At 43.4% G+C, this 141,629-nt stretch overlaps 1 long non-coding RNA gene across 1 annotated transcript; it reads right to left on the reverse strand.

Annotated features, from left to right (window-relative positions):
* Positions 1-4,030: 4,030 nt before the first annotated feature.
* Positions 4,031-121,287, reverse strand: LOC142603013 (uncharacterized). The gene is made up of 3 exons (XR_012836884.1): positions 121,094-121,287; positions 17,828-17,931; positions 4,031-4,429 (listed from the first exon to the last, which is right to left on the reverse strand). It is a non-coding gene; the product is annotated as an uncharacterized LOC142603013 (long non-coding RNA).
* Positions 121,288-141,629: the final 20,342 nt, after the last annotated feature.

Raw genomic sequence — 141,629 nt, forward strand, 5'->3', positions numbered from 1 at the left:
ATATGGGCACTGCACTTTCAGGGTTATAGACACTTAAATTGGCACTCTGTAGTCAGATAGCACGGCAATGAGCCCCTTGCAATTAAACAGATAAACAGCAAAATATGTTAGAAGCTGGATGAATTGAAACCATAGCCACCTAACAGCAGAACGATTTTCAAGAGAGACGGCACTGTCAGGAAGAGTCATAAGCACAACCTGCCTGATTTACTGCAGACAGCTCATCCCCTTTGAAACCAAAGAGCAAATTCACGCCGTATCTTCACACCAGCCACCCATGGGTTTGCAGGCGGGTTTGGTCCAAAACCAGCAAAGAGTTTGTCTCCGTATCTCGGATTCTGCTAAACTGGTGCTTACTGGCAATTAGCTGCTGCCAGACTGGGGCTGGGGCTGTCCCTCATGCTCACACCACCTCTCATCTGGCCCCTGTTCAGAGCTAGTCCAAAGCACTGAACCAAAAGAAAATTATTTGCTGGTTTAGCCCCTGAATGGACTCACCCCAGGAGCAGCCAAGCACCAGCGCTGGCACAAGGGACACGGTGGGAGCATGTGGCCAACATGAGGACAACAGCTGGCAGAAGGTCTGCTGCTGTGGGGAGCAAGATAGCCCTTCCATCATCTTATCCCCAGTGTCAGGCCACGTCCTCAGCACCTGCTGTCCTCACTGCAGACAGAACAGACAGATCAGGAGACTGTGGAAGACTTCTAGCCACCGTCAGGTGAATGACTCGCAGTCCTAGGTTGGCTTTTGCTCTGAACCAGACACTTTCCTTTCTCTGTTAACTGGTATCAGAAATGAAAATTAACAACAACCATGAACACAAGCACATTAAAGCTATGCAGCTACTATGAATACACAGGGACAGAGTCATCTCACCACAGATGGCTGCTCTGAGTATTTCTAGCACTGTTTCCAACTAACCCTACCAGAGGCAGCCAGGACCACAGCAGACCCCTAGATCCCCCAGCCATGTGTCCACAGGTAGTCTGCAGAGAGGAATGCATGATGGCAGCCTGCTGACAGCCTGCCTGGTCTTCATGACAGCAAATAAACTGCCTAAACTTCGTAGCAGTGTTGTGCCAAGCTGCCAGCTGTGCTCAGCTCTGTTCTGGGTGCACCAGGAACCTTGTTCCGACCGTGCCTGTCCTGCCAGCTTGGCGTCAGAGCAGGGAGCAAGTCTGGTTTGGAGAGTGGCCCTGAGTTTCCAGTGCAGGAAGCACAGACTCGGCTGTCTTTCCAGGGAGGAAAAATTGGCTTCTAGAGCCCCTTGCAAAAATAAATAAATAAATGCATCTCTTTATTCAAAAGTGAGAGGGGCTTATGGCCAAAATTTCACATTTTGCAGTATTTCAGAGAGCTCTTGTATTTGTTCCGGACTGAAACTCCAGCCCAGTTGGCACAAGTCCCACAGGTTTTAGGGCAGCTATGCTTTCATTCTCTAACTTACACTGCCGAAAGCAGTGGCTTATGAAAGGTGAACAGCTTCTAAGAAATGGGTTGGAGCCAGACCTGGCCTTCCTTATCACTGCTTCCCAGGGCTTTTAGTGCTAGTGGCAGGTGACTGGCTAGCAGTGAAAAGCATCCACAGTAACAGCAGAGTCGCAAGGACTGCTTGAGGCAAAAGCTCCAACCCATCTCCCGGGATAGCTCTGTCTGGGGTGCACAGTAACATGACAGTAAGACTGCCCATAAGATGCTTTATAGGGACAGACCTCTTCTGCTGAGCTCTTCACCTTTGTGATAATCCAAGATACTGAGTTTCAAAGGATTTTTTATCCTCCGCGCAGAACAGCATTGCCGTTTCTCCCCATGGTAAATAACAGCATATTAATGATGTCAAATGAAATAGCAGTTCCTCTGTTGTTTCAAGCACCTGAGCTGTACAAGGAAAAAAAGATGTTGCTAACAAATCTGTTGTTCTGAATCTCCCCAACCTGCAAGGGTTTGAATACTGGAATAAATGCCCCCTGGCTCTGGGAGTCTGCCTGCCCTCCCCCCCGCTGCCCACCCACCCCTGGGAGAGCGGTTGGGTCCAGCGCCCGCCGTGCTGGCTCCAGACCAAGGCAAGCTGGGCTCCATTCCCAGACCTCCCTCTGCTTCCCGATGCCATGCAGCCCAGATCCCTTCTCTTACTCTCAAGCTCCCCATCTGTAACAAAAGAGTGAGCCATTGGTTTCTTTTTGAAAGCTCCAGGTAAGCAATGCGATGGCAGCGGGAGGGAAGGATTGGGACTATCCAAACTGCTGCTCTGTATGCAATGGCCTGAGCTCAAGAGGCGATAAGAAGCGAGTTCCAGCTACCTCCAGCTCTGGTTTTGGAAGCAAACGGCCTCATTGCTGAAGATGCGCAAATATAAATCTTCTTTGTGCCCTCCTGCCTGTTTTTCTATGGTGCCCATGAAAATTACAATTTTGTCATTTGAAAACAAAAGTGCTTAGCTGGCAAGAAAGACTCCATAAAGAAGGCAATGGAAGCTGTCACATCTGTACTGTCTGAACACCATCTGTCTCCCAAGTTTACTCTGAAAGAAAGCAAATCGCATCCAGTTCTCTTGCTATATATCAGTAAAATGCTTAGCAGTGGCACTTGGAGAAGGAATGAACACATTTCAATTAGACAATGGCATCATAAAACACCAACTCAGTAAATAAAAACCTGGAGGTTAACATTTGTAGAGATTAAGCAGTCTGTTAAGTAAAGTTTACCATGGCACGTTAGGGTTTTTGTAAAACATAGTTACATACATGTAGCATCCAAAACAGGCTCCTTAGCTTATTTTTCAGACTGTTATTTTTGCTTTAAGCATGTGTGACTGCCTCTCAAGAGTTAGCTGAGATCCAGAGACGGCTGTGGAGCTGTATACACCTGCAGAAACAGGTGTATCACATTTTGTAGAGAAAGGAAGGACAGCAGATTGATGGAGAGTGACAGCAGAATCACAGAATGGTTTAGGTTGGAAGGGACCTTTAAAGATCAAACAGACAAATCTTATCTTTGCTTAAGGTGCTGGTGCCAAATGCTGGAAACAGAAGGTAACTGCTGCAAGTGGGCTAGTTATTATGCAGAAAAACATAATTGCCAGGTTAGACGGAATGGAATGCTGGGATAACACCTTGCTGAGAGCCCTGAAGTATATGCATCACCACTAATTTCCAAAACTCTACAACCACTATGGTTACAAGGATATGACTTACTGCTTTCCCTTCTGTAAATCTCAAAATAGCCTCACAGATGTCTGGTCGTGGAAGGATGGAGTGAAAACTGCATCCACTGCAAGCCTAAGCTAAGAGGAGGATCCACTGTTCCTTGGCTGGTTTCGCAGACAGCCTTTGCCTCCAAAGCAGAGTAAACCTGGGCAGGCTTCAACTTCTTCCAAACTCAGATAAATGTTTTTGTTTAAGATAAAGCAGTACAAATACTTAAGAAAGGCTGCTCCTGCAGAGTGCTCCTGGGGTAGCAGGTTCCTGTGAGCACAGGCAGGTCTCACAGCGCTTTTCAGAGGAGTTGCGTCCTCTGCCTGCTTCAAGGAGTGGCTGCTCAGAGCTGCCGGCACTGTGACCCTCCGTTGACTTTATGAACAAGACTCAGAACAGAATTTGTTCAAAGCACCCTGTCAATCTTCAGTGTGAAAGTCGCCAGCACATTCACACTGCAGTGAATTGGGCCTCACAAACAGCCAAAAACATTGGTTCCGTCACGTATATGGGAAACAAGTCTCAGACCTACACAGTCAGTGATGATGCACCTTCCACTGCGCTCCAGTAGCCACCAGACCGGACCCACCTGGTGCAAGTACTCCAAAGAGCTGCTGAAACCTGCCGACTGCCGAAACACCCCTGCGCTACAGCACTCGTGCTCCTGTGCTGCCAATTCTCCTTCCTCGTTGCTTTTTCCTCCTGCTTCAGCATCATTCCCTCCCCCCTCCTCCCCATGAGCCGAGAGATTATCTCAATTATTCCAGCTGTTGTGCTACACCACACTGAACAGAATCAAAGCTAACAAAGCATGCTTTGCTGGCTCCATTGTCATCTGGCACTGAAAGCTGAAGATCCTAAATGAACAGTGCTTAAGCTGATGTCATGCTCAAGGGAGTTCGGCAGGGGAAAGGGGGAAGAAAAAAGAAATAAAGCTGTGGATTTCACACAGCTGGGATTTTTATTATTGTTAGAAAACTTCAGAGAGGTATTGACAGGATGGGATGGGACAAAGCTGTGATTCTGGGTGTCTATCAGTCTTGATATCTTTCTGAAATGCAGCCTTCTGAGACAAATATCCCTAGGAATACCTGGGATTATGAATGCAGGTTTACCTGGGACTGTGCTCATTCAAGGTCTTGGATAGCCCTGCCATTTCATTCACTTATGCTCATACAGGCAAGATCCACTTCAAACACCATGATTAACACAGCAGCATCTTCAAGGCATTCATCTGAAACGAAACAAAACAAAAAGAAAAAGAAAGAAAGAACTGTTAAATAGAGCCCACATTATGCATACTGCCAGCTCACTTCCCTAAACAGACTCACCAGCACCAGGGTGGAGGATAAATAAGGGCTACAGCCTTAGGCAAAAAGTCGTCCATCTGCTCACCCTGCTCCACCCAAGCTTGCAGCAGTCAGTGCACAAAGGTGCTCCGAGTGGGAAAGGGGAATGGAAATAATTTGCCCAACAGTTGGCAGAGAGGGGACTGCCTCTACCAGTGGGTTACAGGTATGTAGTCCCAGTCCACCTCTACCTTTTTGGCTGCTAAGTCTCGTTGCAAAAAAATAAGAATACGCCATGTGCCCATGAAATGGCACTCCCCTTCCATGGCTGGTTTTTCAGGTGCTGTTGGGATCCACATCACACCAGCTGGGAGCAGCTAAGTGAGGCACTCTGAAAGGCTGGCACCTTGACAACCCTAAGGAGTAAGAGAGCAACAATTTCCAAAACACAAATGAACAAAACTCTTAACATCATGGCCTCACTTTTACAGAGTTCTAAGACATTTAGTCTTTTTTTTAAAAATTAATGTTGACATTCCCAGATCCTCTGCCAGATGCTGGAAAGGCCAGAAACTTGACACGTTTTCATGTGATGCCATTTCAGCAGGCTGAGAAGCATTTCTTGGCTTCTCACAACGTGAACCACAGCAAACTCTTCTCCATTATCATCCTCTAGTATTGCACCCAGGGATGTACATTCCAGGGGCATTCAGAGCTTCATGGTAAGCACAGAATAATCTCCCAAAATCTATGCTCATATTGCCCAGAACAAAAGAAGAGACCCCCTGTGTGTTGTAGAGCTATAGCATACAACTGAAGAGGCCAATCGCTATCTCATACAGAGCAGCATTAAACATACACAGAGCAAGTTTTGCAGGAAATTCATATACGCCTCTGTAAGACATCACGCAAAGGTGACACCCACATGCACACGCAGAGCCCTCTAACACCCGGTCCCTGAAGTGTTAATACAGCACAGCAGGAACAAGGTAATCTCTGAAACGAGGACAGTGCTCCAAGAATGGATCGATCCAGGGTTGCCCTTCAGTTCCCAGTTGCTGACAGACAGTAAATTGATCACAGTGTGGTTTGAATTTCTCTCCTGACAATTCAGGCAGGCGAGGGCCAGGAGCTCTGTAAATGCATAATCTGCGCCTGGCACTCACTTGCTACGAACTAAACAATGATAAAACCTTTGGAGCAAGCTGTTTCTCCTCCAGTCAGTTAACATTTGTATCCAGCTGAACTCCTGGGGTGATAAGTACAGCAGATCTCCTCCTCTGAGGCAGATAAGTAAAACATACTGTAAAGAAAAGTACAGGGTATTGGCACATCTCTCCCAAAGGGGCTGTCAGGAGCTGAGCACCGCAGTCTCCATGAATGCGAGGAACAAGAAGGGTATTCTTTCCAGGGAGCCTCTGCTCTCTCTCTTCCTTCCTCACTGCTGATCCATTTTTTCTGTTCCTCCGTCCCCCTGGCTTGGCGTGCATAGATCCATGCCCTGACACAGGCCACAGCAGCATCTTTGCTAATTCTCGAAGTGCCACCTACAGTTTGTGTGAGTGCATGTGTATGAGTGCACACATTCATAGGCAGAGATAGAGACGTGCTATAAAAGTGTGTGTGTGTATATATATATATATATGAGTACTGAGACATGATCAAACCAGCCTGTAGTTCACACATGAAAGGATAGAAATAAGCCTGGAAATGCTTCCGTTCTGCAGAGCAGGTCCTGTGCCTGCAGGGGAAATCAGGCATTGAGCACACAAACTCTGCAGGAGCACAAGCCTTGCAGGGAATGAAACAGGGTCGTTCTGACTGCACCTCATATACTTTGTGAGTGGTCCTCAGTCCCCAGCTCAGAAGAAGTGCCACAAGCACAGAAAAGGGATCTGGTACCTATTTTCCTTCCTGATCGAATATGCCAGTGGATCTGGCAGTACCAGCTCCACAGAAGCGCCACGAAAATGATGGCAAGTGGGAGCAAGTGCTAGAGTGGAGCAGTGCAGCAACTTCAATAGTCGCAGCGATTTAGCAATCACCACCACCTCCATCCCACCCCCCCAGCAAAAGGGCTCTGCACAGTGGAGAAGCTTTTTTAGACAGTAGGAAAGGTAAACAGGGCAAAGAAAATGAATGCAACAGCTGAGAGGCTTGGGATTTAACCAGAGCTGGCTTCCTACTGCTTGCTTGCCCTCTTTCTTCACTTATTTTCAAGGGAAAATGTCCATGTCTATAGAAAATATAGGTTTTAAAAAACCCAAACTATTCCCTGTTCCCTCTGTATAATTGAAAACAAACAAACAAAAAAAGATGTGTTAAAAAAAATAATTTTCTTGCAGAGATATTTCAAAAGACATAAAAGAGGACTTCAGTGGTCATATGTTGTCCTATAGCAGTCAGGTTAGCTAAGGAGCTCACAAAAACCATCCCTAGATCCACGGGAAAAACAATGGCCAAACACTCTCAGGTAGAGGCTTTTCTTGGAGAGTTGCTTCCCTCACCTGGGTATTTCTACGGTTCAGTGCGATGGCTTTGCCTTTTCCTTGGGGTTTCATCCAACCCAGAGAAGGCTGTGGTGAACTGACACCATCAGGGGATTGCACTGACCCAATTTCAATCAGTGTACGTGCAGACCTCAAACAAGCCCCCCGTGTTTGCTGAAGATCCTGAATCTGGCAGGAAAAAACCACCCTCAGGCTTGAGCAGATGTTTGTGGGAGAAGACCCTGGAAAGGCTTGAGTGTTGTGCTCTGGAGCTACTCATCCGTCCTGCCCCTGCTCCAACCAACCAACCCCAGAGAACCCAACAACACACTCTGTTTGCACATGGGCACACTTGAAAACGGCTGTTTACAATGATTTCACTCGGACTGACAAGAAAGCAGGAGCACAGAATGGTTTTTAAATGCACCCAGTGGCTAAAAGCCTGAAAGCGGCTGGCCTCTGGCCAGGCTGGGAGAATGAACAATGGTATTTTGGGGCAGAGGCAGCAGCAGGCCCAGCTTCTTCCTGCTATTATTTAACTTTTTAAAATGTACGCAAATTGAGAGGTTGTTAACTAATTGGATGTCTTTCAGTTTGACTCTTAGCTTTGGCTCATGATACAGCAGATATACAAACAACACATTCCCAATACCCCCTTCAGTCATCAGTCATTCCTCTCACATGTCAGTTTGTTTCCTTTTTTTTTTTTTTTTTTTGTTTCTTTGCTGTAAATTTAAGCCTTTTGTGGGAAAGAGAAGATGGAAGAAACTTCCATCTTCCTTTCTGTTCATGAGAAACACTTTTATTCTGCATGTTAACTGATTTCTTGGCTTCTGTAATAGTAAAAATATTAAAAAAGTCAAAATCAGAGATAAAATATTGAGATTGTCCTGACTTCTTGTTTCTTTTACAAATCTGCCATCAACCATTTGAGATTTTCATTTCTATTCCAAAACAGCAAGCAAGAAAATAATTTACAAATTCTTCAAAGCTCCCACCGAAATGGGAAAAACATTCCCACTTAACCATCTGGACAGCAATTCTGTCTGCTCCAGCTCATGATTGTTGAGATCAGACCCTGGTCTCCTCGCCGGTGAGGGCAGGAGCCAGCTCCATCCCGCAGGTGATGGGACCCCACTGACTCCTCCAGTGGGAGGTCCCGTTCCCACAGGGCAGGTGGCTGCGGTGCCACGCGACTTGTCCTGCACCAATCTGTGCCAACAAAGGACACCATGTCACTGGACCAGGAATGGCATGGAAAGATCCTTCAGGGTGGGCCTGGCAGGATTTGGGGTTAGGTGAGCATTTAAATGGCTGCTTCTGGGGTAGGCTCTCAGCGCTTCTGAACAATACAAGAATAATTAACAGGTCTTTGACTATTTTATTTTCTTTTAATCTGCAGGGGGTCACTTCTCTGGCAGATCTTTGCCAGGCAAACTACTCTCCTGGTCTTTTTCTGCTAGAGAGAAACATTTGGTGGGGGTGGAGAAAAGGAAATTGAAAATGCAAAAGGAAAATTTGACCAGACTACTCCCACTTTTCAAAAACCCAAAATGCATGCATGCATGAGTGACCTGGCTAGATGGGAGCTTAAATCGGCGCTGTAGGCAGTCACCCAGCAATATCCTTATTTGTACACCCTTTCCTTCTTCCTTCCATCTACTGCTGTTAATTCACAGCCTCCCAGCCACCACTGGGCCGACAGGACCCCAGAGAAAAAGGGGAGCCCTTGGTCAGGGAATCGGCTGGGGATGGCCCCGCAGACCCACAGCCACACACTTCTCTGAAGGAACCTGCTGTCGTCAGGTTTCAGAAGCTAAGCCAGCCTGTCCTGGGCGGTGCCGCAGATGAAGACAACCACGTGTAGCTGAAGGTCCCTGTATTTAACCACGAACGGGAGGGGAGAATTTGCTCAGCCAGCTTGTTGCTGCAGCGCTGAAAGGCAGAAAGACAAAAGAACTATCTTGTGGCAAGCCTAGCTGCTCTCTTCCTGAGCAAAATGTGGCTTTGGCAATCATACTGCAATCCTGAACCCTTCTGCTGAAGCTTGTGCCTTGTTTCAACCGAGTCTGTTGGAGTGGTAGAGGACAGAAGGGTAACTGAGTTCCTATCGATTTTCTGAAAACAGGTATCTGAGTACAAGAGACAACAAAAGCCGTTCAAACAGGGGACAGACTGCAGAGGTGTCAGAAGTGAGACACTGAGAGAGCCACATGAGGCTCCAACAAGACAAAAAGCCAGAGTTGGATCTTTTTTTCTTAGAGATCACAGTCAGCCAGCCATGGGAAACAAGCCTGTAGGAAATTAGACTTCATTAGTTCCAACTCTCGAGCATGGACTCCTAAAGCGTTACGCTTTAGGATTACTCTACTCAGATAGGACTGAGACACCCTAGCAAAAGAGCAAATTCAGTGGGCGAGACGGCAGGCTGAAACTCAGGAATAAGGTATGGGACCATCACAACAGCTTGATCAAAAGGAAAACAGTGGTCCATAGGCTTTCTTTAGCAGAGGTGAGTCTCTCGATCTGCCCTACTTGTGGAAATGGCGCTCTGTGCGCCCACATCCAAGCAGCTGGCAGGATTGGGACCTTCTCCCCTGCCTTGTAAGACACTGGCCGAACATGCCCTGGGGAGCTGTGCAGATAAACAATACATTAAATGTATGTGAAGAGAAGTGTGCAAGACTGAATACGCAGGGGGAGAAGAAAGGAGAACATGAGAAACCAGACATCTAACAAAGAAGGAGGAAAAATGATCAGGCAAAGCAGTGAGATGAGAGAGAGCTGTTATTAGAGGCAAGAAGTGAAAAGAGGCAAATTAAACACCAGTTCAAACTGGAGTAAAAATAGCACAGCAGGAAAAGGAAAAAGAAAACACCTGCAAAGGAACAAAACTGATGTGTCTCAGGAGGTGCTATCACACTCACACATCTGCTCAGCCAGCTCTGCAGGGGAGCGCACCCTAAAATTAACTGCAGGGGAGGAGGGTGTCCCAGGGAACGGCCCTGGCTGTAGCCCACCCTGCCCAGCATCCACGCTGTCCTGGTGGACCAAGTGAGATAACAAACTTGGGGACTGCTGCTAGGTCATTGTACTTGGTTATTTGCATCATTATCGAACAGTCACTGCAAAATACTGAGCTGCTTTTTGAGACACCTGCATCTCCCCCTCATCCAAAGAAGAGGATGGGTCACTGGAGCTAAATCCAGCTAAAAGCAAAAGTTAAATCCAGATACACAACTAATTGGTGCAGAATTCTTCACGTAGCAGTGTCAAGCAGGAGCATTTCTGTTAAGATATCTCAGAAAGTTAAGACAGACTCAAGGTCCATGTATTTACATGTGATTTGCATCCTGGTCACAAAATTAAGGCTAGGAATGAGAACAAGATCAAAACTTCATCTTGGGACGTGACCTCCCAGCTCTGCCTCATGTCTAGCTGCATTTACAACAAAAAGCTGCATTAATCCTTGGGGACAGCAAAGAAAACTGAAAGCAAAGCAAAGCAAAGCAGGAATTTATGTGTAAGTAAGTACTGTATGACACAGGGTGCAAAGCAATGATAATGCATGGCTGCAAAAATCACAGCTGATTAGACGCATCTTGAGGTTGTCTCCCTAGTCCCTTCCCACAAAGGCATGCTGAAACCAGCCAGGCTGCTAATGAAAGACAGCGGTGATGGCTGTCAGTACCGCCCAAAATGTGTTGGCATTCTCTGATGTGTCCTGAGTGAAGAGGTGTCATTGCTTCAGACCAGCCAGCATCTGCCACCAGGGTTGAAATGGGTGGGAGGAGAGCAGCCTCAGGGCAGGAAACGCGAGGCAGCAGCCAGGGAGTGAGCTGGGAATAGGACCCAACACGAGTCTTTTATTTGACTCCAGAGATGAAGAAAAGCGGGTCTCATTTCTGCTCCCCAGCACATACCAGCATAAATGCAAAGCAAGTTCAGCGCCAAAGAGGCAGAGAGTTTTCACCCCTGAGCTGTCAGTGCCACCACCGCAGCATTGGGAGCCTCTCCAACTAGCACCAAGTGAGGCTGGATGCCTCTTTCTAAGACCTTGTGCTTTCCTTCAAGAACGCCCTCTTCATCCCACCTCCCTCCTGCCCTCTCTGCTATCAATTCTCACCATGATCCCTTTGGATCCCTCAGAAACAGCTTTGAAATGAAACCTGAGGGGATGCGTTGGCTTTGCCCTTGTCCTGGGTGCGTAAACTCAAAAACAAGTGTCACCTGTGCACGTCCCAGGAATGCAGCGGTACCGCTGTTCCCTCTGGCTGACACGGAGACATCCTTTAGCGTCTGACAGGGTCAAAGTGAGTTACAGCTCCATGCCTGTGTGCCTGCCCTGCTCAATCCTCATCCCCCACAGGATTACTCTGATGGGCAGGAATGTCTCTAAGGGTTTAAGAAAGTTGTTGTGCTCCCTTTGCTGCCTCCAGCTTTCCTGCCTGACCTTTGCCAGGTGACTCTGCAGTTCGGCTCCCTCTCTGCAAAATCAGGATTATAGAACCACTCTGCCCCAAGACAGCATTGCAAGAACAAATGCATCAACAGTTGTGTTAGGCACAAGAGTAATGACAGATGGGATGAATATGAAAGATTACTGCACATTTGATTTCTAACTTTACCTCCTAGACCAGACTGAGTAACCTGATTTCACCAAAGTGCTACTCATGCTGAGAGCATCTGGAGCGCAGACAAGTCAGCCTCCTCCGAATATTCTTCTCGGGACCCGTGTGGAAAGACCATCCCTGGCCACTCTCTGGTTCTGCTGTCACTTCGCTTACAGCACTTCCCCGCATTTCCACATGTGCACACACATCTGGAGATCTGAGCAGAATGAAATATCAAGAGAAAACAAAACCCTAGAACACATAATTAGATGCAGTCATAAAAATACAGTTCTTGCTTTGATGGTATATTATTCTGACAATTTCTGGGGGTAAATACGTGCTACTCCAGATAATCTTAGGTGAATCCAAATGCTAGTGCACCAGCTATTTGCCGTAACATGACCATAGGTCTTTGGGAAAAAGACAATCTGTGTTTGCGTACCTGCGTGATAGACAAATGAATTGGATATTTACATGGGACATGGGAACATCTACTAAACATTTTTGTGTCATGGTTTTATAGCTATGGGCTTCTTAAAGAATAATAGCTTTACTCCAAACCTGTTTTCCTTCCTTCCTTCCCTCCCTCCCTCCACGGCAGGCTGCGTTGCTGCTTTGCGATCTCTGTAATGCCGTATTTACTGATTCAGCTGACAGTTAAGGAAGGTCGAGCTGACCTTGTCGTGCACACGCTGTCTGGGTAGGGAGCCTACTGGGGACCATGTATGTCTGGCTAATACGGCCTCCCCGTGTGGTAAGCCTGCTACTTGCCGGAGTTAATATTCACACCCACTCTGTGCAGGGGTTGCAAATACCCAAGGAACAATTAACTTGCCACAAATGCTTGTTTCATCATTTTTAATCCAAGGTGTTGACAGGCAAAATTATGTTTTTTCCTACTTGGCTTAGAATAAGAAGCAGTGAAGTCTACAGATTTACTGATGAAATGCTTCCTAAAAGAAATTCTCAAACAATGAGCCCTCCAAGCAGCCTCTTTTCATCCTCTGGTTTTCATGTAGCAAGGAATTTAAATTTCCCATGACTTATATCTGCTTTTGTGAGGGAAATGCCCTTTTAAAACCTGCCAGTGCCTACTGGCTGATGCAGCTGCCTTGCACTTAGAAAGAAACAGTTAAAAAAATACATTAAATCTCATGACAGAGCCAGACCTGCTGTCTCAATTCCTTTGAGTCAATCAGCACATTGTTGCTGCTGTAAATCAAAGGCAATTCTGCAGTACAACACCGTTTTATTAAGCAGGTACTACCCTGCAAAGGTAAATGCATATGCATATTAACTGTAAGAATTTATTCAGAGTTCATAACCTCCCAATGTTTTGTTTACAGTCTAAATATTCAAACACGTTATTTTAACTGACATATATAAGTGAAGTGCCAAAGATGTATATGTATAGGCATATACTATCGATGTATAGATACATCACACATACATATTTATTTCCCTACACAAGATGATGGGATCACTGTTATATCTCATGTAAGTTTGGATGCTGTTTTCTGTAGATCATGATGACAACTTCTGTTGCAAAACTACAGGATATTAGCCTTGGATACTCTGAATAAATTCTTGGTTTTTTGAGGAGCTGCGAGAAAGTTAAAACTGCTCCTCAAGAAATATGCACATTCTGAATAATGTGTTTTTTCAGGCCAGTGTAACTAAAGATTGTGAAGCAGAGGAAATAAATGTGCAAAAGAAAAGACTGGAAAGCACCATAAGAATATTTACATTGCTAATTACCAGATAGGAACAAAATATTAGTGTGTTTTATTATCACTGTATGCTTTGATGTCATATCGAAAATGAAACAAAGCTTACGACTGCAGAAGGTTTCTTCTTCTACAAACCAGTAGCTTACTATGAATTTGTCCACTGTGGTTCTTGCTCTTTAACTAGTAAAAGGAATGCGCAGCAGCAGACACGTGGCTTTAGTGCAAAGCCAGAGCATGGCTGAGACACCTTTTCCAATTTAGGATTCCCAGTGTTTTCAAAAACTAGGTCCAGCCCAGCTGCACCTCTCACTTTTCTGCAGTACGGGCAAGTGAACACATTACTTGAAGCTCCAGTATGAGCATCAGAAACCACAGAAATGCCTTGCAAAACCCAGCAGTGAGCACAGGATGCCTTACCCATGGGGAACGCATGTTCAACTGCTTCTTTCTTGGTGCAACAGCACAATCCACACTCTATGTCAATTGGTAACTTTATCATCTACCAGATCCTTCAGGTGTTGACAAACAAAAATAAGCACAGCTATAGAAATGCTGTGACCAAGAGATGGCTCTCAGAGCATCTGGAGTTCAGCTATACAAGCCAAAGGCTTATGGCCCGAAGAATAAAGCAAAGGTATTTGCCAACTTTACCTTCAATCAGTGCCTCAGGTGCTGCACCGATTCCTTATACCTATCACGGGAAGCACCTTGAATGCTGAAAACAGCGGGAGCCGAGCTAACGATAAATCTTTGTTAGGGAGGCTGTCTGAGGCAATTGGCGAGTTTGTAAGTACTGACACTTCTATGGGCTGGCTTGTATGTGGTCTGTGCAACTGCACTGGGTAGGCACATAAGCAGTGAATTCCATGCTAGAGGTTTACATAGACACATATACATTATATAAACACACAGACCCCAAAGATGTATTTTTCAGTATAACCCACGGCCATCCCATGCGATCTAGATAATTCAAGGGCAGGAAAGCTACATAACATAGTATCTTTGCTGATAACAAAGCAATAATCCCCTTTCTGTGAGGAAATGACAGGTTTGAAATTGCTTCGTGTTCCCAGGCTTTAAACTTGGCAGCATGTCGGTTCTTGTAAATGTTTCACTTCAGAAGAGTCTGAAGTGAAATCCGTTATTAGCAGCTAATTCACTGTCAAGCACATGGGCAACAACACTTGGACACGAGCGATGAAGCACCAGCTGTTGGCCTGCTGCAACTCCCCGTGTGTTAAAGATCAGGGGATTTTCTGACATAGGAATTTATTTCATGTATCACGGGTCACTTCTGGTGAGAACAGCTATTCAAACAAAGTCTGGACTTTACAGAGAATCTCTTTTCCCTAAGGCAAAGTCCCGCTGTCCTCTGTCCCACAGACAGAAGCAGAGGTAGTTATTTTACAGTAAAATGACATGCTGAGAGGGAAAATGTGAGTGGTCAAAATTCACATCAACCAGAAAAATCACTGTTGCATTGGTTAAAAGTACATGTGTCTGCTACGTAGGCAATCTTCCCTGGTAGCCAACTTGAAGGGGGCATTTTGGTTGACGTTAATTTCTGATAAACATATTTCCATAATGCTGTCTCTTTTTTTAAAACCAAGTAATTATCAGGAATAAATAATTAAAAATAGCTTTATAAATATCACCATGCTCTTAAACAGGAAATTATTAAATTCATTGTACAGCTGATCTGCCACAAAAAGATTCAGTCGGCTCTTCTATTTATAATAGCATCTCCTTAACTAATTAACAGCATTAGCATTCACAGGCTGTTACCGGGAGGATCCAAAGACCCTCGTCTCTTGGCCTGGCCCTGGATATTTTGCACCATGTTCCCATTAGCTCACGAGGACTTTCTACCACCTGTGTCCTCAGTAAGTCAAGATTCTCTCATCTCTTGACTACTTACTTTTGTCACAGCCAACGTGTTATTCTGCCATGAAATCACATCTCTGGACATACGCATGGCAAAAGGGCACATAGCACCAAAATTCTGGCCAAACTCACCACCATCACAAATCCTCAGTCCTGTTGGTTGTATTATCTCCAATTCCTTTGCAGACACGTCATGGAAGTCAAGAGCTGTTCAGCAGGCGTAATATTAGATCTTTATCTATGCCTGAGTGACAGACAGAAAAGAAAAATCTTTCCAGAGTAGAGGGAAAAAGTCAAATTATTCTGAATATTTGCCAAGAGCAGGAGGGATGCTTTGAAAAGAGGTTTTGATACCAGATTGAAGCAAAGGAAGGGAACCAGGAGGAATAAGTCCTAAAATATTTCCCTTTGCTGGGTTGTCTGCCCTCTAGGAAATAACAGACTGAGGCTGCACTGGGAACCCAGCTCAGACTGTGAGGGAAAGCGTTATGGAGCGAGCAAGGTTGGCTTAGGGAGAGATCAGAAGCCATGTGGAGCTGGCAGTGGTGAAGTAAAGGAGGGGTGGAAATCCCATCGCAGATTTGACACTCAGGAACTGCAAATCTGTGCGTGGAATAGAAGTCAGGCAGCTCTTCAAAAACAGGTTGGGAAATCCAGCAAAGATACAAGCTGTGCTGGGGGTTGCTTATAAAGATAGGACCCCTGAGAAGAGGGCTGCTAGCATTTGCATTGCCAGGAAGTATGCAGAAAGCATTGCACAGCGCTCAGACTATTTACATGGTGATTTTCCTGGCTTCAGGAAGCGTTCAGGCTGTCCCTCTGAGAAGCCCATTTTGTATTTATAAGGCTTTATGAACTTGCAAAATCTTTCAGAAATTCTGATCTGTGCATAATTTCCCGTGCTTTTCTTCAAGTGCTTTTCCTCTCCATAAAAATGTGTTATTAACTTTCAAAATCTTACTGCGTGACTGTTAAATTCAGGGGAGGCTTCAGAGCACTGAAACTAAATGTTGGAAACTAGTCCATCGGAACTGAAGGAAGAAAATGTTCTGGGAAACAAGAGAGGGCAGTAGGACTATAACCATTCTGCATACGAGGAACAGAAAGTTGCACTTGTTTAACAAAGCAAGCACACAGCCTTGTGTTCTTCACTCACAGGAGGAAGGTACAGTGAAGCCAAAGATCAAAAAAGGGAAAAGAAACAAATTTTTGGCCTCCTCTGAATCGTTCTTCATACTGCAGACTGGCTATTGCAAAACCCATTCACGCATGTTCTCAGGACATGTTGTTTCACGGCCAACGTTTAATCTGCAGCCAAACAAATGCACACAAGCACCCAGACTTTCCCCAGTAGGTTGCTAGGTTCCCGGTGAGTAGATTTGTCACGCATGACAAAATGCAGCCCACAAACCCATCTCCCAGCCATCCCAGGTTTCAAAGATTTGTGGATGCCAAAGGCAGAACAAAGCATTCACATTCCCTGTGTAATACAGACCAGAGGATACCAATTAGCACATCTTGTATCAGTAAAATAATTCTGATTAGTACCAGTTTATCCTAAGCAAAGTCATCCAGTTGTAAGAAAAAAAGTCATAAGCAATGGAAAAAAAAAATCATAAGCAAAACATAATTTACTCCGTCTCTTTTCTGTCTGTTCCAGTACAAATTCCCTTCTTGCTGAACATTTGAACTCTGCCTTTAGATTCAACTTTTCTAGCTTTGGAAACTGTAGAAGTGCCTGGGTGAGATTCTCCAACCTTTATGATAGGAAGAAGTTGAGACTAGCTGATTATAACAGCATTTCTAGCTTGAACATCTCTGCATCTCTGAAAATACTATGAATTTTGACAGGTTTTCAATACATTTGTCCACCCACAGAGCTGATGTCATCTCACTTGCTGAAGGAAACTGTAAAGGAGAGATTTCCTTTGGCTCAAGAGAGATGTCTGAGCAGTGGCAGCGTCTGTCCTTCTGCAGGCATTTCAGGCAGCCGGGAATTGCCAGAGAATCCACGGGCTGTTATATTCAGTCAGTGGCCAGAAACAATTAGAGAGCTCGGCTGGGTGTTTCTTCAGCCTGCCTTGCTCAGACACCCCGGCTATCGCTGGTAGTAAGAGCCAGAACTGCCTCTCTCCGAGATATGTTATTAAAAAGCATCCTCTCTTCCCCTGACACAAGGTTATCACTGGATGTGAGCGGGATGACATACCAGACCGAGTGATATGGAGGGGACGGGAGCACTAATAAAGTCTAGATCAGTCAAATAAGCTGGTCTCGAGCCGCTCCACCACTGTCCATAACATACCGCTGGCCAGCTCAGACACCTTCTCCTCCCCTGGCATCTTCTCCTGTGCAGTATGTTCCCACGGAGGGGCACCCCCTGACCACAGCAGCTACAATGCCACATGTGTCTGTCTGCAACACTCGGTCTCTTGCCTGCCACTTGTCGCGCTAGGTGTTTTGCATACTTTACATCTCAAGACAGACCCCTGCCTTCATCCCCACACTGGATCCCATCGTGCTCCCCTGCAATTAGACTTTGTCATGTCCATTAAAAATGGCGATATTGGGGCATCTCACTCTGCATGACATTAGTTATGGAACAGGAGAGAAGCCCCAGTACTGACCTGCACCTTGGGCATGCCACCGGAGCTGGCCCATGCTCTAGGAGCCCTGCTGATAGGTACGTTCCCCGGGTCCCTCTGGTGCCATGCAGCTCGCTCTTCTAGCCCTGTTTGGGAGGGAAGGGAAGAAAGTGGAGAGGTCTGATTTTGACTCTTCCTACCTGCAGCTTGGAAATATAAGGGCTGTAAAATTAATCAATGTGTTAAATCGGTGAAATTTTCCTCTTTACAAGTCACAGCCAGTCAGATAAATGCAGAATAGGCATTAGAAAAAGATGGATGTGGCAGGTCTGATTAATCCAGGTGCTTTTCCTGAATAACGATAATTGGGGTTTAGCATGGCTATACGTATAAAATCAAATTTAATCTGTAAATGGACTGCCTCCAAACTTACTGCCAACCCACCCTCACATTTATCTAAGGCTACTGATATAATTTCATTGAAATTGGAGTTTTCACCCTGAAAATTTCTTCTTTCACCTTTGATGACATTTTAATCCTTTCCTTCGCAGAATGCAGATTTGGACTTTCACTCTAAGAAACGGAGCTGCATGCTCATGTGCCTGGGGCATGAGGGGCATGAAAGATCAATGAACTTCACCTCACCTGGGGCTGCAAGACTCTGCTAATCCACAGCTTAGAAAGAGAAAACAACAGGGTAATGCCCCAACTGTCAGCGGGACTGCTGGCAGGAAAATTTACCTGAATATTCAAACTAGAGGAATAGACTTCACCAACTCAAGGAGCAGCCCTGTGAGCTACTAACTGTAGTTGACATTGGTCTCCAGTAGCTTTCTCTGTTACAGTAGATGCAATATGACTCATTAGTACTGCAGCACATAAGTGTAATTGCAGTAACTACTTATTTCAGCTATCCCAATCATGAGCACCTGAGCACCATCTCCTTGGATAGTCAGAGGACCTGAAGAAGACGCCTGAAACATGTCCTGCTCTTGTGATGACATGGAAGATCATCAGAGATTCTGCAAGTGGTTGTGAGGCAACTTCGAGGCACTCCATATTACCTTGTTATTTGTTTATCTGATGTATTTACCTGTAACCTTGTGTGGGTTAATAAGCAGTCTGCTGCCCCACAAAGTCAATGCAACACAAATTGTGCTCCAAGAGAAGGATAAATCCAGCAAACTAGAGATCAAACCTCCCTGGCCAACAGTTGGTAGCTGTGACTTGACTCCAGCCCCGATCTGCTAGAAGACCCCTGGCATCCCAGCACGCCTGGTTTGGCTCTGGCCTTTGACTTGCTGGCAGACCCCAGATGTAGTTTCTGATCTCCAGACAGGCACTGGTTAATGGCCTGGATTGCCTGTCTGGGATCAAGGGGCTTGATCCAAGACTGACAGAAAAATGAGCTACGTAAACAGCTCCCCTCAACTGAGGAGCTTTAAATCGAGTTGCTGGTCCCACATATTGCTATGAGCATGATCCTTGCTTTTGGATCAAGCAAATGAAGTGAGGAGGCCTGGGAGGAGATAATCATATAGGAGGTTGTGAAAAATATACATACCTTATATTCATAGATCTATAATTCTGAATAAAATTATGGGAAAAAATAGGTCAATGTACTTATATACATTCCTCTTTACATAATGGTCATGCAATATTTATTGCAGAATTCTGTGCCCTTGCTGTCCATACTGAAGTACCCTGAGGTTTGCATACTGCGTATTTTACTGAATCTATTTCACAGGAACAGTTCTGCACATTTTGATGGTTTTTTTGTGGACTTTTGAGGTTTGTCTGAGAGCAGGCTGCTGTGGTGTGACCCTGAGTGCTGGGATCTGTTAGCGTTCTGGAAGGAAGCCAGTCCTACCATCTTCTGCCTAGGTATTTCCTCTGGGTTTGCATCTCTGTTCTTTTTGGGTATTTTGTAATTAATTTGTAATTTATTACTTTATGAGAAGGTTTGCAAGTACTCTTTTTATAACAAGATGGGCAAAAGCCAGCTCTGGGGTAGTAGCTCAGGAATCTCCTTGTGTTCGTATTGGGGAGAAATTTGCTGCTGATGTTTCTTGGATGATTAAGCTCTTAATTTACAGGCAATTCTCGTTCATAAATATTAAATGACTGTCCAAATAACAAACTTCCCAGTGATGATTTGATTTTTAGTTTAAATACTCCACTGACTCTTATACAATAAATCTCATCTAGTGTCGTAAGAAAACAAACAAAACCCCCTTACCTCACAAAAAGTGGACTCAAAGGATTTATCTGGGCCTCTTTTACTGTCTCCTGATGTTTAGCTGCTCTCTTCTGCGGGAGCTATTGAACTTGGCTCCATTCAGACCGGCATCTGGGTCAGCTGTTTCCTAGCTCAAGACACAGCTGGTCTCCTCTACCACCAGGTAACCTGGCTGGTATCATCAGTAATGATGTTTTAGACTCTCTATGAGACTCTTCTAATTGTTGCCTGACAAGGGAAATGCTTATACCTCTACAGGTATATGCTTAAATATGTACATGCTGCTCCTCTCAGCTTCTATGAAGCGCTAACTGGGGCCCCATGGCTAAACGACAGGGAGGGAGGTGGATGTAGTGGGACAAATTAATGACAAGGATGGCTGGGGCAGTTTGCCTAGCCATTTCCATCAGAAAACAGGACAAGTGCCTGCACAGTCCTGGCAAGTGAGAGCCAGGCTCCTGGCTTGTAAATCAGCAGCTGCGTTACAAGGGAAATGGAGTTTGGTCATTGTGCATTCCTACACATGTAGTGTTACTGAGGGAGTGGAAAACAAGGTGTGTATATGTTATACACAGGCACTGGATTTTGGTGTAGCCCAGCTGTTTAAACTCAGCCTCCTTTATTCTATGACAAGGCTTGAAGCGGCCTCGCAGATTCCATCCCTCCTCTGTGGGCTCTGCGGCTGTGAAGGGCTTGGCACAAATACTTAGCAAGCCAAGAGTTCGGCACGAAATGGATGAAACATTTCTGAAAACAGGGAAAGCAGCCGCCGCCTCAGGGGGATAACCTGCATGTGATGAGGATCATCAGTCCTGGTGGTGCAGGGCACACGTGCTCGTCAGCCAGGATCCAAGCCAGATGCCTCTTTTTCTCTCCTCTTTCTTGTTGCCTTTTCAAGTAGGCTCTTCTTGACTGCCTGCAGGGTGAGCAAGGCCGTAGGAGAAAAAAAAAAAAAAGAATCCATGGCCTGACAGCTTCTGAACATTTGCCAGTGACATTCAGCTTCTGAGATCTGCTGATCTCCAGCCATTCCCCAGTGGAGGTGGGGAATACGTTGGGAAATACAAGACTGACAGCAGGAAAATCCCTGTCCTTAGTCCCCTTTGCACATCCCTAGGACTAATCAGTCCCTTGAGGGAACCCTAGGACCTGTGGACCAAAGTTTAATGACCACCACCCTGGAGTCACATCTCCTCTCATGGGTCTCTCCAAAACCTTTTTAGGCTCCTCTGCTTTTTACATACTTTCCAGCTTTGTGCAATGTCAGACTTTGTATTTATTTGATTGTTAGCTATAGGGAAGGGATGATTCTCTACTCTCTTGGTCCCTTTCAGTAGAGTAAGTTGCTGATCTAAGGTCATGTTCGTTGACCAGCCATACCAGAGCTTTTTCTGTGTTTCACTAATTGCTCTTAATTAATTTCTGTTAGTATTTGTCAAAATAGATTTAGGAAAAAAGAAAAATGACCAATGGTACTTCCACAATAGCAACTGTTCAAGTGATATTTTTATTATTTTGCAAAATCAGTTTCAAATCTCACCAAAGGTGAAATGAAAATAATCTGATTTCGTCCCTTTACTTTCAACTAGTGAAGAGCCTGAGAGCTGCTGTTGTTACATCGCTTTTTTTGGGGCACACCCCAGCAGCCCTGGGGTCTGGCTCCTCCCCTCTCACACTGCAGTTTTATGCTTGTGCACTTGCCGGACCCACAGCAGCTGGCGCAAGGGACGATGGAGCATGTCCTGCCTGGCAAGGGAGATACACTCTGTCTCATTTTGAAAAGCTGCCTATAAAAAGCACGTGGATAGGGCTGCAGGAAACACATTACACATGGCAGGCAATGGGTGGTATTCCTAAATGTTTGCATATCAGAAAAGTTAATGCAAACAGATTTTTCCACAGATAAAAACTTTTTTTGCCATGCAACATGGGAGCAGTTCTGCAGCAGGTACAGTATCACTACCATGGTAACACACATCGATGTAGCACAGCTCTGCTGCTGCAGTGACACAGGAAGAACTTGGTCCAAGCTAGCATTTCTATCCTTAATCAGAAATAATATCTCTTCTAGGAACTTCCCCCACCCACTCGGCCAAGATATAATAATCCAATCTAGATAGGAAAAAAAAAAGCAAGCAAGGTGTTTCTCACGCTCACTGGATACTAACTGTTTGAATCAAGCACAGATTGAACACTTTTTTCCCAGGGCTTACAATATTCACAGAACCATTCCCTTGTTTTATTACGAATTGCCCTGTATAGTAATGCTAAGGATGAAACCACAAAATCTACATTTCCCCTTAAGCAGATTGCATTACAATTCAGGGGCTGGAAAGCAGAGGAGAGCTGGCAGCACTAGATGGCTGTATCATGTCCTGGTGCTTCTGCTGGGGGCTGCACAGTGTTTAGTGCTGTTTGTGTTGAAAGAGATTAACTTGTGCTGACAACACCCTACCCAGAGTGAAAAGCTGGAAGTCTGCGCTCTCCAGAGTGCTTTAACGCTAGAGGTATCCTTTACCATCTGCACTCAGGGAAAACTCCTTTATCAGGTGCTTTAGAGTCTGGGTAAACCATGTGAGAGGAGAGGTGGTGGCAGTGCCGGAGTCTGGAGTCAGACCCCACGTCAGAGAAACCACGTTGCGTGAAAGACACCTTTTGTGGAAATATTATGGCCAGTCTGATGGAAAATATTACTTTGAGCTAGTTACCTCATCTTCTTTGCAAAGAGTGTCCTGAGCTAACCCCTGCCCATCGCCTGCCCTCGCCGCTATTGGGCAGAGACAGCCAGTCCCAGGCAGCCGGGGGACCTGTGCCCCCCACTGAGCCCTGGGGTACCAGCTCTGAGTTACGGTGTCCACCTGGTGTGGTTAAAAATTAAACTACCTCTGCTAACAGTTGATCCGCAGCTTGACAACAGACGAGGCTGCACTCTGAGAGCTGATTTTGACAACGTGCTTAACATTGCACCTCTCTGAACGAGGTCTGGCTTTTATCCCCTGCGAGAGGATCGCGCTGGACATGGCTGGTGCCAGAGATGTGATCTCACCTCCGCGCCCTGGGCACGTGCCCGTGCTTCAACACGAACAGGTGATGCTCAACTCGGTCCGTTGCATCTGGAGTTTAGAATGAAGCCCTTAAGATTCAATTTATGAATTTAAATATAATAGAAACAAAAGCATCTGGTGATGGCACAAGCAGATCCTGCCAAACAGCTGACAGAAATCAGGGTAAACTGTTACTGCTTTGCTTATTAGGACAAACTGGTCCTGCCTGAGAGGTAGCTCAGCCATGGCAGATGATACAATAGTGCCACTTGATACTACTGATAACTTTTTGAACCTCAACTATAGCTGGAAAAATAATAATCAAAGGAAGGAAGCACAGGCTTGAATGATGTATGTTCAGATGATAAAGTGCATCGCAGAAGGTAACGGGCATTTTTCTCTATCACAATGCTTGTCCATTTAGAGGGAAGAAATTCATAAAACTACACATAATAGCATTGCTGAAAGACTCCCCACAAGCCATTAAATGGAGCTGAAATTTGACATGATACTTGGAGCTCAGACCACCGCTTCTTCAGAAACACTTTGCAGAGCCTCCTTTTTATTAACGGCTGGAGATGCTACATACTGCTTCCTTTTTTCTTGTAATTTTTTTTTTTTTTTTTAATATTAACAAAATCCCTGCCTTCCTGGATGAATGATGGGATGCCTGTGATTACAGCAAGAAATATGCACCCTGGTAAAGACATACATGTAACATAGAGGTCTAGAGGTACCCATCACACATTGCAGAGCCACATAAACCTGCTCAGCATCAAAAAGGGCTGCCGGGGGAGAGCTGAGAGCTTCTGGTATGGCCCCTTCTCTCCTAGGAGGAGAGACTGAGAGAAAAATCTCATACAGGCTCTGAAATGAATCTCTGAAGTTCACTTAAAATAACTAATTACGTATGTTAAATTAGAACACTTGAAAGAGTCTAGCATTATAACCCTCCCTCAACTTGAGAATAAATATTCATTTTTCCAAGATCTACAGATCGCTTCTCCAAGGGTCCTATCCCTGTCATTAAACTGCTGCAAAACACAGAACATTTATTTTCTATTAAAATATATGTTTTAAAAAGGGACACCCACAGGATAAATACTTGTTTCTTCAACTCTGAAATAAAATTCTCCTGGGCTCAAGAAGACTTCCCCAGGATTCATTTAATTCTAAACCTGGACTTGTACAAACCTTATTAATTCCACAGTGGTAAAGGATATGCGATTATACCATCTTTATTTGATTATATTAGTTTGCTCTTCAGTGCCACAACGCTTAGCCATTACACAAATAGACAGAGATAAGTTATAATTAGCGACTTCAGGAATGTTCTGAAGATCACGTGTAATTGGCAACAACAACAAAAAGAACCCTAATTCATTTAATTAGGCATTTGACGGATATTATGACTTGTAAAATGTATCTAAGCTTATTAATAAGGAATAATTCTGTTCTGTTTACTAAAGGAGCAGTAGCAGATACACTATAAACACACAGTGTTAGATCTGTAAGTCTCTGATTAGGATGGGTATTGTCATTTTTTGCTCTCTCCTGCTCTGCTGTAATGCTTCGAAGGGTCTACAGCATGGTATTAAGGGTAACGCAGTGTTTCTACAAAGAGTATGGGCTGCTTATACAAGCACTGATGACAAATTAGCTTAAGATCATGTCTGAAAGCACTATTTTCAGACTTCTGTCACAATAACACCTACATCCTGGAAAGATAAATTAATGTTTGTAGGTCCTCAGAAGAGAGTTACTCCAAAATGCCAGGTATGATGACCTGAGCATTTCCATTTCAGGTTACTGAAGGATATTAGCATTGGCACAAGGTCTGGAAATTGGTCTCACACTGTGCTTTTAATGACAAGGGAATATCATGATTTGGAAATCTAAGCAACTCATCAGGAGGCTGGGCTCTTAAATGACATTTAAATTGAATGGTGGGTAAGATGTTCTCCAGAGTATCCTCTATCAGCTTTATGTTTTCAGTTTTGCCAATCTCAGGGTAAAAACTATAATTAATTTCTCCTTTTTGAACCTTTAAATTATAATTAAAGACAACATACATAATAAGAAAGCTTTCTCTTGATATTACATGCAATGTCGAGTTAATTATTATAATTTTAGCTCGGGGTTTTTATCACTTAGAATGTTAATCTCCCTGTTACTCTGAGAGATTGAGGAAAACTGGAAAAAAAATCTGTAATTGTTTTTTCCCTGAAAAAATGCTTCTGTGCCCCACTGGAATGTAGTGTGCATCTAATTTTGACCAAAATATTTAATTTGCAATGACTGCAAAATAAACTTTGTTCTTGTTCTCAAGAGGTTTTCTTCCTGTAAGAACTACTTTTGGTAATTAAACAAAGGTGAACGGATATCATACACAAAATTTCATACGCTCATTAACCAGTATGTCGTAGAGATTCAGCTGGATACAGCTTTTCTGGATTTTATCCTTAACGGCTCATCTCCAGAAGCATTAATGCTCCCTCCACAGCTTTGTACAAAGGAATGGTCTTACTAAAGTCGAGCAGACTATTTGGGAGGCTCAAGCTAAACGAGTTTCCACGTTTTGCAGGATGAGAGCCACGGTTTCCCTCTGGGAGGCACTAAATCAGTGTAGTGCTGCACTGCACTCTTCTTACCTGAGCTGTTTTCTGTTACCTTCAAAACTGTTTGCGGGAGTGTTGCTAGCATCCTGGCAGAGGCTGCCAATTTTACCAATAAAATGATTATGTTCATCGTTACGCTATCAGGGAGCTCAGGAGGGTTTGTAGTGCCGCTGCTTACTGTGGGACTGGATCCAAGGGCTTGGATCCAAATCTTGACTCTGTCATCAAGGCAATAAATGTCCACAAACAAGCTCCTGAAAGTAAACTGCCCAGCCTGCTGCTCTCTCTACTCCTCCCACTCGCACCAGACAACCTGTATTTTGGTCCAGCACTGAAGGTGTGATGGTAGGATGCGTTAGAGCATCTGCAGCAGCTCAGTCTGGCCAACCCAGGTAACAGCAGCAACTCAAGAGGAGCAGCCCAGGTTTTGCCCTGTTGGCAACCTGAGCATGGACTCCAAGTCTCTGGGGATATTTAGTGCCCACATTTTGTTCTATATTTCCAGAGAGGTGACGGACACGGCTGCGATGCTGATGGGGCTAGAGGGGAGATGAAACAGCCTTACTCCTGCTCTGCACTGGGAACACAAATCCTACACTGGGTGGGTGTGCAACAGTCCTTTTCTCCCCTGTAAGCCCACATGTCTTGCTGATTGACCCGAGTTGGCTCTGCCTGCACCAGAGGAGCCGTGAGCATGCACTGACTCTGAGTTCGCACTGCGATAACACGTCCCCACAGCTCTGGTCAGCTGCGGGCTGGCGCAGTAAACTCCTGTGTGCTAGCAAAGAGCAGGCAGAGGTATTTAGAACGGCCAGCTGTGCTCCTGTGCTTTTGTCAAATCCAGTGGTGTTCACAGAGAAAATTATAAAAGCACAGGACAGTCACAACCCATCCTTGGAGGAACTCCGTCTTTCTCCATTGTCTTATACACATTGCCATTCACAACCCAGGAAACCTATCATCAAACCAGAAACAAATCCCACGTGTGTGTGTTTTATTTTAGCATACAGTATTTTTCAGCATAGCTTTTTTCCTTTTCGACATGAATATATCTTTCCCAGGAAAAAACTTTGTTGCGGTATCTATGGTTGAAACGTTCACACTAATGTGGGTTGCAGGAAGGAAGTTACACTGCCGCACAGTTTAAATTCACAACTTAGAGATCTTTTTTTTTAAGTCCTTCACATGCAGAAAAGGTAAAAGCTTCTCCAGGCAGGGGGAGAAACTTACTACCATCACGCTGGCCACATCACAAGCAGCAAGGACTTAAATCTTCATGCATACTCGGGTTTTGCAAAGTCTCCTAGGACGTGAACCTGAACCAAAAGAATGGATATCAAGCTCTGATGTGAAAACATGAGAGATAACACTCAGGAAAGAGGAAAATTACTTAAAAAGAGAACACTGAAATATTATCTTGAAGACAAGAGAACAACAACTTGCAAATCAAACCAGCCTTGACTACTTTTTCCGGCACTGAAGGTGAAATTGGCTTTGCAGACCACAGTGCTAAGAAGTTGACTGACATGGCCTAGCATTTCACTGACATAACCTGGCTCAAGATTCTCTCTTTTTTAAAGCAGGTACCTATAAATCTACACAAATACACATACATACACATAGCTCTATTTCATCCTGTCAAAAAATCCTTTGACTAGAGAAGGAAAGAAGGAGCACAGAAGTTCACAGCTGCCATATATTTACTCCCTTGTTCCAGAAAAAATCCTGTCTGAACTGTATTGGGGTTTGTGCAGAAAAAACAGGTTCTCTTACTTTTTCGGGCTGAGCATATGCTTAGTGGAAAACTTATTTGTGGGGCCTGGTCACCTGCTGAACCACTGTCTAAACTACCTGTTAACCCGCCACTGCCACATCAAAACTGAGGCTGCGACACAACAAACTGCAGCACACTTGCTGATGTTGGTCAACTGCTTCAGCATTGGAGTCCCATGCTGGCTGAATTATTTCAGCTGCAACAGACTGCAAGAGTTAACCAAGACAGCAAAAATTAGCTGTGCCCCAAAGCTATTTCCCACCCAAACTTTCTCCACAAATGGAGGAGTTCTCAGTTCAGATTTTGCAGCATGGCCATATATGATGCAGCTTGGTTCCTGGCCATCACCCTTGAAAAGCTCAGAAATACCAAGATACAGGATTTGAGCCTTTCTCTACTTTAAAACTCACAGGAATACTTCCTACCTGACCTTCCTCTGCTTATACCACAAACAGTTAAAGAGTGGCCCATCATTCAGCACAGCCATGCACCCCATGGCAATGAATGGTCCACCAGAGGAGGGAAAACCAGCACAGGTTTAGCAGATTGTGCCCACCATGTGGGAGCACAGAACAGCCACCTCCCAGCCCCAGGCCAGCAAAGACTGTTCTCCCCCCTCAAACTTTGAATATCCAAGTTTCCCTAAAACAAAAACCACAGCCTTCCCTTCCAACCTGCTGAAGTAAACAAGCAGCTTCGGGGTCCTCCCCACCCCCTTCAGCTCCCAGGGCTGCACAATCCACTCTTGACTTAGACTTTATTTAGCGTATCCTCTGGCATATGTCCCTCTGAAGACAGAAGGGGCAATGTTTCAGACCACCACTCGGTCACTTTAGAGGACAGCCCCTCTCCATGGCACCCAGGAGTGCCTTATCTTTCCCTGAGCTGAGCTTTCCACCTCCACTTCCAAGCACGGCATTTATGAAGCATCCTGGTTTACCCGTCAGAGAAATAATGTTTGATGCAGTGCCTCCGAACTGAGTGATTTGTCAAGGTAACTGCAACGGGAGAACATAGCATCGCTGGAAGCTAATGTATTACTATCCTGATAGATTCATGTTGTTAAATTGATGGCTGACATTGCTGGACCTTTCAGTGGAGAAACTGCCTGGGCCATTGAAAATGCCACGTTAAAAATACTGGTATTTATCACTTACAGGGTGCTTTATAGCCTTGGAGCTATTTACAAAAATTAACCAGCACATCTCCTCCAGTTTCCATGGTAGGTAGTCCACATAACTAACGTTACTCTTACAGAAGGGAAAATTTGAAGACCTCATGAACTCAATTTCCAGCACTGGCTGAGTACCCACAGATTCAGCTGAACACTGCAAGGGCAACAAGAAAAGTGCACCTGAGACATAAACCTATAAACAATGAAAAATATTGGTCCAAACAAAATTAAATTCTGTTCTCTCCCAAAGGAATATGGAAATCTGTCCTTTGTTTTTAGAGATGTGATGCCATATCTCTATATTAGGAACAAAGGAGGAATTCTGAATTGTCAAGGTTTCACCCGGTGTCACATCCCAAATCCCATTTCTGATGTGCCACTGACCTCTCTGCTTATTAGTATCAGATGTCACAGCGATTCAGTCAGCTTCCCAATAAGAGAAAAATATAAGTAATGCCATGTCTGGGTGTTATTTTAAGTTTACATTTTTTGGTAACTTTTGTGTCAGTCCCAGAGCTTTACAGCAGACCACACGAGACAATCCCTTCCTCCAGAAACGTCCCCATCAGTATCATGTTTGCAAGTACAAGTCTATTTTGAGAACAGATTACAAACACACACCCTGGCAAAGCACGACCTCCCTTGACTGCCCAGTGATTCCTTCTATGCACAAAACCAAAAAATGAGTTCTCCCTTGTAGGCTATCAAAACACTGGCAGCACTGCGAGGCCGTTTGTAAGCGTTCCTCTCCAACGCCTGATTGCAAAGCTGTGTTGTGCTCCGGGGAGCTCCCACACACCAATACAAGTGCTGTTTGTATTACTTAGAAAAATAACGAGGTAATTTCTCCTGCTTCTTGTCCTTCCAACTATCACTGCTGCACACTCCTGATTGCAGAGGCCATTCCCTCCTGCCTCTGTGGTGTTCCTCACTATTCACAGGTGCAACCAAAATAGCTCCGGGAGCCAACGTTATCACTGCCTGGCATTTCCTCTGCTGTTTTGCATTTTCAAATCACTGTATTCCTAACAAAGGTGAAGCTTTCAAAGCAAGCAAAAGGGACACTGCACTCCAGTCTAAGAGGTCTTCAAAATGGGAATTAAGCACCTAAAAATCCATCTGTACTTTTGATAGACCTCTGTCCCCACCCACGAAGATGAGCAACACAGTATTTTTGACATCTGTGAAACAAACTACTGAACGGCCCAACCTTCCCTACCTTTAATGTTAATACTGACTTCCCTTAATCCCTGCTTTTGAAAAATGCATCAGGCATATGTCTCTGTTTGCAGAGGACAAAACCCAAACCAGCCAGCCCAGAATAGCTTTGATCTTATTTATTGAAGTTGTCTTTGTGAAATATGTTCCTTTTAAAAGTCAGTTATTAGAAGTTCAGAATAATGAGACCATTAAAATAACTTAGCACAGACTGGGATCAATTAAAATAAATGGGTAGGAATAAGGACTTTAAGAACACGTTGCTTCATCAGGGAATTCAATGCTCAGCTGTATCTACCTTGGCTTCAGTACATACCACATGTATATTCATAGTGCCTTGACTCAGAGTTATATACAGCTGAATACCACAGTTATTGAATAAACTAAAATGTATATTATTTTTTTAAGGCAGAAAGATTGTTTTTTAAAAACACAGTGTGTGCCGGTACACTGTCAATGAATCTTTAGCGGTCTCTTTCTTTTACAGCCAGATGTAATTGCTGTACCAGCTCTCCAGGTATATAAGCCCATGCCTAAGTTTATTTTGATCCAGTAAATCAGGTATTTAAGGCTAGACTATTCACAGGGCGGAATGCCTTTCAGCAGGATTTGGGGAATTTAACCTCCCTTTGTTGAAAATTGCAGCCAAAGTACTTAACTGAATAGGGATGAACAAGCTTACCTGGAATTTTTTAGCTCACCAAATCTGCTGCTTTCTTCCCAAACTAGAACTAAATCTAAAGATGGGGAGATGTTACTGAATACCTTGCATAAAGAGAAGTTTTTTGATAAGACATAAACGTAGATATGAAAGCAGGCATCGGCATGGAGAAGAGACCCAGAAAAAAAATTACAGCAGCAAGAGAAGAACACCTTGGAACAGGAAATTAGGTGCACAATGTTTCTCACGGCTTAAAAGTAAGTGGAAGTCCTTTCTTTCTTGTTTACATTAGCAATAGTAGAATAACTTCGTAGGAGTGCTTCAAGATCTGAATAACACTTTCATGTCTAAGACCCAGCATATCTTTCCAATGTAGAAAAGCTATCTGGAAAAATCAGGTTAAAGCACCGTACAGGGACACAGGAGAGCCCCATCAGACTCCAGCTTAGCCACTGATTTTCAGTGCAAGGGGTCAAGCCCCCAGTCTGGCCCCCAGGTTTTTTGTCTGTTTCATGTGACATTTTTTGCCTGTTCTTTTGTGTAATCCTACTGTCCCATGGCTGCCTTTCCATGCAGTAATGATGATGTACGTCATGGAAGAATGAAGTTTATTTCGTGGTGTAGCTGGTGAAAGCAAAGAGGCAGCATGGGGAACAGATGTGCTGAGTTTTAGACAGCAATTTTCCCCCAGGTTGCCTGCCCAGACCTGCAGGACAAGCGGCTGCTGGAGCAGGTCTGTCCGCACGTGCTGCAGCCTGGGCTGGTGCAGCCCCCCCGGGACAAGCCCTTCTGCTCGGGATACGGGTCTGCACTGGAGCTGGAGTCAGGCTCCAGCCATCCCAAAGAAAGGCAGAGAATGGGAGAAAAAGAAAAGCCACAGTCAGTTTATCCTGATCGAAAAAAGACAAGTAGGAGGGCAAGAGCTGCCAGGAGTGGGGGAAAAATGACAAGATACAGCATTTTCCTGTGCGTTTTAAAGAAGGAACATTTGTTTTTAGCGTACTTCAGATTAATCGTAGGCCATTGCTTTCCACTAGTCTCCAGCTATTAACCTATACCAGGTTTAGTTGAAAGGGCTTCCAACTTCATTAGTTTTCCTTCAGGCTATTTTCAGTAACTCTGTCTATGCATGAACATCATCTGAGCAGGAACTTTGCATCATGAGAAACTGCATCTCAATAAAAAGCTTTCAGTAAGCAGCAGTTCTCCAAGCCAGGGAGTTATTCATGTATTTGAGCATGCTAGTTAAGCAAGGTAATTAATATATCTCTGAACATTAGGTATGCATGGCCAACTCCGATAGCTGTCAGCAAAACATAATCTAGGTAATTTCCAGCATATAAATTGAATGTATTCTTGACAAACAATTTCTAATTTTGAAGACTAATTAATTTTAGGGAAAAGCCTGCTTTTGTTTAACTGGAACAATAAATTTAATTATGATAACAAACACCCAGTGGACAAACAGTTCTGAACAACATCCTCTCTGTCCACAAATAATCAGTTTTCTTTTATTTAAAACCTGATCCTGTTACATTACCAAGAAAAAAATAAGTGCTTATTGCAAGCACAAACATGATTTCCTCTGTTATATTTAGGGATACGTCTGGCATTAAACACACTTAGCAATGATGCCAACTGAATACGCATATGCAGCTAGGTATCACAACCTGCCTGATGCTCAAAAGTGTGGGTGAGACATTCAATACCACAGGCAATTGATAAAAAACCAAGTTGCTGGAACAGAAGGTATTTTTTTATTATCAGCTTCCAGCAGCCTGGGTAGCGAATAGAAAGCAGTGGAACAAAACCAGGGAAAAAAGTTTGAGATGTGCCAGGCTTTCTCTTTTTCTCTTCAGGACAGTAGTCACACTTGAAAACTAGCAAGGTGTGAATCAGACCCTATCCTTCATTGTCCCTGTCACATTTAGTAGTGCTGTGTTCAGATGCACTGTCTCATGGCTGGGGCAAAGCAGGTATTTTGGTGGTCCCAGTGCCAGCCCCTTGAACAGAAGTTGCTGGGGGAGCCCATTTTAAATAAAGCTGAGATTCTGTAATTGTCCACCTCTCAGCTCACCCAGCACTTCCCCATTTTGCCTGTTTTCTCCACTGAGCAATAGGTGTGGATTGTTTGGTGTAGGAGATTCAGTCCTTGGACATCACAACACACAGGCCTGCAAACAGGAAATATTCTGCTGACCATACGAATGTTGGGCTGTGCAGGCTAAGGAAGGAGCGAGCACTGACGGAGAAGGCTGGTGGACAAAAACCTACTTCCATGGTTGGGGAACAAGCTACGTGAGGGTTGTGGTGTCATCAAGCACCCCTTAGCGAAACAGAAGAAACCCTGACTCTGTGCAGGCATGCACGCTTGGTCCAAGGAAAGCAACATGGCCAGCTGCCAGGGTCGCCCTCCACTCCTGCAGCTGCCCTTGAACTGACGCTGCGCAGCTGTGCCGCACAGGACACTGCCGCTACCGCAGGGGAGGGACCAGGTTCTCCTGTGCCTCCCATCGTCAGTCCCCGAGCACGGGAAGGTGGTAGGGATTTCACACTGCCACCTCCATGCAGCTGGGTGTGCTGTCAGGGAAGGAAGATCCTACCACCCGGGTCTTTTTTGCTTCCCTCTCTCCTCCTGTCTGGAAGGTGCTCACCACATGGCAGAGCTGTACTGTGACGGCCATGAGGCAGTTTTCAAAATACAGTATCCTTCTTTCGCCCATAGTGGATAGCTGCTTTTATTTACTCTGAAGTGTTACACTTCGCCCTAATTCACACGGGATTTGGGATTAAAAAGTGAAGTTCAAGCAGCGAGTTAAAATTGCTGAGAACTGGAAAGGGAGCAGCACAAGACGCACCCCCTGAAGCGGACAACGAGCCTTTGAAGTCTTTTTCCTTTGCTCAGCCATCTGACTTTCGTGCAGTTCGCCGCCCCTGGGGTTAACATTTGCATCCCAAAAGAAAGACTTGAAAAGTAGCTGGTTTGAGGCACTCACACTTACAACCCAGAGACTTCACAAGCTTCATGGGTAGCTGCATCACATTTCTCTGAGCCCTCTATAACCTTGGTGCTAAGGAGTTAGTCCTGTCAGAAACCCTGCATACAACGCTGAGTCAGGGGAAACATCAGCAGGGAGGTGGCAAACTTGCTTACTCATTTTTCTTCATGATCATTGCTTTCCCTTGCTGAGTACCTGGCTTACCAGGGCAAGTTCTTCACGAAGGAGTGCTTTAGCAATGAGACGTGCACTCAGATGACACAGGAAAAGCCACAGAACTATTAAAATAAAGAGAAAGAGAACAGGGGACTTGGGCTGTCTGAATCTCTGCTAAAGGTAGCTCGGAATCACATCGGGCCTTTAAAAGACTTGGGATGAAATGCAGCATTGACTTTGAAGTAGTGTGCACATGAGCTAAGGATCATCCTGATGGAAAAACAAATACATCCTTCTTCCTCCCTCAAAAGCACTTTCTTCTCGCATTTGCTGTTTTACCTCCTGCTACATTAACCTCATCACAGCTGGAAGTTTCTGAGCTGTATTCCCAGGAGTCACCACCTGTGAACTTAAGGAGAATTGCCCGTTTTGCTGTCCTCGTGCTCAGTTACAGGGATAAAGCTACGACTGGATTTGGGAAGTGCCTGTTACTCGTTCAGGGTCTCATTTGAGCTCAGACAAGTCACCACAGATGGTACTTTCAGAAATCTCCCAGAAACTTCAGAGCCCACTTAAAATAAGAAGTGAAACAGAGCTGAGTAAGCCAAGCAAAACTTGTTTGGTAAAAAGGAGAATAGGATTGCGCATGTTGAATCCCACTGGGTAAGTCTGCTGCACCATGGGGCTTCTGCAACAGTGGCAAGTGAACCTGGGAGGACAGGCTGAGCAATTTAAGGGAGAGCTGAGAAAAGACACACACCATCACAGAGTAGCCCTGTTGTCAGACAAATCACAGCATAGATAATTGCAGTATTAAGACACATTTAACAAAAAAAAATGCATTTAGAAAGAACTGAGAAAGATTAAAAAAAGAAAGATAAAAAGAAAAGTTCTGTAAAAGCTTAGCAGAAAACATCATCACCCTGATACCACAAGTGAGCGCAACAGGAATGAGCAAAATTTCCATCATTCTGCAGAATACAGTGCCCTGCAGCTACCAGCATTTCTCGTGGGAGAAGGGAATCCCTGCAGAGGCACGAATAGCAGCATCTGGCTCTGGGTTGAATTCCCAAGGTCATTTTTAAGCAGAGCTAGAATTTGGCTACTGATGAGACTTGAAACGCTGCACAAAGCAGCACATGGAAGATGCCCACACAGATCTCTTCTAGGGAGCAGCAATACAAGGGGGAGGCACGTGCCACAGCCGCGTACGCCCTCCTTCTCTCTCGCTCCTCGCTGAAGCACCATGGCACTTCAAGTCCACAGCTGCACTGCACTGACTGCAAGGACCCTGTCCATCTAGGCAGGTACCCAAGTATGCACTGGGGGGGTGGAAGCAGCTGAAGATTTTGCCATTAACACTGCAATTGCATTTAATTATTTCATATTATAACCAAAGTGACTAGCTCTCAGGTCATCCGCCCTGCAGAGGATCTGCTGTACAAGGAGTGCCAAGACTCGACTGCTTTTGATGAAAGGTCCCTGCAATTACAAGATTCCTGGAAAATGTCTGGTTTCAAGAAAGCAGCATTTTCTGGTTGGAAGCACAATACAGGGCAATTCTGGCTAGCTGTAAACGTGATCCCCTTTCTATAGAGCAGGGATCCAAAATACAGGAGACAATTTTCACTAGAGAGTTCCCAGCAAAGCAAGTTGCAGAAGAATAATCCTGACTGCAGTGTTTGCTTCAGGTACACAAGGGCAATTCTCATTAGCAAGAAAGTAATTATTTAACATGATCTTTGTCTCCTCCTTGAAGGAAGAATTGGTATGTCACCAAAAGTTTGTTTCCCCACCCATCAGCCTGGCCCCAAAGCCATCTTAAATTTTCTCATTAGCTTTCCTGCAGGACTCTCCCACCACAGGATTTGGATGCTTCATAAAAATTAATGAATTAATTTTGCCAGCAGGTGTATGATATCAGAAAGTATTACACACACTTTGCATACTTCGAAGCTGCAGACAACACTACAGACTTGGTTTGGGTGCCCAATGTGAGACGTGTGAGCCTCGTGGGTTTCTAGGGTGCTCTGAGAGCTGCTCCCAGAAAATTCTGTTAAAGACATGATCGTGAAACACTGGGAATACAGAAAAGGAGGATGTGATTTATCTTCGTCCCATCCAACTTCAGGAACCAACAGAAGTGAAATTAAGACTTTATCTGCTCTAACCTTCCTGTATGGTATCTGAAGAGAAATAAAGCAACGTGTATCCACATGACTCTCCCTAGGTCCCTCTCCATCTACCTTCCTCTTGGGGGTGGCATACATTTCCTCAAATGTAATAGCGAGTGTATTTCCAACAGATTTTGTGGTTCAGCTTCCTCTAGCTCAGCACTACGTTGTAGCCCTTGTGGAGTCAACCGTGTTTCCCAATGGCCTGGCTGCAATGCAGCAGTCCCCGTTATTATAGCACATTTGTATACCTCTGCTTTTGATACTGCACAAGCCTACAATAAAACGCCAGTCTGTGCTCAAACTGATTATTACGGAGGACCTACTTATCCTTCTAGTAAAAGAGTGATGAAGATAATCAAAAGGACTGGTCTGTGACACTGATCATTTATCACAAAGACGTTAATTAAATTTTGTTAAATCTGTGATGGTCTGGCTATTTGGAAAGGAGGGCTGACACTGTCTGGCCATGAGTATAAGGTGCAGCGTCTAGCAAGGAGGCAGAAGTACTTTTTTTCCTGAATATACATTTTTTTTTAAGCCACTAGATGTGCATATGCCGAGCCTTGGTTTGCAAAAGCACATGAGGGCAGCAAGTGCCTGTGTGACTGGAATCATTACCCAGGTTGCAGATGCAAGAAACTCAGCATACAAAATGAATGCATCTTACAGTACCCCTTCTTCCCTAGAAAGGCAGGCCCAAGGAGCCACTTGCAAAATACATCCTTTGCTCTTGAGTTGCAGCTGCAGTCTGCAGACTAAGGCTTTCAAAATGCAATAAAAGTATAATTTGAACAGGAGGAAAAGAGCGTGATATGTGCTTTATGGCTAAATAATTAACAAAATGAATTGAAAGTATTGAAATATTCATAGCTTTAAATATTTATAAATTAATTTTAAAAGTCACTATATAATATTGAATTATCTTTAAAAGTCTGCCAATCTAGGACCTCTCAGTTTCATTTCTGCTTGTTATTACAGTTATTAATGCTCCAAAAATGGCAGGTGTTTGGCAAGAGAGATGAAATGCAGCTTCCAAAACAACAGTAGCTAATGCTTCTGCACCAGCATAGGGTCAGCTATTCTGCATTGAGTCACTGGAGGAAACCCAGGCTCCTTTATTTCTCTCCTGAGTGGATGTGTTCAGAACTAGCTGTGCCAATAACACACCCCCCCCCCCCCCAAAGCACCGATTCCCTGGACCCGCCAGTGTTAGCAACAGCTCTGTTGCTGATTTTCTGATAACAGGGCAAGCAACAACATCCCTGTGCCTGGGATCCTTGCTGGACCACTGAACAGATACGGTGTGCCTCTGTAAAAAGCTATTGGTGACAAGAAAGACCAGTTTGACAAGGAGTCCATTGGCTGAAGCTGCATCTGGTTCCTCCTTGTCTGCAGAATCGTCTGCGCATTTGAGCATGAATTTTACCTGTCTTCATTTGTCCAAAGTTAAAAATATGAATAATGTGGTTAATGACATTCCACTCTGGCACCATGTTTCCATGCAACAGGAGAGCAGTATCTGCTCTCCTACCATCAATACCTGAAAACATTCACCATGAAACACAGCCATTTTGCTGGATATGTGATTAGACACAGATAGACAGTTCCTTCCCATTCACAAACGCCACAGACACCAGAATACCTCGCGTTGCTCGTGTGCTCCCCTTGCAAATATGAGGCAGCAATTGCACAAGAGCACTGATCCTTTTTCAATATCCCTGCATTATGTAGCTCCTTCACTTCCCTTTGATACTTATTTCTGATAAATACTCTGTATTCATGTAGCAGCAGGAGACCATTACCCTTTGACAAGAGTCTGTTTTCATTGACATTATCTATAATTATTCTCATTTGATGTGACTCAGATGGGTTACACTTAAAGAGGCTTACATGGCAGTGCTTAGAAGAACAACAGAAGCTGTCAGACTATGTTTTTATATCAGCTAAGGAAATCAAATCATTAAAGAAAAAAGGAATTTCCATATTGCAAGTGTGTGAATAGCTGGAGCTTAAATCTTTCCAGAACAACAAGAATTAAAGGTCAGTTTATGACTTGCAGAAGAACTAGTTTAATCTAATTTTCTTAAAAGGTTTAATAGTTTAATCCAGAGCATCGCTTTAATCGTGGTTTAGGACTATACCTTAAATAGACCCACCAAAATAGAGTGGATAACCACATATATGATCAGAGCACTTCCAAAATGGGACAGAATGAGATATAACCAGTGAATAGGATAGTTTTGTAAAGATACTTCTCCAGCCAGGAGATCATTCCTGTGAGCAGCCATCATATTTTTAATGGGTTCATTTTCTGTTCTGTGTTTGTGGAAGGTCTTCAGCTCTTGTTGCGTCTGCTCCTGAGCAGTTCTGGTCCATCACAGCCCACGCCAAGGGGAGATAAGCACTTAAGAGATGCAGATCACCGTCTGTCTGGTGATGTAGATTACCTGAACTTCTCTCTTTTTCACTCACACTTTCTGGCAATTTCCTGTCTTGACTTAATCTTTAGAAATGAATTCATTTAAATAATGATCCTTCTCTGACAGTCAATTGCTTTCTCCAAGTGAGCTGATGTAAATCGAGTAGGTGGCTTGTCATCATACTACAGAAACATCAGAGAGATGCGGCAAACTTCAGCAGGCTGCAATTAGTATTTTCAGAGCAATTTATGTGGTTCATTTGCTAATGTCTCTGCTGGTTGCTTCTACACAGTGAGGATTTCTCTTCATGGTTACAGATGTTACTCAAAACAGTTTTAATACTTTTTCTTCCTTTAGAATCACTCCATTTATGGGATTCTTTATTACACGTATGGGCAACTGAATAAATCAGAAATAATTTGGAAGGCAAAACGTACCCTTTTCCAGTATCTTTCAGGAAGTATCTGCATACTGAACGCTATCCTCTCAAACATGCTATATGAAATTATTTGTTGACTTATTTCTAAGAATAATGACAGTCTTGCAGCTTGTTAGTGAGAAGTCTGTAGCAAGGATTTGGTATTTCAAGTCTGACCTTTGAATGGGAAACAACAGTTGGAGCGGTTATTCCTTGTCTTTGAATAAATTAAAGTAATCCTTAGAGCTATGACTGCATTTTGGATTCTCAAGAGCCCCAAAAGGCCTTTCTGCAAGTCTCCTCTTAAAGTTTTTACTGCAGCAAACGCTGGTCGAATAATTGCTGGTAGTTATTTTTTAACGTTCAGTTGCAATTGAGTGGAATCAGAAGCAGGGCAGACGACCCGTATAACAAGCTGATATGGCAAACAGCCTCAGGAAAGCAGAGCAGAGGCACAGACACCCTCCCGCTCTCAGCCAGCTCATCACATCAGTGGCCGCACCGACAGCGGACGCTCAGCTCAGACTCCCAGCGTGAAGCCCCAGCAAGCACCTTTCCCTCTCTCCTCCTCAAAGGCATCTTTGGGAAGATAATTTCTTCTCAGGTTATAACTGAGGAGGTTTTGATGCCAGAAGCAATCAAAAAAAGATAGTTTAGATGTTGGGAGGATAATCCCCATTCTATCTGCTTTTAAAAGGGAAGTAAATAAAGTCGCTGTCTTTAAATCACAGAGGCACGTGGGTTTATTTGGCTAAAAAGCACAGAGGCACTTACTCCTTGATCTGAAGGCAGAGGGAAATGACAGTAGCAACCTAGGGGGATAATAGCTACAATGAGGACTGATGACATTAAAAACTGCAGTGCCAGCATCCTTCCCCTGCAAAACAAGCCCAGACTTTAGATCCCTCCCTTTCCTCTACATTTATGCTGAGGTTGAAAGACCACTGGTCAATGTGTCAGCTGTGAATTTTTTTACAGAGGAGAAGCTGCTCATCAGGACCATTTACTAAGGAGCATCACATAAAATAATCACCCAGCAGCATATATTAGCAAGGGGAATATGTGACCATGGGCTATTTCATTTTGCTGAATACCCAGGTAAACTAGATTTGGGGTGAAGCACCCAACTGCATAACTAAAAGTCAAAGAAATAATAAGATCCAGTTGCTGTCACTGAAGAAAGAAAAATTCAGACTGAAATGAGATGCAGATGTTTAAGAGTTCAGGTAAATAACCATGGGAACAGAACACCTGGGGAGTCTGCAAGTGGGAACTGCATAGCTTTATAAAAAAACACAAGCTAGTTCAAATAAAAGTTTAGTATAAAAAAAGTTATGAGCTTAAGGAAGGTACAAATAATTATAAGATTTCTCCTGCCTTTGTTCTGCGTGTCAGAGTAGATGGTAAAATTGGTTGTTCCTTTCTTTGATATCAGTAATAGGAACAACCATTTTTACCATCTAGTCTGACCTTGGATTGCTTTGATATCAGTGATATCCCTGCCTAGGATAAAATGTTAGAGAAGTTACGTGTCATTAGCATGTTAGAGCTGTCTCGGAGGATGTTGACCTCTGCCTTGCCTGTGGCTCTGCCCACCTCAGAGCTGGACTGGAGGCTGCTGGAGAAGAGAGGCTGAAGATCACACAGCAGCCCTGCTGCAAAAGCCGCGGCAATGAAGGAAGCAACCTGTCCACGCTCCCCAGTGCACACCAGTGTCCTGATGGGACTTTGTACTAAATGGCTGCAAAGACACCAGTATCCAGCAAGCATACTCCATCCACCACTGCCTCAAAGCACAGCCAGAACACATACTGCTGCAGATCATGTAAAGACACAAAGACCTGGATTTGCCACCACATCAAACCTCATTTGACATTTTCACCTGTGCAAAATATTATGCATAAAATGCTCTCTTTCTAGTTACCTGATGCTGCACATGAGTGTGATGCTTTCTATAGCTGACAAGGAGCTGACAAGGGAATGTCCTTCTAAACCAAGACATTGAAAGTGAGAAGTTCAAACCCTTCCACCAGTAAGTCCATTGAAGACAGGCCCTCAATCTTCCTCTCTTTTCTCTGGGGAGAAGGAGGAACCAATGAGTTTTATCTTGGTGAGTCTGTTTACATATGCCTCTGGATTTCTGAAGTTTAAAGACAGCCAATTTCTTACCATTTTGCAGGACATGAAGACAAAGCCTTCAAATGACCCAGGACATTTCTAACTCCCAATGTTTTACTCTTGCTCTAAATAAAGTCCTTATGAAAGTTTTGCATCCAATGTCCATTCTGCCCTGGTGAAAAGCAGATACAATATTTATTTACTTATGTAAGATCATCTCCTCTGGGCACTGGGCCCAAGTACAATAATCATCGTCTATTGAGGAGATGGCTTTGAACCAAGCCATCTTGATGAAGTATTTCTCATAGCCTCATTTACAGCTGCGTATCAGCCAAACAACCCAGCTACAAACAGAAACACCAGCAGGAATTGCTTAAGTACCCTGGTACTTTGGAACTGAGGTTTGGCAGAAGAATAAAACACAAAGAGATATCCTTTGTGCTGCTGTCTTTTGAGCTTTTTGATGAAAACTGAGGCTTGCAAGGTAATTTCAAGCCATGTAACACACATACAAATAGCTATTGATAATGCAGGCAAGTCAAATTAAACAAGCTAACTAATATTAGGAACAAAGCCATCCATGGCTGTATTTCTTGTTACTCCAGCCATCTAGGCTGAATATCTAATTCATGCCAGAGCTGGAGAAGGAATCAGTATTATTGTATTTATTTATTTTTAACTCTTATAGCAAAATTCTTACTAGAATGAGATAGAAACACATATTTTCTAGAGTTTTTTTGTCAACATCAGTCATAGAATTTGAATAAGAACCCCCTCATTTTCTTCAAGAACACTTCAAGTTTTTAAATGAAGCAAAAATCTCTTTGAAAACAACATTAAAAAAATTTTCTTCCAAAACAGAAGTTTTCTCACATTTCTGTTTTAGTGAACAGATACTGACAAAAGTTTAGATGTTCTTTCAGTTGGTCGTGGCTCTTTGGCTGCACTGCTTGGCAGATTCCTTGGAAACCTCATACCACACACAGCCTGCTGAGACCCAACAAGCACGCCTGCCATTTGGGACACAGGACTACTTTCCTCCTCGCTATATTCCACCTTCTGGCAAGCACACATCATTCCCTGTGTCAGATGTGAGGTTTTTTTGGAAAGAAACCAGAGCCCACAGGCAGTGTTACACAGACCTGGCCAGGTACCCGATTTGGACTGACAGGAGACCAGAGCCTTACCCCTGCAGAATATCGCTTCAATAGCTCGGATGTAACCTAAAAGGCATCTGTAACTCACAACAGCAACACCTCCTCTAATGCCAAATATTTCCAAAGAGAAGCCTCAAAAGCAAAGAAAAGGAGCAATTTCAGTGAGGATAAAAATGAAGGGTAAGAGCAAGATCCCAGAGAAGAAACCTTGCATGGTTACTGGGTCCCAAAGCTCCAGCTCCTCTGGCAGATGCTGCACTCATACTTCCCCGGCTGTCCCTTGCTCGTGCTCAGCCCACTGCTCTCCTTGTGCAGGAGGGACTGATCAGACCCTCTTCCCTGGGAGCTGAAAGCTCAATCGAAGCAGCATCAGATGATGCCCTTGTCCAGCCCCCTTTGCTGGGGCAGCCCTGCCTGGCCACAGCAGAGCAGGGAGGAGGGAGCCGGCTGCTGCCCACGTCCTCACTCCACCAAAAATCCCTCTGGTTTGTTTAAGCAGCACAGCAGCAGGTAGCACTGGCAGTGTCACACATGATGAGAATAGATGTTGCTCATCAAGAGCTGGCGCCTGAGTAGGTACAAACCGCGCTGGGTTTCTGTGAAGTGCAGAGGAGAGTTTTTAAATTGCCTTATACCTCAAGGACACCGGTCCACATTCAAAGGTCAGGAGCGGCGAAAAGCAACACATTCCTGATGCAACCAGCTTGAAAAGATGCAGAAAGGATTAAGCCACGGTGCCTGGCACTGGCAGGCAGGGGAGGGGCAGGGTTGGGTAAATGTTTGCTGAGATGTGGCAAATGCAAAATTGATTTTCTTCTTCATTTAACACGTTTTTCACTCTCTTCCCCACTTCTCCTCCCCTTTATGATTAAATTTAAAGACAACACTGACTTCAGGATGCAAACACACTGAAAGTTTAGAGGAGAGAGGCATGGGGAGAGGGGTTCAAGAGAGGAAAATCCTGCATATCCAGTACCGCAAGAAAAACTCCCAAATTAGGAAAGCTGCAGGGATGCAGAAATGGTACGAAAAGGGATTCCCTGGGGAAAGAAGGGGATCGTCTTGGTTTCAGCACACACCATAGGATCTGAGCTGCTGACTCCCCTGAGAGAAGGATGACATGAACATGGCTGAGAAGTCAGGAGGACCATGCTCATGGTTTATTAGTTTAACTTGCACAGGCCTTTATCGCGTACACTTTGTTTCAGATATAACAGACAGATGAATTAGACATCTTCCAGAAAAGGAAAAATCCACCATGGATTTTAAGTTGTCTTTAACAGACTTTTCAACTGTCTTTCACCGGGCAAAAGGCTGAGAATATTGTGAAGATCTGTAACATTACTCTCCTTTGTTGCACAGCTGGAATGTCCTTGGGGGGTGAAATGGATGGGAATATTTTAAATTGTAGCTACGAAAGTGTTTCTTCAAACATCACAAAGCACTTTCCAACCTAATTCAAACATTCAGAGCTGGTCAGGCTTGAAAATCAGAATGAGAACAGTCAAGGTGGACTTCAAGTTTTCAGCTTAATTTTTTATTTTTTAATTACTTACACCCTTACTGTCAAACCATCTGGAGAAGAGGAGAGGCTGGAAAGCCTCATTCATCAGCAAGCCTGCAAAGGAGAAAGACATTTTTCCTCTGCATTCAACTACTGCACTACTGGGAACAGTATTTTTTTAAAGCTTTCCTTAAACTCATATTCCCACTCCCTTTGCCTCCTTTGCAGCAACTTTGCAACCTCATCTCTGCCAAAGCTTTTTGTTTGGAGTAGCTCTGGACACCTTCGCTCTCATGGCACACGAGCCATCAGCGTTTATCAGTGCTTCTTTCCACGCTCAGCATCCCTAGAGATGCTTGGTTTAATCCAGCGCAGGTTTTTCCCAGCCATCCAAATTAGCCCATAGCAGACACGTTATGTAGTGCTTATTAGTCATCTCAACACTGCTACTGCTAAGCTGAAAATCTCACCTATAAGGATGGCAAGAAACAGCTTAGAGGCAAAGGGAGGTGACCCAGACTGTCATTCAGACTGAAGAGCTTGTTACAGGTCAGTTCTGACTAGCCAGGCGTGCAGCAGTCTCCTAGACCCGACTTAACGCAGGTCTACCATTAGTATGTCCTCAGATAATGATTAGTTATTTTAAATCACACTGGCTGGGGTAGAGTTCCCTGTTGGTTTTGGCTGTGCAAATTTTCTAACCAATGAACGTCATCGGCAAGGTTTTTCATGGGAATAGCAAAGCAGAGGTGATTATTAGAAAAGCCCCTGTTCCCCCACAGTTAGCACAGTTCTGCCTGGTTTTCAACTCCAGCATAACACACGAACTCTCAAAACTCTCGTTTCCTTTGTTCAGCTGCAGCTCAGAAACAATATTTCCAAAGGCCTCTGCACCATATAAATCGTGCATGAAAACTTACAGAAAGCAGAGTGCTACTGGATACGCCTGTGCCCCGGGAGCCCCAGGACACAGCACCCTGGCAGCCACAGCAGTCCTGGTGGCTCAGTTCCTCCCCATGGTCCTCCTTCCCTTTTTCTTTTCACAAGTATTTGAAGTCATCTGCAACCTGGCAATGGGAAAATGATGCAATCGGCTATTTGTGGGTAGCATCATTCTATACTTAACATCTCAGAATGTCTTGTGTGACAACCAAGGTAAGGTCACAACTTCTAAGCCTTTCTTACCCTGTGGGACCTAAAAGTAAAATTACGTCAGTGAAAATCTGGATATAACAAGATATCTCTCCATACAACGTACTCCACGGAGCCTGGCGAGGATTATAAAGCTAGTCACATACTGCATCCAAATTCGGACAAAACTGAAGCAGCTTCCTATCAGTAGATGTACAGTCTGAACTGGAACTATCCATCTCACAGGCCTGTAATGGACTAAGCCGCACTGGATTTTCCAAGTTCTGTTTTAAAAAAATACTGCATGTCATAAAGCTTCCCGAGAAAAAGTTTTTTCCACACTGCATGAATAGTGGCAGTGCAATTGCAAAGTTCAAACTACTCTGTTCTCCAGCTTGAATTTATGAACAAAGATCAGCTCAGAGCTTATCTTTAGGCTTGGCTCTGCCTCAGGATCTTCCTTCAGGATCACTCTGCCCATATGCTCCCCCCCCCTTTTCTCTTGAGAGCAGGGGGTGCAGAGGAGACAGCAACCTGCTCCAGTGAGCCAGCGAAACCCAAATCCAGCAAGAGGGTGGGATGTTTCTGGCAAAGAAGAGCCATGCCAAAGCACCCTCCAATACATCCCTGCCATAAAAAGAATTTTGGTACCCCTCACCTTGCTCTGTGCTGATTTACTTCTGCAGCAAGGGAAGTTTTCTGTGTGCTTATTAACTATCTCCAGGATGTCTTTGGCAAATTACGTTTCTGCCTTTCTCCTTGAATGCATCCCACTGAAATCTGTATTCCTGTCACCTGCCCCCACCTCTCTCGGTGGCAGCTACTCTGTTCAGCTGTTCTTCCACTTTGCATTTCTGTTAGACTAGCAATATCTGCATAATATCTTTGGGGGGGGGGGGGAAAGCTTTTGAAATACAGCTTTTGTTTTAATGACAGAACAGCATATGCTGTCACTCCTCCAAGCATTTTCTAAGTGGTGATAATGCTCTCAACTTATTTAAGTACAGTATTTTTCCACCAAGGCTCTCTGTGTAACGATGCTCCACCCTCATTATCTTTCAATAGCGGTGCTAGCAAATGAGGCACACGGAAGCCAAAACAATACAGGTTACAACTCGGACAAGAACTAGTCAGGGATGGTAACAAACCCAAAAAGCTGGACCTGAAAATAAACCAGGAGAGTCTGACATTGTAACTGTTCCAAAGAGTCCTAAAGACAACAAGCACAGCCTGGACTGACTATCCTTTTGCATTTTGTGCACAAGAAATGCCTTTGTTAAAGGACGCTGTTTGCGGCAAACCATTGAAGCTGCACAAACATCTTTTGTGCCATGTGGTGGCTGGACACGAAAGTGCCTTCCGATAACGGGCAGGCTCCCATCGCCAGCTCGCCATATGCTTCCTGCCCAGCCCACAGTCAAACCAAAATGCGCTGAGGTGCATACCCGTGTGTGGCACTCTGCCCAGCGGCTGCCTGCCTCTGCTGCCAGCACGTGGAATTACTTCCAAAAGTGAAGCAGCAGAGGTGTCCATGGGTGAAGTTAAAGGCTGTGACATCTACCCTGCCGGTTGTCCATACAAGCAGACAGTCCTGAGCTTAGGTTTGTACCACTGATGCAGGGAGCAGCGTCGCCCCTGCCAGCATGCCTGTCACAGGCACACAGGCAGGGACAGGTACCTGTGACCTGGCGCTGGAACAAGACGTGCAGCACCGAGAGTGAAGGGCAGAGGGTTGGTCACAAGACAGAAAAGCTAAGAAGCCCTCTCCACACTGCTGCCCGAAGAGCTTCCCATGGCTCGCTTGTGCACCTACTCCCATTTGACAGCATGTCTCTGCCTCTTCTAGCTGGGAGAGCAACTGTGATTCCAGATGGTATCTGCTCCCATGCGAGTCCCACTCAGTGTGCTCGCACACATGTTTGGACTTGTTTTGTTTAGATTTGCAATATCATCCCTGGTTGGACAAATGCAAAGTGACTCATCGGCAAAGATTTTTGAAAATTATTGAATTATTTACTTACTTTAATACAGATAGGAACCTGCTCATTAGCTTTGATTACATGTGACCATGGTTGATTTAAATAAAATTTGCCCTTCGAATTCAAAACACAAACACAAGTGACAGCAACAACAAACACAACAACATTTGTCAGTCCTAGGCCTGATGAAAGGAACACAGGGCATTAGCGAGCTTTTCTTAGAGGAAGAGGGATTGCTTGGAGCACTCAGTCCTGCTTTCCCTTCCCACGCAGGCAGCAGATCTTTGTTTCCCCATTGATTCCAGGAGCGGACAGGTAGAGTGTGTGCAACAGCTCTAGAAAATCCCATTATAACGTACAGACAAAAATATCCAGCATCAGAGAGGAGGATATTTCTGCATTCTCTTAAAATGAAGCCAAGGAATCCCCATAACCTACCAAGCACATTTACATTCTACATGATGGTGGAGGACATCATTTCCAACAATCTACAAATATCCCAGTTCTGCTCCGGTATGCAGGTGACACCCCCTGTCAGACATGCAGCTGGCTCTAGGGCTTTCATTTATTTCAGAAAATAGTTGAAGTATGAAAGTGAAGACAGAGACTGGAGGAGTTCCAAAGGCCTCAAAATGTCACCCTTGTTATTAAAGTAAAAAGAGAATATGTAGGGCACTGGCTGAGAAAAGGACAAAAGTTTTTTATGAAAGAATCAAATTGCTTTTGCTTTCTCCAGCTGTTGCCTGGAGCTTTGCTGATGCTTCCACTAATAAAACACAATGTGAGGAACATGCTGGATGTGCCCTGAAGCAAACCTGCCTGTTGAGGAGATGGGGTTTCCTCCAGCTGATGTCCTGGTAAGGAACACTTTCCCAACCTAATGGTTGCTTTTGGATGTGCTACCCACATGAAAGAGGATGACTCAAGAATGAGGAAAGGAAGGTGTGGAGTGACCGGAGGTGGTGCTGGGATTGCCACCCCCAAGGCTCTCTTCTGCAGGCAGCTGTAGGCTGATGATAAAGCAACAGCCAGATCCATCCCTGCAGGGGGATCAGAGAGGTAGTTCCTCAGCTAAGAGAAACACCCAGCTTGGATCTGACAGCCAGAAGTAGCAGTTTGTGACACTAGAAGCAATCCATGCTCTGGAAAGGATTTGGCTCACACTGGTACTGGCAGAGCTGCAAGACCCAGAGGTGGAGCAGACAGGCAGTGCAGGGGAGCTGGCTGAATGCAGGAAAAGATGCTTTGAGTATGTGCTTGAATGGGATCACTCAGCTAACTTTTCCCATTTGCTTGGCACATGCCCTTCTAGGGCTTGTCTCCCTCAACGGGTTCCCAGACAGATGCCAGAGGAAGGTGTAAGGTTTGCAAAGAAACCTGATTTGTTGCCCAGACTGTCCTGAAAAAGATGCTTAATTTTTTCTTATTTATTCACAGTACACCTCCCCCCCAGGTGGTAAGTCTCTCCAGCTGAATAATGCTCAGAGAGGACTCAGAGGTGGTGTAGATGGGCTCCTTTCCTCTCCTACAAGCTCCCTCAGCCAACCGCAATGCTGACTATCTGTGCGAGAGGCACAGCACCAGCGGGTCCTGAGCTGCCACAGGTCTGCATCAGTTCACTTCAGGGTTTCACAGCATAGAATTAAACAAAATAAGTAAACCATGCTACGACAGAAACTAAAGCTTTCTAATGGCAGATAGAGTTTAGCTTTAATCAGATGTTAATGCCTTCAGGTGCAGTCCACCAGACCCACACTGAATTGCCCCTTGCAACCAGCCCTGCCAGGAGAGAGCTTTCTGCACCTTCAGCTGAATTGCTGAACATCCCTCAATTATATAAACATCAAAGAGACTATTTCTCCTATTCTTCCAGCAACACTCCTGGGCAAATCCCAGATCTGAGAACCCTCCCAGACAGCCAGACACCCCCAAGGCCAACTTCTGCATGGGTGGTTGGTACCTCACACAAGGCTGTCCCTGACATATGTCCACAGTCCAGGCCACCACACAACACCCTCAGGAAGATTAGAGGAAGATTATAAATACTTCATCTACTTAATTCATGTCTTGCTTCAGACCTGTTCCAGGTCCATGCTCACAAGCAATCTGCAAGCAGGAGAGGGGTGCCAGAACACCTGCCAGTTTCCAAGATAAATTTTAAAATCCTATATGTAGTTTAAAAATGCATCTAAAACAGATCTGCACATAAAATATTCTTGTTCCCTTGAATCTGTCCCAAACTAGCCTCTGTGATTGAATCCTGGATATTATATGTAAATTATGACTCATTACCGCAACACTCAAATGCGGCAGTTTCAATTTAGGATCGCACAGTCTGAAGAGTTGAAACCAGCTCCAGTCCCTCCCTGCAGCACCAGATGCCTCAGTGACTCTGACCAGTTGCTCCTTCGTACGTGTACAGATGTACTTGTTGTGAGGACTGTGATCTTTGCTCATCTGTGCACACACACTGATTCCTCCTTAACCAACAAGCTGAACTGCTTGCATGGGAGATGCCTTAGTGGTTGTAGCCATAAATCAGAGAAAATCTAATGCTTCTTTTTCAGATATTGGAATGCGATCCTTGTTTACCCAACACTGAGATCTATGGCTCTGGCCCTGCCTCTTGGGTCCCTGCTCCTTAAACACATGTTGAAGTTGCGAGCAAGCTACAAACAGGTGAGCTGATGTGCTGCTCTGCTCAGGAGGGAGCAGACCTGCAGGAGCAGCTCCTCACTGGCATCGGGCCGTAAGAGTCTGACAGGTCCCTGAGCTCTGTGTTAACAAGCAGCACAAACTTGTGTTGTGCTTGGGTTGATCCTCTGACAGAGGGAGAACAAGTCACCTTTGTCTACTCAGCCCCTGGGAAATTGTCACCCGGGCGGGCAGCTCTTGTACCAAGCAGGCAGCGGACAAGGGCCCCTCGTTAGAGCATTCCCATCCCCTCCTTCAAGTGGTCCTTGCTGGTTCAGAACAAAAGCAGCTGAGCAAGCAGCCACACATCCCTGCTCGAAAGCCAAAAAAGATAAATGCCTCTCAACTTGATTTCATCTTGCTTTCGCAGTAGGCAAGAGCAGAAATTCCATGTGAAATTACAATGTGACATTGTAAAGTGTGTCAGGGGAGCTCCTTTTGTTTTTAAAGTGAAAAAACAAATGCCAGACTTTAACAGCAGCTTATCCTGCACCGACAAACAAAAGAGGCAGAGCCTAAGTGGCTCAGAGGAGCTCACAGCCAGTCCCACACCATGAGCAGATCAAACTGCCCTGCTTTGCTGGGACTCCCCTGCAGGGATGGGGTCTCATTTCCCAGCTCCTGCAGCGCAGACTGTCCTCCATCACCCCCATCTCGCAATGGGAAGCGCAGGCATGAAAAGACCAACTTTTTTTGTGGAATGAGACTTCTGCACCAGGATTCACTTTCTACACCTATCTCCTAGCCCAAAACAATTTTCCTGAAAAACACCACCTCAGACCATCCCCATATCCATGGGGAGTCAGGAACTGGACTTTGCACTCCAAGCAATTTTCCTGGGGACATGGGTGGGATAAGAGTTTTAAAAGGTGAATTAGCCACCATCCTGAATCACACCAATCTCCTTTTCCTATAGAAGGCATTTGAGCTGTTTTCCAGCCTTTTCTTTTTCTCCTTCTTGCAACTTCTGAAAAAACAGGACATATATTCAGACAGACAACTGGAGGAACAGCAAGTCCCTGCTAGGTTATGTGACAATTTGCCAGGGTCCTGAGGCCCCTAGGAAATGGTGCAGGGATGATGGATGAAGGTGTGAAACAGAATTGTCACTCCACAGCTGAGGCATTAATCAACTGTCAGGACGGCTGAGGAGTGTGGCAGGCAAGCCTGGAAAACAGGGCACCACGCTGCCCGCGAGGCCCTGGCTTCTGGCACCTCCTGCAGAGGGAAAACACTCGGGGAGCGACTCCAGCTATGCACAAGAAGCAGCAAACGGTCCTGGCAATTCCCTGGGCAGTTATTCCTAGAGAAAGCACTCATTCTTGCATTTTAGAGAAATTTGTTCACAAACTCTCCTGTACTTCCCAGAGTCCACTAGAGGCAAGTGACTCCAGCTCCGTTTGTGGGAGAGCTCATGAGTAAGCCCAGCACTCACTCCACCTCCTTTATTTTTGTTAAATGTTTTTATTTCTGGTTTTCTTTAAATTTTGTTTTGAAGTATATTCCTTTTAAAGTTTTTTTTTTTCTTTAGGTAGTTCTTAAAATTAAAAAAAACATGTTGCAGCATAAATGGTCTTTTTCCTCTTTAAAAGTATAAATTAAATGTTTTGTCACTTGAAAAAGAACTCCTTTTATAGTGAAATTATTCAGCAAGAGCTAATTTCACAAAGAGTTAATCAAGGTCCCTACATCTCAAAAATATTAGCACATATGGAACAAAACCTGTAGAAGGCAAGCTCAAGACAACTTCTGTGGCCAAGGAGGTGGCATCCCAGGTAAGTATTAAGCTGCTCTTTTCTGTTTCTGCCTCACTCCTCCCTACTGTTCATTTCCATCTTTCCCCCAAGCTCACACATCTGTAGCTGTCCTCAGAGGAGTGGGTGTAGTATCCCACTAGCCTGTAGACTTAGATCTGTAGTACACTAAAATGACATAGCCTATGATGGATATAACGTTTGCAATTTTTCCTAAGAGATTTACATACAAAATTCCCCTTTGAAGAATGGGAGGGACAAAACCTCAGTACCCATCAACATCAAATTCCAGCTTCTGTTTGGAGGATTTAACGCAGATTGTTAACCCAGTTCGTATCCACTGCTGCAGGCTTAACCCTGCTCCCTTGATGTTGACAGGACTTCAGTGTGTCATTTCAGCAGGACCATAGGTATAGATATCTCCCGTATAATTTTACAATATTAAGCAGACCTCTTTGCACACACATTAATAACAAGAAATTGCCAGACCAAAAAGCCAGGGATCATATTGCTGAAGCTCTGGGTTTCACAGCGCATCTGGCATCTCTGAGCTAGGAGAACGAGCTTGACATCCCCTCATCCAAAGATATTAAATTCTTCTGCCAGGCCTCAAAAAGAGATTTGAAGCATCAGATCGCCACATCTGACAGGTTTAAGTCATACACATCTAATGAGCACAGCCCAGAAGGGATAGTGTCAAAAGACAGAAATTAGCAGCATCTCCTGCTCTCTGGCCTGGAGCGGTGGTTCTTTGGTACAGACACGTGTGGTCTCGGACACACTCTGAGGGCTACATTTTCTCTTTCTCATGACTGCGTTTCGGAAGAGATCTGCGGCCCAGTAAATGAGTTTCAATAACCTGACAGGAGTGAGGAAGGGCAGCTCCAGCAGACACAAGCGCGGTCTGCGCCTCATTTGTACCACGCTAGTCAGACATGCCTGAACTCCTCAGTAACCCGGACAATTTTGAAAGGCCTTTAGTGGCAGCTTTTGCAATGTCAGTGTCCAAACTTAAAGCCCAACCTGAGTGAAAACGCTTGTGGGGAAGGTACAGAGGATGGAAATCCTTCCCCAAAGGTTCAACACGGTCTCAAAAAAGTATTCCAAGACAGAAGTGACAGCTCATCATTGCTTCCTCAGTGAGCTAGGAAAACTGCTGCCAGATGGATGCAAAGCCTGTGAGCACTCCTGCGGTTCTGCTGCCATCATCCTCCCACTCTCCTGAGCGGGTCCTTCCAGAGCAGTGCTGTACCAGGTTTTCATTAACCACGTGGGTCATGACAAACAGCAAAATCATGAAACCCGCAGACCACACTGGGAGACAACTTCCAATTCAGAGCTCAACAAATTCCCCCAACAAGAAACTTCAAACTTACTCTTTTTTTTTTTTTTTTAATGACTTCACCACTCCCCACCAAAATGCTGTAGTTTGCATTTTTTTCCTTCATCGCATGGCCATGCGGGAGGTAAATCAGGATATACCTTTTCACATGTATAATGCAACCTACCAGGAATACCGCCACAGTCCTGGTTCAGTTGTCTGCAGCCCTATCAGTGGGAGCTTCAGCGTATAAGCTTCACAGCGTCAGGCTTATTCAGTAACTAGACAAGAGATGGAAAACTCATGTGCTAAATAAATGGATTGCATAGACTTGAGCCAGTCTGGAATGGTTGGAGGTAAAGGAAAGACAGTGGATATTACAAAGCTGCCAGCAACATTTCCTATGAGGTGTATAAAATCAAAGATAAAAATGTGGAGCAGAGAAAGCGTGAGGTACAAATACCAGCATATGGTGGGAGAGCTCAAAGATTTCCACATGGGACATACAAAATCTGATAGGTATGACCAGTTCTTTCTACCTTCATCTCCAGCAGTTACTTGTGTACTATTCAGCATAGAGGTCTGCTCCTCCTCTCTTTGCTCCCAGTCTTGCTATTAAATACAATTCTTAAGCTCCAGGGTGAGGAGCAGCTGAACAGAAGTTTCCCTTGCTAAGGCATCTTTCCACACCACACAGAGACAAAGGAAGTGTCTGTCTGAAGGAATTATCACAGCACGGAAAAGACTAATGGGGCCATTCATTATCTTTAATTATATTCATCATCTTCTGGTGATTAGAACACAGTCATAAATTAAGATACATTTAAATCTGGTACATTTGAATGAACTGGATTTCCTTTGAATATCTTATGGGAAGTGAATTTGTTAGGAGTAACGATGCTGTCACCTTGACAGGGCAGAGGGGATGCTCTAGTGTGCCAGGGAGCTCAGAGGGCCTTGCAGTACAATAACAGTGGAACTAGGAAAGGAAGGGATCAGCCTTTGCTTTGGTTTCTCATAGCCGAAGCTCCCAAGAGCTCAAATCCCAGTTTTCAGCAATTTCTCAAGTACTGGAACAAAGAGCACAGCACTTTGTACTTCTGGAATATCTTAATTTTTGTTCTTCATAACACAGGGGGTGCAGGACAGGACTCTTGTGTCCAAGGGGTGATGAACACATGCATAGATGTATACTTGCATAAGTATATACATTAAAGACTTGGAGCCGTTAATACACTAAACTCCTCATGTACATTAGGATGTAGCTAATGAGAATCTGCATTAGCGCTCAGCCCTTCTAAATCCCTCACATCTTAGTAGTTGCACCATAAATTAATCCAGTGGGAAGGATTAAGAGTTCATGGCTTGAGCTGGACCTTTCGGGGAGGGATGAGTGGATACATTCTTCCCTAGCTTTTACTCTACTTTTATGCACCTCTAGGACTTCAGAGAAAACTTAAGCAAGTTACTTTCCAGAAAGAAAACCATAGGCACAATTATTGTGGTTCTCCCACATTCTTACACTCCTCCAGTCATTAACTAGCAGAGCTCATGTAACGCGAGCAGAGAGCTGTGGTGCCTCCCGCAACCTCACCCAGGGTGTCAGAGCACCCTTGATGCTTCCAGCACCAAGCCTATGCTGACCTCTTTTGTATGTGGCTCAAATTAATACACCTGCACCTTGGGATGCTCCATTTCACACTCTAGCATTTTAGTGAAGACCTGCAGGGATTTTAAAAGATGACCCCATTTGCCATTAGAGAGAGCAGGTCTACAACGTTATCAGCTGTGCATTACATGTAGAAGTTGGCCGAGTGTAAATATTGCTGGTTTTTAATGTGGATTAAGGCACACAGATAAGGTATGTCAGCTTAACACAACATCCTGCTACCAGCTGATCGCCAGCGATATCAGCTCACCTGCTTGTAACTCACATGCGTCTCGTTACTTTGCCTTTGCTGTGGACAGGGAACACTTGGCCAGCAAGTCCTGGTGGCTCGGTCAGTCTTGTTTTGTGGAAAAAGGGATCTGCTTCTGTCACACAGGCTGTCCCAACCAAGAAAAAACAGCCATGTGGGTAACCACTGCTCTGCTGTTAATTTGGATACAATTTTCTTGTTGATCAACCCCTGGAGAACCACAGTGCTTTACACCATAACAAGAGTTTACATCAACATATCATACTCCGTATGTCAACAACCAAACAAACCACTGCTGTTAAACAATCCACCTCTGCCAACACAAACACCTCATCATTGGCAGCAAAGAAACACCATCTTTCCAGACTTAGATTTAGCCACATGCCAGAATTCTTCCATGATGAAATTATTCTGAGCTGCTTTAACCGTGTTTCCATTTTCATTGGGGGGGGGGGGGGGAAGACAGGAAAAGCTTAGCCAGTTTAAAAAAAGCTACATGAAAAGTGATAGCCATTACATTACTTCAGAGAGATAAAATATTCGATCTGACTGGAACTTTTATCTGTGAATACATCTGCAGGACCAGGATTACTTTGAAACAGGAGGATTTCAGAGCAGAAGCAGTGCTGAGTCTTAGCAGCTGCTAAGAAATTGTTGAGTGCCTTTAAAATCTCATTTATTCCCACCACTGGCAAGATAAGTCCAGTGTAGGTTGGACATGTAAAAGCTCATAATGCAATGAACAGAAGCTAAGTAACAGCATTCAATCTGAATTTAAACTATTTCAGACAATTAAAAAGAAAAATGGAGAAGAATAAACAAAGTCAGCCTGAAGCAGAGATAAAAACCAAACAAATAAATAAAATAAAATCAATAGAGGTCATTCTCACTTGTTACCCAATAAAATAAAATGCTATAAAAGAAAAACAAAAGTAAAATACAACTCAAAGAATGTGTTCTTAATAAGAAAATAGCTCCAACATTTCCTAATAAAAGTATTTGCAATCAATAAACGCGTACTGCGTTCTGCACTGCTTTACATGGTGCACATCTGGCTTTATCTGACATCTCACGCTGAGGTCCCAGAGTTTCACCGCCAACCTAAGGTATGCAAGACAGAAAAAGACATTCCCAGGCTGTTGTAGGTAATGGCAAAAACATTAAGTCAAGGTGCTGCTTTACTCCTTCAAAAGCCCCAAACAAGGCTGTAGGCTAGGCACTCTGCAGTAGACTGTCCTGTGCTTAACACTGGGCAATAAAGAATGCATTTGGTTTTAATTCTTCCTCATCACATCTTTTCTTTATATTTTAGGTTTATTTCTTTAGACTGATGCTTTCTGAAAGGAGCACTTAGCAGCTTCTAATGAACAATAAAAGTAAATTTTAAGAGACGCTAGATTGCTTCTAGAGAAGGCTCTTTCTTTGGTAATCTACGCACTTTACCTTAAGTCACAGGCTGGTGTCCAGTCCACGTACATTTTTATGTTTAGGTTACAAAAGGAAAAAACATCCATTTACCTGAATAAGGTACCAAATCTAAATTCCTACCACCAACATTCAAATAGCAGCGCTTTCATTTGTCAGAGACACTTGACTACTTGTAGCAATAGAGGTTGAGTAGCCACAGTAAAATGTCACTTTTCACAACAGCAGGTTTTAAAATCCGCCCCCTTCTCCCCTCCCCACAAAGATCTCCCACAGTGAGCGATTACACTGCTGTCTAGCCCATGTATGCTGGATTGCCTTCTGTAACTAAACGTGCCTAAGAAAGTTTGAAAAGCTATGATTACTGAGCAGCTCTAGGTAATGACTCTTTTCAAACCCACAACTAGAAAACACCGCTTTATTTTCGATTCATGTAAGCAATCAATCCATAACTATGACCCAGCAGTATCTGAAGATGCAAGCATTCAGCTGATCTAGGCAAAAACTTCCTCTATCTTTGTTAAGGATAAAAGCACACTTCTGTCTTTGTTGTTAGCTATTTGAATAAAGTTTGGGGCTGTAGTTTGGATCTGAACTTGCAATTTGAGATTAACAATGCGTTTATACTTCCTATTACGCATCCCACATGCATTTAGCCTCTGAACACGATGGCATCCTTAATTTTCTGTTACATCTCATTGTTAGGCTGTTTAAATTCATTTGAAAAAGTCATTAGCTTTACATTAAGGATCGCTGTGGCATCTGGCAGATGATCTACAGAGGGAAATTGTGTTCTTATGGAGCCCCATCATCAGTGCTCATAGACTGAGAAACATTATTTAAGAGAAGGACTGAACTAATGGTATTTGACACATAAATACACGTCTGTGATCATCAATGAATCACACAGTGCATTATCAATGTTAATGTTGGTAAGACCCCCATGGTGTAGGTAAGTAGGATTACTGAGACTGCCGAGATGGGGAAATGAGGCAGAGGTACTTTAGAGAAGAAATGGGGTTACAAATAAATAGTACATCTAAACACATGAACAAAAAGGAAATTAACTCAAATCTCTGTTTCTTATCTACTGCTTGAAACATAAACCCACCCTGCTCATCCATCTGTCTGGTACCTGAAGTGCCTGATCTGACATAGAGGAGGCAAAATTTTGGGATCCTTTCATCTCTCAGGCTTTAGCTTCACAGAGGCACCCAGCTAGCAAGGCATTTCAACAGGGGAAAAGAGTAACAGCCACCCTCACCAAGGCTGAGGCCAGCAGAGCCGATTCCCCTCCTCCCCCCGGCTGTAAGTCAGGAGCTAACTCTGAAGAAAAAGTGCTGCTGACAAGATGACTACGAGCAGCACTTGACTGATGAGCCTTGTCATCTCCATCCATTACAGCTTTGATCAGGAAACAAAATCTGCATCCTCCAACCCCCAGACATACAGTGGGAAGACACAGATGAGGCCTGGCAAGAAAACATACACTTTTGCATTATGGGCTTTTTAATGTCTATTTCTCCATTTTTATGAGCACTAGGAAGATAATTCATGACTATTCCATTCATCCATACTTCTGTTTGTTACAAATATTTTATTAAGTCAGCAGAGCAAAGATTATAGGGAAAAATGAGACAGTTTAAATACTCCATATTACAGAGAACAGTAAAAAATGTTTTAAATTTCCTGGTTTTATAAAACACAATGGACCACATCTGCCTCTGAGAACAGCTTAGGCACACTGCACCCTATAAGATGTTTTACTTAATCATCCATATTAAAAGTTCTATTGGCATGATGAGGTTTGCAGAAACATTTTGCATTAATGCTCCATTTTACCTTCAGTTTTGGAAAGACACAAGAGTCTCTTAGAACTAGTAATACTTGTGCTAGTGGGCATCACTGTCCCTTATCCCCAGCATAGCTGAAACAAGTCCTCCTCTTTGGAAATACTGCCCGTTTTATTCCCAAAAGTTTATTATCCAACCCACCTGTAAGGATGGGTCACCCAGTTCCAGCAATGAGCAATCTCTGGGTTGTCACTACCCCAGAGCCACATGGGCATCATTTCCCACTGGGACAGGTTTTTCCCCAGCAAGAAAGTCAGCAAGTTATAAGAACTTGAACCAAAGACCAGATCACAGGGATGCACACTCTGCCATGTGGAAAGACTTCCCCCCCCCCCCAGTAAAACTTCTCTCAATTTGTTCCACCATTCAGGTTTGAGATTCTTGGGAGTTAGCACTAACTTCCAAAAAAAGTCAATTCTTTATAGAAAGCTTCTCTAGATGAACTATATTTGTTCACCAAATAAGCAGGAGATAACACCACTCCTCTGGGCTTTCACAAACGGTTTCCACAAAAGAAACAAATTCTCCTCCTTTTCATCAGTGCATAATGAGTCTTTGCCCACTGAAACTTCAGCTCATTGGGTTTGCAAATATTATCAACCTCATCTCCTGTGTCTGAAGGTAGAGGACAGCTCTGCATCTCTTTAGGGCCCAGTCACCAAGCCTCTGCTTGAAATTTTAAAGCGTTACAACTTAGTCTGGAAGCCACGTGCTCAATAGACCATTCTGGAAAGCTTGCGATGCTCTAAACCTAGCTTGACACTGGGAGAAGAGACTTAGAAAAGAAGTCAAAACCAGAGCATATAGGTGGTCAAACAGCAGTTCACCATACTTGAGAAGAGGCGGGATTGAGAGTGAGTGCTTATCAGCATTTGGATCTGGCAGGCAAAGGCATGTCACACAGGTCATGCAAAATCCTGTTTGCATTCAGTTCAGCAGTGTGGGATCTTAGGTCACACCTGCATGAAACAAGAAGCCAGGGGAAGCTCACCCAGGATTAATATTCCCTCTAACTAATGAGGCTAGCATAAAAGAGACAAGACCTGATGGAAAGTCATTGATAGCCTGACACCTTCTCCTTCCTAAAGGAGTCAAACACGACAATGCAAACCTTGGCATTGCTTCACTGTCAAGTTAGGCAAAGCAAAATGAGGAGGGTGAGCAAGCTCTCAGGTTAGTAATGACTTTTGGAAGAGGAAAATGGGAGTTAAACAAGCAACAAGCAATGGTATAATAGTGCAGACACCATCTTGTTATCAGGGTAAACAAAAATGAAGAGGAGTGGAAAGGAGCTGAGGCAATGAAGGCTTTTTCAATCAGTGACTTAGGGACACAGTTTATTAGCCTGGCAATAAACCTTATTTGCTGACTGTTGATGAGATTCAAATTCAAACACGTGGAGAGTATATAGTGCATACTACTGCTGCTGCGCTTAATACTAGAGCATGTTGATTTAACCCCTTCTTTGCTTGTTGTATATCCTACAAACAATTTTACCAGCAATTATGAAACCTGATCAAACACTTGAATCCAAGTTTTGGATGCACAAAATCCAAACTGCCCAACCAAGGAGTTATGTATAGCAATAAAATGAGGAGAAGCTACAGATTTTTGTCTTTTCTTTAGCCCATTATTTTTATTGCATGCAGTGTGGAGATAAAGATGATGTGAACATGACCAAAGAGCTTTGTACAAGACTAACAAGCACCAGTTTCATGCTGAAAATACTGTGCTAGGTAAGACTCTGGGGGGTACACTGCCTAAGGAGGGTCCTTCCTACCCCTTTAACTACTACTTCTGCAGGGATTTTGAGGTACATGCTCTGCCTGCCACATTGTGAGAGGGAAACATATTCTGCTGTTGTTCTGGGTCCAGGGAGAAGCAGAGGTCAAGAAACACAACAAGAACAGATACCCACCACTGCATCCTTTTAACACGGTCATATGGAAGAAGGTTACTCTCAGTTTTCATCCATCCCCCTGACTCCTCTGCTTCCTCTCAGACACAACACTAGACTTGAATCTTGCAGAGGCAAGACCTTGCAGAGCACCCCCAGTATAACAGCACAACAGATTACAGGACAGACAGACAAAGGTTGGACAAGGCTGGTTTACGGGTGTAATCAAGGGGTTTCTGGCAAGGGTAATTTCTACAAAGGTTACTCATATAATTCACTACTGCAAAAGACAAGTAAAAATTCAAGTTCTTGGAAGTCTAAGAGATCATTTATTCTTTAGCCTTTTTTATTTTCTTTATTATTTTTTTTTAATCACTATAGGAGGGGAAAGAGGGTGTTTCAGCCCTGAACTATAAGGCTGACTTACAGCTAGTGGCTCAGTAATTGATATTTATGGCTCAGAATGCATCACTAACACACAGGTTGGAGTCAGATATTTTCATCACTTCTTACTTTGCTCTCAGCTTTGCAGCTATTTCATGCACTCTGAATTTGTCAATTGCCTTCCTGAGTTGGGGTGGTGTGATTTGTTTTTAATGCACATACAGTGAGTTTTAATAGCCTGTTTTGTTTGGTTTTGTTTGTTTGTGGGGGTTTTTTTGTTGCATTTGCAGTTTCATGGGGACAGATTCAGGGACAAGCACACAGGGAAGACCAAGAGGGCACATAGTCTTGGTAAGCACCAGAAAGACTTCTTGGATCTTCATCTCACCCCAGCCTCTAAGGTATCCATTCCCAAACTGGCTCGTGAAGCCCCAGCTAGACCTACTCCCCTTTGTGTTTCTGGTATCTGGCAATCTATTATGCAGTTCTCAGGTGGTGAGCTTTGTCCTTCTGGGGAGTGGAAATGATGCTGAGGGGCATTGCAGTGCTGAAACCCAAAAACTGTAGGTTGGGTGGAAGATGGTATTATTGAAAGAAGATGAGTGCACAAAGTCAATCCAGAAAAAGATGTCTTGACAGAACCCTGCAAACATAGGATGACATCCAAGCATGAACTAGGTGTGTAAGGGCAGCTGTCATGAGACACATGCTGCTAATTTTGTAGTGTGCAGCCCTGGATTTAGGATTTGTGAGGAAGTCAAATAGCATCTCATCTATAATTCAATCCTCTTTCGCTTTGTTCTGGATTCCTAGAGTCCCAATTTCCCCAAAAGATATAATACATCCCGCCTGAGGGCATAGGTACCAATAATTGAAAATGTCACCATTTTGTCATATTTGTCACTTTTGACAGCACCATACTCAGAACAGGGAGAGGAAATGAATGGATCAAGTGCACAACCAGCCAGAGCCCATAGCGTGCACAGAGACTGGTTGGGATGATGTGCACCTCTGGGTGAAATAATTCACAGAGTCATTGAAACTAGTCAGAGTCAGACAGCACAGATAAACTCTTAAAGACACAGTGAAACATAAGAGATAGGCCCTGTATGGATTTAATTAGCATGCCAGAAGTAGAGAAGAGGTACTGGAAAGCCAGATCAATCTGCATTCCCAGGGTTTCTCAGTATTAGAGATGGAAAAGGGAAGGACCTGGTATAGACAAGACAGGAAATAAAATATTTCAGAGAATACACACAAACTTTCCTGTAAATGGGCTGCTGGAACAACCCAGGCAGAATAAGCTTCAGTTTCAACTGAAGCATGAAAGTCGATAATCTTCTCTGTAACCTTTCTAAACTCTTTGCTTTTCTCATATACACTGAGGCCGAAGAGAGTTAATCTATTCAAGGTATGTGTGTGTCTATACTTATTATGTACACAAGTTCTCCTTCAAAGGGAACTAGTTACTCAGCAGTCTGTCTCATGCTCAGCACTAGTAATATTTAAGGAAAGCATCAGTTATGTTATTGAGAATTTTACCAAAGCCAGGAAAGACAGTTGCCCTTCCCAAGGAAATGAGAGGTTGAAGGGTGAAAGATGGTCCAAATTACTTTTTACCTGTCAATTATTTGTCTGTAAGGACTCAAAAATGGATTTCTCATGTATGTATTACAACTTCATAAACCATTTTATACCTATATGTACTGTACATTAAAAATGAAATTGAAAGTATTTCTTCCTGAAAGCTATTTCTATAGATGCCAAACTCACCCATGCTGCCTTTGTCCTTTAACTTTCTCTGCAAGTGAAAAAGTGCCTGAGCAGAGCAGATCATCTTGTTCTCAGAGGGCTGCGTCTAGTTTCAAGTTGTGTAATTACTTCGGGTAAGTTGTTTTATCCCTGAGGAAGGAGCCTGCTGCAGTCCATGGAGGGTGCCTTTCCATCTGGGCATCAATTAATAGATACTCCAGGCTAAGACTTGCTCTTTCAGGACTGCTCTAATTTTTACTTGACAGTAATGAGATTGTCAGAATAATTCTTATCACAGTAGAAGTAATCTCTCTCGATCAGTGCTACACGAAAGGTAAGACTGTCACTCACTGAGCTTCTCGTATACAAGGGCCAAACTGTTACTGATAGGATCAAATAGAAAAAGCCATTAAGGGCAGGCAGGCTTGCCCCTATCAATGGAGGGCTCTTTCTTAATAAATGGTTTTCAGAGACTGTTATTCATTCTTTTAGCCACTCATGACACACACACTTCTAGCTCTTCCTTAGAAAGGCTGCTTCAGACAGGAGTTTTCCAGGGAGCTAACAGGGCTGTCATATCCTCTCTCTCCATGAATTAGTAGTACCCTGCTACAGAAGACATTCAGGTTGATCTTACAAAGACAGCATGATCATATGCTCTGATTTATTCCAGTTTAAGGAATTTATTCTAGTTTAAGCTCCATATATAAAAAAAGGCAAAACAAACAGTTGTCGTCATCAGAGAGAATATCAGAACAAACCCCAAATCTCCTGGCCTTCCAGATGAAGAAGTTATGAAATTCGGTTTCCACTACAGAACAGGGATGTGTCCATCCTGTCTGGAATACTGTGCAGTTAAATCCTTTCACTTGTGGGAAAAGCTCAGATGTTGTGGCAATGGGCTCTACATAAAACCAGGCAAGCACATCCTGAGCTTATCAAGTTTATTGCAAATTATTACTTTTAAATAGAGTAGATTTACGATAAGCAACGACTGAAGTAGAGGATTACTGTTGCAGTACAGCACATGCACCCACAAACAAGCTGCATCAGCAATAAAAGGGAGGAGAAAACCACATCTGACTAGGTCTCACTTCGAAAGGCATTTATTTATGGTTAGGCACTAGAGTATTTGAAACTACTAATACAACACATCAACAACACACATCAATAATGTTCGCTAAGCTACCACTTCTTCTACCATAAGGACAGATGTTGCAAGTTAAAAGAGTTCAGGTATATGTCTGGTAATATATGAAATCAATTATTACAAGGCTTTGGGGCAGGAATAGGGAAGAACGAGCGGGGATAAGTTGACTGCTATCAAAAAATGCTTTGCACAAGATGCAGCAATGGCAAAAGCCCAGTTTCAGTGAGCTAAGCTGTGCTCTATAGATAAATATAGATAAAAAAATGCAACTGCACATACCATCAGATTTACAAATTAACAAAACTGAACTTGTAAGTGACAAAGTATCCATTTTTTCTTTGTTGACAAGTACAAAAATGCTGCACACAACCATGTTGAGTCAGTGCTTTTCAAACATCGATACTACATAGGAACAAACAGAAAAATTAGGGCTTCCCCCCACCCCCACAGAAATCTACATTTTCCACTGATATCCCAGAAGAAAATACACATATAGGTACACAGTAGAGAATGTCATGTGTAGCATACTGGCCTAAAGATCATTGCCATAACTACCTCCTTATACATCTCTGCAATGCACCACAGCTAAAAAAGGCAGGGGAGAAGCACGCTCCTGAAACCCAAAACCAGCCAAGAAATATGCAATTGCCTCTTCTCTAACATGCAAAACCAGAGCACGTGAGCTCTGGAGCTGAAGCATTGCTGGCCTGGATCTAGCTTCTCTTCCCTGAGCTCACCTCCGAAATTCATGCAAAAAGGGGTTTTGATAGTTAGAGCCTGACCCAAGGATAGTTGAATCCTGCAGGAGCCCGTAGCGACGGCAGCCAGGTTGGGGATAGACTGCAAAGAGAAAAGCATTTCTGTGTCCTGTGCCGCGCAGCCCAAACCCAGACAGCTTCCCAGCGCTGCCGGTGTGTGTACAGCACGTGCAGAGGGAAGATCATTTGTGCAGGGTCTATGCTAAATTCTCTGCTCTATAACACCGATATAATTGCCAGTGCAATACCTATATGGCACAGCAGAGAGTCAGAGCCCTCAAAATGATGAATAAACTTATAAGTGATAACTCTGTCACATACCTTCAATTGCTTAACCATTTTTTTTTTTTTAAATTCTCTGCTTACTGGTAAATTGCTCATCAGGCTGTTCTTGTTCGGGTTTTGCCTGATTCAGTTTCCTCTGGTAAGGAGGCAAAATAAACCAAGCAGAAACTGAAAACAATGGAAAACGCTTCCCCCAGTTTCCTATCCGATGACTTTCACCCTGTTTTACCAAGTACATTATAGATGATGACATATTAATTACGCCACATACAGGACAACACAAAGCAATTAACACTTCTCATGTGCTTCATGGCTGCTCTCTGTGCTGTTTCCAGGGGGAGTTATGACCTGAAATCTCATGACTAGCATGAACCAACTGTAGTCATCACTGAATTTATATTTTTCCACGTCTGCCTAACACCCTGTTCAGTGCCTGCTGGGCTTTCTCTTATAGGCAATCTGGCAGCCTGAAACAGCAGATCTAATTTCTACACACATGGCATAAGACCAAAGTTACCCAGCTTCTGGCAGAACTGGGGATATAGAGGAAACCGGAAAATGTTCAGTAACCTACCAAAACAAGGGGGAAGGAAAGAGTTCTAGCCTCGATTCCTGGCTTTGAACACCTCATTTCACCTCTCCCAAACCAGGAATAACCACGCATCTGTCTCCCCTGCTCTCTCCAACCCTTCGCTTCTGTGGTCTCCATACCTTTTGATTACAGGATCTGTTTCCATATCCACCATGCATCCAGCCTGCCCTCTACCAGCGTGTTAAACTGCCCGCATCACTGCTGTGTCCCCGTAAAACTTGCTAGAAGTACCTACAGCATCTAACACAACAGCATCCCGAGCTTCATTCAGGTGTGCAGCATTACTGGAATGCAAATAATAAAGCAGCATTCTTAGCACGAAAGATCTATTTGTGAGTTAAAGCATAAAAGCCACAAGGAGGGCTGAGCTTTTCTCAGATCTCCAAATCTGGAGCTGTCAGCACTACTAGGAATTTGATTTTATTAACACCAATAAATATAGGCATTAAATCGCAGCCTTAGCTGTAACTCGCCATTAGCATTAAGCAGAATCCCCCACTGGAATTGCTTAAAACTGCAGAAATGACCTTGATCCCATAATTAATCCTATCATTGTTAAGGTTTTGTTTTAGATATCACCGCTCTTCCCCCAGGTCTACTTTCAGCCTGTTATTCTTTGCTACCTCTTACTCCTCCCTAACAGGCTGGCGCCAGGACTGCAGGGTCCAGCCACAGGCAGACGTGATGTCAATTAACTGGCCGATGGGGTTCATTTCATTCACACACCAAGGTCCATGGTCACCATGCTCTGCTTCCAACCGTTCATAATGCCTGTGTGGTGCTAACCAAACTCCTTTCAGCTACCCTGGACTATTTGTTGGAAACACTTGTTCTTCTGCTTGCAACGTGGGAAGGATGAAGTAAGATGCGTATGTTAGTCTGGGGCTTTGCTTATAATTTGGGCACTACCAAAGTCCTGGGTAATCCCAATGAAAGTAACTCCATTTAAGTCTGACAAAGATTTAGCAAACACGGGCACTATTCCCAACCTCACCACGTGGCTCTTAGCAAGCCAGGGACCTGCAGGTAACCTGGGATGTTTAAAACAGCACTTAGAGAAGCACCCTAATACCCAGCCATAAGGCTGGGTCAACAAAAGGCTGCAGTCCAGGATGACTGCAAGGTGGTGAACTTCCTCAGGAGGGACAGACACACAGCCAACCTGGCCTGCCACACATGCCTAAATCAGTGAGGATTGCATCATTGCTTGTGTAGGTGTATCCTTTACTTAGCATCCTAAATCTGTAGAAAACAAGTTACCTTGGCACTGTGATTCTGATTGGTGAGACTTGTGAAATTATAAGGGACCAAAATCTCAGGGTCTTTCCCTTCTAAGATGCGTTTCAGTTCTAGAAGCTGCAAAGTGTTAAAAGCAAGACCCAGAAATGTATTTTTTTGTCTCTGGTTTTGATGCTCTGCTTCACTCTAAGTTCATTGGCAAAATCCTTTTATTTGCATATCTCACTGGGCTTTTATAATTCTCTGCACAAAATTTGATTTAGAAAGGAAAGCCTGAGAGCCTTTTAAGCTGAGCAGTTGGCAGACACATAGGACTGTATATAATGCATGCCTATACCATAAAGAAATATATCAGTAGTAGGTGGACTGTATATCTCCCTATGCACTTACTTCTATTTTATGGTATTTTAAAATAAGAAATACCATTTAAAAGGGCTGATTGCCTCAGGCTGGCAAAAATTTACAAGGCTCACTCGAAATGTTTTTGCTTAAACAGCAGAAAAAAAATAATCATGCATTTGAAAGTGAAAATTTCAATCATACCAATCCTGGTGACCTCTTCTGGGTGTTAAGATGCTATCGGCAGACAGCTCTCTCCAAGATAAATCTTGGCTTTCCGCAGCAGTGGAATAGCATTTGTTTTCACGTTAGGAGTAACAGTGTTTCTTAGGGACATATTGATTTCATACAGATTTTGGAGAAAATAACAGCTGGCCACAGACATCAGTGATGCCAAAACACCCGAGTACAAGCACCCTGAAGGGGAGTAAAGCAAGTGTGAGTCTCAGGGCTATGTCTTAGGCCTGGGGACAGAAGGCATCCTGGGTCCAAGGGCCAGAGAGCAGCGAGCTGTAGCCATACAGAGATGTTACAGGAGATATTGTGACTAGCCTTCGAGTGTTGTCTGAGTTCTGACACACGGACAAGGGCCAGCACAAAGCCCTGACACTTAAAGCAGGGCTGCAAGGTAGAAGCTGAACATCTGCATCCCTCCCTCCACCCAGGCAGGTCCTTTGTTTTAGAATCATGGGAGAGGCAAGTTTTACCCCAGGAACCTGAAAAGAAATACTTTCTTGGAGGTTGACGACCAGTTCTAGGAATGTAAAGTCAACCAGCCAGTAGGACAGAGACTGATATCTTCCTATCTGTTCTCTTGAGACTAGAGCTGGCTTTGAGAGTCTTTCAGAATGAAGAAATATAGAAGAAAATATCATATCTCCAGGCCATAGAACCAGCCACTATGAAGCCACAGACAGAGGAAAAAAATCCATTAAATTAAGATTTGAACAGTGCCCTGAGCACTGATTCACAAATATATCTACATTCTTTATTAGAAACAAACCTCACCCAAACCCTAAGTAATGCTATGAGCCTCCTGGGTTTAGCAGTACAGCTCAGAGCCACCTTTTTCCCCTGCTGAGTCACAGACCACAAAGCCCCAGAAGTCCCAGAGCTGGTAAGGCCAGGTATCACCCCACCTCAGCAGGTCATCTGGGGTACTGACTAGTAGCTGCTGTGGCAGAAGGATGAGCGAAGGCTCTGGTGGACACAGCAAGAGACATGTGTCCAGCAATGGACACATGGGAGAGCAGCTGGTTTCAGCTCCTGTTATATACAGAGTGGTTTTGTGATATTAAAACAGATGGGTTTTCCAAGCATGACTGCTTCTTTTGGGGATAATAATGCCATTAATAGCATCCAGGAAGGAGGCACAGTTCGCCAGCACTGAGGGGTCCACTTCAGGATGAAACAGAATTCATGCAGAAACAACCCCAAACCTATTTGTAATGTCTTCTAGGTTTTGGCATCATCCCCTTCCCAATCCAATTTTATTAACAAATATAATGACTGGGCAATATTGAAATTAGTTTGCCAGCTGGTTTGAGTATCTATTTCTGAAAACATCTTAATCTTCTGGAAAAGCTCATAATTTTTAATGCAGTTGGCAACACAGTCTTTTAGAAATTGGTACAAACACAGGCTTAAGGGGGTTTTAATACTATTCTTCTCTTTCATTTCAGATCAGAGTGCTAGAATTACTGAGGTTTTTAAACATGTATTTGCTTTTATAGAATGAAACTAAAACAGGACAAAAAGGCTTAAATATTAATTAATGCTTTTTTTTTTTTCTTCCAGATTGCAAATGGTGCAGTCATGACAAAACATCCAGGACTTCACTGCATTTCAGATGAAGTCATTAGCTGGGAGCCCTATCTCATACTTTGGAGGCATTTTGACTGATAAAGTGTTTTCTTCAAGTTTGCAGATCTTGGACAAGAAAATAAACGTTTGTGGCATACTTTGGTGAGAGCATGTTACCAATAACACCATTCATATCACATTCTCAGTCACACTGTTTTACCAAACCTACAGATTCCACAGCTTCACTGCTGATGAAAGGAGCCCTTCATTTTAAGAAACAGCAGTTACAGTAGTTGTTTGGGCCCTTGACTGTAGGAGTGTTTTATTAAGCTCAGGTAGGAGTAGCCGAAGGGAGAGAGTTTTGCCATCAACCTGAAACACGCACACACAGAGAGGTCTGAAAGCGTTCACAAAGCCATAGAAATTCCCAAGGACTTCCTCTGGGGCAAAAAGAGCGAGGAGTCCCCTTTTCAGGCACTCTGTACAGAAACCACTGTCTCCACATATCCCAACCACTGGTTTTAAGCTGGTACCAGTCCTCTTCACTCAAGTGAATTTAACTCCTGTTGTCAGGGTCAAGAGGATACTTCAGTCTCTCATTTACTGATATTAATGCAGTCTCCAGTTAAGACCTCGCTAAGCCTGTTTGGCAGCTTTAGATGGGAATGCTTAGGACTGATTTAATATCTGTGCAATCTCAAAATAAACACACTGCTGGCCTTTCTGCTCCTGATCTCCTGCAGGACAGAGTTGGCATCAGGAAAGCAATTGCTATGACCCATACTTCCCGTACCGCTCTTATCTCAGGCACTTGAAACATATCTCCCAGTGACAGAGGAAATAGCGGAGCTGGCTCAAAACGTTGCTGTTTTTAGAGCACGGGAGAAAAGCAACAACAAAAAAAGGGAATGCCAATTTTTCTGTCATTCATTAAAGTGTCCCAAAAATCTTTAATACAAGATTAGTATTTTTTTTTTTAAAGCAAAATTAGAAAAACAGACTTCCAAAACAGTCTGTAAGAGCAAATATGATAGTTTCATTAAAAAATAATTTTCTCAGCTTGCACTCTATATTCAGCCTTGGATAAACCACACAGTCCAGAGCTTCTGGCACCCCAAAGAAAGCTCCCCAGCTCCATGGCAAGCCTCAGCGATAGCCAAAGGGCTCCAAACCCAGAATATTTATTTCATCTTATTTTCATGGAAACTAAACCCAAGTCAAGTCCCATTGAAATAAAGCAGGTTCTAGGGAGATCAGTGAAGACAACCCTGAGGTTTCATCCCTCTCTGCATCACATGCAGCCTAGGAGAGACGTCAGAGTCCTGCTCCAGAGCTGGATGCTCTGCTATTACTGCCTATCAATATTGTAGCATTGCCTCTGTTTGTGTCAGAGCATAAAAAAGGCCATGTAAAAGAACCAATTTAGGAGGAGAATTAATATAATTTGACTTCAGGGTATGGAGCCAAGATGTTCTTCACTCACCACCAAACAGCAAAAGTTTTTCCAGCTTCTGAAACAGCCCAGGGCTGCTGATCTACAAATTATACTGCAAGGACCAGCTTTTTGTGTGTGGTGACTGAAAAAGGTGAGGAACTGCTTGGTTACACACAACAGAGCTTTGTCTGTAGTGGTGGGGTTAGGTTAGACTGACACTTTGCAGAGGAGACAGGGCGATGCTTGGGGCAAGGAGCCACAATTTGCTTCTGCTTTTCTGAATTCCTGTTAGTGGCACTGAGATTGGACCCAGCAGCCTGACTGTTGGTCAGGACTTCACTGTGCCCAGCAGCATGCAAACACAAAATAAAATTGCATTCTCTCAAGAGTTGTTTTCATGCTTTTAAATAAAGTCACTAAAGTCATAGCTGGACTCCTTTGAATCTCATTTATAAATCAAAACAATTATTTTAGCAAGTGATGACAGGTAATAAGTGGCACAGTCTCTTCTCTTTTTCACTACAAGATGAACCACTTTTCCTGGATTACGGGATGATTTCCCTCTTACTCCATCCCATACTCTTCCCTCTAGCTCTTAAGATGCATTGTTCCTCTTCCCCTCCTCCCACATCTAGCACTGGAAACACCAGCTGAGTACTGGACTAAAGAACTCGTCACATCAAGGATTATGTTATCTGCAGAGCAGTGACGAGTCTCCTTGCTGTCTATACGCTAGTGGAAAAAAAAATAAAAATCATCTCATTTGCTGCAGCTCACAGCTTCAGCCTTTACAGATACGGCCTAAGTACCTGCTTGCGCACGCTTCACGGCAAGGCATCCCACCAGCCAAATACATAATCCTTGCATTTTAAAACCACCCACGAAGGAGGCAACTGCACTGAATCATTTTGGGGGCTGGCACAGGAGATCTGCATCTTGCTGGTTTCATTACCTTGAATAATAGCACAACAGATTCGTAAGTCACATTTAAATCGATTTTAAATGAATCTAAACCCTGGATGTAAACACAACCAAAATATTGGACAGGAGTCTGTGGTTTAACCCATTTTTAGACCTCCTATGTTTCTAGGGTAGCAAGGACTGAAAGCACTGATCTCAAACGAAGGAGAGCTTTAGCATCTGAGCTACCAGCATCATCTGAATTAAAGACATGGTCCAGCCCTGGGTAGAGAGAAGAGACAAAATCCTGGATACAAACATCCAGGCACGGGGCACGGACCCTCCTTGGCATTTAAGCCCAGACTGTGTTTTAGGACTCCTTAACACAACGTATGTACACAAAGCCACTAAAGCTGAGCTAATATAGGGACTGTGCCCTGGCTGGTGTTGGATTAGTGCACCTGGTGGTGTCCATTTTCACAGCTATAACAATACGGAACGATTCTTTCCTTGTTCCTGCTTTCTGTATATCAGAGGGGCATAGAATGCAACACCTTCCTGTCACTGGCAGAGAAACAAGGTTTAGAATAATATCAATGTCCAAGAAACAGTGACATCAGCTGCAACAGCTCTGCAAAGGGGCTGTGGAGGGGCATGGGAAGAAAAAAGTGTCACCAGTACAGAAAAAAATAGACTGCCCTTTCTACAACTCATCAACAGGCTGGAATAGAAACAGGTTCCCCAGATAGAATGGCTAAGGGTTAAAAATGTCTTTCCAAGGAGGTTAGAGCTGCATTTGACCAATATTCCTAATATCAAGTACTGAGCTACAGTTGTTTCTCAACTTTCTGAGCATCCTGCACATACAAAGTTTAAAAAAAACCACCACAAAACCAAAAAACCCAGACACAGTAAATAAATATTTTGTTAAAGAGGTCTCTTTCAACAGTCCTCCATGACATTAATACCAGCTGATAGAAACAATGAGGAAAGTCTAAACTTCAGGCTCTTAAAAAAAAAAATCTGAAACATTCATGATTTTTTTTTTTTCCGAGCAATTATTCTCCTGCCTTCCAAGATCAAACTCTTATGTGAAATGGCAGAGACAACAGGTACAAGGCATAAGCTGGAAACAGCACTTTTCCAGGTGCAGTGAAAGCCTCATATTCCTGAGAAATCCAAGTTTCCACATCTCTCAAACTCGACCAATCCCACCCCTCCACCCTGACTCTGAGCACTGCAGACCAGCAGCAGCCATCAACAGACGGTACCGGAGGAGCTCCTGCCCTGCTGCCTGCATCCAGAAAGCGGGCATGGGAGGGGGATTTCCTCAAAACACGTTTAAAAGCCTTAACGCTACAGATGACCCAACACTTGGAAGACACATCCTTTGTGTCACTCTGGAGCTACCTATTTCCAGTAAAGCATGGGGCCGTCTCACCGCAGATGCTTGCTGTGCTGCTCGCTAGTGCCTGCACCACAAAGTAATACTCCTAAAGGCGGGGGGGTGCGGGGAGAGGAAAAAATAATCAGGTTTCAGCTGGCTCTGTGCTGGTCTGGGAGCAAAGGACTCACTAATGAGCTCCATGAGCCATCCTATGCAAAGCCAGGGATCCCTCCTCCTGACTGCCTCCCCTCTCTCCGGGGAAGCCAGCTGCAATTATTTATAAGAACTAAAGGTAGGATATTACTTCAACTTGTGGGGTTCCCCTCCCGTGCAAGACAAAAAGAGAAGCAAACAAGATTTAAGCAGGTGATCTCCACACCTCAGGGGAATCATTGCAAAGATTAAAATGGTGCTCTGCCATCAGCTGAGCGTAGCACATTTCAGCTGGCGCAGTCATTTCACTCCGTGGCTGCCACAGCCCGAGCGCTGGGATGACAGGCATGTCCCAAACAGCCACCGCCCAGCCTGGCTTTCTGAACACCACAGCCCTTCAGAGAGCACCCCCAACGCTGTCTGCAACATAAGCAAATGCTAGGGTGTTCCCTTTCACGTTTGCAGGCAATTCTGCACAAGATGCAGTGCATCAGAGAAGCGGGAGAGACTCAGGGAGGAGCAAGGGCAACGCGGGGCCAGGCTGGCCGCAGAGTACGTGGTACAAGTGCCAGAGGCTTTGCGGGGCTGGCAGTCTGGGTGCCTATGCAGGAAAAGACCGGGAGACATCCTGCCTGCTGCTGCAAACTGCAGGTAGACACTGGCATCTGCCCACTTACACCAGGGCCAAGCAAAACACACCCAGGAAGATGCCATCGGTTGACTGCGCTGGGGAGCTGTCGCAGGTGTTGCAAAGTGCAGCTGTGAGGAGAAGCCACTGCAGTTTAACAGTGCTAATTCACCATCGCAGCACGAACAATCACCAGTTTTGAACATTACTATGCCGTGAAAGCAGAGTTCGAATCTCTACCCTTTAGTTAGATTTGGGACCACGTGTCTTCATACTTTTAGCAACAAGATCTGTGGTGTTTGGGTTTGGTTTTTTTGTTGTTGTTGTTGGTTTTTTTTTTTTTTTTTACAGGATTTTTGTTGCTTCTTTGTTTGCTTTTAAATACCTCAGTAGCTGAAGGTGTGTGCAAAACCTCTTGTAGGCTGTCCTCTCACTAATAAACTCTCAGGCTTGGATGTTTAGGCCAGACTTTTCTTGCAAGTTTGGGAATTCAGTCAGTTCTATTGAGTTTTGGGTGTTTTCTTTTTTCCTTAATCTGAAAAAATACTGTAGTAGTCATGGTAATTTCTCATGCATATTCCTTCTCCACACACAAACAAGGTGTTTGTATATAAGGTGCTGTACTTCTTTACGCCTCATTTCCTTTACTTCACAAGAAGTAAGGTTCTTTACAATAAAATCTTCCGCTCATCCTCTCCAAAGAAGTTTTTGAATAAGTATGAACTCATTTATTTATTTTAATAGCAGCCACTTATTTCTTCAAGACAGGGCCATCCACAGAAATTGCACATTCTACCAAGATTGTAAATACATTTAGGTAGAGAAGCAAGGTAGCTCTCTCTGGAAAATAATAATAATAATATTATAATAAAATATATGTCCAAGCAAGAACAATAGACTGCCAACTGACTTGGAACATCACTGCTTGTAAAATCTAAAAGAGAAGCAAAGGAAGGAATAAAACTGTGTACTGGCCCAGGAGTTGAAGATTATTGCCGCATCTCTCTGCATTAGCGTAGGGTCATTGCAACCTTGGGGAAGTCACCCATGTTGGTGGCACCTGTTTCCTTGTTGGGGACAACAAAAGCTAAGAAAGGTTGCAATATATCCTTCATCTGGAGGATTTAATACACAGACAAATATTCGCATGGGAGAGTTTAAATATTCTTGATCTTGCCTTTATGATAGAAAAATGGGTAAGACGGAGCTGGGGTGGGGGGGGTTCCCATGAAGTATCTCCTGTTACTTTGTAGCTGAGACCTGTTAGCAGCTCTGCCTTGACTTCAAATCAGCAGATGAAAGTATTAATCTTTGTGAAGATCACGACGCACAGTTTTGGGAAGTAAAAGCAATTACAAAATGGGTAATGATATAAACCACCTAAGTAAGCCAAAAGACTACTTGCTTAGATGAACAATAAAATAATCTTTGGACCAAATCAAATTTACACCATTCCTCATACAAATGCGCTACTAAATGTGTATACTTAAGAGGAGAATAATTTCCCTCAGATACTCATCCTGTTCCTGTGCCAGCCTCGAGCCTGTGGCTCTGCACACCAGGAGGGCCAGAAGGCAGGACGAGATGGGTCACTGGCCGAAATTAGCCTGGCAGTCTGCGGTTCCTTCTCATCCTGGCACCCACTGCAGCGTTTAGCCTGGTGTGCGTGCAGGCAGGCTGCCAAGCAGCTTTCCACAGCGTCGCACAAGTTGGAGAGGGGTGAAACCTGTGAGACTTTTCCAGACTTTCTAGCTGCCGGTGCAGGGACAGGCACATCTCCGTGCACGAGGGCTTTCACACGCATGGGACACGTTGTGATCTGTGTCACAGCTGGGAGCACCAAGAGAGTCACTTGTCCCTCAACCCAGCTGCTGCGCTGACAAGGAGCTCCAAACCTGGCATGTGATCTTCAAGGCAATTAACTTCATCTCGTCACTGGGCTATGCAGCCCCTCAATCACTCAAGCAAGCAGCTAAACTGAGCAGGAGCTTAGTATCAGCGCAGAAAAAATATGGCTGTCTGGAAACAACCACTTAGACTGATTTTATTATGTGGGTAAAGCAGAGATCTCTGGTAATAAGTCTGTTAAAATATTCTGAAGAACAACTGCATCGATCTTCAGAGAGCATTTGTTCTACTTGATTTGGCACTGGTCTGGGACTGAGGAGACTGGTCCTACTCCTAGCTGCCACCGATGTCCTGGACAGCCTTGGCTAGGTCAGGTCATATCTCCACAGCTTCCCTCCCCTGCCTCCATCCTCCTCCTACATTCAGGCTGCAAGAGTCCATAGGGGAAAACTCTGTAGGGAAGCATTTCTATACTTCTTTAGGTGTTTATTCAGAGCTTAAATAGAACCTGTTGCCCTGAAGATAACAGTAACTTCTGACATACTCTGAACTGAACCAGGCCAAGCAACATTGGGTTATCAATTTCTGAATGTTTTATTGTGATGTCATACCTGGTTCTTCCCAAGACACTTCTCATGTCAATTGAATTACTCCTGATTTACAGCAGGGAAAACATAATGAGAATTCTTCATAGCAGCATTTCAATAACATGTGGAAAACAGCTTTCTCTCAACAAATCAGGTTAAGACATTGGCATAACTATCCAGAGAGCCTTTCACTTCGATAGACGTTGAGGACCGTGGGCTCAGGGCCAACGTTGCATTTTCCAGATTAGGTGTTCACTGTCTGCTCCCCCTACTCCTGACTAGAAACATTTTATTTTAGATCAATACTTACAATACATTTGCCACCACAGTCAGTTCCTATTTCAAACCTGAAAATAATAAATAAGACAACCTCATTTGCCTTTCCTGTAGGAGTTTAATACTGCCCAGAAGAAATGCAAGTGAATGACAACTTTCCGTTACCAGATCACTGCCTGAATGCCTGCTGTACTTGCAGCACATGCTGTGTTTGTGGGGACAGCCTAATATTGTTTGGTTTGGGGGTTGTTTTTTTTTGTTGGTTGTTTGGTTTGGTTTTTTTTTTTTTTAAAAATATTCCTTGAGGCCTCTCTCAAAGGTCAGGAGTCAGGTCCTGATAAGATGAACGAACACTCACAGCATTTCTTGAGGTCCAGCTATGGAAACAATTCCTACGTGCAGGAAATAAATCACCCCACTTCACTCAGTGCAAGTTTTCTTAGCACAGAAAACAGGAAAAGCTACATGTATAAAAAGTGAAATAGCTGTCAAAGACTGATTAAAAGCAATCTCCAATCTCTCTGAAGAGTTAGTAAATAGAGTATGGTGCTACTTGGCTTATGTCATTTTTTTCTTTCTTAAAATAAACAAGCACAGTTGCTTATTCCCATCCTTTCTATTATCCCTTCTCTTTGTAATGCAAATCTCACCCTGTCCTTTGTGTTGAAGCACAAATCCAGGAGCAGAGATCAGCCCCGAGCTCCTGCACCAGGGAGCACACAGCCATCAGGTCCCAGGTGCTGCGGTACAAGGTCCCTCACTTTTCTTATTTGAGAACGGCAATAAGGCTTTAGATAGAGATGACAAGTGTTGGAGCATTCAATAAGGTTTTAGGTAAACTATTCTAATACTTGACTCCTTAACAATATGTGCTTTATTACAAGCTTAGATTTAATCACCAGCTTCCAGTCTCCTGACTAAAGAGCCTAGTTAGATCTACTACCATTTGATTTCTCATCTATGCAGAAGTTTGTAAACCATGATCCACCCTTGATTTGCTCTTGAGGAAAGAAAAAACAGAGTTTCTTAAATAACTTTTGGAGACTCTTCAGCTTGGGAATCATCTGAACAGCACATTTCTATGTTTTCCAGCTTCTCAGGATCTTTTGGAAACATGGACACCAGAACCAGAAACAACAGCCTTACAGCAGCCTGCAGAGATAGTTTTGCTCAATATTCCCAAAACCACACACCCACAACCTCACACCAGAACAATAATCTTATTCAATACCTAACTGTAACTTTAAGAGAATTTTTTTCCAGTGTTACCATTTTCAAAGGCAGTCTCCCACTTAGCAACATGACCTACATACCTTTTTCCCCCCAAAATATTTAGCCTTTCTTTTGGCATCTCTCAGGTACGCTATTTAGATGACCATACTTTGCCAAGAAGGACAAATCCCTGTCTGTGTTTAATCTGTCAGGTCATTTAACCTCATTCTTCTAGAGCTGTAAGACAGTTTTGCTGGTGATACTTCTTTTACTCCTCAGCCTTCCATACTCCATTTTCTTTACATACAAAACCGAAACCCCCAGCAAGCAATCCTGCCAGAAGCAGCCACCACTGATGCACAGCTGGGCAGGACTGAAGCACTCAGGAGGATGACGCAGGCCAACGCTGATTAACTGCCCATAGCTATTTCCTTCTAGGGATCTGGGGCTTCTTTAACAACATTTTCATCCATTCACAATGCATAGTAAAGCAAGTCACAAACTCCTTTATTATTTTGCTTCCTTGCTTTTTTTGCTTGGAAGGCTAGAAAGTTTTGCTTAGTTTTTACCCTGGGGAATAATAAATAATCAGGAGGCAATGCACTCATTTGACACATCCCTTGGTTTGCATGCAGATTGGGTATCGGCAGGAACAGCAGGCTTCCCCAGAACATATGTGCAAATATTCAAGAATAGCAAACAACAAGGATAAACATAGTTGGACCAAACGGCTTTGCTGAATAGAAGTGAATGTTTGCGAATGCTGCTTTGCAGTATTTGACCTGCTCTAACGAGCCCTCTGTATTCAATAACCTGGTCTTTCATGCAAAGAAACCTTTCTGATGAAGGTCATGCATCTCTAGTTTCCTTCTCCCTCTTCCCTGCAGGGCTTAAAAAAAGGGTTCTGAATGAGCATCTCTGAGACAGCACCAGGTTATTATACATATTGCATATAATTCCCCAAAGCAACCAGCTTAAACGTGTATCCTTGATGAGAACTCGTATTTACTAATTATTGTCATTCATCAAATGAATCCACTGAGCCTTAGTGCTACGTTAGCATTAGAATTTGACATTGAACTATGTTTTTTTAACTTTCATAATTTGAACCTTGTCTGACTAATATCTATTGATGACACATCCCTCGGATGTTCCACTGGAATCTGTGTCAATTGAAGAATGCTAGTAGTTTTGAGGGGGACACTTACATATTTTCCAAGAGTAGGCAAGAAAATTGAACATTAAGATTCTGAATTAAAAAAAAAATCCCCACAGCCAGCACCAGAAATTTACCTTTGGTGAAAGACTAATAATATTTATCTGGAGGAGCAGTGGCTCAGAACAGATGCTGCCAAGATGAATGATTAATGTGGATTAATTGTGGTAAGGAGTATTCGATTTCAAGTGTTTTCAAATGAAAAATAGGAGACTTGATTTTTAAAAAAAAAAAATCTACACTTTTCATTAAAGTGCCTTATAAATCTTTTTTTGCCTTCTGAAAAACAAAAGAATTTGCATCTAAGTGACATTTTTAGTAAAACACATGGTTAACTGAGCTGGAGTCAATTTCTGACTTTTCAATTGCTAATTTATTCCCTTCCAAAAAAATAATAAAAAAAAAAGGCGAGGAAAGGGAAATGGAAAGGATACAGTCTGGGAAGAAAGCAGTTTCCAGCCAGCTCTAGCATACTAATAAACAGACGAAGCAACCCAGAAAGACTTTCCTCTTTGGTAACACTGGTTTGAGCAACATCAACAACAGTTGCCAAGGAATGAAAGCAACATCTGGTACAGGAAGTTTGGAACCGGGTTTCATTCATCTTCAGCTTTCAGAAATAAAAGACTAATGCTGGTCAGAAACATGTTTTAGTTTGCATTTTCTTTTATCTGCATGTAGATTCACAGTAGGGGAGAGGGGCTTTTTCAGTACAGAAAATAAGATCTAAATACCCCAAATCAGCCATTCTCCTCAGAGATTCACACAGAACACAAACACAAGCTCAAGTCCCCGCGTGCCCTGCCAGGTGTTGTGCAGCTATAACCAACACGCGTCGCTGAGTACCGCTGCCTACCTGGAGGAACAATCTGGGACTCGTGCATCACTGGTTTGTGTGCAGGGCACATCATTTCCAGAATTGTGCTGAGCACCGTGACTAATATCATACACATGCTGCTAACCACCCAGCTCTCCCTGGAAGAAGCCATTCACCTAGGCAGCATGCAGACACACAAAAAAACCCCAAAGCAACAACAAAAACACACAAAAAACCCAAACCACAACCAGGACGCATCCTTCTTTTCTGCCTTTCAAGAATCCTCTCAACGCAGATGCAAAAAGACTACCTCATTTATCCATGAGAGCACTGAAATTTTTATCTCAACCTCTCCTTTTCTTTGATTTTACTTCAGCTCAAGTCTCTTAAGTGCTTCATCAGACAGTCACACAAAATGCCGCATAAGACCAACCTAAATGCATCTTAGAGCTCCTTCAATTTGTCAAGCTCCATTTTTGTTCTAACTGTTGTTTCTTAACATCCTGCCGAGATGCAGCTCGCTTGTTCGAGCAGGGAATTCCTCAGTTTCACCTGGCTGTGTTTGCATGGCTGACACTGTTTCTTCCCTGGGGACAGGCAAATGCTTCCTGATAGAGAATAAAATAAAACAAGAATTTTTTGGGGAATCTAGCTAGTGACATCCTTTTCCATCTGCAAACAGAGCAAAAGACATTTCTGGTTTGATTTAGGCATCAGCTCCTTCACTGTGAAGGTGTTAGGAGGGTGGTGGGGTTTTTTTTTGGGGGGGGGGGTGCAGAGCAGAAATGTGTTTGGTTGGGGTTTTTTGTTGTTTGGTTTTTGGGGTTTTTTTAAGTGATTGATGCCGAAAACACGAAGACAAGATCCTACCATTAAACCAACTAATCCAAACCCCCAGTTCAATGGAGAGCAGGGAATGTTGATGTAAATGTGAAGTTAACAGCTCCACTCAAAATACGTAATAAGGAGACTTCAGCAGGGTGGCACACTTTGCTTCCACAGCCCAAACTTCAGTGGGGAGGAAGGGTGACTTGTCAGAGGAACCCAGATTTGTTTCATGCCCAACACACTGTCCATCATTTCCTTAGTAAAGGGAATATTGCATTCCTAAGGCTTTTACACCAGCTCTGTCTAAGCTTTACCTACCCATTCATTCACAAGGCAACGGATGAGAATCAAATGCCCGTAGACAGAGCAATAAAGCCTCAGACAAAGGAAGAATCACAATTACAAGTATCAATCTCCATGAAAGATGCCAGCATCAACGAGTACATCTCAACAACCTTGACAGGACCACAGGAAGGCAGTGTCCCCATTCTCAGTGCTAAATTTAATCAAGATACAATGTACCATGCAAAGCCTGGCCAAAGAATATATACAGCTGAATGCGCCAAGTTACCTGGCATGAGTTGTGAACAATTAAATGAAGAAAACTTGAATTTACTTTGATATCAACCAGCAAGTATTCCTTCTAAGGTACAAAAGCTCAAATCGCCCCAGATTTCATTTATTTTGTTTCCATAGAGACTTTTCATAGTTCTGCACAAACCACAACGCTACTTGTTCAGCACAGACTGTGAAGCGAACTGTTGATCAACATAAAGGAACATAGGGCCCTGTTTAATTAGCATAAGTCAGGAGATCTCCCACTGATAATTGAGCTATATGGTCCCCAGGCCTGAATTTTATATCTGGGGCAAAAAAAAAATTAAAAATAAAAATCAAGCACAGAGCATACAGCAACAGGAGTTTCCAGCACCTGGGTAACCCCTCCATAACACTACAGGGAAAAAGCATGTCAGAAGGAGCAGAGAGGTGGTTTGAGGCTGGGAAAGTGAGGCAATGCCTACATAGAAGGTGAAGAAGCAGCAGCTGCCAGGTCAAAATGAAAGGGGATGGTTTGAAGCAGAAGGATAAGGTTAATACAAAGCTTAGCTCCAGTATGCACTATTTCCAGCTTGCCTAAATTTATCTCTTACTACTCAGTTTTTATCCAAAATTATATGGCTAGATATAAGGCCTGCTGAAGATAGAGGAGCCTCAAATCAGGGATCTAAACATCTACTAATTCAGAGCAGGGAACAGTATATTACCCAGTTACCTGTACCAAGAAATCTTCTTCCAGGGTGAAAACAAATGGACACAGCCAAAACCAAAAAAAAAAACTAATCAAGTTGGGAAGTAAACTCTATTTCACATTTGTATCCAGGAACATATTTGAGCAAACTATCTTTTCTGTCATTATTTTCCTTAGTTGTTTCCTTTCAGTAACAGCAACCAAATAGCAAAGGGTACTAAGACTACGTTAAATACAACAAGCTGCATTCCTTGTGGAGCAGCAGCAGCTCTGGGAAGAAAATGTCACCAGTCTAAGAGAAGAAACAAACACACTTTGGACAAAGTGTCAGCACTGGACCTTACTTGATTTTTCAAATGAATATTTTCAAGTTAAATCTTCAAAGAATGCACACAGAATATTTATTGCAAGCATTACGCAAAGTCTACTGTTTCTTGAAAACAGATTTAATTAAATAGTGAGCACCAATAAACAGATCCAACTATTTATTTTTTATTAGAAAGACAGTTCCAGAAGCCAGAAGAAAGCCAGAGAAAAACCTAAGAGGCTTAGGAAAAAACCCTTAAACTCCATTTTAATGATCAACTCTTAGTTTCAAAGCATTCTTGGTTTCTTCAGAAAGCAATGGTCATTCTTCGGACCCATATCCTACAGGAGCAGACCATAAACCTGTCACAGAACTTACCACACACACAACCCACCTAGGGACCATTTTCTAGCTCTAAAGAGGCCAGGGCCAACTCTCTCACCCTCCCCTGAATTAGACCATACCCAGAGAGGAACACCTTGAGGGGTTGTACCAGTATGGCTGTACGTTGGTTACCTCTGTCTGTCCTTAGGACCGTACTCCTGGTGTGTCATAAGAGCTTAAATGAAACTCCCCCCTGCACCCCATGTCTTAGCTAATATATTGGTTTAAAGTCACAGCTTTACCAGCCCTAAGTGGTATCTCTGGGAAAGAAGAAAGGTAAAGATGAGTAAGGAGAAGAGCCAATAACTCCCCTTTACGTACCACAGCTGAGCTAGTGCTACAGGTGCATTAAATGTGGAAGACTAAACTGATAAAAAAAATTCCCCTTTAGTGGAACATTATGAATAATTTGTGATATCCTTGAAGTCTTAGGACCCTGGGTTTTCACAGCTCTCTGAGCAAGAGGAATCAATACTCAATTTCGCAAAGATTTCAGTCTCCCCAGGCTCTCCTCTTCCAAAGCCCCAGGGCATTGCACCTCACCCAAGCACATCAATAGTCCCGCATGCACTAACATATGGATTTCAGGTCCAAGACACAACAGCACATCCCCGCCAGACCCCAGGCACAGCTGAACCCTGGAGTGACAGGAGTCACCCTGCAGGGATGACACACAGCAGGACCAGCCTATACCGCTTTTCCACCCACCTTTGCACACCCGTGGGCACACCTGAGTGTTGAAGAGCAAGCCACTGGGTGCATTTAGGGTGCCAAGCTGGCTTGCATCAGGTGAGATACACACAGTGGTTCTGTTGTTACCAACTTGCCTTCACGCAGAGAACAGATCAGATTCACAAAGCTAGGTGAAAGCAGATACATGTTTTCATGCACTTCCCTCAAGCAAGAGGCCTTCAATGCAGAGCAGCCAGCCATTCAGTGAAGTCTTTCTGACCTTCTGCATATGGGACTATTCAATTTCTGTTCTTATTTAAATACAAAGCCTCCTTAACAGAAAAGATTGCCAAGTCCAGAAAATCTTTCACCCCGGACAGAATAAGGCAGTTGAAGTGATGTTGATTTATCTGTGCTCAGAGCACACAGGTTAGGACCTGACGAGATCAGAAAAAACAAATCTCAGAAATACACTTTGCTTTGGATGACTCTTACCTTGATGTCTTTTTTTAAAGGTGTGAATAAAAACAATTATACTGAATAAAACCTTTATTTTTCAAATTAAAGGTTTTTAATCAATATATTGTTGGATACCAAGGAGAAAAGAACATTGTAAAGACAGCATGGCCATGCAGAGCACATGGGAGGGGTAATGAGTGATAGAGGGGATGCAAAGAAATTACCACAGCTAAAATGACTTAAAAAAAAGGAAATCTTAATATTCTAATGTCATAGGACATCCATCCCTCCTGAAAGCAGTGGCAGAAAAAGATGCAGACCTTATAACAACTTTCAATAGTTTCTGACTTTGCAGACGTAGCCTTATCGCTGCAGAAGACAGTCTGTATTTAAGAAAGAGGAAAACCAGGCTAATCTATGAACAGCCTTCAAGACTTTAGAAAAGGTTTTGAAGCAAAGTATATTATAAGTGAAAGGAGACCAGGCTGAAAGACATGTGTTAACTACAGGGAGTTGGAATTTGACTGACCCAACACCCTTTGCTGTCAGGAGATGCAAAGGAGATCTGGGCACTATAACCTTTAATAAAGCAGGTTGCATTTGCAATGATTCTTTCCCAACCTGACTTCACAATTACTTCCCAACACAGACAACAGCAATACATGGATGACATTTGCAAATGACACCAACTGCGTTGGCTGTAATAGGACAGCAGAGGACTGGAGTATCACGCAGGTACGGATGCCACAGACAACTCAATTAACAGAAGTAGTATTTAAATTTAAAACCAGTACAAAAATATAGATTAATTTTGGGATAAAAATCAAATTTCCATTAAAAGCTACATGCTTGTAGTTGAAAATATTTGAAGAGGAAGAGATACAGATTCTATGATAACTGAATCACCATAATGAAGCCACAAAAAAAATGTTATTGTGATACCAGAATGCTTCAGAGGACATCCAGGACCTGGAAGCGTGGTAATGCTAGACACCACATACAAAGCACCTGAGAGGTATTTATCAAAGATATATGTAGTTCAAGTACAATTTAGAAAAGATGAACTCATTCTAGAAGAGAGTAGGAGGAGGATTCTTAGCATGGTTTGATTAATAGAAAGACTGCTTTATGAGAACTAAACGAGCTGGGTCCATTTAGTCTGTCAAAATGAAGGCTAAGAGGGGATGCAATCCCTTTGCTTCAAGTTTAAACAGCAAGAAGAGAACAACTATTGGAGCTAAGAGACAATGCTGTATGGAACAGCCACTGAATATACGTGGGCTGGCAGTCAGAAGGCAGGTTTTTCTCTCTCAAAGGAACAGGGCTCAGGATGAATGAGCTCCTAATAGGTCAACTGTGGATGGAAAATTCAACCTGCCTGGCAAAAGGGCTCGTATCGCTTGTCTGCACTGGTGGGGAAACCTGCTCACAGACCTCAGTTCCCAAAAACCTCTTAAAGAAAATATTTGGAGAGCACACTAAACTTTAAGAGGACTACAAGATAGCTACTGAATTCCCCAGATAGCAACTGGCATCACAGTCCTGCAGCCAGTGTGGGCAGCTTAAAAGTAATTTTCTTTTTTTTTTTTTTTTTTTTTTTCAGCTTGCCTGAACATCCCATAAAAAGAGGAATTACTACAGTGAAAGAGAGAAATTGATTATGCAGATAGTACTGTCAAATGCAGGAGGAAAACAAACTAGAAAAAAACAGAGGAGAATAAATTGTTTCTGCAATCTCACAGTGAGTTACATTTAAAAAAAATAAAATCCCAGGAGATAAGTGAGAGAAAGGTAAGGTGCTTTTAGAAGTTTCCACTGTCCTTTTATATCAAAGGACACACTTATATGATTGTATTTTTCTCCCTGCACAAACATGAATATCCTGGGAAACCATAGACAAAATTACCCAAATAAAAAAGAGAGCTGGAAAGACTGTTTAGATGAAGAACCAATCAATAAAACTTCTCAGAAGAAATACTTATCTGCATCCTGTTTGAGATTGACATGGGAGGTATTAATATTGTATGTGCTTGTCTACTGGATAAGATAATCGAGCATCATCAAAATGCAAAGCAGCTCCTGCAACTTCTCCAGCAGTAAAAAAAAAAATTCTACTTTTCCATCTGAATTCCCTTTCTCCTGCAACGCCATCTAGAGGAAACCAGACAGATGAAAGGGAGGGCAGAGACAAAGGGATGAGAAGGCAGCAGGTAACTGGTGAAGCCCAAGCTCCCCCCAGACCTAGGTAATGAAATGAATTAGGCTTTCCGATTTATGAAGCCACCAGAGGAAGAGCAAGCCTTAGCTCCGACACCTCGCTGGTACTTGCATAACGAATCTCATCTGGGCGGCGGATGACTCGGCAAGAGGATTTCCCACGACACCTTTCCAAGAAAGGCGCCGTCTCCGTACTACGGGTGTCGGGCTGCTGAAGAAATCCATGTGAATTGCATCCCTTCTCCCACGATTTAAGTCCACAAATATATGAAAGAAAAATCCTTAAACATCCCAGATTTCACAGGGGGAATAAAGTAAAAAGAAAAATCAGGAACTAAAATTTGCAGTGAGTTGCAGGCACCTCAAGGCAAACCAGAAGAGAGCCAGGAATTTGGTTAGGGAAAAGATTAGACCCCGATTTTCTCCCTCATCCATACAGTCTCCTTCTTGCTGGGACCTTGGCTACTCACTTAAACTCTCTGTAATTTAGCTCCCAAATAATTTCTTGTCAGAGGGGTTCTGTTTGTGAAAGACAAAGACTTTGAGACACTCGGAAAACAGGCACTTCTGCAAACTCCAGGTTACGTTTTTCACCACCAGTTTTAGCCTTGTTTTGTACAGCAGCAGGGAGTGCAGTCACCGGCTCTTAATTCCACAGGGACTAACACAACACCAAGCAGCGTTAAAACTTCAGCAATAGGTTTGCCACATGCAATACAGAGTACTGCTGGAAACACATAATCACTTTTTTTACCCCACACAGAATTTAAATCATTCCTCTCAGATCGCAGCTCCCAAATACTGCTAATGTAGATATTTCCATCTGAGGGCTCAAGTTTTCTCCTCAGAGTTCCTCTGGCCTTTAAAAATTAATCACAGTCAAACTGGAGGGGAGAGGAACGAAAAAAAAAAAAGAAACCTTCAAAGGTTTTAGGAATAGAACAGTTCAGAATATTTTGTTTTGACAACCACTGGCTGTTTTTTTCCTGAATATTTAGAAGACATTTTTAAGCCATAATTTTGATGAAACTAGCAATAAATAAGGCCATGTTAACAAATCTTGATGTTTTTTAATAAAAGGTCTGAGTAAAAAAAAAAGAAAAATATGTATGTTGTTGTTATATGTCTGGACGCTGCCTGATTTAACAGCTTCAAAGGACCTTTTAAGCAGCACACATTTAAGTGAATTTTCTTTTCCAGCAAGAAGTTAAAAAAAATACAGCTTCCTCTGGTAAAGGGAAAGGAAGAGAGCAAGGGCTCTGAACACACTACTCAAACACAGATTCTTGTGACTGACAGAAATCTCAATTCTGTATGAAATCTATTGTTCGAGGCTTGCAGACAGTTAGCTTAAAAGCAGGAAAGTTCTACCTTGTGTTCAAGGGCAAACGTTACCCAGACATCAAGAACTGAGGGAATGAACAGCCTCGGTACAGCACATCCTGAGTACAGAAGGCTGCCTGGGTCTGTGGATGGCTATCAATTTTAAGATGTGTTGGATCCATTTTTACAAGGATTTTCAGAACTTTTACAAAAATAATTTATGTTTTGTACTAGTTAATATATTTTTACATTTTTTTGTGTGGAATGCATCCATTGCTTACAAGACCATTATAAACAAGATCTTAGATAGCCTGTTGGGAAGTCCTGGTCTCTGCCAAAGGTGTTACAAACCAATTCCCAAGGCTCTACTTCAGAAAGACTGGTTTGTATTTCAGAAGGTAAATGGAAAGTCTGAGTCATTCCAAGTCTGCCCTACTTTTCAAGATCAGTGTCCTGATCAGTATTTTTTTATTAACAGTCACCAAAATAAAAGTCCCTTGTTTCTCTTAAACTGTTTAAAGTTTTACCTGGAAGAATTTATCAGTGTTGAGGAGGACTTCTGATTATGAGCACAAACAAATACTATTTCCAAATCTTTCTTACAACAGCATCCAGAAATCTTTCCTTCTCCTAACATGGAATTTCTGCAGTTCTTGCAGAAATGACCATCAGGAATTTGAAAAATACAGGAAGTGAGAAAGACTAGTCAACACCCTGTAATTTCTAAACTTGCAGAACAGTCACTGGGTCACTTCCAGTTGCCCACCAAGCACACAACAGGAGCCTTTCGGTGCCTCTCCCTCTGCATTCACCTTTCATGGACCAAGGTGCAGTCAGGACATGCCCATGTGCCAGCCCCGCACCAGCCCACCAACTTCCAGCAGGACAAACCCCATTGCGCCCTGGACACGGTGGCAGCGATGGTGCAGTTGCCGTGCATTGCCGCAGTGCTTAAGAGCACACGTTCCCGCTTCCTGCAGGGTTAGTCATGTCATATTTCTTTTCTCACACAGGCACCTCTATCTCCTCATTTATTTTTAGTGGGCAAAAATCCCAAGGAATTCAAATAGACTTTCGAGGCATTGGCTACTTTGGTACTCCTTGCTAGTTTGCAGGATGGTCTTTCCCTCTGCTCTCAGCTTGGCAACACCCATGTCCCTTAACTCCTCATCAAAAAAAACCAAGTCTTTTTTGAACAAGTCCTTGCACCCTCTGCCTCAATACCAGTTTGAACGAGTGGCACAGAAACAGGCACCAGGACATCTCTAAGTGCAGTGTAAAGGCAGATACATCATCTTTGATGAAGCAGCTACTCTGCTGCACAGACCGGAGCTCTCCCAGCAAAGCCACCCCTACATGGAAGAAGTCATCTCCTCAGCTTGCTACCCCAGGTACAGCAAAGGCTAGTTTCTACAGCTACTCTCTGAAACCAACATTTTTTTTTTATTATTTTTTAAAAAGCAAAACCAGGTAATCAGTTTACAAAGGGAAATAGATGATGCCTCATTCCTAAATAGCCTGAGGTCTCCCAAGCTCATGGAGGAAAATAGCACGTTCGCTGTCCGCACACAAGTGACTCCGACCTACAGCCGCACATGGGCTAGGGGATTTTAAATCTACTGAGGCCTGATCGTGTAGCTGCAGTTCATTCAAGTATGCACTACAAACTACTGCTGACAGCACTGTGGAGCACTAAATATTTAGTAACACTAGTACATTGTAGTGCACCATTCTCAGAATGAGCTGAGGCACTGTTTTAATTTGTTCTGTCACAAAACAAGGAAAGTGAAAACCAGAAATGACTATAATGAGAACACACCAGAGCCACTGCTTAAAGTGGATAAAATTCCATCTGATTTTTATCCTTTGTAGAGTGGTTCTCAGAGAATTTCAGAGTTTAGACTATACATGCCACAGTTTTAAAATCTGTTCTAGAAACAACGTGTATAAATATCAGAGAGTTCCAGCAAAATACAACAGTTGGGTCAATGAAAGAGCAGAACTGCTGCAAAGCAGTGACTATCCCCTAAGTATTGCAGGGAGGTTAATTTGCCAAAGTGCTTAGCAAAAGTAATGCCAGCCGCTAAGCTGGGGAAGGGTGGGCTCTCTGAGCACCAAGGCTCTGAGATGGATTCCACAGAAATTGATTCTCCAGGAAGAGAAATCAGGGTCCAGCTGCAAGAGCTGGGAGCAGGTTTGCCACCAGTTCCGAGTCAGATGGGGCACTGGCACCAGGGATGAGAAGCATGGCCACACTGGCAGGCACCCACCTCCTCCTGAGTGGAGCAAGGTTGGAGAGATGCCTTAACTCTAGGGACGCTGTATTTTTTTTTTTTATATATATATATATATATATATATAATTCTTCACCTATTAGCAAAAGAGAAGGTTGTATTCCTTCACTGGGAATGAGAGAGCAAAGAAATGTGAGATAAATCATATCCGACACTACTCAATATATTGCTCTAAAAAGATGGCTAGACCAAAAGATGTCTATGTACTAACCTTGATTGAGGGGTTATTTGTGCCAAATATACTAAAAAAAATAATCAAGAACAGATCATCCTTAAAAAAATATTACTTCTGTTAGGCTGCCAACATCGGAGCGTTCTTTGCCTTTTGGCTGAGTGAGGACAGAGGCAAGAAGGTGGTTTAAGTCATTCATAGCACAACTTCCTTTGGCAAACTTACTTTAGAAATCAAAGGTCACAGTATCATCCTAAGAAAAAGGTTTCCTTTAACTTGAGCTCCATTTTTATTCCATGAGCCTTTAGGCATGAGCTTTCTCTGGTGGCTTAGACTATGTGCGGTACATCTCCAAACTTTCTAAGCAGTTCCCAAAGTAAGTTGAGGGGAAATATTAACTTTGAAGGATGCTGGCACCCAGCTTTCAGAAACTGCTGGAGAAGAGGTGATTTACAGGGCACAAGCCTCTCTGCAAATCTTTGCCTAAGTGATCCTTGATGGCAAAAAGTATCAAACGAGACTTTGAAAAGTGACTATAAAAGAGGACAGGGTATCACAAGTCATGGGTTTAGGGATTTTTTGCCTGGTATTAGCACCCTATGGTAATGTCCCCTGGGGAAATCTTAGCATGTTTTGCAAACATTTCCATTTCATCTTGAAAATGCTTTCCACTCCTCACACCACATTAGGATAAAAAAAAACCCAACACAACAAAAAAAACCCCAAAAAACCAAAACATTGACACTTGCATTTTAGCACTGGAGAAAATGGACCAAAGTGAGAAGAGCCACTTAAGAGCTGCTCTAAAAATAAAAATCCTAGGCAGTTTTCTGTTGAAGGATGACGAGTCAGTAACACTGTCCTCAGTGGATATAACTGTAAATCTTCCTCAGGGCTGCTCTTTATACCAGCCCATACGCTAGTACCAAGGAACAGCGGCTGATGTAGATGTACTATTAAATTACTGGGGTTCACAGTGATGTGACTGGGTAGCAGCAGAGGAAGTCCTGGTTTGGTCACCTTGGTGCACAGGGCTTTGTGCCTATGCTTAGGGAACGGGAGTCAGTACAAGTATACCAGATCCTGGCCACCAGCTACTTCAGAGGAGCCACATAGCACACAGGTAAGGTAGGATGCTGAGGAATTTCTTAGATCATTCATCAGTATTTAAAAAAAAAAAACCAAAACCAAACCACAAACTAACAAGCACCACAAACAAAAAACCCATCACACCACAAACCACCTCCACAAACACTTGAAGAATGAGGTTAGTGCAATGCCAGCTTCTCCAGCCCAGTATCAATCCTGGAGCAACAGATCAGATCCAGTTCTCATAAATTTTGTTATTTTTTTAAGATTATAAACACAGAAAACCCAAGACAGGGTGTTTGTATTCCATGGGTGCGAAATTCAAATGCAAGTAGCTAGAAAAATGTCATAGACTGTAATGCCTTTGCAAACAGTCCCCAAGGCTGATTTGTTGCACATTCCTGGTCTAAAAGCAAGCTCTATTCATAAGAGCTATTCCTTAGGGATTGTACAAAAATTTTTTAGCCATCTCTGATTCAGTGCGCTTTTAATCCCATAGGAATGGCTGTCATTTCAGGAACTGATAATGGATGAGAGGAGCGCCTATGCCCCGTCCTTATGGGGAGGGGGGAACCCAACCAAAACCCAGGACTGTAATTCACTCAAGACAGTTTATACTCTAACATTCTACTTCACTGCACTTCATTATCATTGAGAAGAAGGTTTTGAACATTTCCCTCGAACACCTCCTTCTAATAGTAATTGTTCTGGAAACAAAATACATTTTCTTGTGGTTGTAACATAACAAATCATTTCATCTCCAGTCCCTCAAAACTCCCCAGCCATCCTGGGCATTTGGTTATAAGGAAGGGCAGCATGTCCTTGAGCACAAAGAATAGGCAGCACGCAAATAAATAAAGCAGATGCAATATAGCTCCTATCCAGGTAAAAGGTAGCAGCTGGTCATGTACACAGGGGATTCGTTTTCATTTTGGGGCTGCCTGAAACATTTGAAGACATAATTGATGCTTCTACATTAGTGTTTTAATGCAGAAAAGGAGTGTGCTTTGGAAGCAAATCTCCCACCCATTTTTCCTTATCACACTTTGGTCTATCATGAAGCAGTCTAAGTCCAAGAACTGGTTTCTTTCCAAATGAAACCAGACTGCACAATGCTCTTCAGGTGTGCACCAGTGTGCTTCACCTGCTTATGGGTGTTCAGTCCCTGGGACCAGGCCAGAGATAGCACAGAGCAACTGCTGTACTTGTGCTGTGAAATGCATGCAGTGTAGACATCAGTTCCTCAGCACCATGCTGCTCCACAGATCTGTTCCCATTGCACTGCCTGCTAGACAGAGGGCAAAGAGTAAATGTGATCAAGTTGAACTCCTGTGAGGTTGGATACCGTACCATTGAAACTCCCTTTAGCAAGCAGTTGAAATCCCATCTGGATGTAATCACTTGGAGATCAGTGGAGATTATTCCCCCAAACAACCCATTCAGAGTTAAATTCTGTTCAAGATTCTTAAAGACTTGGAATAAAGAAAAAATGCACTTGTATTATACACGTGCATCAGGACATCTTGTGAAACATAAATCTAGCAGGTTCAGAGCTCATGCCAGTAACTTTAAAAGCTTTCAGTCAATGTCTGTCTGGCAGCTTGTATATTGGGGTTGATTTCAGTAAGAAGTAGCTTTATAAATGAAGTCAGAGTTAACGTCTTCTAACTAGAGGCAACAGGACAAAACCCTTAAAATTACTGTTTATTATCAGCAATCTCCACTATCAGAACAAATTGGCTATTGAAAAAGTCAGACACACAGAGTTCTATCATTTACTAATGTTGCACTCAGAGGCTGTAGTGTTTTTGCCCTTATTAATTGGATATAACAGAGCTTTAGGGCACATCCTGCTGTTCAGACAAAAGAATTAGCAGTTTGCAATAAGCTCCCATTACGAGAAGCTCTAGCCTTTCTCTGCAGGACATCCCTCAATGAGGCTATATCTAGACTGAGCCCAAGAACTTCCCTGTGGGTAAGTGATCTTAAACCTGCTGACTGCAGGGAAAGCTGGGGACATTCAGTGTCCCCAGGTGTCTCATCTTTGCCAGTTCCCAAGATGACTTCACTTGTCTGACGGGTGTGATTGTGCTGAAAGTCCCTGGTTGGATTCTCCATGCCAAGCCTTTCAAACCTGGCCATTTCATGCCTGATCAAAAAACAGATCAGCAAAAGATTCACCAGCTGAACAGGCAGGGATGTGGGGGGAGAGGACACAGCAGAGCACCGGCACTTGGCAAAGGGTGCACCATACCTTTCACTGCAAGGGCAGAAGCAGCCTGACTCCTTGGGGCTGACAACTGCAAGAGCCACATGCTATTGCCAGCTCCCAGTCGTTTCACATGGACTTGGCACCTAAGTCAAACTACTCAAGGTGGCACCAATCTAAAGCTCAGAAGGAAGAAAACAGACTCTCTTGTCTTTGCCTATGCAATGATATTTTCTTGGTTTGCTTGGCTCAGGAAAGGACATTCACATTATCTCTGAAGCATTCAGAAAAAAATTAGTGGAGTACAAAAAGCTCAAGTAACCACCCTCAGCTGAGCTATGAAAGGAGCAATTTAGCTCAGCCTAAGGGTAGCATATATAATAAAAAGCAGACTTTTTCCTGTGATATAATTCAGATAGCCTTAATGTTTTTTTTCCCTTTTTACTTTTAAACAGCTACAGCAAAGTAACTTACAATTATCATATCTTCCATTAAACACACTGTAGGTCTTTTGGGGGCTCTAGCATGAAAATGTTGTCTAGAAGAAAATTACAAGCTGCTAAAAGTTAGCAGTAAGTTAATTAAGTGAAGATTGCCAGATTGCCACAAACTGGCATGGGATTCCTAGATCCTCTTCTCCAGATAAAATGCTCTAGCTGATGATGAAGGTAATGCAAAGTAGAAAGAATTAAAGGCTGCTGAACCTGGAGAGCTTGTGTCACATCAGGAACTCTGTCAGGTGCGTTGGTGCTCTTGATCTCCTGTTACATTTAGTGAAGGGAGAGTTATGTCCTGAACAAACAGCACATGGTGTAACAGAAAACAAAATGGAGGAGTCCTGTGCAACCATAAATGAATTCCTGACCAATTCATGTCCCCACTGTGGCAAGACTGGTGTCAATGCTTAAGTAGTTTTCCAAAATTACTGTAATGATCAGTCTCTACAAGATCCTCTTTCTATACACCACTTCAGCTTGGCTAACCCAAAGAAAATGGTTGAATGCATTACAGTAGACTGCACTCAGTGATCACACCCTTTCAAGCCATAGCTGTCTTCTTAAGGCAGCAGTTTATGAATAAATAAAGCAGCAAAGTGCTCATGAAACCCACACATAAAGAAACCATCGTGCTTAAGACTGAGCTATTTCTGTGTCAGTAATAACCACTGAGAATCCAAATATGAAGAATCCCAGCTCTGCTATCTCTTAGATTCTCAATTTTCACTTTGTTTTCCCTCCTCCCACTCAATTAAAAAGTATATTCTTCTCATTTAATTCAGTTTTGGGTTCCTTCCTACATTCCTGAGCTTGCAAGGCAGGGGTTCCCTATATGTCCTGCACAGACAAGTCCCCTCCGCCGTGGGCACCCAGTGGCAGAAACATTCTCCAGCACCTCCTCCTCTTCCCAGAGCTACCCACAGGGAGTCCACACAGCAGGAAGGGCTCCCAGTTAGCACTTGATACACACAGAGGTTATGTAGCTTGCCTTCTGCCTTTGAACACACACCCCCACATCCCCCTTTAGAGGATGTGTGGGGATAGATTTTATGCCGATGAAAGCCAGCCCCCAAGGCAGTGCCCCACCTCCCCATTCGCCTTGAAAGCTCTGGAGAGATTTCTTGAACACTGCAGTTGCTCAGCAAAAGTGTTTGGCTTTAATGAAAAACTAAGGGGAAAAAAGGTATAAACCTGTCAAACAAACAAACTAGCTATCTAAGGGATCTAGCCAAAAGGAACAAGCCTATTAAAGGAATCATTTTCTGCACCAATATGTCACTGCACTATACTCTGTGCATAATTATTACTTAAATCCAGCCATCCTATGCATTATTAATAGAATCAGCCAACCTCAAGTCCCCATGCAGCCTTAAAGCAGATATATTAAATATTCCCAACAGGAAACGGGCAACCATCCGTTATCAGCAATAGACTACACAGTTAAGTCATTGCCTCTTTCAAGCAGTCTTTGTTCTGGTGTGATCAACAAGGCTGCTCTCCCCTATCCTCCAAACTGCCTTTACTGTCAAATCTGAGCATCATGTCCTCATTTCTCCATGAAGCATGCAAGTTTACCCTTTATCAGGAGCAACAAAGTCTGGATAGATGCTAAAATGCCCTGGGAAGAGAGAGGAACCTAAGCAAATTGACAGCAGGAAAACAAGAGGCAGGGGGGAGTCAGGTCTAAAGGATTAAAGATGGGAGAAGGGGGAAGAAGAACAATGCTCTTATTGCTGCTGAGAGTAACGGAGACATTTGTATCCTGATCATGCATCTGCCATGGCTATAAGCTTGTTATCAAATACAGACATATACCAATTTAGAACTCAGCGTTATTCAGATCTGGGCAACCATGTTTCTTGCCCCTCCTAAATCCACTCTATACTCCTCTAGTCAGCATTTCTAACTGCTTGTGCTCAGTTGTAGAGTAGTGGTTTTGTACAAGGCCACACCACTAGCAAAATCCATAAGTAAAATGCTGTTTTTCTACAAGTGGGATAGTCTTTTTTCATGCAGGGGCATGGGCCAGAGCTAACATGCTCCAGTTGTGGGGAAAGGAATTTCTTCTTCAAAAGAGGATCTGGATCCAAACCCTCCCTTCAGAAAACACGCAGGTTTTACATAAATACATGGCAGTAGATAGTGCCAATTGTAGCACTTCTTGCATACTCCTGTGCCCCGTCCCCTTTACGATTTCCCTGTATTATGAAATGATTCAGTCGCATCCCACGTGAGGTGTGATTAGGGAGCGATTCAAAATAGCAGGCCTAGAAATTTAATTGCTTCAGCAACAAGCCAAGGAAATGCCCACAAATTATATGTTAGGAGAGTATTTGCTATGAAATCGTTTGGCTAGAGATTTACAGGAGCAAGCAGTAATAGAAATGTGAATATGACTTGCTAAAAAAAAAAGTGAGGAAAGGGGAAAAAGTCTAAATAATAATTCCATGATATTTAAAAGTGTATTTTTTTCCCCACTATAAAGTACAAAGAGCAGAGAGAACAAGAAACACAGAAGAGACGCCCGTGCTGGAGAGCACGGGGAAGTTTACAGCCTTGCTCGACTGCTGTCAGAGGAGCAATACGGTACATTAGATGTGCACTAGGGTTTTTGTCTAACAGATACAATGCATCTGAAAGACAAAGATATCAAGCCAGCTGGTTGTGAAGGTAGCCCCTTGGGCTCCTGTTTGTTGCTGGGAAGCCTGGAGTATTTGACATTTCTTATCAGTATAAATGAGCCCGAAATTGTTCCTGCTCATTGGAGGAGGCATGGCAAGTAGATGAGTAGATTCTCTTAGAGATGCTCTGTAACATGTGGTTTGTTGGAGGAGTGAGATACTTAATGTAATAGTTATCAATTCCTGCCTGTGTACTTAAAATAAGATAAAAGTTAATTAGTTCCAACTTCAGTCCTTCCCTTCTGTTGATAATACTTTTTTTTTTTTTTTTTTAAATCAGAATGTAAATGACTGGCAAAAATCTAGCCCTAAAGTCAGATTGTTTGAGAACCTGAAGTAATTTCCTTAGTGGCACCATCCACAAAATAGCTGTCTTGAGCTCCTACTATCATGTTGTTAATTTACAGCATGAAATACAGTTCTCTGAATTCCTCTCCCACAGCGCAACAAATACCCCATTGCAATATTATAAGGGGAGCAGAGGAGGTGGGGGAAATGATTCAAAACAGGCTGTTTCCAGTATCAACAATCTAAGGATACAATTAGGAGATTACCTGAACAATATATTTTTGCTGAACCAAGATGTGTTAGAAACACTGAGTCATGCCACTGAATTAATGAAATTAGTTTGAAATTATAAGTTTTCCAACTAAACTCCAGCACAGTTTGGGTTCTTTGTCTGTTGCTGTAATCTTCCATACCCATAGCCCACGTTACTCATGTTTTCACCTTGTTTCTTGCATGAACAAGGGGTAAAACCTGAAAATTGGGGGTCACAAGTTTTGGGAAAATAAAAAACCAGCAAGTATCACAGTAACATTAAAAGCTACACTTTCCTTACCCTAGATGATTCCTGTTCAAAGATTGGCTTTTTGAGCTCTTAGTTCAAATTGTCACCAATGGCAGGGACTTAACCTGCAGAGGGTTTAGAAGGTTGCTTGCTAGGATGTATAGTAAAATGGGCAAAAATGAAACATCTCAAGGCAACAGCTACTTGTACTACTGAATCTAGCCAATTTGCAGGCATCTTGAGGTTTACTGCAGGGATCTTAAATCTTGAGAGTTAACCTTACTTTTCAAAGTGTATTTTTAAACCCAAGAGTGTTAGACAAAAGGGAAGGGAAGAAAAAAAAAAAAGAGAGAGGCTATTTTGGTTCTGCTTTTATTTCTGTGGTTTGTTAGACATTGTGGGAGTGTAGAGAGATAAGATAAGCTAGTCTCAAAGCCTTCTCTTTCTTATGTTTATATCCAGCCAGACCTGCTGCTTATCACTCTGCCATTTAACTCCCTCTCTATTAAGTAAGAGGAAAAGATGAGGGAAGAATTAGTCTGGCTGACCCCCGAACTCCTCCTTGAGAGGGATGTGGTGCAAACAGCAAGAAGGGTTGTTTGAGGGAGCACTGCGAGCTGAGCTACTTATCTGAGGTAGCCAGACCTTTGGAGGCTGAGGAGCTGCCTGCCTTTCTTCATCTCTCCTTAGTTTAGCTTGCATCTGAGATCTCTCAGAGCACGTGCCAGTACTCAAAGGATGGTGCACATTTTTGTTTTGATGCTTATGATGATGCTGTCTCAACATGAGGAAAAGGCATTTGGATCTCTGCATCTCTCTAGGTTGTCTTGTATTTTGGTCCAAGAGCAAGGTCTTGAACTCATGGGATGCCTGTGCCTGTGCCCAGAAGAAAACACTCCTCTGGGAGTATTTCTCTGTATTTTGCTGTCCCAACAGCCTCTTGGCTACATCTCAGAAATTTCAGGAAAGATGGAAAAGCTTTTCGGCACAAAGGCAGAGGCTGTTCTAAGAACAGGTTTGTCCTGAAATGCATCAACAACTTGTAGCACAGCTCAGTCCTTGCACAGTGAATTAATTTCCATCTCCTCACTCGCTGTCCCTACTCAAACAGAAAGGGACATGACCTTAGTAACACAGAAGTGTGGTCTCTGACTTGGACCTATACTTTGAAATTTCAGCCATACTGTAAAAAGGGTAGCAAGCAGCAGGGAGGATGGTGGGCTGGATGCAGGACACGGGAAAGACTGACCAAATACTTTGGTGAGCCCCAGTCAGGAATTCCATTTCTAAGAGATATATTTAAGATAAAGATCCTGCTCATTTGTCATGAGCACTGCACAAACAAAAATAAAGTTTAGTGGACAGAACGTGAGCGTAGAGGAGTGGAAATTGGACAGATAAGGTAATAACTATTAACCCTGGTGCAGCTATGATTATTGCCCCCTAGCTCTGCAGTGCGCTCCCTGCTCCTCTCAGCATCTGTGGGTGGGCACAGATGAGGAACATGAGGTTTGGGCTACCCCTTGTCTCAGTGGCAAAGAATAGATTTTTTGCAACATGGCTCATAGAATGGTTTGGGTCAGAAGGGACCTTAAAGATCATCTGTTTCCAACTCTCCTGCCATGGGCAGGAACATCCTCTACTAGATCAGGTTGCCCAAAGCCTCATCATTGAGGCTTAAGAGCATAATTGCTCTTAAAGCATTCATGACATCCACAGAAGCAGCAGCTTGCTGCAAACATGCTCTAGAGCTTCAGGTCTGATCCAGAGCCACACTGGGGTGCAGAAGTTATGAGTGCAGACTTGATTCCCGTTTTCTCAAATGGGCAGAATAATGAAACCATCCCTTTTGGGCACTAACACCAGCTGTCTCTCTAGCAGGCCTGCTGGAATTTGCCAGCATTTCTTCTTTCCCTGCTTTAGATTTTATTCCAACCACAGTTCTTTGGCTTCTGCATGAACCAAATCCCTGCTGGCAACGCTGTTTTAGATTGGATCCCTTTCAGGAAAGGGCATACTAGCATGGTAGACTGCATGTCTTGAAAAAGGGAGTTCTGGTAGTCCAGGGTCATTGCAACCAATTACACCATCCAATTCTTCACTGATCCTGCCCTTGACATTGAAATAGTGGCTGGTTTCACCCTCCTACACAGTCTGTCTATTCCACTTGTTTTTTCAGAGGCAAGAATGCATACAGCATCCCTGTATTATAAAAATCTTTTTCATGCTGTGCACACTGAGCTGCTCTAAGTTATTGTTGTGGGTTTCCACCTAATCCAAATCACTGAGGCACAGTCTGGGAAATGGTAAATGAGGCTGACAAAGAATTAAGAAAAATGCTGTTCAGGGGAAACATTGGCTTCAGCTTAACACTTCTAATTTCTCTTTTCATCTTAATGGAAGCAGTGGGCAAAAAGGAGGTTCTCGTTTCCCACAACCTCTCCAATTATGATTATTTTCACATAGCACCTGAAAAAGTCTCAGGCTGTACTATTAGGAAAAAAAAAAATCAAGCAAGGATGAGTACAACAGTTCCTAAAGTAGTTATCTCAGGTGAAGGTTGGTATTGTAGCAGCAGACAATAAAGCAACAAAGGAGAAGACATTTTAACCACAATGTTCAAGCACATACTCTCATTAAATAACTGTCCAGAAATCACAAATGCCAACTGAAAAAAGCTCAGGACAACTGTCCACAGGCATGAAAACACATGGTAAACCCTGACTATATCACAACAGAAGAAAGCATTAAGTCAGCAGTGCTCGGACTCGCAGGCTGGGACCAGAGGCTGTGAGGATTTCAGGCTGAAGGCATCAATCCCTACACCTGCTTCTTCTGGAGCACACTCCAACCCCTCTGCTGCCCTCACACTTCTCACAGCGGTGGAGAAGGTGGCCTGTGTCAACATGCCAAGCAACTCATAGCTCTTGCACACTGCAAACAACCTCCCATGATCAGAGAGAAAAAATATTTAACTCTGGGGCACATTAAGATGAGAGAAAAGAATCAGCAGCAGGCTACACTTTTGAGAATCTGACTGAGCTTTCTGCCCTTCTCAAGGGAACTGTTTAGATTTCTATTGACCAGCAGTCAGCCCCTCTGCCTTACTTATACTTACGCTGGATCAAACAGCTTGCCACAGAGTTTTACTTAGGAGGCAGCTTGAGGTAGAAGCATTTAGCATCTACTACACCTGCTGAGTAAGGCTGGTTTCGGGCTATTTCTACTACGCACTTCCAAGTGCGAGGCACTACATAGCCACATGCCCTACCTATCTTAGCATTAAAGATTGTTCATCACCCATACAGAAACCTCACTGCAATTCCCAGGCTAAACATATTCACAGTTTTATACTAACACTGTCCCTCAGTGCAAAACACTTTTTTTTCCCTCCTTCCTCAGTGTTTCCCCCACCAAATGCAATCACCATCTCTTTTACCCCTTTTCCTTTCAACGGTCTCTCTACCTCCCAGCCTCCTTCATCCTTCTCTGTCCCACTCCCTTTGGAACAACTGGCAGGAGGTAAAGGAGGCTGTTTGGGGTTTTTTTGTTTGTTTTTTTTTTGTGTGGTGGTTTTTTTTTTTTTTTCACAACATCCTAGAGCACCTCTGAGGATTGCCTCTTACCTTCAGACGTCTCAGTTCAGCTACAGAGCTCCCAGTTGCGCAGGGACACAGCCAGGCTGGATCACAGAGGACAAATCCTGCCAGTGGAGTCATAGCACGTTGCAAAGATCTCAGGAAAACATCCCCATCAACCAAGTTCAAAACATAGAGAAAAAGCAGAGCAGCACAACTACCTTTCGTGCAAGGAAAACAAGCTGCTTCCGAGGGCTTTAAGACTCCCAGCACTGCCAATGTGATTGCAAACAGCTGAGGAGGCACAGCCAGGTGCGTTAACAATGCACAGCCAGGTGCATTAACAACCCCACACTCAACTCTAAAAGGGACATGATTCTACTTTTCTCTTCTTACAAGGGCCCCCAGCCTTTCAATGAATGTTTTTCGATGAAATGAAGCATTTGCGTAAGTTGCAATTTTGCAGATCTGCTGTATTTGAAAGGTCTGAAAGCACAGTAAGGATGGTACAGGTTGCAGGCAGATTTTGCGATTGCATTGTGCAGGGTTAATATAGGCAAAGGAAAGAGGTTAGCATGCAGGGATGTATAGAGAAGAAAGCATGCAAACTTGTTTAGCAGCTACGTTGGGTCTTGACACTAACTTGGCTATTTACCTTCAACTTAAGGAAGTCAGCAATCTGTGCTTGCTGCCACTGCAGACAGATGAGTGGGGGGGGGGTCCTCATTCTTTTAGGAACAACTTTAAGTAATTCTAAGCTTGTTGTAAAAGCGGTCTAGGAAAGTCAAAGGTGAGAAATAAAGAAAGTCTGCAAGAGCTTGAAATCCAACCTTAACCTTGGATATTTTCAAAAAGTTTTGACTACTACACTCGTGGCACTCAACCAGCCCATGCACTCTTTGACCAGAAAAGCTGCATTTTAGTCCCTCTTCTCATATTTTAAACATCAAGTCATATTTCAAGGGATCAGCCCCCAGCCTCAGCTGAAATAAAAGCCAGCATGTTAGCATTAGTACAGTGCCCCACATGCCTGCTATTTAACTGTGTGCACCTGGAATGCTCCATCCCCTGGCCAGCAGAAATTCCTCATGCTACAATGAACATTAAAATTGACATACTGATTTTATTTTATTTTCTGAGCTGAATCTCATGCCAGATTTTCTAAAGACATTTTGACATTTTTATTTTAAAACTATTTACAGAAAGGTAGTTCTTTTCCTCTCCCACCGTTTATCAGATCAGCTCCTAACATTTACTAGTTACAGATATCTCACATAACTTTTCCACTGTACCAGGATTTTTAATTCAGTTGTCCTTCTGCCTCTCTACCTTTTTCTGTAATACAAGAAATTTTGGCTGATTTTTCCTCCACAATACAGAAGTATTGTTGTGAAGGAACTCTGCAGTGGAATTGTTCTGGATTTACACCACTGCGAAGCAGGATCTGTCCCATTAATGTTGGGAAGCAAATACCAGCCATTATCATTAAAATGGGGCAGAGTGAACCAAGTGAGGTATACCATCAGTCAATAAAGCATTTTAACAAGATCTCCTTGTCTGTAAGGCCAGAAAAAAAGAAAAAACATTATTCCAGTGCTGAATTTGCAAATAATCCTTTCCCATTGATGTACAGTTACTGGAATTTGTTTGGTCAATTGATAAATTAGCTTCATATTGGGGTTTTGTGAGTGATTTAGGTGCATGATAAATGTCTGGCAATAACTTAAGATAATGTTTTGATGATGTTCTGCTGACATGAAGAAAAAAGTCCTACCTAAGAAAGAAAAAGTGACAGTCATCATCAGAGATTATATATCCTCATAAAGAAATTGGAGAATAGTCTACAAACCTAGTCCAAATTAGTAGCCACGCCAACACAGAGTGAGGTTGTATGTATTGCACAGGCCCTTTTGCTTTCTCCAGCTGGCTGGATACTCACTGTCATACCATTTGCATTTTATGCTCCGCTTTTCAATACAAAAGGAGAGAAGTTTTCAATTCCTGCAATAATGCTCAGGCTTTTATTACATCAGGAAGGAAAGCAGTTTCCGATTTAGTAGGAGAGAAATGAACAATGTTCTTAAGCAGAAAGCAGCTGTGCTCATGATGCCGTGGCCTCAGCATTGCCCCATGTAACGCAGCGCCCTGGGAGTGCTCTGCGGTCAGGGCTTGAACTGCTCCCAAATATTGTGCTGCTGACATACCTACACTCGGCTGAGGATGGGAGTGCTTTTTCATTTCGACTCAGTATTTTTCTACAGTTTTGCCCCTGTTTGGCCAAAATGAACAGTCCCACAGATAAGTTATGCTGCAGATACACCCACTGTGCCTGGTTCCCCACCTGCACTGCTCGGCGCTGTCGGCACTCCCATCAGCACGGGTTTGCACAGACCTGGGGCAAGCAGAAATCTCCCAGCCCTGGACATACAAACTAGAGGGACAGTTTTGCCCCATCGTCACAAGTGGATGTCAGAGCATCCTTCTGAGCCCATCAGGAGGCATAACAGCCTGAGGGACGCTGGTTTCCAGACCTGCTCCGGAGGTTACTTTCCAAAATGCAGCTTCTGCTGATTCATCTCCTACCGACAGTGACTTCCTGTAAATGCCTGACCCAGGAACATAAATTACCATTAAGGCTGACAAGGATATACCCTCCACAACAATAACTCACACGGCTGCTGTTTCCTAGCACAAAAGAACATCCCTTTTGCTTTGGCACAGTGAGTACATCATTTGGGATTATTAATGTGAGCATCTCTCGCTGACATTAATGAGGCTGGTGCACTCTGGACATAGGAGGACAGCCATACTCACACCACGGGGCTCAGACACAGCGCAGTCACCATCATTCTCGGGGGGAAGAGTGATTTGTGGCAAAGGACTCATTTCTCAATGTCTTCATTCTCAGCACAAACCTCTAAACGGCATTACTCATCCCTCATGATACACGAGATATCCTAGAAAACGGCCACTACTGCTAGGCAGGGCTATCAAATCCCAAGGCTTCAGGGCTGGAGCTGATCACCAGGTGGAAGCAGGAAGGAATCTCTCCTCAGTGATAGCGTTACTGCAGAAAGGTAGGGATTGAAGTGATCTTGGAGCTGGGAAGGCAAGGAAGGAACTTGGTTTTCAAACATGCAGTGGGGCCATGGCTAAAAAGGAGCGATTGCCCTGAACAGTTACAGGAGCCCCTCTGAAGACAAGCAAAGTGCGGTGTCTTCACCCTTCCTAGAGTAAATTTCCACAATGCTCCACCTATCATAAAGCAATCATATAATTCAAGGTTAATGCTTCAAGAATCTCTTAAAGGTACAAATTTGTTATAATGTGGACTATGTTAATTACAGCTAAAATTGTTCCCAGCATTTTTACTTTGGCACTGAAACATCTGTTTGCGTCTGCAGCGAGCCTCTCTTGCATAATGTTTTCATTAGCACCATCTAGCAAATGACAAGCCAATATTCCAGTAATGTTTCTCCCACTAACAGATGTGATCTTGTTGAAATCTCTCCCTTTGGCTCCCTTTACCTTCTTGCTCCCCTGGAATGAGAGGATACAGAAAAAGAGGAGAATAAAACATTACAATAAAGGGAAAGTTAAGCAACCTCATTAAAAACAACCTAGAACAACAAATCACTTGAGGCTTGAAGAAAGGGAGCTTGCATGTTATTTGCACTTGTTCTTGTAGATGTAATGACCAACAATGTGCCTCAACCCAAAAAATTTATTTTAAATGAGGTAAATGTAGCTGTCACTTTTAAGTAAGATGACTGGCTGCTTCATGAAGCTGTTCGCTGTGTAGACTCAATCACATTGCTAAGTACGTTTCTTCTTTCAGTATAATTTCTAGGTTGAGGATGGGATCTCACAATTTTCTGTCTCTGAACTGTTTAAGCCTGGGGTACCTCACCAGGAGCTGCATCCAGACATGTCTGTTGTTTCTGGATGCAGTGAGAATGCTGCTCAGTGACCAGAAAGCTCTTATAAATTCAAAGTATTTCAGGGCAAAAGAGATCCAACAACGAGCATACAGGATACTAACACACTTTGTTCACTGGATATCAAACAATTTCTCAGTAGGAGTCCTGACACAACCAAGCTCCTCATGGTCTCTTTGAAACTTTTAAGGTCTGGTACAGCCCACATTTCCCCACACAGATAATTTCTGAACCTTTCTTGTTTTGGGAGAGTCTCCTTAAAACCTTCTTAGTTTTTTTGATCATGCTGCCCCCAAGGAGTTTTCGTGCTACCTTGTGACCCAGCTGTCACTTGAGCCTGAACTCCAGCAACCTCCTCTGAAGTTTCCGTAACGGCCCAGCATCCTGACTCAGGTTTGGAGCCAGATAACTAGCTTGCAAGTAGGGAAATGTGAACATGGGTGGAAGACATTGGCTCAACCTATACCTTGTCCCTAAGGGCGGCATGACTGTCCTGATCACTATCTTGCCTGAATATGCTTCACCTACAGTATTCATCCTCCAGGAGTATCTCAGAGAGCCTGGTGAGCTCAGCCACGCTCCCATGTCCTCTTGTCCTGTTCCCATGCTGCCCACCCCCAACGGCTTTTCATAAAAGTCCTGCGTGTAGCAAAGGCACTTTGGGGGAAATGCCAGCGTGGATGAAAGGTAGGGAATGAAGGCAAATTCAAGCTTGTCTCTACTCATGCATCATGGAGATGTAACTGGAGTAAGCCCCAGATGAACTGCGAGAGTACAGAGTACTGAGGGCTGGGGTAGGCAGTCTCAGTGTAAGTACACAGAGGTGCTGCTGTCAAAAGCAGTAGGAAAATATTTCTTCAGACCAAGGCAGTGTCTTACATTGTTTATAGCCTATTATCTATTAGTACTCAGAGTTATTGGAATAAATCTTGCAACTTGTTTTCAACAAAATTATGTTTGGTGTCTGGATCCTTCCTGTTGCTTTCTTCCCCTCTCCCTTATTAAGCAAAGGCAATTAATCTGCACAAGAAACTCTGATGATGGATGCAGTAAAAAGTAACTTTATGCTGCCCATCAAACACTTACAGTATTCCTAAAATTACAGCACAGCCGTTCCCTAGCTGTAAGAAATCCTTTTTTTATTCTTCTCACTTAGTCTGGAGTATATCAGGACTTCATTTTCTAAAATCAATAAGTGAGAGGAAAGTCAGATTTAGCGCATGAAGGCAGCAATAAAGTGCAAGTCCCTCTTACTCTGCTCTTCCTGTGTCTCGGCATTGTCCTTCAGGGATCACTCCTAGAGGATTTACCATCCCATCCTCAGTTTCTGATCAGAGTCTGAACAAGGTCTCTTGGGTGAGTTGATGGTTCTAGTGAAGCCACTAGTGATTCACAGATTGCTGGACTGAAGCTGAAATGAACTTTTGTACTACAAAGATTTACTTCAGCTCTTGCAAAGGTTGTCTACCCCAAAATATCCCAAATGTATGCTTTAGTGTACATGAAGTTTGGTTGAAAAATTATGAAACTGCCACAACGGTGAACACTTAGGTCATTGTAATTTTTTCCTGGCTTTTTAGACTTTAGAACTCTCTTTTAAAAAATTCTCTCCCCAATCTTGAAGGCTACAGAATAAACAAAAGCTTAAATTCTCCCTTAGTCAAGTGGAAAATTAAAGAAAAAGTACTCTTGCAATGAGCGGCAATACTATATTCTCACACACCATCCATAGCCATCTAGTAAACAACTCAGATCTCCAGCCAAAATTATTCTTCCTTGCTTATGTTTATTTCTGGAACTTCCTTAAGCAAATAAAAATCAGCTTGGGTTACCCACCCTGCATGTGCTGATCTGCTCTTTGGATGTGTCCTTGCTGCAGTCCTCATTTAGAAGGTGTTGCTATGACTCCTCACTCCCTGACTGCTCGATTTGAACCTACTCAGTGTCTTCCTTTACAGTCCAGATCCTTCCAGACTCATGGCTCATGCAATGTATTATCACTGTGTTTCTACAGGACAGACTGCTAAACTTCTAAATGCTTTGCATCATTGCAAAATTAGCCAGAAAACAACAGATTTGTGCCAGGCTTTAGGTAAAGTTACATGAACCATATCTGCATTATGGTTCAAAGTCACCAGCCAAATTATAAAATTCTTGAAAGAAGACTTGAAACAGATATGATAAACAAAAATTATAATTATTTCAGTTTCAAATTGGACAACTGAGGCACAGCAGGGTTGAGAGTCATTGTTATACTGAAAACCTGCAGTAGATATAAGGTTTGAATCGCACGTTGCTTTTCAGACATTACTTGGACTCTCTTATCCTTTTGGCTGATTATTTACTCTCAGAGTGGTCTATACTCTGCTTCTGAATCAAGACTCACTGCCCATCTTTATTTTCTTTCCCTTTTCTTATAACCTAGGCATCTGATTGATTAACCATTCTTTATTTTGTGAATGTTGCCAAACTTTCTATTCGCCTATAACTGTGTTCTTGTGTTTCTGGACCGTTAAGCATGTAAATTAAATTCAATTGCAAATTGAATATATAATTGTGCATATGCAGGGTCTTGAAGAATAGGGAGGACTTTAATGAGAGCAGATATTCCCACATCTGTAATTCTGACCTACTCAGTCTTTCAGAAAGGAATTGCTCAACAGATTTGAAATTGCATCATTTCAAATCATTTTGGCAGCTTTTATAGTCAATTATTTTTCTCTCATTGAAGTTTTCCTGAAAAAGAAAGGCAACCCTTTCATCCCCTGTTTCTGGTTGGGAACAAGTCTACTGCTAGATTGACTTAAATTTAGATATTTAAACTTAGGGATCTGAACTAAATAGATAATATACCTTGTTTTTCAGTGAAAAGAAAAGCAAGCATTTGGATCCTAGAATCCAGGCAAGGATTGGGCTTTGCCACTCCTGGTCCTGGATTGAGGGGGCCCTGCCACTGGGATACCCCAGTGTAGTGGCTTCACAGATGCCAATTTTCCCCGAGAATCACTAGAAAAACCAGGACAGGTCAGACAATCCAGTTAAGCTTTTCCTCTCTGATGTAGGATATCCCTTCTGACAGAATGGAAACCTATGTCCATTCATGGGCGGGGGGGGGCGGGGAAGTCACAAAAACTCAGCTGGTCAACTTTTGTATCTTCTTTTCCTCAAACACAAAGGAAAAAACCCCATCCAGTTATGAGGATTTTTCTCTCAGAATTGTCTTTAATTTTGGATCATTTGTGAGACAACAACATAGGGCTTTGCCAGGGATATTACCTTGTTGAACCAGATTTGCATACATTGCTCATTTCTAACACCATACTTCACGTGTCCTTCCCTAAATATCAACTGAACTCTGTGAGTATGGAAGTAAATGGGAAAAAGAGATCATAGTCAGCTTCTTTGGGATTAGTGGTCAATAAGGGCTTACTGGCACTTTTGCAAAGGAAAGAGGTTTTATCCTTCTAACCTCCTGGATGCAATGCATCGCTTGCTTTGTACATTTTTTGTATTATTGTTATGCCATTGAAAATACCGAAGATTAAGTTTGATAAAGCAGCAGTTACTTAAGAGGACCAAGTTACTCCAGTGTCAAAGCCGTAATCATCATTGCAAGTCTTCTAATAAACAAATAAATCTATCATGTCTTGGCCAAATTCCAGCCACATTAATCATTCATGAGCTGAATAAATAACTTGCAATAATGAGTTTATAGCATGACTTTTGCTACTTTTCTTTCTCAAGGGTTATTTGTGATCTGATATTGATTGTTTCATATATATTTACTATTCAATTCTATTCACTGAATCCTCTAAAATATTTTCTTGATATGCGGTTTATGGTTGACTTGCAAGCAGGTAACCATGAGGTTTAAAATCCGTGAGACTCTGGTATACTGCTTTGTAGCAACTAGACAGAACTGCTTACAATATGGTTTTGTGTCTCAGGGAAAGAGAATGACAATTATCCTCATGGAAATTTTAATTTCAGTTTAGTAGTATGTGTGACTCTAAAATTTACTTTACTCAGAGTTTTATGTCAGTAAAACTTTATTGCCAGTAAAGCAGAATATGAGCATGAAAGGTTCATAAGAATTGCTACAGTAATTGCATTTTTAAATTAAAGAATGATAATAGACATTTTTCGTTTGCAACATTTGTCCAGTAATTATGCTGCACTCGCCTAAAATTACAGTCTGCAAGACAGTGAGTGAAGTTATTCTTGACACCTTATCTAAACTTCATGTAATTCCTCAGTACTACAGACATCTGCTCATTTCACTGCTGCATAGTGCTTCTTCATTATCTGCCAAAAGATTTGTGAGCGTGTGGTCTGCAGAGTGCTCTGGGGGTACTGGTACTTGTGAAAGGTAGCAGCAGCAGCCACTTTCTGCTCCCTCTTTTTCCTCAGAAGATTTTGAAATAAGCATCAAATTTGACTCTGTTCAGATTACTTTTCAAGGAAAAATATGCAAATAGCCTAGAATTAATCTGCACAGGGGATATGTATGTCTTTTCTTTTAAAGATATCAGTTCACTCAGCTTGCAAACACTCCATTTCTGGCTGTCAATTCTGAAGCATTAAAATCAACAGTCTTAATTATTTATTGTTGTCTATACCTACTAATAGCCTCCTAATTGTTTTTGGATAGGATATTTTTAGAGGGAACCATTAAGTTTTTCTACTCTGGCATTGTCCCAGCCTAGAGGATTAATGAGAGGCTCTTAATTTAGCCATAAACATCTGACTTTATTTAAAACATTCCAGTTTCTGATATTCATTTGAATACTCTAATCTTCACATCCTGTCCTGACATACTGCTGCTTCTGGCTGTGAGGTATTTGCTGTATCTCCCTAGGGATGGATATCCACAGTCCTGCTGCTCCCTGGATTTCCAGAGGAGCGGTGAGTTAGCCCAGGGTGCAGTGCTGAGGATGCCAGCAGTGGGATTGGAGGAATGGTGCCGTGTTATTTGCTGCCTGTCCTCATTGCCTCACTCTGCTTTAGTCCTTTGCTTTCCCCACCAGCTACCGCTTTCAGTAAGCCTTGACCTCCTCCCTCAAACCTTCCTGAGTTTCTCTGCCAGTTGTTTTTTTTTTTTTTTTACTCTTGTATCTTATTTTAAAATGGCCAGTATCACCATCACTAAATGTAGCTTCTAATTTAGTTCTTCTTACCCCTCCTGGTATAGACTTTTCACCCCCAAAAGAGAAAAAAACCCCCAACAAACAAACAAAAAAACAAACCAAACAAAACCCCCCCAAAACCCCAGAAAAACAAGTGAAGTCACATTCTAGGGTCTGCAGAATAGCTGCTTTCCAGTCCTATGCCTTTTCTCTGGGATTTTCTTTATTTAAAAATAAACAGGATGGTTTTGAAATCAGAAGGTGCCAAATGAAAGAAATAAAACATCCTCAAGGGAACTGATACCAGCATTTGCCTGCAGAGAGCCACCGCTCCAACAAGGCTTTTAAGGCATTTTTAAAGAACCAGATCTTCATGGCTCTGCTTGTTCAAGCAGTACACCTTCTCTCATCAGGAAGGGAGAAGGGTTTGGGACCAGAGGCCACATTTTGCACTTCCCTACTTCTGCTGTATTCAGTGCCTATTCCCTTCCTTCAGATCACAAAAATCACTCAGCAGATGAGAACTGAACTGAACCACGTTCAGTAGAAAAGAGAAGTGGTTGGTCAAGAGTAGAAGAGACAAGTAAGGACCTCTCCAGAGATCGCTAACCTATTTTTCTGCAGTAAGGAGCAGCTAGGATGAAATTCCTCGCCTTTACACCATGCATTTCTAAAAACAACAACAACAACAACAAAAGGTATTAAAATATTAATTTAGTACTAGATGCAAGGACTGGATTTAGATCTCAGGAGAAAAAGGCATTGTTCTTACCCCAAACACCAATGTGATCCAGTAAAACATGGAGAAACCCCCATTTCACTGCTTCTACAGGGTGTATCAGTCCTGTCCTGGGCTGACCTCTGTTGGAGGTTAAAGCAGCCCTCATCTTCACAGTGCTATTGATCCTAAAGCTGGGCAGGAATGCCACACCACTGATTAATTAAACCAGTTCCCTGCATGACAGCTGGTGGAATCTCCCTCCTGTCAGCATACCTATGTCCATTTGGCTGACATATTTTGATATATGTGATTTTTTTTCATGTCCTTAATTGATAATGCTAGACTGGCAAACATGGTCACCAGGTACTAGCTGGTACTTTTCATCTACTATGTCAGGTACCATCCATTTATTCTGGGTGTTGCAGGCTTGAGGTGCTGAGATGGACTCGTAACAAAGCCACTTGCCTCTCAGCCACCCAGACTCCCACACAAACAAGGAGGAAGCTGAAATGTTGTATCCGCAAGCACATGGCAGAATCAGAGCAAGAAAGAGCTTTGAAAACCATTTGATAGTGGTGAAAGAATGTGTTCAAGACTGGTTATTTCCCTCACACACACTTTTATAACTCCCTTGGTGCTTTCTAAGAATAAAGTGGTTGTGAGTAGGAAAATAATTGCTAAGACTTTGACTCCTTGTTGGATTTTCAAGTTGCACGTGGGAACTAAGACTACAAACCCAGTGTTCCCAAAGAGGGAGGTGTTCATCTCACCATGTAGGCACCAGAGAGGATGGTGACACATTGTCTGTATGGAAAATTTCCATGCTGGGAAAATGGTGTATTTGCAAGTATAATTCAGATGTTGGGAGAGAGATACAGAAAACCAGTATGGCCCTGGCTCAAGGGTCAAAGCCAGATGGAGAGGGTCCAAAGCATACATTCTGGCATATTTTTATAGAGGAGGATGAGTCAGTTTTCATAGGTGCCATGACTGATGTGAAGTCCAAGAACAAAGTAAAATCCAAAGAAAGGATGGAAGTTTTTAATCATAAGAATTTTTCTAATGGTTGCTGTGAAATAAGCATTTTAGAAAGCATAAACCTGCTTGCCTCAGGATTTAGATCATCATTGAGATGACACCTTCTGAGGAGCACATACTGTCTCACATCAGAGGGTCTTGAACCCTTCTCAGTTGTGTAGGTCAGTGCCAAACTGTCAGTTTGTTGTGACTCCTTTGACAGCCTGGACTCTTGCTGTCCTCACACGAGCCACACCGACCCCATCTGCTTCAATGTGATTCTCCCAAGGTTATCCTCCTTTGCCCAAATGTGACACCACAACCCAATCCCCTTTTAATGATATTCCAAATCAGCTGACAGCTCCCCTCGGTCTCCCTGGAAGTCACAAATCCAATAGCTTGTCTGGCTGATTTGTGGGGTAATGCAAAGCTTCCAGCTCAGAAGCACAAAATAAGGAAATCTGTATTCCATCCTCTGCCTTTCCCCCCACCATTTTCATCAAGCTGGTTTTCACCGAGTGAAGCAGGCGTTTAAGCACCATGTTACAGGCGCTCAGAAATAGAAGAGCAAAGGTCCCAGGTCCCTTCCTGGCGTGGCTGGCTCAGAGGCTTTCCCCAAGGTGAGGAGAATAGGGCAATCTGATTAACTTCAGATAATGGTGTGACACATTTGTCCTCTCTCCATCTATTCTTGCAACCTTTAAGATGAATAACAAATAAAAACCAAAGGAAGACTTTGTAGGCTTTGTTGGCAAATGTTTCCCCTTCAGCTAATGGCAATATATCTTTACACCTACTCAGTCAATTTTTAATCAAAAGTAAAAATACTCTCTTTAACTTTTTGTTCAGAATATCAAAGGCAATTTTCAAAGATCTTAATATCAGTTAAGCACCCAGACTCTGCTGAAAATTCATGTATATTACCTCTTGAATTGCTTCTATGTATGTCTTCAAAAATCTCATCGTACACCCAGATATATTGTATGATGCAGTGAATTAGCTGGATATAAGCAGGAATGTAATGTTAGTTCAGTGCTTCACCAGGGCTCATTTATCCTGTTTAGAAATATGCTTGTCTGCTTCTGGTATCCCACCTGGTTTGAATATGATATTACTCACTGAATATATGCCCTGCAGATAACAGGAAACACACACAAAGCAATTTCACTATAATTGATTCTTCTGTCAAAATGATATAAAAACAAAGTAACTTCATAACCATCTGTAGAGTAAATCCATACTTGGTCACTAAGATCAGAATTAGATCTCTTGAATGAGTTACTGAAGATTTATGCTAATATATATGAAAAATCAGAATCCAAAGATCAGAATATGAGTGTCTATTCACAAATGCAGGTTGATTATGCGCATACACACATTACGTCTTACATGTTAATCACTGAAGGTATCACTGTGTGCAATGTACTGTTCCACAGGACAGCAAATGTCTATATTCCATCACAAAGATGCTCCAGATGAAAACACAGTAATTATATTTCAGGTTTTCTGAGTTCACCCCACATCATAGATAAGCATGACAGCATACCTAGATATACTTTCTCCATCGTGCATGGACACTGGTGACATGGCCTACCTCAGGAGCTGCTGTTCTGGGAAGTGAAAGAGTCTGGAAGACTCTTTCAGCTCTGCTATTATTATTATTATTATTATTATTATTATTATTATTATTATTTATTTTATTTTATTTTATTTTATTTTATTTTATTTTATTTTATTTTATTTTATTTTTAAGATCCATTCCCTTAAATATGGATCAGGAATCTCCCATCTCACTTCACTTACAGTAGCGTCTTCACTACAACCAGTAACCCAGTTGAGTAACTGATTCCCAGCAACAACAAAGTGAACAAAGTGTTGCCAGTTTTCTTTCTTTGAGGCCAATTGTTTGGTTCTTTAATGGAAGGTATTTAAAATTGACTACAAATTCTGGGCAATCAGGCCTTACTCTCAGAAGCTCTTTCATCCACCATTCATGTTCATCAAGAATTTTTTAATTTCTTGAAAAGATTTCAGGGGAGCATTTTTAGGAGAAAAATATAACTACTTCTACACTTACTTTTATTCATTAAGCCACCAGTACACAAGAGGCATCCTGGCTCTACCAAACATGTAAACCAGAACTTTTCAGAGCTTGGGGTTTACAGGTTTTCTAACAAGTCTCCTGCAATTCTAAACCAGCTTTTCTAAACTTCCATTTTGATCACTCTGCATGAGAAGTTTCCAAATCCTTTACATCTGTGAACTCCTAAAAATGTTCAGATGGAAATGTGGCCCCCTGGGGTCACAAATTTCAGTCTACAGATGGGATGCTTTTCTTTTTCCAAGTTATTTTCCATGGGCTTGAAAAACCTAATCCTTAGATCGACAGGGTTCCATGGACCACAGCTTGAAAACCTCCAAAGTAATTCACATAAAGATTACTCTCTCCTGGCATGCAGGAACAGGTGGTGCTCTGCAGAAGAAGTAAGCTCAGTAAATTACATTCTCACTGTAAAACTGTATAAATGATGCACAGGGTCATAAAAAACTTCAGGACCACAAATCCATGGAAAAGGCAACAGAGATCAAACGTGTGCCAATTAACAGACTTTAATGTCTCAGCCTTGCAGTTATTCCTACAGGAAACTGAAGGATCAGGATTTCCTTGGCACCTGCGTACATCATTGTATGGAGTCCTCAGAGAGGAAAAGGTTATTTCCATGAAAGAATATCACATAGGAATATTTTTACAAATGTGATGTCCGTGCAGTGGAAATTTAGGAATGCCTAGAACTGGCTCAAAAGGCAACAAAATGGGAAATTCCAGAAGAAAAATGTCCCTTCTCTACTGAAAATTTCAAATTTCAACTATTTAAAAGGTGCTGATCTTGACCATCTCTATGGTTGCTTGAAAATAAAGATTTCCTTAGAGATCTAAAATTTCAGAGGCCATGACATATGAGAGAGAGAAAGAGAGAAAGAAAGAGAAAGAGAGAAAGAGAGAAAGAGAGAAAGAGAGAAAGAGAGACAGCGAGAAAGAAAGAAAGACAGAGAAAGACAGAGAGAAAGAAAGAGAGAAAGAAAGAGAGACAGCAAGCAAATAAGCCTGTTATCCTACCCTGCTTGTCAGTGATGAGCCAGATGAGCCTGACAGGAGAAAAGTAATAAACTAGTGATGTCCAAAAGGTCCAAAAAGCACACCTGAAACTAGCAGAAATTCCCATTTCTCAAAACTCAATAGTATCACCTTCTGGTTGGATTACCTAGGTTCTAACTCACAGCTCAGAAAACCATCAGCTGGATGACATGGAGCAAGCCACTTATCCTTCCTGTGCCACAGCTCCCCACCCAAGTCCCCAAGATGACACCAGCCTCTCCAGGAAGGTGTGGGAAGGATAAGCACAGGATGACTTTTGAGGTCCTCAGAGCCTACAGTTAATGGGGTCATGAAAGTTAGATTCATATACTGGCCCAGTTGCTTCAAAATATCGTGGTATATATTCTGCATCCCCACATTTTCCTCTCTCCTGCATTCCCTCACAGCCTAACCCCACACTTAACCACATCTTGCTTCCCAAGAACAGGTCCTCCCGTGAGCACTCAAGCCTGTCTTGGGGTGGTTCTCATGGCTCCTTCTCAAAGAACCCTCACAACTCTGGGGCTTCCCCATTCATCGCTCAAGGTTGTCACATGTCTGAAGGAAAAGCCAACGTGTCTGGGCTACAAATGACATCTAACAGCTCTGAAAGCTTTCTCGGGTTTCCTCCATCCCTGTTCATTATTTGGAACACGTTGTTTGTTCCCTTTCAGAATTAACCTATGTTAATCTGTCGGTCATCTCCCATCCTGTCCTGTGTCGTATCTCCGTTCCAACATTTCCTTTAATCAATATTCCCTCCAGACACACTAAGTGCAGTTCTTATTTATAAATAAATCGGCTGCTTTCACCCAGGAGATCTGACATTCAGACAAAATAAACATCCCTTTTCATCTAAATAATTTAAGGGATCTGCATCCCTTATCAAAGACTAATACATCAGGCACTGCCAACAAGACACCTTCATTGTTCTTCAGCGCATATTTAAAGTACATTCTCTGCTTGGCAGAAGTACTCTGCCGAGAGCCATGGAGACTCAAAGATCTCTCCACAGAGCTGTTGCACTATAAACAATACCAGCACAAGACTCCCAGGACAGAAGTAGCTGTTGTGATCATCTGCCCCAACCTGCAGCCCAACAAAAAGGCAAAATCACCCAGAATACTCATGACCAGCCAGTGTCTCATAACTGAGCTCATGTAAAACTTCCGAGAAAAACTTAAGACTCCACTCATCTTCAGATAAATTTTGAATTATCCTCCCTGATAAACTTACATTTTTCATTTAACCAGGAATTTATGCCTTCAGCTTCCAAATATTACATCTTCTCAGTGAGAGATGCCTTTTTTCTCAAAAATCTCTTTAGCATTTCAACTCTGAGCAAGTCACCTCTGACCTCTTTTCGGAAAAAAAAAAAAAAGTTTAAGCTTGAGGCAGGTTTTTCTCACTTGTATTTCTGTACAAGCTGTCTTTGGAATAGTGTTTCTAAATGCTGGATATCAGAGTGAGAACAAACTCCACCTACACAGACACTCCCCACAGAGCTTTTCTGATGTCTTTGCCCCTTTCCTGCAAATGTCACCTCCAGGGCACAGCTCTTTGATCCTCCGTCCCTTTCTCCAGTTGTGGATGGACACCAGCTCTGCACGACTGCTGCGTCAGGGGAAGCTGAGATCTGCAACAGTGTCTGAAGCCAAACTTTGATGCTGGTGCACTGAGGATAAGAAACAAAGCCAGAACTTATGACCCAAACAGCAGACTTTAGATCCAAACTTTGCAGGCTGGATTGATGTCCATGGCCTGATCTTTAGAGTGAGGTTTCCAGGAAGGAGAACCCATTAGTGCTGATCAGAGCTGTTTTCTGTACACAGTGCTACTAGGGAGGAAAAATGAAACCATTTCTCCTTTTAGATGCTGGTATCCAGGATAATACCTCTTACTTACACAAACAACTTACAAAGCGCTGGGAAAATCTTCCTGTCTCCTCATTGCTCCCCCTGCCTGGGTGCACCACACCTGCCATAACAGTATTGAAAAAGATAACCACAAAACAGTATCCGGTCTTCAACAACAAGCAATATAAGTGTTGAGGAAGGTAGTACCAATAACTTCAGAAGAAACTTCAGGAGACATTAATGGAATGAGCTGCACAGAAAGAAAGCTTTTTCTTCATACCTACTACATAATTTGCTGAAGCCCTGGAGTGACAGGGTTTATGTTCTTCCAGAATTACAGGGCTCAAGGTAAGTACCTTCCAGAGACAGAACAGCTGAACTAGACAAGTGAGAAAATTTTGCTGCATCTTCAGCTCCCTAGACATCCTGTCCCACTTGAGGCCTTTTACTTCATATTTCTTTCACCAAAACTGAAGCTCTCCCAAGCAATGTCTTGGAAGCAGAGACAGGAGAACAAATCACCCCACTAGATGCAACTTGCATCCTTCTCTCTGCTAGAAACTGGGGCCAGAGAGTGGCTGATGATCCTGACATGTGGAAATGTGGCTTTTTATGAAATTACCTGCTGTTAATTAAGAGGGAGACCTTCCTTCATGACCAGGCAGTGCAAGGACTGTACAACTAATTTCAGTCCATTACTGTTAGTGAAAGAGAACTGTTGCCATCTAAACTAATAAGGGAATTTTTCACTGTGTCATTTATATAGTAGAAGGAATTGTAAAATAGCTCCATGACAGATAGCTGTACTACTGGAGTTTCCTTAGTTTGTCATTGCACACAAAAGGATCTCAGCCACCATAAAATTAAATTTCTCCACATTGCAGTTGTTCAGCAATGAGACAAACCAAATTTTCTGCTAATTGAATGTGCTGAGCTACTTATATATTCATAGCGAGCTGGTGCTTTCAGCATCATCGCGCTCCGGCTCTGTGGGAGATTTCCAAACAGCAGCATCAAAGGAGCAGAGCCGGTGTGGGGCTGGCACAGCCACCGAATCATCCACAGAGCCTTTGGCACGGGCTGGGAGCCCAAGGTGCAACCTTGGTGGTGGTAGGGGCATGGGTCTCCTTCCCCTCCTTGGGAAGCACAGATGTGCTCTCCAGCCCCAGCCTGTTCTCTGGGGCATGTTTTCTGGAGACTGCTCTTACTGCTTTGCAGAAATAGGACTAGATGGCCCAAGACAACCTCTGATTCCTCCAGTTCACCAGTGGCTTAAGCTTACTTTTTCCTATCCCATTACCCTCCTGCACTTCAGAGTGTAACTCTTCAGAAACCAGTAACAGACTTGGAGGTTTCTAAACACAATTCCCTATTACCTAGCACCAAAAATTGTCCTGTTTCAAGGTAAAACACATTTCATGAATCCCTGTGCTCTGGTTTCCTTGCTGCAGTGGGGACACTCTCTGGGTTGATGTGAGCATCCTGCAGAGCACCAGGGTCCTCTCCCACCAGTCAGAGTCATGAAGCAAACGCCCCCTAAATGCCAAATCTGAGTCTCTGTCTGCATGCTTGATTAGCTTTTCCAATGTTTGTTAGCCTCTGATATTAATCCCAGACATCCTCGCTTTGTAATCCTATCCCTCTCCCTGAGTCCTGTGACCTACATTTGTCCAGGTTTCCTAGATCTGCATTCTCCTAAAGGGCTGCTATAACACTTGCTGTCTTCAGCCAGACCCCAGTGAGATATCAGTGAGATATCAGTGCTCTGGTCCTGTTTCATTCCAGGCTATCCTGGTTTGTTTATCAGTGAATTACCCTTGCAGACATGTCTCTCAAAAGCAGAAAACATGACACCTTTCATCTCTTCCATTACACAAGAACTAGGAGATAATAAACAGAGTAAAACAGAGACATAAGAAATACAGCCAGCTTGTAGCTATACAGGAATTTGTATACTGCTGGCAGACAGGTGACCAGGATCACACAACTGCATTCTGCAAATCTATTTCATATTCACCCTTGTCAAATTTGCCACGTCAGTATAAGTTCCAAAACTTCTTAATATGCCACTTACAGCCTCAGCTACTAGAATTATCCTGTTTAAAAATTTCTGACTTTCATTTTCTTAAAGTACTTTTCTCATCTCCATGGTTGCATAGAGCAGCTTGAAGCAAACATACGTTCAACTCAAAATAACATATGTTTAAAATACCCTTATAATTTCAATCCTCTTATGATCTCTGAGTAATAGATTTGATATTTTTTAAAACTTGCATTTGACCAGATGGGATTTTATATGTGCATCTGTGAATCTGATATATGTGTGTGTACATACATGTGCACATGCCCATCTTTTAGACAAAATTTATCCAAAAGGACATAGAAGAAAATGAAGAAAAAACCTAGCAGTGATTTCAAGGATTAATTTGGGAAGACAGCCATCCCACTTCTATATATTGCATTGTTAAGAATAGAAGCATTTTACAAATGCCTGAAAGGCCCATAAAAACAGGTTGCTAAGAAAGCATGTGCTGTCAGAAACAAGCAGAGCAATCTCCAGTTGATTTACTATGTGAGGAATGAAAAAGCCAGGGTTAAAGGCTGTTAGGGGCCAAAGCATGAGGTTTCTATCCTTTAACAACTATTTTGGACAGAATGTTTGAGCTAGGTATCTACAGGTACTAAGGTGTCTAAACTTGTCCTGATGTCAAATTCCCCAGAAAGATTAATATTGCTGTGGATCTACCTCTACCCTGTGCATATCGAGAGAACAAGTACCGATACAATGCAGTTCCAGTTTGCCTCTTCTGTTTCTTTCTGGAAGCTATACTTAGTCAATGGGTCCCCTGTAGATGTTGAGTTCATCAGAATGGAAAATGTGGGTCATTTATTAATGATGGAATTGATTGTATGCACAATATTTCAGGGAAGTGCATTCGGACATTTTGCAGCCCTCCGTATCAAGGTCAGTTTTATTCTTAATATACAACAGTGAGTTCTGCTGGGATTTGCGTGGGCTGCCACAACGGCTCTGTTCACCCTGGTCATGCATTAATCCACTGATTAGTCACAACATTTTCTTTCCACTGCATACCTTTGCTATTATCTTTTATACTTCCTGTATTTCAGGAGTATTATGGGAATCTTTTATTAACACATATACACAGGGATGAGATTTAATCTCTTTAATTTATTATCTATTGTATTTCTAGTAAACCTTTCTTTGTAATATCCAGGTAGCACCCTGATGGTAAATCTCCTCTGCTGAAAGACATTACAGAACTGCAAATTATTCTTTATTAAATGTTTTATTTTATTACCAAAACTCTTCAAATGTCCTTAATATATTTTTCAAGCAGTTTTCATTTGGCAGTGAAATGACTGATCCCTGCAAAGCTTTTGTCTTAGTGCTTAACCAAGTGAAATCTGTATTCACTCCCACGTACAGAATGTCCAATGGTTTCCAATTACAGAGATTATCCACGTTTTCACTGGTTGCTGTGGAGAGGGCCACTGAAACGCATTTGATTGTCTAGGAATTGAACATGTCCGAAGGACCTCATGAAGAATGGCTGAGTCTTGCAAAAAGGGTTCAAGCTTTGGCCAAGATCTCACCTAGCACAGCTTTCCATGGAGGAAGCTGCATCTTCCAAAGGTAAACAGCAAATGAAGCAAGGAGTTTTGCAGAAAGTCACACATTACTTGAGCAGTGAAAGGTGAGCCACCAAAGCCAGTGGGGTCTTTTGGCTCCAAAATACCAAAGGCAGCTTTACTCACTGCAAGCCTGGCTCAGTATGAAGCTTTTCTCCAGGTTGTAAAGCAATGCCCAGGAGGGCCTCCAGCTGCAGAAGTACAACTTCACTATGGTCTGACCTACTATGAGGTGTTATACTGTGCATGCCCACAGCTGTTTGTGGTGTGCAACTCCTCAAGCCCAGTTTTTACAGACCCATCTTAGAAGCCCTTTGAAAACTGGAGCCAGAGCCAAGCTGCAAGCCTACTAATTGATGAGTTGTTCCCCAGAGAAAAACTGCTAAGAGAAATTATCTGTGGGGAAAGACCACCCCAGATGTAAGAGTATCAGCTAGGCTCAGCATATTTCTTATCCCATCTGATGATTCTGACTGTCACTTTGCCATAGTGCAGTATATTACCGATGTGTTTCTGTAAAGGAAGCTGAAAAATACTGGCATTATTCTATGCTGTTCTTGGATAGTGGAGTGGAATTGTCTACCAAACTGCCCAGATCTTTTAGTTGTATATAGCACCATTTAGCAAACCTAAGGATTAACCACCTCACAAAGCCTCCTGTATCAATGTCTCTAGTTTTAATACACTTTTTGGGCCAGGATTTTTTTTTTTTTAATATTTGGCCAGTATTTATCACATGATACCTGCACTGCCAGATCAAGTCTCTCTAGCCTCTTCGACCTTCAGTTTTCTAGATGAACTGTTTATTTATTAGCCAACATCATCATTTGTCCTAGATCTTCTACCACTTTCATAAGTCACATATTTTATTTTTAAGTGGTAAAAATATATTAAATGACTCTTATGAGGCCTACATGGAGCCAGGCATTTACAGGATGTAAACCCAGGAGTTCTAGGTCTCGTTCTGTGGCTTAAGCTCTGAGACCACAGCAGACAAACCCAAAGGACTCCTCTGCCATCAGCCTCCTCATGAAGCTGGCAGCTGTTCTATGATGCCACATTTTTAGCAAGTTTTCTTGCTGGTGTGCTGTCCTTGAGGTTTCAGAAAGAGAGCTTAGGCAACACACTGAGTGAAGGGCTCATCTGTTGGCTCCCAGGGGCATCCGTACGGTCCCTGCTTCTCTGCATGTCCCCGCAAGCAGTGAGCAAGAGCAAGCTGCCAACACTGTGCCTACGAAATTCAGCAACAAGCCTCACTTCCAAGTGATGCAACCACTTCTAAAATGTCAGAACAACCCAGGAAATTAGCTTTTGGATGAAGAATAACTGCTGAGGTTGAACCCCTACAGGAGTAGGTCACTCCAGAGACATGGCCCAGAGACTTTCTCCTTTTTCCCTAGGAAGCTCATACCCCACACAGGTCATAGCACCAAGAAGCACTGGGGTCCAGCAGGACTCCCTGCTGAGGGCAATGAGCAGAAAGCCTTGATTCCTCACTTGTGCTTTTTCACCCCCCATCGTCCTCTCCTCTTAGATGAGGATCTAAGAAAACATTCATTCCCGGGAGAGGATTCACCAAGGAGACTGGGGCATACTAAGGAGACCTTTGCTTTCCCCCATTTTTAAGCTCTGGTCTCCCACTTCTTTTCTATGCCCTGACACCCCTGGTACTCCCCACTGCAGCACCGCGGTTTCAGTCCAGCCATACCCCACCAGCAAGCAGGGAAGTGGGAGACCGGTACCCGTCATGGGAAGTATAAGGTCAAATTGCAGGTCCAGCCCTGCAATGTGTCCTGGCATAAGGAGATGCAGGCATGAATGAGTGATGGCAATTGAACACCCCTTTTCCCATCAGGGCTCTGTCTGCTGGTTGTCCCTTGCAAGCCAGGCTACTGCAGCAATCCCTTACAGGCTGTAGCTGCAGCCCAAAGCGACCGTGACACACAGGCACCAGCTGGTGAGAAGCATAGCTGTCTGCCCACTCCATGAATTGGGCAGCCCTGAGCACACCAGAGCTGGGAATAGGGCCCCTCCCCTGCCACCACTCTGAAATGGAGGTCCTTGCTTTCCAGAAAATCCACAGATGAAGCCCTGGCTGTATCAGTGCCTGCATTTCCCCCTGTGAAACACACTGTGCACCCACCAGGGCTCTGCTGCCCTAGGACGGTGCAGACCCCAAGGCCCCCGACAACCCGTGGGAGCTGGGGAGAGGGGGTCATCCAGCCACAGGGCCAGGTGGGGATTGAACCCCGAGAGAAGACCAGCTCCCCTGGATGGCTTTCCCCTGTGTGAAAAACCTCGTCCCTGAAAAGTGTCACTTACAATCCAAACACGGTCTCTGTCTTTTCTCCTTTCTCCTCACCAGAAAAGCCCTGCTTTTAACAAAGCTTTGAAAAGAGAGAGAGAAAAGGGCTGGACATGTCAAAGGCTACTATTATTACTGCCTTTATGTGAGAGGCACAGAGAAAGGTGGCTGTTTAAATTTCTCAGACAGACAGACAACGATAGGTAGCAGATGGATGGACAGGCTCCCGCTGGGAACAGACAATGAATTTCATTTTCTTACAGCACTGTCTACTGCAGAACAGGGATGATACTGCAGTACGTGTGCCAAGTTCCCTTCACTGGAATGGATCCTGCACAAACCGGACTCTCGCACAAAGCATAGCTCTACTAAACAGGAGAGAAAAAGGGCTGACTTACAGCTTTTGTCTTCAAAATCCATTCACAGTAAAAATCTAACAGGAAAAGGAAGACTGTCCCACTTTTTGCAGCGCCAGGAGATGCTTCGAAATAACCGGTCCCTCAAGACACTTCATGGGTTTGTACAGAAATTGCTTTTCTCATTACTGAAGCACAAGCTCTCATTGAGAGAAAGTTAGCGAGCACCGAGCAGTGCACGCAGCCGCAGCTTACGGCTGACAGTGCAGGAGGCATCACCCGAAAGGGGACCCCCCCCCGCGGCTCCCTTCCCCAACCTCCCCTCCCAGTGCAGGGGCTGGGGTTCCCACAGCCGATCCCAGTCCTCTTAGCTGGGGAGAGCTGACGAGAAGCACCGAGGCTGCAGCTCTCCCGTTTGCCAGCGATCCCCTCGCTGTCACAGCGGCCATCCCCCGCTGTCCCCTTCCTCCCTGCACAGCCACATCCACCCACCTGCAGTCAAGGTGAGATGTGAGACACAGGGAAAGGGGGGCGGGAGGAGGTTTGCTTGAGTCATCCCAGGGACTGCGAGGCCTTTTAAATGATATTGCCAGTTTGAAAATGGGTTTAGAGCCTTTCAATGGTAAATTTTAGTCTAAGCACGCTGCTCTCGCTCTCTCTGAAATAATGCATGAACATACACATAAATATCTCCAGGCTGCAGCCAACCCCATCCGTCCCCATCCCGGAGCTCTCTGTCAGCTCCAATATCCTGGCATGCAGCCTAAGACCTTTCAAGTGACGCATTTGGGAATGATCAGTTGCTTTACTATAAGAAAAATAATTCCCTGGGCTGGGGGAGACAACTCAGCAATGAAGACTAACACAACCCACCTTTGCCTGCATTTCAGCTTCAGGTTGTTTCCTGAATGAAATACTTGCAGAGTACAGAGATGATGAGTGCTCCTGACCAGTGCCTGGTCTGGAAAGCACATCATCCTCATCATGGCCAGCTAGACTGTCCTGCTGAGGCCCTGCCTTCTCACATAAAAGCCCTTAAAACACTAGGTTTTCTTTCCCATGCATTTTGTGGTGTTAGGATTCAAATCACCTGTCTCACCTCAAACCTGAGAATCAAATCCATCTCCCACTGTGGTCCCTGCAATGCCACTGACTGCCCCCAGCACTTGGAGGCATCCTAAGTTTCAGTACTCAGGACCAGCTAAGTATCAGCTCTGTGATTCTCAGGGTACTCCCTGCCATTTAAAAAATTAAAAAAGAAAAGAAAAAAGGAGAGCACTGTCCTCAATGTAGACAATGTAACTCCTTCAGCTCTGGAAAGTATTTTAATAATAAGGCAACTGATTCTAATAAACCCGGAAGTGCAAAAGTGTGTAAGGCTGAAGGCAAGATGTGGGAAGGTACAGAGGTGAGGGAATAAACATGTAGCCCCACCTGAACTCTTTTGCCCCACCTGTTCCAAGCATGACACTTCTGATTGATCTCTCTGTTTCTCACAAGAGTTCCAGCCCTTCCCATCAAGCCCCCAGATCCACACACATTGCTGTATTTGAAATCTGCGTGCCAGCCATCTCACCTGGCCAGCCTGGCAATGGGAGCTCTTACTCATCATTCACATTGGTGAAGTTAACAGGATGCTTTCTATAGAGAGTACTTACAGGGGGTGAGCAAATCTGAAATTGGAGATGCAGTTACAACACCGTCATCCCACATTATGAGACACTAGAGATTGAGAATTCACTTGAAAATCTTCTACCTCGTCACAGTGATCTCTGAGCAGCCCAAAGCTGAACCCTGAGCTCTGGGCTTGCCCTGTTTGCTGGGAGAATGGTGCAGGTCTCTGCTTCGTGCGCTCAGCTTCCTGTAGACACATTGCAGGGTACACCTGCAGAGACAGTCTTAGCTAGGATGGATCTGGTGACTCACCACTGTGAGATACTCTGCTCCAGTGAGGACTTACACACACCACAGTTTAATTACCAACAGACATATTGTTCCTTAGAAATTAAAGCCAGCTGCTAAGCTGCTAATGGTAGGGACTGTTTGTTTTGCAATGGAGTTGAGTACTCCATGTGTACATCCTTTGAGCACACGTCCTTCTTTCCATGCCTTTGTCCACATTTCCATAGACACCTTCCAACAATCACCTAATATCAACATCCAAAACAAAATAAGGTCCATAGCTGCTCAAAAATATTTGCGCTTCTTTCCCTTCACACATCCCCTGATCATTTCCTCCCACTTTTGCTTTGCAATAAAGAGAACGAGGACAAGGTTAAAGAAATGAGATGTGAAGAGTGACCTTCCCAATAAACTCTATAGGCAGAAAATGAGGCTGAGCAGTAAATTAGAAAGTACGTGCCAGAGCTGCCCTCCCAGGTCATCTGGAACCACAAGGGAGGAATTGCAGTTATTGCCATGGCAATTCTGCAGACTCTATTTTACACTGACCTCAAGGTACTAGTGAGTGTATAGTGCTAGAAGTGAAAATGGGCATGAATGAAGTGGAACCATATGTACTGTTGCTGATTATCCGTCCTAAAGACACTTTGAGTTTCAGTGGAAAAAATCTGCATTCTTTGAGTGGCAGTGACCCCTAAGGAGGGGAGCACCTGGATCCTCCCAGGAACTCTCGTTCTCACTAGAATGACAGAGGATTTTGGTGTAACCCTGCAACTAAATTCCTCTACAATACACCCATCACCAGCCTGCTCTAGGTGTCAAATTAGGACAGATGCCTCACATTTTCATGCACAGCAACTATTTTCATAAAGGAATTGGAAAGCACTAACTGAAGTTGCAAATACTGTTTGACTTCTGGAGGGTTTTTTTAATTTTCTTGCTTAGTACAAAGAAGATCTTTAAACTTGCAAGTTGAAGTCATTTGTCTTCATGATGCCAGCTGCTGACCACAGGGAAAAGGTCACCGCTATTACCAATGACAGCATCCCAGCAGATCATCCTCTCTTAGCATTTTTCCTCCTTCAACAGAAGGTCAAGCATCACCTCTCCTCCAGGGAGAAGAGATTACTAACATTTCCTCTTTGCATTAGGAACAGTTAATGGAAATGGCAGTAAATCACCCTTCACGTTCTCATACGGACAGTTACAGAGAGCAAAGACCACCTGCTTGTCTGGACTCCCATGAGGAGCCATAATATAAGGGAAAGAAGTTTTCTTCTTCACATAAACCTCAATTTTGAATTCACAGTACTATGAAAAGTCATGGTTCAAGGCACTTTCATTCCTAGCTTGGAGAAGACACTGCTGGAGTCCTTCACGTGGCATTGTGAACAATGTCATGCCAGCATCTAACTGCTCTGGACAAAACCATTGCACTAGACGCTCTCACAGACCCTAACAAGAACTTATGGTCTCAATGTACAGGACAAAATAGGAGCAGCAAAACCCAAGTCAAACGGTTGACTGAGATCACATGGCAAGGCCGTGCCATGGCTGGACACAGTCCTACTGACTCACCAGCTGCATTGCTAGCTATCCCTAGGACACACTGCCACCTCCCAGACTTGCACAGCTTGTCACCTTTTCTGCAGTTAGACCTGTAACAGGGTGGGGGTGGGACTGAACAGTCCCTGCCTGTGCAAAGAGATGCAGAATAGGATTGTCCTGTTAGTCTGCACAAGGATGATACAGAAATGTGGGGCCAGAAAATGGGAAGTGATTAAGATGAGCTATATCCTGTCCCTTTTTCCTTTTTCAGACACATTTTGAAGTCAATAGATAGTACAGAAGACAAATTCAGGAACATTGTGAAATGAAGGGGAGGTCCAAAAGTTTTAAATTCTCTGACAAAGAGCAGTGATGGTAGTGCAGTATAGGTGCCAGCTGTGGAGCTATGAATTTCCTTCTCTCTGGCATTAATGTATGCCACAGACTGGCAATATAATGTCATGTCACTGTTCATTACATTTTTTAAGTAAAGCTGATGCTTCTTCTCGTATTTGATCACCTCATTTTTGTTATTATAAGGCATTTCATTTTCAAGGTATGTGGCATGAAACAAGATCCACATGGACTTAGATGAAGGCATATTTAAATAGGTTATGTTTAAATAGCATCTAAGTAGGTGACAGGTTGTGTTTAACATGTTTAAATAGGCTATTTACTTTTTATCAAGTTTAGTACTTAATCAAATGGTTTGCTTCGCAGGTATAGAATGAGCATCCCCAAGGCAATAGGAGTTAGACAGAAGGTAGAAAGATTGCCTTTTCTATTGCTTCTGTGGTGATAAACTTGCACACAGACTTTTCACACACATATTGGTCATTCAGGCAAATCAGGAACCTCATCTGTACTAACATGCTTTATTAATTTATTATTTTTTTGTGGCAAGCTATTTGGAAAGTCAGCTTCTAGCCATGTCAGCTGGCCACTGGAGATGTCCCTCAGCCCTAGTGCTGATGCCTGCTCATGCCCCAAGCGCAACGCAGCCTTACTGAGTGTTACCTGTCTTCTCAGCTTCATCACTGCTCTACTACATTTAGGGACGTAGAGCGAAAAGTAAGTATTGCTTCTGCTTTTCTAATTTTAATATTTTTCTGATGGAGAAACTGTTTTGGAAGACAGTTGCAAATTGCCTTCAGTTGGAAAGTGTAGACTCAGATATTGAAAAGTGACAAGACTATTACGATCTGTGTATGTCCCATCATAGATGATTCTCCCAAATTTCAGCTCATCAGGAATTACGCTGCCATTCATTAATGCAACCTACCCCTTGTTTTACCAGAAGTGTTTGCAGACTTAACTACTTTCATGTTTATCTACCAGCACACCCAAAAGTGTAGGACTTAAGAAAATTAGTTTCTAGCAACACCAGCAAGTGAACAGTGAATCTAGCCTTAAAAAGGTGGCTCATTTGTAGGGTGAAAACTCTAAGTGATCACTGACAAGCAAAAAAATACACATTTCTTTCCTCTACTTTTCCTGACCCTTCTCAGAATTCTTTGAGACAGGACTGTCACATGAAGAGTAAATGAGAGTGGGGAAGATTAATACAGATTTGCCTTTCAGAAATACTAGAATTAAAGGTTATTGAACATTGGTACATGCTCAAGTCTCCTGAGAAGATGTTTATTAGCTATTCCATCACCTTCACCTGTCTAAGATTAGATGACCTTGTGAAGTTACAGTTCCTCATTCTGGTCTTTTCTAATATTTTTTTCTTTCTTTAGGTACAGGAGAAGGGTGCTGTGGGAAAATAAAAAAAAAAACAACAACCAACTCTCTAGGTGTTTTTTTAGTATGTAGCATGAAAATACAGAGAACTTGTTGGCTGATACAGCAGAGTTTGATATTGCCTCTTCTTTTTCCTCTTTTCTTCCAGGCTCCTTATGCCATACTGAGAAGGGGCTGTTGCCTTCTCATCAGTTCCCAATCCTTTATTTCCCTGACATCACATGTTCAATGACACAGCTGTGACCTCTGGGCTGAGGAAGAGGTAGGAGGCAGGATATTTTGACTCACTAACCAAAGGTAAATTTTCTGTGAACAACCTAATTTCTTTTACTTTGTCTCTAAGAAACCAACAAGTATCCTGTTGTGTTTGCTTCCATCAAGCTTTGAGAGTTGACGTAGGTTTCTTCTTGTTTCCTTGAGATTGCTTTCAGACCTTATACTAAAATAATGAAGCATTTAAAAAAACTTTCAACCTACCTGAACTCATCCATTTCAGACACTTAGCTAACTGTGTCCCTTTGATCCCCTCTCACTGGGAGGGAAGGTGGATTTGAAAGACAATGTAACTTTTTTTAAACAAAAAAAAAGTTCTTTTCTCCAAGGCCAACTCACTTTGTGTTACACTTTGTGGAGAAATAGTCTCTAAAGTGGTAGATGAGAGCCTGAGCTTCCTGCCTCACTCAGAGAATTCTGGTTTTATAGTTGCCTTATAAATACTTTTTCTTATTTTAAAACATGTGAAAGACACCAAAGAGACACAGCCAGTCACAGTCCTTGTGACAGAAATACAATTAATAAACCAAATCTTTCCATGGACTAGAACAAGAGCTCCAGGGCACCTTGGTCACTCAGAGCACTAGTAGGGAACCAGACCCTGTCTCAGCACCTCCATGCCACATGGCCCTGGGCGAGCCATTCCCCTTTCCGAGCCTTGGTTTTATCTGCTTAATCCAGATTACTATAACTCTCCATTTCAGGGAGATAACTATACAGCAAACTTATAGAAAGGGTTGGCAATAACCTCTGCCATCGAGGGACCTTCATGCAGGGCAAACATCCTCTCTGCAGAATCTGGCTCTGTAGCTTTTCTTTGCATTTGGGCAGCTCCCTTGGGAAGTTGACACCTGCTCTTGCTTGCAGGCTTTGATCCCACCATCATTCCTCCTCTCCAGGCTTTGCCTTTCCTCCTTCTCACACAGTAAGGGCTTAGAAAAAGAGACAGCACCTCTCACAAAGCTGCAATTCAGCCTGAAGATCTCTCTGAAGCAAGAGGCTGACTGAAAGCTGCTGAGGTCCCCTGGCCAAGGTCCCCATGCAAGAGGGGTGTCAGATGCCATCACTTTCCTCTTGCTCCCATCTCTAGCTCTGACTACCCATTACACCATGAAACATCCCTGCAGGTGGTGACACACCATTCTCCTGGCATGGGGGCAGGTGATGCTGTGCCACAAGACCAGAGCAGTGCATCGCTTTGTTTGCTTTATTGCTCAGAACTTGCAGCACCTTGGAAATACAGTTTGTAGAGCTGCCCTTGGAAGGTGAATCGGGCAGAGCTGCTCTTTGCCAGTACCTGTTGTGAGGCATCTCCCTTAGTCTAAATCTTTAGACAGTTTAAGAGCTATTGGACATCGGGCCAGGTTTTGGCAGGATTGCTGCTGCTCAGGCCATAATCTCTCTGCCTCTCATTTGTTCTCATTTGCTCTGGCAAGCAGCGCTCATGACAACTCTGTGGCAGCACATCCTTCAAAGGCCAGCCGCCAGATAAACAAACTGGACTACCAGATATTTTAGCAGCAGGTCTCGGCCAAGGAAGGAAAGTGCTTGAGGGCTTAAAACTGCCTGTTTAGTCCCCAGAGAGGGGAAGGAAAGGTAAAACTACCTCCCTCCTTGCAAAGCTTCAACCCTTGGAGGTAGTTGCTATCTCAGAGAGGAGTCAAGATGTTTGGGACTGCCTAGGGAGGAAGGAGTGGAGCAGGGTAAGCAAGGGTGAGTACTAGGGGAATGGAGACATTGCAGGAGAAGGAGGGGGAAAAAGAAAGTGTTAAGTAACAGGGGAAATTCCCTTTTCCAGCCCAGCTATTAGATCAGGGTGAGGCAAGGAGAGAAGCAGCAGAACCACAAGAGAATTGTGCGAAGAAGCACTGGACTCCAAGCTGCTGGGGAGGCACATCCAAACACATCTCAGAATTTATTTTAGCTGCAAGTTCTGCAATTAAAGTGTGAGGCTTCCCCGGTGAAAACTACCGCCCCCTTCTACCGTGATTTAAACTACAGAAACCTCTTCAAGAGGGTGTGATCAGTGACTGAGGAAAGTCTTTGTTTGCAGAGTTATCTCACTGCATTCACGCTTGCTGCTGCAGGATTCCTCTCTTCCCTAGCTGGGCTATTTGTGGTCTTAATATTATAGCGCACAAATGAGAAGATGTTATGGTTTTGCAATATAACCTGCACCTGATTACCAAGCAAATCTGGCCTTTGGATTAAGGTAACCAAAGCACTATAAATTCCTAGATGAAGAATAAGTCCTTCTTACAGCAAAGCAAGGATATTCAAAGACATTTGTGCCAGTTTAATTAGATTTCAAAAGTGGGTTTAAATGAGCTTTAAGCCTCCAAACTGCTGGGAAAGCCCAATATTTTACCTCTGTGCCATGTGACAATAAATAACCTTAATACCTATTATTCCACACAGTTCCCACCTTCCCAGGGCCAAGCGAGCACTGTATTTATGTTATTGATTGAAACAACAGTTTAGCCTGCCACTTGGTTCTAAAGGATCTGCCTGCGAGCGATCAATCCCGTTCAGGTCCATCTCCCAGCCAGCACGTGAGTGCCACCACCCCTGACAGCTACACCTCCCTCCCGGGAGAGACGGAGACCTTTAAGACAGCAATGCAGATTTAGGAAGTTGCCAAGACCACTCCATTACTCTCTCCAGACCACAGGGGAGCTCTACGTGATCTTCATTACACACTGGGGAGAAATGATGATAAAGGAGAAGCAAAGGAGTTGTTCCTTCCCTTCAGAAATAGCCGCCGTGCAGGTGGAGCCCAGCTCACAGGTATCTCCCGACGCCGAGGGGGAGAGCTGCAGAGCTGCACACCTGTACTTCCAGGCACGTCTCAGAAGTGGGATTTTGATGGGGTGGGGGAATACCTCTGAACAAGCCCCTTTTTCTCCCCATTTCATTATCTAATGGTCCCCGGCTGTGCAGCAACAGCATAAAGAGTTTGGGGGCTGACAATGTGCGTGAGACTTCATCTGGGTAGCGGCAAGAACAGAGCTGTGATTTCTGTTACATGACATAGCAACAGCTGCTCAGCCCCAGCTCTGAGATGGCTCTAGCCCAAAAGAAATGAGGCGCTCGTTTACATCAGATGCATTTTTGCTTTGGAAAGAAAAAAACCAAACAACTGCTATAGCAGGACAAATCCCCCTGACATGTACATAGAAACAGCTGCCTATGAAAAAAAGGGAAATTGTACAGTATTGTGAAGGAATAGGAAATATTTCCATGGATTGGCAAGATTAGTCTTGCCACCCCTTAAAAGCAAGATGAATTAAGTAATTCTATTGTAAAATCCTAATATTCCAGGTAACCAAAGCACCGTGGCTGTATATTACCATTCTGACCTTCAGGAGACTCACAGAGATGTATGTGTGCACACACGTGCACCTTTGGGGTCTATTTCTGACCAAGTTATACCAGCCTAGTTTAAGTGCTGCTTTGTGCAGCACCTGCAAACAGTGAAAGACAAGAGAGTTAATTCCTTCTCTTGAACCTGAAAGGCAGCTTACCTGCCAACCTTGGAGACACATGTCTGAGCACAAGTGTCATCCTAATGGTCTGAATTGGGCAATGCAGGTAAATTGTCCCTGGTCCTCAGGCTGTAACCTCCACTGAGACCAAGGGTGCCAAATCCCTGGCTCTACTCACCGCTAGCTCTCAAAACTCTTTGCAGAGGTCTTCAGGATCATGCATTTCACTTTAAAAGAGGGGGAAACTGAGGCACAGAAGTAATGTACCCACAGATATGCCACAGTAAGGAAAGGAGCACTGATCTCAGTTAATAGTCTTCAGCAAACTATGCAAGACCTGCTCAAGAGGATGAGCTCAGAGTGCCAGGTATTAATTCAACCCTGCTGACTTTTCTGTTCTTGTTCCTCTGCCCTCCCTGAATCCCTCAGCTCCTTCTTAGCCTGGAGTAGGTCAGAAAGAAAAAAAGATTTATTTCATTGGGGGGAGAAAAGACAAGAGGTCTTATTGTGTTTGGAACTCTTCAGCCTTTCCTTATTTATTTGAAATTATTTTTTTCATCTGTTTCCAGTTTCTGGGGAAGTCAGCCCTCATGAGAATATCCTCAAGTGAATCAGCACAGGGTGAAGTCTCACCCCCAGGACTGGGGGGGGCATATGGGAGGGTCCAGCTCTCTGCACAGGGCAAAGCAGAGAGCTCAGGCTTCTGAGAGGGGGAAAGGAGGAGCTGTGGTGTTAGGCACCAGCCAGCTCCCACCAGACCAACTGAAAATTACAGAGCAATAGGAGACGGGTAACGCCCTACATTGATTTGTCGAAACTGATTCACATCATACCATTCTAATTTCTTTTTAATGGAATAATAATAAGTCTTGTGGGTAAAGAAGCACAAATATCAATGAATCCTGACTTTCAGAGATGTCTGTCTCTGTCCCATTGGTGTTACCGTAGACAAGCTATGGAAACATGAACAGGTAGAGCTGTGATGGGGCAGAAGAGGCTGGAAAAAGCAGAGTCCAGGAGTCATTTCCAATGGCTTGCTGACAAATCGAAAGGCAGTATCCACAGATGGCAGTCCTGGTCCTCTACTGTTGGAGATTTCCAATACAGAAGGGGATAAAGAAGGGACAAACATGCTTACTTAATCTGCAGGTACTGCTAAGCTGGGAAAAGCTGTGAGCATGTTGTGGGACAGAAACAATTCAAAAGTCGTGACAAACTGCTGAAAGAGGTAAACAATGTAATTCAATAAAGGACAAGTAACCAATGTCTGAATTTCATTGTGAATAATTCACTGGCATCAAGGCAAAACACAGAGCCACAGGCCAGGCAGCAGAGCTGAAGCAGGTAGGATCGCAAGTTAGGGAGGTTAGACATCTGCTGTAAAGCCAAAAGGCAGACACTGTCCAGGGCTGCAGAAACCCCCATGCAGCCCAGAAGACACACTTAGAAAGTCTTCCTCTGTACCTAGTTTTGCCAGAGTCTTGCATCCAGTTCTGGAACCACAGCTCAGAAATGCATGGATGAACTGCAGACAAAAATGGTCAGAGGTATAGAAAGTTCAGTGTGCTAGGAAAGGATGAAGCAGGAGTTCAGCTTAGAAAAAAGGGAGGGGAAGCACTTAATGCTCTGCCAATAAAAGGTTACTACAGAAAAGAAGTTATCAGTTCTTATCTGGGCAGTAAGCAATGGACTTGTACTGCAGTAGAGGAAATTCAGAAACTATTCTTAATATTCAACCAATAAAAATGGACAGAGAAGAACTGGAATTGCTTGTGCATGAGATATCTGGATTCTCCAGCCATAAAAGTCTTCCGAGAATGGTTTAGAAAAGCATCCGTCAGGGGCACAGCAAGGTGAGTCAATCCTGCCTTTAAACAGGAAGAAAGGCATAAACTCATGGCCTTTCCAACCCAATTTTCTGCAACTCCTGTGACTTCTATTGTTAGTACTTGCCTCACTAAAATGGAACAGTTTCTCATCTTCCTTGAACATACTTTGCCAAAGACAGAGCAAAGAAAAAAGGCATTTTAATTGGAATCTTCTCCATTCACCTCCTGTTCATCTCCCACAAAACAGAGAAACAGTCAAGTCATCTCTTCCTATCCACATTCTCCCATGAGGTTTTTGCAGAGAGGAAAAAACCCAAATCCATTAAAAAAGCAATATTGCTTTTTTATTGAAATGAAAATAACTAAAAAAAGTTCTTTTCCCCACTGAAAAATAAAGAGGTGAAGGGAGGAGCAGCAGACAGGCTTTATGGAGACATTTATCTCTGAATTCATCAAGATACCAGTGATGCCAACTTTGGGAAGGACACGGTCCTGCGTGCTTAACAACCCAGAGAAATGCTGCAAATTGGTGAAGGCTTTGCAGTATAGCAGACTCCTGTAACCAGTGGAAACTCAGATGTGGATGTGGGGTGGATTTAGGTAAGCGGAAAGTAATTTCCTTCTCAGGTAAATTCAGCTCAGGTATTTCTGAAGGCTGCAAAATCGGCTTCAGAAAAATCTCATGAGTAGCAGCTTCAGATGGATTATTCAAGAAGTTTACATTTATACTACAGTTTGCAACAAGCAAGGGTTTTTAATAATGTTGCCAAATTCAAATTGAGGGGCAGATTTTCCTAAAGGAAGCTGAGAACTGAGGCTTTTCTTTGGGACCATACTGAATTAATTCTGAAATCTAATAATAAAAACTCTTTGCAGACATTGACTTCGTGTCTCCTTTCTGCAGCTGGTCAAGAAGAATGCTCTTAAACTTTTATATACGCACATACACACAAAACAATTGTGCATTTGTTTCTAGCTGATTCCACATAAAATCCTTTTTGCAAATATTGATCTGAGAATTCTGGCAAGAACCAAAAGCACTAAATGAGGCAAACTGAACTATAACAGGAAAAAATATAGAAATAGGTCTAGAACCAAAGCCACATGAAAGTTTGTCTGCCATCATTCTTTTAAACGACTCCCACCAAAATTCATGAGTCTGGAGGATACTGAAAACTCACATGCAAGCACAGTCCACAGTCATCAATCTCATTATTTTCTAGGCTAGGCAGAGGCTTGGGCTGGAATGTTTTTCTCCTCCCACTCATGTTTTGGATGTCTGGTGAAGCTGTCAGACTTCACCTGGTCTTCTCACTGCTTGGCAAAGCCCAGAAAACAGCTCCAGCTATCAGGGACGTAAATCACAAAATAGAATCTGCCTTTGTGCAGACAAATTCTGAGGATTTTGCATCACACCTCGCTCACCAAGTCCCTCTTTCAAAAGGTTATTGGTACAAGTGATGAATTGACCTTTACACCGGTGCTTTGAAGACACACACACACGTAGCCCTTAGTAGTGCAGTCAGGATCTCGCAGCACCGAGGAGAACTCCAAGGACCAGAGCACACTAATTACTATTCTGTTTCTCCCTCATTATTTTCTAATAAAGACCACAGAAAAAAATTGCTGCCACTTAAGAAATAAGTCATTAAGAGCCAAGACCCCAAGAAATCCATGTGCAGGTTCTCCTGAGGACACTGTGCTGTTATAGCTGCCCAAGATGAACGACATCCTGCAGAAAGAGATGAGAGTCCTCAAGACAGCACTAGAGTAGCTTTATTCAAGAGAATTGAATAATCTGTCTGATACAGTAAATTTTATAATGTACTGATGAATCACAAGGAAGGAGTCTGAAATATTATAGGAGAAAGGGACGGGCAACAGCTGACTTACAGCTGGCCAACAATGTGCATCTTCTCAGGCAATGCTTATTCTGTTTGCAACTGTCTCAAGAGGTTTTTAATTCAACTTTTTATCCTTTTCACTAGACACATTCCCAACTGGAGCAAAACGAATTATCCTTAGCTATCAAAGTGAAAATTAAAAAGCACCAGTGAGACTTGCCTAACATCTTAACATGTTCCACATCTCTTCCAAACCCATATTATCATCCTGAACAGAACAGCATAATCAATCCTCCTACATTCTTTTCAGTGCTCTAAGAAGTAGCCTTTTCATTTACTTCTCATAGCTGTGATGTTACACGCTTGCAATCTACCAGAAAGATCTTAAATAAAACAGGAAAATGCTTTGGGCTCTTTTTCCCCATACTCATCTATCACAAAAACAGGACCAAAAAAAATAATCCTGCAAAGTCACCATATTCACAGGCCCTCAGACTGGTCTGAATTGTCCAAATACCTGTTACCTGAAGCTCCATTTTCTGAGAATGGCACTGATTTCAGTAAACCTGTTCCCACAAGTTAAGGACAAGCTAGTGAGTTTGTTTGAATGGCAGTTCCATGTACTCATATCTTCATCCTGAGGTAGCTGCCAAAGATAGTAGAAATGGTTCCAGTCTAAATAGATTAGGTTTCTTGAATCTTGAAAAGAGACAGCTAAGGGAATTATAAAAATATCCATAAAATCAGGAGTGGCACGGAGAAAGGGAACAGGTACAGACTGCACATGCACTCTCTCCAAACCAGAACTAAGGGCTATCTGACAAAACCATAAAAACAGGTTCAAAACAATCTAAAGGAGGTGGTTCTTCATAAATATGTACCACAGCCAAAGAAATCCTTGTTCTAGATGTTGTGGATGACAGAAGTTGAGACAGGCTAAAAACTGGAAAATTGCACTGAAGAAAAATGCACAAAGACAGACACTGCTGTTGTTTTATGAAAGCCCTGCACTACAAACTGCTGGAAGCAAGAATATTTGGAAAACTAACACTATGCTTGCCTGTATGCTGCTGTAAATGAGACACTAGGCTAGATACAGCATATTTATTCTTACATTCTTATAAGATTTTTTTTTTTTTTTGATAAGACAAAAGATTGTTGGGAGGAAAAACAAAGTTAGGAAACAGTGTTACTGAATGCTTTCAGTATTCTGATAAAAATGGAAGAGAAAGAAATACTACTGTTCCAAAAACTTCAATTGAAAACAGTGTTTAAAATGTCCTTCCCAAAACATAGTCATACTTCTTGTTCCAGTAGTTACTTTGGTGTCATGCCATGTACTCCTCATTGCAGTTTTGAGTGAAGCTTGCTCTGAAGTGTTATTAAGCCATACAATACGTGCTTGTTCTTTATGTGTGTCCTCAAACAAATCTGCTGGCTTGAGCAACAGAACATATTTCTGCTCCTTTTACCTCCTGCTTGCCCTGAAAAATGAAAAGCTTTGCCCTCTCCAGTGTGCCACCAAGAAAACTGATTGCAAAGACTCAGTCAAGTATCTGAGGAAAGCCTTCCTGAAGGCATCGGGGGTTGCATGAGGAGTTTGTACTCAGCTTGCAAGAATTTTCTTGATACAGCTAAGTCAAGGGAAGGAGGAGACCCAGAGTGGCTCTCAAAGCCCTGATACCTCTTTGGGATAACAAGTTAACACCTAGCTTGTAAGGAAACATATTTCTAGTTAAAAGATCAGGCATCACTAAGAGCTTGTTTGTGCATGGAAAGCTCTTACTAATCTAAAAGCACAGCAATCAAATGAACATACATTCAGACTTGCAATGGCAAGCACAAATCCTGTTAAAACTGAAGTGCTCCTGCTCCTGTTGTTCCTACAACAACCGGTCTCTGCGGGGTGAGCGGGAACGACCACCTTTCCATCCCTCACCATTCAGCACTGACAAATTACTCATCGCTTCTTACGTACAAAGAGTGAGCTATTCGCAGGACAGGAAAACAAAGGGAAATAAAACACACCTGACTTTTGGAAACAAAACTTGGGAGAAAAACCTCTCAGTTTCGTGTGGAGGAAAGGACCCGTTATGTTTGGAGCTGCCTCTTGTCAACAAGTCAGAATTCTGGCCCACTGTTTCTCCAAGGTATGGGAAGATAGAAAAGGTGAAATAATCCACAAGACTTCAAAAAAGAATAATTTTTTTATAAATACAATGGGATTTGGAGGGCTTAACCCAAATCATGCTGTATTCCTAGCCACATTTCCACAACATAAATGACACTCACAACCATGTAAAAATTCTCTCAACTCTTCATCTTCTGATTTACAAATTTATTCCCAGGAAAACACTTCAGTCATCACTGAGCTGTGATTGCCTCTTGGGTGGCAGGCAGCACTTGTTTAACTGCTTAGTGCTTGAGGATGCAACCAGAAGAGAATTATACCTGGGCAAACCAGCCCAAATCCTCGGGGGTACTTTGGCTCTAACTCTCACTGACACCCATGGCAGTTCAGCCCTAAATAACTGCAGGGAGTTGTAACAATGCAGTTAATCCAGACAGAGTTTGGTCAGCATACAGCAGTAAATGCCCTGTCCTAACCAAGAGTGATGGTCTGTAATGGGAAGTTGAGACACACTCAGATTTACCCCTCCTGCCAATGACAGCCTCCAGGCAGAGCTACCAGGACAACCAGAGCACAGTTACTAGTCTCATTGCTGTTTTGCTGCGTGGATTGTAGTGCAGAAGGCACCCAGTGTCCACAGCAAGTCCAAGCGTTGGCATTGACATGTCTGAACCAGCACACTCCAGATCTGAGTAGTTCACAGCAAGGTGACAGCCCACAGAGTACCGAGCTTCTCCAAGTCTGAAAAATTAAACTAACAGAACAAAGTGTATAGACAGACATTATGGAAAGTAAATTATCAGGATTACTATGGTAACAACACGGAGTGAATGATGATTTCAAGGCCATGACAACATATGCATTTTATAGGAACAGCTAATTGTCTGACTCTGCTCACTGACACCACAACATATTTTTCACTAAATACCTTGGTATTTGAATTTTGCTGCCTCCAGCTACTATTAGCATATTTTGCATTCATGCTTTGTATAAATCCCTGGTAATGTTTCCAGTTAAAACTCCCAAACATACATTCATTCTATATTTAATGAGACAGTGCGAGTTAAGTAAATGAGTGCTAATTAATTAAAGCATATGTATAGTGGGCTGTGAGGATTAATTAGTTAATGTTTGCAGAGAGCTTTGAAAAATGTAAAGAACCATATAAACATGAACAGTGCTTTGGGACAAAGAAGGAAAGTGAGGAAATGAAGAGATACAGTACATTATAGCTAACCTTTAATGAACACCTGTTTAATATCACACATGGTTTGTCATAGTGTTAACTGCAACAAGAAAGCAACTATACATTAGTTAAAATCTGGTTTATCAGCTGTTATTCTTCTGTTAAAAATAAGTGGGCCAAATTCTCCAGATCTGTCTCTATTGGGACTCTGTCACATAACACAACTAGCCAAAGTTATCCAGAGTTACTGGATAAGCACCAAGAGGTGACAGCATGGGCCAAGGGGAGGAACAGTGTTTGAAGAGTCCCCAGCACTGACTGGCTGAGTCCCAGTGGTCTCCAGCTAGATGCAGCAGCCAAACTTTTCTAATGCTCCCACCCATTTCAAGCAGCTCCATCCCCAGGTTCAGCACCCAGCGTCTCACAGCCAGAGCTGCTGAGTCCTCAAGGGCTGTGTGGAGAAGGACGAGCCCACACTGGCACAGCCTGGCCAGGGCCAGGGGCATGCACAGCTCGACACAGGACGAGTATTCAGCAGAGTCTCCCGTGAGGTTTGTAGTCACCACAAAGGTCACTGCTGCCATAGCTGGGGGCTGCGGTACCTGAACACGGACGAGAGGATGACTGCATGGTTGGCCTGCCTGGGAGAGGGATGTCTGCGTGCATGGGGACATCTAGCAAAGCAACCACTGTGTAAAGGGCTTCAGCAGTATTGCATCTCTGCTCCTCCCTCCTATCCTTTCTGTAGGGAACAGGGGCATTTCTATCTGCTCAGCTTTGTGGTGGAGCTTTGCCAGTTTCCTTCAAACAGAAAAGTTTCATTAATTGATGCTCTGGCTTTGTTAATATATGAGGGGGAATCAGACTGAAGAAGCTACCTGGGTTACCAAGTCCTGCCTGCTCCACTCAGACAGCAACACAGCAGATCTTTAACCCAGGGTACCTGCAGAGCACCTACTGCAGCCCAGGCCACTTCCCCCCCCTGTGGGGAACTGCAGTTTGCCATGCAACCGTTCTCTCAGGCAGCTCCAGACTACTCACGAGACCTCACCTTGTCCCCACCTGACAAGTACACCCAACTCTTACATGCCCAATCCCAGTACTCCCAGAATAAACCCACTTTCCCTATGACTTAGGTTCTCTGTTTGCTTTGAGTAAAGATCTGAATGGCCTGAAGAATAAATTCACAGATGGACTTGAGGGAAAAAGCCAGCAGAGGAGCAGCATAACTTTCAGCCTGGAGGAGGTCAGATGTCTCAGACACTTTAAGGCACAGGTAGCTTTAGGCTGGGATTTGTCTTTTGAACACATCACTGCATGAAAACAGCGAGGCACATAGGCTTCAAGCCCTCTCTGGGGGCTCCCATTTCCCATGGCATCCAGCAAGTCCCTGAGCTCAGCATGGGGACTGCCACCTCCTCTCTGGCCTCAGGTGGAAATCCCCAACACGCACATCTTGCTGCTGCAACCCATAAACACAGCTTCCCTCTCCTCCCTCCTTTGAATTATTTCAATTCTTCTCGGGCCCTGTCTGTCTACTTGGAGACCTGCCTGGCAGCATGAAGAACAAGAGCACTAAGAGCTTTCTAGCATAGTCTGCCACTGGCAAAGAGAAGCCAGCTTGGTTGGTGTTAACTCCATTGCTCCCTGGACTGCCTGCTGCAAGGGCTCACTCCCTGCAGCCTGGGAAACCACCACTCGCACAACCCCGCGGCTGAGAGCACCGCTCCGTGGGCAGCATCTCGCTGGGGTGCTGGACCCTTGAGCCAGACATAGCCAAAGCTACCGCACATGCTTTCACTAGCCTGTCCCAACACTCAAGGGATAACTAGGGAGTGTTTGTGGGCAGACAGCCAGGAAGATTTCAGTGTGTTTCTTTGACTTTTGCCAAGGTAGTTTGTTTTATACAGAGCTGGAGAGAAGGGGCAGAACAAAATAAGCCACCCAGGGAAGATTTCTTTAGACAGTATAATTGATGTAGGCTGCATATTAGCAGAGCTTTCCAGGACAACACACTGGTAAACCTTATGCTCCTGGAAAACAGCCCTAGAAATAAATTTGGCTATCTGCAAACGTAGAGTAAGCCTGCCTGACCTTAGGGTGAGTCTTTCAGCCAGAAAGGGATAAGGAATGTGCTTCCACCTTCACCTCCTGAAAAACCTATTAGAATAGGCTGAAGCAAGTGACCCTACATGTGATAGGCTGCACATCACCTCAGCTGCACTGTGTCCTCAGCAGAGCCAAGGATTGAGTGTGCGGGAGATCAAAGTTCTTCCTGCCTCCACATGAGGCACTGAATAACGGGAAAAAACAGCTCCTGCCCTGGTGGGTGCTGCTGGGGCTTGGGTGGCACGCCTGGTGTCATGGGAGGTTTATGGACATTCTAGGTTGGCCCACAAGGGGTTGTATCTGTATCTTGCCGTACATCCTTAGAACACAATACCAGCTGCTAGGATGTCCCCATCCTCATTATGTTGTGGCAAGAAACATGGCCAAGGAGTAACGACATGCCTTTGTGAAATGAGATGTGAACGGACTGTCAGTAGGCAGGAGTCCAAGCAGAGAAGTGCTGGGATTTTACTCATGACAACAGGGTCTGCTGCCCTTGTTCCAGGGCTGGATGAGAGGACACGGATGACTAAGCAGACCCTAGTCTCATCTCAGCCCCAAAACTCTTCCAAGCTCCCTTCAAACAGCTCCTAAAATTGCAGCTGAACACCAGGACTTGTGGGAGGCACCACATCAGTAAAACATTTAAAGCTGTATTCAAGGAGCTTTCTTGTAGGTTTCCTAGAGCCTGGTGGGTGGAGGATGCCCATGCTGGCGTCCCCAGTATCCTCACACGCTGGCTGTGCTGGGTGATTTGCAGTACCAGTGCCACCAGGCAGCCCAGCATTCCACCAGCTGCCAGCCTCTGCTGACCCTCCCTCTCCTGCCTGACACTCCGTCAGCCTGTGTCGGTCACCAACAAAAAGTGACTGAGAGCCCACCTGACAGCCTGTGCTCTGAGCCACCAGCGCAGTCATCACCCACGTCATTTTCAGCCAGTTTCCCGACAGAGATGAAGGGTTATCAGCGACAGGGCCAGTGCTGAGTGTGGATGGGTTTCCACAGCTGCCAGTAGCGTGGACAGATCTATCTGTCCCAGCAGTCAGTGGCTGCAGCCTGCACATGTTCCTTGCAGGGTGAGCTCCACGACCAGCACCCAAAATCCTGAACCAAAGACAAGCATGGACCTATTTACCCCCAAAGTCAGTGGGAATCTCCCCCCTACAAGAGGGGACAGTCTATTAAAACAGGCTCTGGGCTGCTGGGATCCACCTTGAAAGCCCAGATACAAAGCAACACAACCCTGAAAGGATTTGGTTAGTTATAAACTCCAACTTATGACAGCCCTGTGGCACTTGCACTTAAATCCCATTTCCATAGTTGCTACCTGACTGCTGCAGAGAAAGGCAGCTTAGTGCAGTTCTCTTAGGGAGAAGTCCTGGCTGCTGCCCCAGGCACAGCTCCCCGCAGGTTAGGATGCTTCTGCAGTTTGTCTGGATACTGTTCTGCAGCAGCGCCAAGAAAGAGGAAAGCACTTGGGTGGCAGGGACAGAGAAAGCAGAAGGTCTAATAGCCAGATGCCAGGATGCATGGGGAGCAAACCAGCACAGGACAACTTAGTTTCCAGAAGCGTCTGCTACTGGGCCTCATTGTTCCCCCAAAGGGGACAGTGACCTGCTTGCACGATGTTTCTGCTAGCCCATCAGCCACGGTGTTAACTTGCAGGGCTATCTGGGCAGCAATCCCTGAGAAAAACCTCAGCTACTCTGATGCCTCTGAGCAGCTGCTGCTAGTGTGCCTGGTGTGCTGCTCAGAGGAGAAGCACGTTTCCTTTCAGGAAAATAATCTTCATTTGTACAATGTACTAAGCAGGGTCCTGTTGGTAAGGAATGCTTGATGATTTATTCAGCAGTGCCTTTCTCCTGGAAGGACATAAGCCATTCCCTTAGGAGACCTACAAAAAAAAAAAAAAAAAATAAAAAAATCACATTAACACTAGCATGTTCTTTGATGATTAGAGACTTTTCCTGGCAACACTCCATCAGTGCAGGCTGGCAAAATATATTGCCATAACTGGAGACAGACTTTTCTCCCCTTTGCATTATAAAGTAATCCATCCAAAGGGCTCCAAGTGGATTCTTTTGCATATGGTGCCATGGTATCAATTAAAACTATCTCCTTTGAGACGATGAAAGGAATACATTTTCAGGAATTTTCCCATACTGGCAATTGTGTACTCATGTGGTTTCATTTAACACAAAGCAAGAACTGGATCCCCCATCTGTTGCTCTGTAGCTTATGCAACATTTAGCTGAGTGTTTTGTGTTAATGATGATCACTATTAATAAAACAGTTTGTAGGTTAGGAATTTATCCCACCTTTTATGCTTAATAGGCAGCTCTTGCTAATCTCTGTTATGGTACTTTCTGACCTAAATTCTCAAAGCACTTTTCCTTCCTATCTAGATCTCCCTGTTGGGCCATAACCTCCCATGGACAACTGCCTCGGTTCCTAATTGGGGAAAAATGGAGACACAGCAGAGCACCAGCTGCTTCAGCTATTGCAAGAATCACAACTATCAGACT

The sequence above is a fragment of the Balearica regulorum genome, chromosome 9 (assembly GCF_011004875.1).
Source record: "Balearica regulorum gibbericeps isolate bBalReg1 chromosome 9, bBalReg1.pri, whole genome shotgun sequence".
NCBI lineage: Eukaryota > Metazoa > Chordata > Aves > Gruiformes > Gruidae > Balearica > Balearica regulorum.